This window comes from Eschscholzia californica, unplaced genomic scaffold, assembly GCF_041429995.1.
Source record: "Eschscholzia californica isolate CP2 unplaced genomic scaffold, dmEscCali1.0.p SCAF_2, whole genome shotgun sequence".
Lineage (NCBI taxonomy): Eukaryota > Viridiplantae > Streptophyta > Magnoliopsida > Ranunculales > Papaveraceae > Eschscholzia > Eschscholzia californica.
In genome coordinates this window covers 55,391,944-55,533,380 of record NW_028238309.1, presented here as the reverse complement: position 1 = coordinate 55,533,380, position 141,437 = coordinate 55,391,944, and the positions used below count along the sequence as shown (strand labels likewise).

Sequence of the window (141,437 nt, the reverse complement as noted above, 5' to 3'; positions counted from 1 at the left end):
GACTAGCCCGAGTCTGAACCTAGTCTGTGATTTTCGGATGAGTCGATCCGTGTACAAATATTTCAGTAGGTGCCAACAGATGTTTGTGGTCAAAAGAGATTGACCTTGGTCAATCTCCACCACCGGGAGCTAAAAGCATTTTTAACGGGTGTTTTTTAGCCGCTCCCAAATTTCAATACTTTCTTTACTCCTTGTGAGTTTTGACAATTCCTAAGTTTCTGAAAAAGATTTAAAGCTTTTCTGAGTATACATTCTATGTTTCAATCTTTCTCACCCATAGAACCATGGTCCAAAAGATTGAAAAAGTTAGTCATTCATAATCGCTAAAGAAGAATTCCTCGACAAATTAAGGATCAATAATCCTTTTTAGAAATGGAATAGATTTGGTCATATACATACGCGAGGAAGGTAATCAAGAAAAAAAGAAAAACTCATATTTCTATTATTACTTTAAGAATCATGCGAGATGAAAGTCTCATGCACGGTGTTGAATGACAGATAAAAGTGAAGGACCTGTTTTCGACTTTGACTAGAAAATAGAGGGTTTTTAGCTCCGCCTCTTTTGTTACAGACTAAACATATAGTAGCTATTGATGAACATTTGCTATGGATATTTATTAGTCGTAGCAAATGGCAACCAATAGCTACAATTTCGTGTACACTTGCTACACATGGATCTGTGTCAGATGTATCACACGCACAAATTCTTCCAAGATTAGGAAATGTCTTTCTGCTACGACGTACCAGGCATAGCAAATGCTAGGCTTTAGCTACGTACAATCCATAGTTATTAGCTCAAAATAGTAACAAATTTGGGATTCACTCGGTAAAAGGGACTTGAAAATTGGAGTGATGCAATTATCCCCAAATCAGTTCACAAGGAAGAAAACAGGAGAAAAAGCTAGCTGAGTTCTCATTCTTCCTTCGTCAAAGGCAAAGAGAGGGTGGGGAGAGAAGGAGAGGGAGAGATCACTAGTCAAGTTCATCATTCTTCATCATCAGGTATTTTACAAAAGTTTTAACCGAGGTCATCTCCATATTCTTCCTTCATGAAGGCAGAGAGAGAGAGATCACTAACCGAGTTCATCATTCTTCATCATCATCAGGTAGATCACTAGTTGTTAACATTCTTCAGATTCTTAAGGTTTGAAGGTAGATTAAAAGTTTTGAAATAAATTTTGTTTGAGCTAGGGCTCAACGTTAGATATTTTATTGGGGTTTGTGGTCCATTTACATTAGTTTCACATATTAGGCAAAATATGGTAACTTGTGGAGTATCCTCTACTGCATATCTTAAGTGGGGCCCGGTGCGACCGGTGTGGTCGCACCGGGCCCCACTTCCCAAGGGCCCCATATCGGAAAAGTCGAATTAAGCAACGAACTTATAATTTAAAAGCCAACATATTACATGTTACCATGTCAGCTCAGTTGGTCCGTGCCTTGCCTCTTGCTATCAAGGTTACGGGTTCGAGTTCCTTGGGCTACAGTTTAATTTTTTTTAAAACTTGATATGGGCTATGATGTTATAAGACCCAATGTCAATATTTTTTAGTACCCGACACAGATATTTAGGCTGGGTATGTTGGTTCCACCATGACTTTAGATGACATGTCATTATCATTTCATAAACATGTTCATTTAGATGAGGACCATAAATTAAGTCTAATAACAACAAAATGTAAAATGATTTAAAAAACTAATTGTAGCTTAGTTGGTAAATATTTGCACAACAAGCATGAGGTCACAAGTTCGATACACTCCCCCTTATCAATATTTTTTGTTTATTATCTCTATTCATTATTCTCTCGAACTATTAATAGTAACAACAACGGTTAATTATAGATAAATCACAGGTTTTAATTAAAGACTAATTGTGAAGAACAATATTTATTACTATTTTTTTTTCCATAGAATAAATTTAGTTTGATGTGTGCGGTTTTTTTGCGTAAACAAATTTTTCGGAGAAAAGAAATACACAACTTAGATTCATCTGAGATAAAAAAAAATTCTAACCTAATTTATTTGAATTATTGCTAAATGCATTTTATTTGGAAAAGAAAATTGCGTTTTAACGTTATCGGAGAAAGGACCCCAATATTTTTTCGCACCGGGCCTTCGAATTCTCAGCTACGCCACTTCTTAAGTGGGCCATATGACTTATCCAACTTGGTTTCTATGCAGCAAGTGAGGATGAGAGTGGTTAGATGATTTGCAGAACTATTAGATGCATATGATGGTTATATCAAAAGGGTAAGAATTTTTTGTTCATAATGTCTGAAATCTGAACTATGATGTTTTTATCTGTTTATGAAAAGACTAGTGACAGTTTTCTGTGTGCAGGTACAGATTGCATTTCGAATGGAGAAAATTTTCCTACAAACTGCGTTGAGAAATCCAGTGACAACGAGATCGACATGTACTAGATATGCGCAACTTGCTACTTCAAGTCCTCGAGCTTGCCGCCAGGGATTAAAGTGACTTTCTGAATGGGTCATGCTAGGAGTCAATTTCCAGGGTATAGCATATCAAAAGAACATACTTTCTCTTAAAGTTCACTAGTTGGTTCTATTTCTTGTCAATTACTTCACTGGTTATTGATCTATATTGACATTGTCTCTTATATAAGAGAATCCTATGATCTTGTAGGAATCAGTGCACTTCTCTTTTAGAACTATACTTAAAGTGTCAAAGAACTTACGCTCAAATAGTGTGCCTAATCTCATGGTAAGCTACCAAAACTTTACTCTTTATTAGTTTCGTGCTACAATTCAGTTAATGGAATCATCAAATGTTTTTCATTTTTATCTTCTCTTTTCCTTTTCTACCGGCAAGAATGACAACTTTATCAAGAGGTTTGCAAGATATATGGATACTCTAATATTTATAATAATATGTACTGTCTTAAAATAATATTGTGCTTTGATATATTTTTTTATTTTATTGTTGCAAGAGAAGTTGTACAAGCTAGTGAGATAACTTTTTACTACTCTGTAGATATTACCAATGTAAATGTCTGGATGGTACATTTGAAATGTAGATTTTTTTGTCAATTTTATGTTATAACTCTTAACTTTTATTGCGAGATGTAAAGATGTAAACGATTTTATTGATATATTGGTTTCTTTTAGTGATTATAAGAGGTCATTTGATACAACGGGATGACTAGCTTCAAACAATAATATTAATAGAAAAATTAAATCACCTTTTGTTATGGCTAAAAGGCGTGACTAAAAGTCAGTTATGGACTACATTTAGTAGCAAAAAAGTCGTAGCAAAAGGTATTTGCTACGGGGCCATTAGTCAAGGAAAGTGTTCCTTGGCTAATGATCATTTGCCAGGACTTGTTACTTATTTGCTACGAAATCAAGCTGTAACAATAGACCGTCTGTATTGTAGTGATATATCTCCCATGCAAGTCGTCGCTTTTCTTTCTGTTACTTCGAAAGTAGTTGCTTCAACTTCAGCCGCTTGAATTTTCTATATTCTTTAATTTATATTTCTTATCAAACGAAAGGGCCTTAGTTATCCTGTAATACCGATGCTTCTAATTTTTTTAGGTTTCATTCGCCACCTGAACACGATTGAGCCTTTAAGTGAAGGGTGTTTATTGAAATGTTTATGTTATATTTTAACAGTGAACAAATTAACCTTTACATAAATAAAAAGAACTAGATAATGGTTGTAGATCCTGACTTGATATTGTAGACGTGAAAATTAATCTATTGTATGTTTTGAAAATCTATAAGATACTAAATATGTATGTTCTGACCTTAAGCTCACTGAATAATATAATAATTGGAGAATACTTTAAACACATACCCATAGATTACTTCTAATTTCTTCATCAAAAATCTACTCCAAAGAATACCCGTCTACTTTTTCTCACTTAAGGGTTACTCTTGATCTATAAAAAGAACTCATCCACATTTCTTTTTTACTCAAGCCCCTTTTCTTAAACTTACTTCTATTTGATAATTCTATTTTACTGGAGCCCGCCCTTTCTTATACTTCATATTAAGCCCGAACCCATTTGTTTTAAAAGCTATTTTCAACAATAATTTCCCAAAACCAATCTTGTCCACAGTTTTGAATTGTGAAATGGGTATGACAAAAAACTATAACCTACTTTTTCTCATAATTAGAGGTAGTAATCTGTTAATGGGTCATAACAGATGGATTACAAGAGAACAAATTTAGGATTTTCTATACTTGGGTATAAACTTTACCATACATATATATCTAACTCTGTAGTTTCTAAAACTGATTAGCTCAATAAAACAACAGAGAGAGAGAGAGAGTCTCAGAGAGAGAGAGATAGAGAGAAAGAGAGATGGAGGGGAGCAGGCAATGGAACAAGAAGAGGGTGTGTGGATTGTTAATGATGTTAACAATGGCAGCAGCAATACACATTGAAGAGGCAAATGCATATGGATTTAGAAGCTGTATGAACTTATGCCATGCATCTTCTTTAATGTGCTTCAACTATTGTGCTAGCAAAATGGTTAGTGCTTCAACAACTATGTCTGACTCTAAGATTGCAGCAAATCCTGCAGGTAATAACTTTCTCCTTCCCTCATTTCATTTTGTGAAAACTATAATGCTAGGTTTACAAAAGATTTTGACGGTGCCGAAATGAAATGTAAACCTAATGAAAAATAGTATCTACGAAAATGAAATTTTGTTGCATTATTAATGTCTTGGTATTGATTTTTTTTCTTTTTCGCCCTATAGGTATGTCAGCTGATATGAATAGGCTGGGTGGAGTTGGACAAGTAAACAGTAAGTATCATGAAGAACCTAACATACACAAACATATATATGTAAAACTATTGTTTAGGAAATTCATAAATCCTTCGTTCCGAATCATCATGTCGGAGTTTGCCGAAATATTTTTGGATTTATTGGGAATTTTAACATGTAAAAACCTGTTTGTGTTTTTCTTGAAATTCATGAGTGACAATATTCAAATGAATCGTAATTTATGTTTTTCCAAAGGCAATGAAAAATTGTCATTTAGCGTATATTACTGAATGCTTGTGTGGACATTGGTTAGTTGCTGACTGTTTCTGGCTCAACCAAAGTCAAGCCAACAAAAATTCATTTTTCATTATTCCCCAAAACCGCGGCCAAGTCTTTCTATGGTGACCATATATGACCATTTTTAGTCCATGTCCGACCTTGATTTTTAGTACGGGTACCTAAATATCTTTTATTTCTTTTTTTCAGGTGTGCCGCCCCATGCTGGAATGACGAGAGGAGTTGGAATTTTGAAACATCATAGAAAACATCCTCACAAGAAACACCATAACAAGAAACATCATCACTAGGACCTGCTCTAGCTCTTTTTTTTTCCTCTCCACATTTAATCATGTCCTATATATATCTTTGCTCTTTTTAAATTTGATTTCTCTCTCTAAAATGATAAAATTAGTTTATGTTTTATTTGTTGCTCATTCCATATTGTATCCAAACAAAGTATGCAATTTATGGCACTTTTTCAATGTCTAATGTATTGTATATTTGTGAAATTGTTGTGTATTTATACATATACGCAAAACCGTGTAACATTCTCATTTGAAAGATAACCTAAACCTCTGTCTATTATAAGTAGTACTAAACTAATATTAGACAATTATAATCAACACTTTTCTTATTTATCTTTCAAGAGTAAATTATGGGCCGCGGCTTTGGGGAATATAAAAAATTCTCCAGGGAATAAAGACTTTTCTTAAAACTAGTCAAATAAGATTGACTTTTATGTTTCTTTTTTATTGCTAAGGGGCTTCTAATTTTAGAAGATGCTCATCATCTTCTTCTCCGGCGAAGGTTGCCGGCCGGTCAATTTTTCGGCCGGCGACCTTCAAACATAATTTTTTTTTTCTCTCTTCCTCTCTCTCTCTTTAACACTCTGGCGAAGGGAGACCTTCGCCGGAGGTCTGGTCTGTCCATGGACAGACCTTCAAGGTCTGTCCATGAACAGACCGGATCCGGCCTGTTCATGGGTCATTATAGATCATAAAGATGACTAAAAAGGATCAGTGGTACTAAATTCAAGATCAATCACAGAGAAATAGAGAGACGTACCGAAACAATAGAGCCAGGAGCCCAGGAGTGATAGAAGAAGCAAGGAAAGTTGATTCAGAAAGCCAAATGGTAGCAGAATTTGAACTAGAATAAGGTTTGCTACCAATAATTTGACCAACAAAAGCAGATTTCGATATCAAGTATGGAAATTTAATTGATGCATCTTCTAGTAGAGATTGATAAAACCCTTCATCATAAATTTCAGATTCTATAACATGTTTTGAAGATAATGAAGAACGAGGAGATGCAGATTGGTCTGAAATTGATACCCTTGATGCTGATGATGATGATGGCGTCTTTGAGCTCTTTTTACCTTTTGAAGGCATCTTTGAGCTCTATCTGTAAAACCCTAATCTGAATTGAAATTTATTTCTTTCCTCCCAACCCCAATAGATGAATAGAGAGGGGAAGAAGAGAGAATTAGGGTTTATGGCGGCAGAGAGGTGGTATTAATTAAGAGGGAAAAAAAAGACAGGCCTTGAAGGTCTGTCCATGGACAGACTGGATCTGGTCTGTTCATGGACAGACCGGACCTCCGGCGAAGAGAGACCTTCGCCAGAGTGTTAGAGAGAGAGAGGAAGAGAGAAATTTTTTTTAATGTTTGAAGGTCGCCGGCCGGAAAATTGGCCGGCCGACGACCTTCGCCGGAGAAGATGATGAGGTGGCGAGAAGATGAAGTGGTAGAGAGAACAGATGAGATGGAGGAGGGCTTTCAAAAAAATGTATTCTATATTCCCCATAAAAATTTATTCCCCGGAGAATTTTCAAAAAAATCTGAATTCCCTCGAGAATTTATTCTCTGGAGAACTTTCTTTATTCCCCAAAGCCACGGCCTAAATTATTAGTGGGTTTCTTTAATGACATAAATTATATTCAATTTAATTATATGAAATAATTCCTATTTTAATAAAAAAAACTTTTGGCGGGATGTGATATTTTCTTCCAAGAAAAATATTTGAGCCAATTCATTGCCTCGATAAATTACTACTGTCGGCGGTTTTCTAAGTCGTCGATCAACTTGACGGTGAAGCAAAACAATTGGTGGTTCACCTAGTTGGGATGTGCCTACGACATTACTCAAAGCCGTTGGCAGTGGTAATCTTCTATCATTAGCATCACAGAAGGCTGTCAGCCATATAGTCACACTACCGACAGTTTCCCAAATAGCAGTTGGGAAATGTCGTCGGCAATAACCTGTATTTTTGTAGTGATCAAAATTTCTAGATTGAGTATTGTATTGGACAAACCAACAAAAAAACAAAAGAGTATTGTATTGGAGATGATCTTAAATCTAGATGTATAAGATATCTAATCTAGAAAGCAACTGTTTATTTAATGGAACAATTACGTAAAATTCCAAAGTAAATAACAGAGAAAACAAACTAAATTAAATAGAGACTGATTATTGTGACGGGTCGAATGTGTAGACTACTTGGATATATCCAATTTTTGTAAAACAGTTCAATTCGGATCGTGTGGTACATCTGAGTTATATTACCACCCAACCAAAGTGAGGTTCGCATAATTCATCCAATTTTTATCACCTATAGATTGTCTAAATCTAAGTTGATGGTTTAGAAGAACAATTAGACCACTTTGGAGGATTAGGAGTATTCGCTTTGAGGACAGGGTTGAACTCGAAGAAATTGGCCGGCCGGAGCTCAAATCCACTGCTCAAAGTTGGCATTATCGGAAAATCTTCTTGGCACGGTACATGATGGAACCCCACTGTATACCATAACACTATGTCCTTTTTCTCTATCTTTCTATTCCTGCACAATCCAACCCATCATTTCATTAGTTAGTCTATGATTCAAATAGATATACTGAATCCTTCATACGTGATTTTATAATATGGTGGGTTATATGCGACTCCACTTAAGGTTGAGTTTAGTTACTTGTCACATTATGGAAATGATAAAGGGTGCCTCTAGAGGTGCCCATCATTTTGCTCTTACTCCATCCCTCTCTTAGCGCTCTGTGTGGGTCTCGGACTGAGCAGTATGAGGGTTCTCAGAATGGGCTTAATTCGTGTTGTTCAAGCCCAGTGTGGAATTAAGCTCAGTCCTAATGCCCTCGGACTGCCCCAGTCTGTGAGGCGCAAAGAGAGATGAAGACCCAAGGGGCGCCCATGTTCAATTGTTCATACATTAAGAATAGTACCTTTGGTTCCAAATGCTCAAAGTATCATCCCCATGACTTTGATCAGCATATAATCCACCAACCCATTTCTCCGAGCTATTATACGGTGTAACCCACACATTATACTTTGTAAACGCCCCACGAATTTGAGGGTAATCGTCGTCCGTTAAAAGAGGACCGAGTTGTGATCCTGGAATCAAACGGTATCCAACATCATTCCCCATCTTCGTTTTCTTATAGGGATTCACAATGAACATCTCACTAGGATCTACCCCAAGTTTTATCCGTCCCTCTGATTCCGTTTTTGCCGTTTGTTTGACTACAGTCCAATAACTTTTCCTCTTTGAGCTTCCGTTAGTTATTCTTTTTGTTTCTAACTTTGACTTAACGAAGGAGTTAGCGTCACCGTCAACGTCAAGATCAAGATAGTAAGTGAGGAAATGGTCATGGTTTACACCAATAGTGTAGTCAGCTAGTAGTGTACCATAGATATCTTCTTCGCTGTTGATTTGGTCTTTGTGGGTGAATTCTGTAGCTTTCACTTCCAAGATTCCAGTTAGTCCTACCTGAAAATGAAAAGAGTTAGAAGTCTACTGAAAGGTCATAAATTCAGTCATATAAGCCAACTCCAACAGGATTTTTAGAAGGGAGCTTCTATAACTCTTAGCGCCCCACGAAGGGGCAGTTCAAGGGCACTCGGACTGGACCTAATCTGTGTTGGGTTTGAACTACACAAACTAGGCCTAGTTTGAGTGCCCTCAGCATGTCTTGTCTAAAGCCCACAAAAGATCCCAAGAGAAGACCAGGCCGAAAGCAAGAAGATGGGTCACAGTCTGAGTGCAGTCGGAATGTCTTGTCTGAGGCACATGGAAAGTGCTGGGCTGTCAATAGAAGCACCTTTTCTAGAAATCCTGGCTACTCAAAACCCGTTTAGTCGTCTAGACCCACATCAGGCGTTGGGGTTCGAGTAAAAACTTTTTTTTTATTTGGTGCATCTATCTTTCTTCTTTTATAATGTTAAAATTTCTGTTTTAGTAAAGTCATATTGAACTATTGAAGTTTAGTAATCTTACCCCAACTTTAATAGAACCCGACTGTTTGAACTCCCAATCAAGAATATAGTCATAGTTCCCCACAGTTGAAACCATTCTCACCACCAAAGTCACTTCCTCTCTCACCTCCCTTATCTGCACCACCAAAAACCACCATGATCATTAAACTCCTAACAAAAAATCACTAAAAAAAAGGGTGCATCTATAGGTGCTCTTCCTTTTTTTAATTCTTGGGCACCTCACGCTTAGCGCCACCACGGATTGGGGCAGTCCGAAGACACTCGGACTAGACCTAATTTGTGTTGGATTTGAACATCACAGATTCAAGTCAGTCTGAAGTCCACATAGAGTGTGGAGTGGGCTAAGAGCAAAAGGGCAGGGCGACTTTAGAGGCACCTGTAAAAAACCACACCCATTTACTTACCAATTTATTCGGAATAGCAACCTCAGTATGCCGCCACATGACATCTCCCGCATATTTTTCGAAAACACAGATGGCATCTGAAACTTTAACTGGTTGCCCGTCCTGCCCGGCGTAGTACCCATCGAAGAATACAGCATTCACCGGGCAGTCTTTTAGAGGAACCAGTTGACTTGAACAAAGACCTAGACCAAATTCACCTGCATCAAAAAAGGTCTTGTAGTACCAATCTTCTGTTGGATCCATATACGGTATAAATAATTCTGATAAGTATCCTTTATACAGGACACGCCGATACTTTGTCATCTCTGTGTCGTATATTGATGCCAATGATATAACTGAACCTGCCCGCGCGTCAAAACCTAGGTGGAATTTCCAATTTGCCCATCTGATTCATGACCTTATTATAAATACTAACATAATATATAATACTTTGAAAGGATCAAATAAAAGAAACATAAAAAAGCTTAAATCTTTTGGGACTTAATGACATTTGGGTGTTTGGGTGTTTTTTATTTGACTGAGACTGCCAATGGCCGAATGGCGTGTACTGAAAGGGACGGTATTTTCAAAACAAAGAGCAAAATATATAGGAAAACGGTGAAATCCCGGCCGAATCGCACCCCAGGTACTCGGCCGGTCCAAATCTAAGAGAAAGTTAAAACACTTTTTCTCCCTAGATCTAGACGGGCCAAGTATCTGGACATGATTCAGCCGGACATACCATCATGGCTGAACAAGATATTATTGGAAGTGGTTCAGCTTACGTGATTAAATAGCCGTCGACTTCAAATCCTGGACCATCTTGTTTGACCATTATACCCTTTGACCGTTGGCCAAACGACGGCTTTTCATTTTTATCTTCTCTATAATCAGTCTTCTCTGCTTTCGGCATCGGAACTCTTACCCTATCTTCATACTTGATTATCTTCATCTCATCAAGGTCAACTGACACTGTTACCCCCTCGATTGGTCTAACGTACAAATTAACGGTTCCGTCTAAATAAAAACATAAGAGCTTCAACTGTCTTTTAACGGACGTTATCTTTTCACCAAACCACCCAACGGAAAAAGTTGTGCAAACAACTTCAGACAAATTAAGTCCTCTCTTACTTATTGACTTTAAAAATAATGGGTATGTAAATGGAAGAAGGTTAGCAGCTGTTTGTTCTTCATTTGTGAACATGGGGAAGCCATTTCCGGTGTAAATTTGATCCGAAATGATCGAATTTATGGATAAATCGACGATGACTTCGTGGGTCTTTTTGTGTGTTCGAATAATAACAAAAGCTTTTCGAGGTAAGGCTTTGATAGGTTTAGTTGACAATAGAAATGAAAGGACGTTTGATTTGTTTGGTTCATGTAAGCCAACATATTGGAAGGTTAAGTTTTGGTATGACTTTTTTATAATGGTTCGGATTTGGTTAAATTCTAATGGTGTGAGAGAGTCTAATGGATGATGGGTGTGGTGTTTATGAGAGTTGGTTATAGTTAGACAGAGGAATAAGAGGGAGAAGAGAAAGATTGGAGTGACTATTGCTTTCATATTGGAGTGTTTATGAGAAACTATACTCATCATGAAGGGTTTGAGTACTACTCTTTTATAGGCTTGTAGCAAATGTATAAGTGGTTTGTGGTGATATCATGCTAGACCAACCTATTTCCCCTATTTCATCACAAAAAAAAAAACCTATTTCCCAAGATAATTTGGAAATACTTTTGATACCAAGAATTGGTATTTTATAATCAGCAAATTGGGACGAATACCAAATTTTAAACGTTTTTGAGTAAAAGAAGTTATATTTTTTTCAGTTAAAATTTAAAATACGTATTCTTTTTTGGCAAAGAACTCAAATATTTGTATTCAGTTTAGTTAAAAGTCTAATACTTTTTGTAAAGATGTAGCAAATTAAAATTAAAAAGTATCTAAAAAACTGAAGACTGAAAACTTGATTGATCGTTTTTCAACCGAACAAAAAAGTTTAGAGAGAGTTTTAATCCAATTTTCCTTTTATAACTATTTTTCTGAGATTTAAGCCACATGGTGACATGCATGCAAGACCGTCAGAGAGGGAGTATTAAGAGTTTTTCTTTTTTGATGAAATAAGGAGTAGTAAGAGTTACAATTCAAATCGTGTTAAAGCATCTCCAATGCAAGACTCAATCTTAAAATCTTAAGTGCCACCTAGGACTTTAGAGTTTTTCTTTAGAAAAAACCTCTCCAATGCAAAGCTCAATTGAGATCTTGAGATGATGTGGAAGCATTAAGTTTTAAGATGTCTCAACTAGAAACTCTATTTTTGAGATCTCTTTTGAGAGTCTTAAGTGTCCTAGTCATCAAATTTAATTTTTGGACCAATAGATTGCCTTTCTTTCTCAACCATTTTTTCCTATTAAATGTATGTGTGACATGTGTATCTATTAGAGTTTTTTTATAGTGTTGCATTGGAGAAGGACTTGAATTAGAGATACTTAAGTTAGCCACATAGGAAAGAAAATCTCAATTGACACTCAACACATAAGTCAAACATAATTTTTTTTAAGTTCACATTGGAGATGCTCTTAACCCCTTTGCTAGCAGTATGACCATGTATATAGTAAAGAAAGAAGTGAGAAAAACATATGTATTAGGTGAGTAGGTGAGAGATTCTGAATATTTTAATTGTGGGGTTACTGTGAATATGACAAAATTTCCTTCTTAGAAAATAAAATCTTATAATAAAAAATAAAAATAATTATATAATACGAAGAAAATTTTATCCTTTCAGGCGGAAAAAAGGACAAGACAACCATCCCCAATACACCAACTGATAGCAAAAAATGAATAATAAACCATGAAACAATTGTTATCACAACAGTTATGTTTCAACTAACGACTGCCTAGACAGACCCAAGGCAGGTTACAGGGGCGAGCCCAAATAGGGGGTCGTGGGGGGCGCAAGCCCCCACAACCCTAACGTGGCTCGTTAATGTTATGCGACATTTGCCACTATATTAGATACATATATATAATATATATATATATATATATATTTCCATTTTTCTAACACAATTCATTCCTAGCTTAGTTGGTGAAGCGGTTATGTTTAATATTGAGGTCAATGGATTGAGTCCCACACACAACATTCTGTTTTTCTAGAAAATTTCTACTACTTACATTTTTTTTTCTAAAATATCTACTACTTAAGTTAGTTGAAATTATTGTTTGGTTTAAGATGAGTACTTATTAAAAATACATTATAAAGGCCACGCTTCGTAGTTCTTATTAATTGAGATAACTCAATTTTGACTTCCTCAAAGTGACCAACTAAATAAAATGGCCTTGTAGAGATGATGAGTTTTCTAAACGTCCTCCTTAATTTTGATTTTGTCTGATTTTTCGGTGACTTGTATTTTGAATTCTTTTAGACTTTTGTTCTGGTAAACATGTTATTAGAAAGAAAACTTAATCTTCATCTTTTCTTCCATTACGATCACTTCCTCTTCATCATCTAGCATCGTTCTTATTAATCTTCACCATTATCTCTTCATCCCCTCCTTAGTTTTTTATTTCAGTATATTTTGAGAATCTAGTTGGAGGAAAGATCCTTTATCCATATTGAGAAAATTAGAGATTGATTGTTATACATTAAAATTACCATGGAATATCTAAACTATAAATAAAATTTTGTTAAGAATTTGCTTTTCAATTCTAGTTTGATCGTGTACTGTGAAATTCTTTCATTAACTATAACAAAGAAGTGCCCCCGCTCATAAAAGTTTCTGCCTTCGCCACTGGCAGGTTATGTGATGTAGACGCAGCGGAAATTGAAAAGAAGATTAAAACTTGATTAAAAAACTAATAAAATAAAAGAAAATGCGATAACTTAATTAACTATTCTTTGAAAAGTGAATAACAATGACAGACTTCCTTTTGTAGGAACTTAGACACTTCTAGATAATCTCAAAGTAGGACTCCTAAATATACAAAACACTCTAACATAGAAACTCCTAAACCTAGACCTAATAGGACATACTCAAACATAGAAACTCTCAAACCTAAACCTAATAGACTCGGTCGTGAGACCATTTAGTTCACTTGGTCGTGAGGGCCATTATCTAGGCCAATCAGACCGGTACAATCTGCATCATTATGCCAAGTTGGCGCCTTAGCAGTCAGATTTCATGTTAAATTGTATTTTAATCCCTTGTTTTAAAAAGGCCCCTCCATACTTTTAAAATCAGTGGTCTAGTCGATTAAATTAAAGAAGGGAAAACCGAACTGCCTAATCGATTTCTCTCTCTAAACTTTTCTTCTTTTTCATTCTTCTTTCCAGCAAGCTAAAATCGAGATTACATCATTACCTAAGACAGGATAGAGCTATGTATTTTAGGCGGACAAAAGAAGTAGAAAGGCATATAAAGAGTTCAGAGATGTTGTGACATTTGATATAATGTACCTAACAAATAAGTTTGGCTTGCCCTTCGCTCAGTTTGTCGGAGTAAATCGACAGAACAATCTACTCTTTTGGGTTACTAAGTGTGCAAGGATCTTGACTTAATTTTTTCACAACGAGTAAATCCAAGGGTTATATAGTCGATTACGAATATAACGCCCAAGAGAACATCCTTGATCTCGTGTTATGTAAAGTGAAAGCGCGACCTTGAGAGAATAGATTCAAAAAATCAAATATAAACCAAAGAAACAGGTAAGCATGCTTGACTTAGTGATCTTTTCTTCTTTGTTTCTATCCATCGAAACTAATATTTTTTCGTATATTTAGTGTACTACAACACAAGAAAGTAATACACTTACCAATTCAAAAAAAAAAAACAAGAAAGTAATACACAAGAGCATGTTTTACACCGGGTCAACACATACGGTAATTTAGTCTTAATAGTTTTCATATATTAAATTACTATAAGTTCTTTCTTCGTTTCTATGTGAACTAGTTTATACAACTTTTTTTTATTTAGTCTGGTACTTCTGCTACACCTACATATAATACAACTTTGTCTTTTTTTTCTTTGATGAACTACATATAATACAACTTGGGATGTTACAAATATACAAGATAGTTCACTTGGTGGTCATGTTACAATATATGTTTTTGACAACCACACAAGGAAAATAAATAGTGTTATAAAAGAAAACACGTTTATCTCACCTCCCATGCACATGGTAATATTTTTTTTTATTTGACCTATCGAAAATTAAGCATATGTGCAAAACTTATTTGTTTAATTTGTTTACGTACGTATGCAGTCACATATGGTGTTATTGACGGGCGTGAATTGTCTTCAGTACTACATTAAACCGGAATCATACAGTGGAGATGGTGGACGTGAAAGTAACCGACATGGTGATAGCAGACATGGAGATGATGAATTTCGAGAGATATAGCAGACATAGTTTCGTTACGTCATCCTTGTAGTACATCAATCTAAAACAACACTATGTACCATATATTACAATATGTTTTCCCTGGGATACAAAAGTAAAATATTTAATCCTGCCACATTTACTCCTTGGTTGACTCTAAATTCTAGCAACAGAAAAAATTCTAAACTAGTGGTGATTTACATTTCATTACCAACATTTATTTCTTGCAAAAGAAAAATATGACTTCTAATGTGTGGGAAGAGACCCTATCATTTGTTAGAGATAAAAAGAATCTGAGATCCAGATTGGGAGAATTTTTAGTAAGCAATAAATTCTTATGCTTAAAACTTGAGAGGGAGAACGAGTGAGAAAATTTAAAGAGGTCAAATGTGTGACAAGAAATAAATGAGAAACCGAGAGTGATTCTAAGTCTTAATTAGTGATGGTGATTACTGCGATGGTGTTTACTGTGATGGTGCCTCATTTGCCCAACTCCACGAAACTTTCCACCAGAGTGCTGCTTTTGTACCAAAACTGCAAATAAAAATCATGAAACCAAAGCTAATTAAATCAGACACCATAAACTTTTACCTTTAGGGTTAGCCCCATGACCCCATCAACCTTAATGGCAAGCTCATCTCTCAAGCCGGCAAGATGGAGGGTCACCCCTGCAGGCCTGCTAGTATCACCCAGCCCTCCAAATACAAGAGGTTTTGGGCATGACCCTTTGCGAAAACACATGGACCTCCACGCAGGGAGCTCAAATCTTTAGGTGGTTAAGGTTTTCATGGCCCAAAACTCTTGCATGGTAGTTATATTTGTACGTGTGAAAATAGTCCCACACGAAAAAAAAAAAAAAAGGTGATTTCTTAATTAATGAATAGATGTTGATTAAAAAAACTAAGGTTATGTTTCCTCCCAAAGTTAAACAAAATGAGTAACATTTTGGTAATGTGTTCAATATTCGCCCCATGGCATCCTCGATACTTATATGGCGTGTAAAAACGATTATTTCAGTAAAATTCTGTCAATTCCATCAAAACGGAAGGTTAATTTCAACTAATTGATCTTTTGTTTTTGAGATATGATCTATATATTGAAAAAACAACAAACCCTTCTACACTTGCAACAAAAAAAAACAAGCCCTCTACAAAAAACAGTACGAAACATACGTGGGCAACAACCCTTAGTTAGAGCCGTAGAAGGTTTGGTCTTCTATCTTCTAGGTCACGAGTTCGAGACATGCTGACAATACTACAAAGAAGTACTACATGAGCCCTTACGGTGGTTCAATTCTTAGTGTTTTGATTTAGTGACTTGGTGCATTTTGATGTATCATAGTATTTTTTTTAGAGCAAACTGCGATATCATTTACCATAAACAAAACTAAATATGAAGCTATTGCAGCTGGAACAGTCTTGCTAGAAGTACTATGATCTAGACATTTTATGTGTTCTAGACCACTTTGTAAGTTTGTCCGATTCTATATTGGTACATGATGGAGACCATCTTCCTATTGGGCCTCACGGCCATGGTGATAGTGGGCCTCACGGTCAAGAAGCTACATTAGCGTAGTTTCTATAATTAAGTATTTAGGGTTTCCATAATTATGAGTCTTAGCAATCAAGGAAAGTATTATTAGTAGTTATCTTATTTCTTTATTTGAGTCTATCTAGGAAAGTACAATCTCTATATAAGAGAAGTTGTCTGTCTTTGTTAACCAGATCAGAGAATATTATGAATCAAGTTTATTGTTAATCAAGTTTATTGTTTTATCGCTTTTATCTTTATTTCATCAGCTTTATTTCATTAGTTTAGTTTAATTACAATGGTGGATTCCATTACTTTTACGCTTCCGCAACAATCTACATCAGCTGGTATTCAGAGCTTTAAGAATCTGGGAACAGATAATTTTTTTTTAAATACTTCTCATCTTGAATGTTGGAATAATCTTCCGCGTTTAGGTTGGGATCCTTTAAGAGATGCACAACAACTCTATGTTGATCGAAAAGATCAAAACAAAATTAATGTCGATTCCAAAATTCCTATGTTTGATTATCAATATCATATAGATTTTTGGATTCAACAGATGGAAGATTGGTTTATAAACCACGAGGTTCGTGATGAAGATAAGGTTTTTATTCTTGAACAACACTTGTCTACAAGAGTGTATGAAAAATACAACGAGATGCAATGGAGACTCGTTAATGAAGGAAAATCGTTCGTAGATGATTGGAATAAAGTGAAAAGTATTTTTCGATATGCTTTTCTCCCTTTACATGAATACTTATCTTTTATAGAATCTCAAATCCAATCGAACAAATTATTATCCGAAATTCCTTCGACTACCATGGTCAATATTATTGAAGGAGAGGTTTTTGATAAAAAAAATCCTAGTTTTTCAATAATGGAGGAAGAAAATTTCGATGAGACAGATCAAGAAGAAGAAATTCAACTGACTAACACAAGCTCGAATAAGTTGTTTGATCCATATATGATTCCGGGAGACGAATTAGTTGTGTCGAATCATAAAATACTTTCTCCTCCATTGATTTCTTCATGGCTTTCAACTTCAAAGAATCATACAAACCAATCTTCATGGCCATCCATTGTTTTTCCAAGAACAAGACAGGTTGTATATGTGACATCTTTCGTCAAACTAAAAGACGACGGGCGATGTCGCAATTTACTAGACGTATCTACGTTGGTATTGCTTTTGCGAGTATCTTGGCAATATATGTTTCACATTATAATTGGTGATATTGTCAATATTTTTCTTCTTCGGATTTTCGGCAATTTTCGTGAAAAGTGGGAACTAAGGATTGCCTTCAAACTCGTCGCCGAAGTTACCTTCAACATCGCTGATATATATCCTCATTACTTGGACGATCCGCTTTATGACAACACCAACTTGGGGGCAAGTTGTTCCGCAGCGGGGGAGTATGATGGAGACCATCTTCCTATTGGGCCTCACGTCCATGGTGATAGTGGGCCTCACGGTCAAGAAGCTACATTAGCGTAGTTTCTATAATTAAGTATTTAGGGTTTCCATAATTATGAGTCTTAGCAATCAAGGAAAGTATTATTAGTAGTTATCTTATTTCTTTATTTGAGTCTATCTAGGAAAGTACAATCTCTATATAAGAGAAGTTTAGTCTGTCTTTGTTAACCAGATCAGAGAATATTATGAATCAAGTTTATTGTTAATCAAGTTTATCGTTTATTATTAATCAAGTTTATTGTTTTATCGCTTTTATCTTTATTTCATCAGCTTTATTTCATTAGTTTAGTTTAATTACAATGGTGGATTCCATTACTTTTACGCTTCCGCAACAATCTACATCAGTACATCAATTTATATAGTTAAACTTTGGTCATAAGACAAACAATGAATTTCAAAACACGGACAACAGTCCAGTGTGGGTGATATTTTCTTCGATCTGTCTGTTTCATCGCGTTTATAACACTCTTTTTCAAATAAACATTTTCAAAAAAATAAAATAATGGGAAAGGATTATTATCTTCTTACTGAGATGATTACGACCACCAACCAATCTGCTTGCACAATAATTGAGACACATTAAAGAAGATGCTTTGCATACACCCATGCAGCTTTTAAATCCATATGCATCTGCCTTTTCAAATTGCACCATTTTTGCAAGTACTAATATCATCAACAACCCATACATCATCCTTTTCTTCTTCCATTCTCCTCCACCTTCCATCTCTCTCTAGATCTTTCAATTTTCCTCTGTTCACCCTTTATCTATTCTATAATCTGCAGATTGAGAAATATCTGAAATGGAAATTTTAGGCTTAAATATAGTAAAACCTAAATTATAGCAGTACTCAATTTGTTGTAACCAACAATAACTATATAGGATATAGCCCTTATAACTAATTATAACTACTTTTTTTTTCCCTAGGCCTAGTATGAGAAAAATTGAGTGATGGGTATTGTTCTCTCATTTTAGCATTTCAATTTTTGAAAAAAATTTCATTTCTTTATTATAAACAATCAACAAAAATAAAAAGCTTTTGGTATAGGAAGAACACTATTTAGTAAAGGCACTGCGTTACAAAGGTTAATTTATGTATTTACTATTCCTTTACCAAATTAGTTTAAGGAGGGCATTATAAAGATTATTTAATAAATAGTGCTAAAATATAAGGGCTTAGATAAAAATTAATAATAAACCTAATATTTTTCACTTGTAGTTTCTCTCCCATAAACAACCAAAACCCTAATATCGTCACTACTGTCAACATCACCATTAGTATCTAAAAACTTGCAAAGTTTACCATCGCTATAGTCTTAGTTTCGAGCTTTTAATGATGTCTCAAGATCTCATGGCAGAGGAACAATCGTTAATGAAGGAGGCAACCTACACATCAAGAAAGAAGATTCCTTTTGACTTAAATGTAGACATCGACTTAAACGAAACCATCGACTTAAACAAGGACATCGACTTAACGAAGTTATCGACTTAAACAAAGACATTTATAATGAAGATAATATGTCTCAGGTAAAGAAATATCATTTTCTTGTCTTCCTCTATGGTTGAACAAACATTTTAGGGTTTTAGGTCATTTTTTTGTAAAGAATTTTCGGTTGGATCGACTGAAAAAGACAACAAATTTCGGTAGGGTCGGCTGAAAAAGACAACAAATTTCGGTCGTAACGGCTGAAAAAGATGACAAATTTCGGTTGGGTCGATTGAAAAAGATAACAAATTTCAGCCGGTCCCCCTGAAAATAGTAATAAATTTCGGCTGAGATGGTTGAAACTAGTCTGTTTTTTCAACCGCTCTGGCCGAATTTTGTAAAATTTTCAGTTGGTATTCATAAATTTTTATTTATGCTAAGCGAAGTTTCTTTTATGTAAATGTCGCTTATGTATTTTTCGAGTTACATCCTTGTTTGTATTCTTCATTGCAATATTGATACTTGAAATCTTCAAAAGTTACTTTAGTTAGTGTTAAAACCCTAAAAATCTATGGAGAAATCAAGCAATAACAGGAATTACAAACTCTCTATGGAGATGAGTGTTGTGTTAGTCATCTAGGGTTTAGGTTTCTATCTCTATATCTCTGTTTTTTATAAAATCAAACAGATTTAGGGCTTTTATCCATTTCAAGATGTTTATCTCTCTTCTCTCTCTTTGATTTGATCGAAGGTTTTAGATCAAACAAGATTCTCTCTTCTCTCTCGAAGGTTTTTAGTCGAACAGGAGGATACTCTCTTCTCTCTCTTTGGTCCAAAATAGTTTAAAGGGAGGGACCAAAATATAAATTTAAGATATTTAAAAAAAAAAAAATTTAATTTATCCCTCCCTATTCTAAAAAGAGTGTTCTCCCTATCTAATGCACTGCATTTACTAAAATATATTCTTCCTGTACCAAACCCCCAAAAAAAACTCTTAGTTATGGTTAATCAACAAACTTTAGGTTAGTTTGTACAATTGTAGCCTTAAAGTCTAGTTATGAGTTATGAAATTCAATATTTATTGTTCATTTTTTTTTAATAGAACTGAGTGTACTGCAATGTGTATGAGTCTTGCTTAAAATATTTTGGAGCAAAAAAATACACTGTGTAGATTCATCTGAGATAAAAAAAAATTTAAATAAATATATTATTAAACTTAGTTCGTGTACGTTTCCATATTATGAAACCAAGGGGCCCAAACTTTCTTTTGCACCAGACATCCAAATTTTCAGTCACGCCACAGACCGTACCTACTACCAACCCCTCCCCTTATAGAACATGTACAAATAGTTTGTCGTGTGTACATGTAGAACTGTCGACTATCGTATGTACATATTGAACCCCTCGATCATAAAACATCTTATTGATGTTTCTCGTTTCGGTGTTTTTAACTCACATTTTTGTGTGGATAAAATTAATGGATGATTTCAACCAAGAATCATGCTAAATTAAGAGACCATTTAGGATAACCATTCCAGGCCTACAAATTACTTGTGTCTCTCCCTGCCTTCCTTCTGTCTCTCTGATCTCTCTCTCTCTCTCTCTCTCTCTCTCTCTCTCTCTCTCTCTCTCTCTCTCTCTCTCTCTCTCTCTCCGAGAGAGAATGAAAATAAGATGATGAAACATAATGGTGGAGGGAGATTAATGAAGGCGGTGATGATGGTGTTTTGGATGACAATGATAACCACAAGCTTGATGTCAAGGAAGGCAGAAGCGGGTTTATGCTTTTTCCGTTGTTTGCATAGATCTTGTAGGGCTTCCCATGCACTTTGTTGGACATATTGCGTCGGAAAATGCCTTCAGGGCGATGGTGGTTATAATTCCACTGCTTTCTCTGGTAGCTAATCAATCCATTCTCCTTTTGCAATTAGTCTCCCATCCTAACTCTAATTCAATCTTAAAACTGTATTATTAATTTTTTATATTCTTGTTTTTCCCAAAATTACTTGTATTAACAGAAAAGTAATTATGATGAAAATACAAACATCATTATATTGTGACCATTACACTTAAAAAGAAGGGCAAGTATGACAGATGGAGAAATATGTCTTCGATTGTTTGCACAAATCTAGAGTTACAATTTTCATTAGATACAATATTTGTATCGGTAGATGTTTTCATGGCAACGGTGAATCTAACACAACCGCTTTTTCCAATACCTTCTAAAAGTGGTTTAACTCAAGACTCACTAATAATTGAAGTTCTAGTGAAAGATTTCGATTTTTTTGAGGAAAATGAAGCATTCCAACTTCTGTCTGTGTCTAATTTTTGTTGGGTATATAAAAGACGGCAGCATTATGAATTTTTTATCAGGAATGAATTGAGCTAGAACCTACTCGCAGAGTCGCAGATCAATTCTCAGGTCTCATCCGTAGGTTATCGAGCACGATTCTAGTACACTTTTTTTTGGTACTTAAAGAATCAGACTCTGGTCTCAATAGTTACCTCCATTAATTGCTATAAAGTGGGCTGTCCCAAATTCTAGTACTTCCCCGAAAAAAAGTAAGCAAACAGCAATTAAAGCTCTGCATTACGATCAAACAATTACCTCTTCTTTTCATTTGGATGGTGAAGGTATGTTCATGGAACCAAGACTTCTCGGCTTGAATAGGCTTCGGCCGTCTGCCGAGAACCTGTGCAGCAGTAAGAAATCAAGTGATTATCTTTTAACATGGCAAATCCTTCCTTAGCCCGTCAACTTCGCCCAGTTCTATCTGTACTACAAAAGTTCTCCAGTATCATACGACAGAACGAATTGTATACATGTTAAGAGTTTCAACAAAATCAGTGTAATCTAACAAAAGTATAATCTTTTGACTCATTTGAGTCACAAATGAAATGTTTAAGCGAGATCTCTCACCTCTACCTACTGGATAACAACAAGAAAGTCTCATATATGTAGCTCAAAAGGGAAAAATGAGAATACAAGCAACTTCATACTCTAAGAACTAGATCAAATGCTCAAATTTAAAATGCTGTCTTAAGTTAAAAGCACTAAATTATTGAATTTGGATTGAAAAGTGAACGGATGAGAGAAGAAACTTCCATACCGGTTTTGGGTCTTATTGGCAGATCTCAGTAGATGTTGATGAGGAACTGAAGCATATCCGTCCTTTAATATCCTCATAACGAAGTAGAAAAAGCTGGTCTATATCCTCAAAGCTATCTCTTATTCAGCGAATACAAATTTAATAGCAAGTACTTACTTTGGGCTCAGTGGCTCATGACTCCCAAGTTAGGATCTTCATTACAAAATGTTGAAATCAAGAAAAAAAAAAACTAGGACGCATGGTCCCAAGCATTATCTTTCGGTATTGAGTTGGTGTGGCGTGTGCAAATTGAGCTTCTAATATGTAGCTCAAAACAATTCATGTGTTTCTACTTACTTTCTTGGTTGAAGAACTAAATTACAAGTGCGTTGAACAAGAGATGCAAGAGAAAGAATCACAAAGAACCTTATAACATAAGGAAACATGCAAATCTTATATAAGAAAATGATGCTCAATATTGTGTCTTGGGGACAACTACACTGTCCCATCTTGGCCGTTGAATTTCAGTTCCTGTTTTCAGCCGGGCCAATAGTCCCAAAAAAACAAGAACAAACTAAACCTGCAAAAAGATGTCAAGAATACAATTGAAGAATAAAAGAATCAAGCTTGAGGCAACAAAAAAGAGAAGTATATAGCATTTTGATACCTTGTGATCAAATACATTTTACACATTATCCGTCGTATAGGCTCTCAACAGGTGTTCAACCGGAATATACTAATTGCATAAAGCATATACAAGATAAACGAGACATTTTCTTAACAAATCAAATAGCTCGAAATAATTGAGAGAAAAAAGGTGAAACAAGAAACGAAATTACTCACTTATAACATAACATTTTCAGTATAATTCAAGCAAATAAACATCAATATTCACTAATAACATCGGTTAGAACTCTGTTTTAGGAAAAGTAAACCTTACTCGTTCTTCCAAGCATACAAAATCAATGAAAAACCAAGTCCTTGTAATTGAGAATCTCGGAAAGTCTCTGAACATGACCAAGGCATTATATCAGAGTTCGGCGAGCTATTATTGACCCACGATTTCTCAGCCGACAAGTAACTCTGAAACATAAAAACTGCATTCCCAAGAACACCAAAAAGCCAATTATGAACATCCCAAAACACCTCTACATGGAACCCATCAACCAAGATTGTTTGATTTCCTCTAAATTTCCATTTGAGCCTCTTTACTTGTAGTACAATCGCACTATCAATACGGATCATGAGGCACGGATCTCGGTGTCCTCCAACGTTATCGCACTCGATTAAGACATCATGAATTTGACCATTACCACAAAACTTAGCCTTGGTGCAATAAACTTTCTTTCCAAATATGTGTTCCCTCTTAGCAATTAAAGCTCCATTAGAAGGATTTGGGACTAAACTAGTCTTCTTATATGCCTCTTTGATCAAATTCCCAAGTAAAAGCACCATTTCTCTCCCAAAAACAATTGCAACATAAAATCCCTCTAAGGGTTCTGGTCCAGATCCAAATTTAGCCAAGGAAAGATCCCAAAATATATTAACTTTACTCTTCTTATCAACCTCTATACTTTTACATCCTTTTCTTTTAGAGAATAACCAAGGTTTTATATCAACTTTACATAGGCACTGCTTGGTTAAATCATCAATTCCAACACTCAGACCTTGACCCATTAGATGCTTACTCCATGTAATATTAATCAAACAAGATCTTCCATGTAATTTACTTTGATAAACACATGTTACCAAATTTTGTGCAGTTTTACTAGTATTAGATGAAGAATCTGCAATTTGAACTCCATTTTCACCAAAACAAGAAGGAAAATCCTTCATCCTAATATACCCAAAAACAGAAATAAAGTTGCCTCCTTTTGTTTCTTCTTGTGACTAATTTGGTACTAAAACTAATAGTTCTTCTCACAGAAAAATTTGAACCCAAAAGCATATAGAGGCTTAAAATGCAGAAAAGGAGAGAAATGGGTATATTACCTGAATCAAATAAGATGAAAAATCAAGAACCCATGTCTTAAAATTGATTCAAAAATTGCTTCTGAATGCTTGATATGAACTTCACCTTTTTAGGGGTTCTTGTTTCTATGTTTCCTTCAATAATTACTGATTTTTTTAGAGAGAGCTAGGGAGAGAAAAAGGACAGGACCTATCTTAAATCAAGGATGGATATATGGAATGTTGTCAGTTAAATTCAAGAGATGACACAAACATTGACTTAGTTCTCTTTTAATGGCTCTATTAAGAACACCATTTTTGTTATATATAAGCCAACAAAAACTATAAGAAGAGGAAAAGTTAAAAACTCAGATACAAGAGAGAGAGAGAGAGATGGAGAGAGGGGTGGTAGGTCAATAGTTTTATGAAGAAGAAAGAGACAGCTTAAATGAACAAAAGAGAAGAGAGAGAGGAAAGAACAGCCAATTGAAGACTAAAAAGACAAAGACAGCAGCTTAGATTAATAAAAAAGATTAATGAAGATTAGAGAAGTAGCTAATGTCTAATGTGTATTACTGAAAAAACAAGTGTTGTTTGTTAATCTCTTTCTTTCTCTCTGTATATGTATTGATACATACTAATCATAAAGTCCCCTTCTTTACCTGACATAATCACATGGGGTTTAGTGAAAAATAAAACTCAAAGTTATAATGCTAACTTAGATCCCCTTATCTTAGACTTCACTTTCAATACACAATGTTATAACACCATTTTATGATTTGTTTATCTTAATATTTATGATATTTTTAAGTGACTCATATAATTGTTGGTGGGTTACTAAACAACTTTATTTTTCAATAATTTTTCAATTTTGGTTAATGCAACTTATTTTTACATTAAGTTTTAACCAAAAAAACACTTATTTTTACGATTTATTTTATTTTGTATTTAAATTATTTATATTTATAATGTAATTATAAATATAAAAACGAGATAAAATTATGTTTCTCCTGTTTGAAGAAAATAATACTATTAGAGATTGATGATGAGTAGTCAGAAATTAGAAAGATGTCAAAATCAAAAGAAAGTTGGGCTCGAAAATAAAAGTGAGACACGCTGCACTATCCTATTTGACAACCGCCAAAATAAGAATTGAATGGGTTAAGTTTTTTTTTTTTTGATGAAGGTGAATGGGTTAAGTTGGGATATGCACTTACGAGTTATGAGTAACTATTTGAGCATGTAAGAACTACGTAAGAATCTCATTATTTCTAAGAAGATGTAATAGAGCTGCAATCACTACCCCTTACCTTAAACCTCGAACCATAAACTCTTAACCGTGGTGGAGGCGGAAAATTATTCTTCTCAAATAAGAAAACAAGATGAACGGCTTAACAGTTTTCCCATAGAGAGAGAACTAACCATCAAATCTCAATGGTACATTAGTTTCATAATTGGGTCGACTTTGACTTTTCAACCCTCTATCACTATTCAAATTCCAAATACTACATTATTCTATGTCTGCTCAAACTGCAATGCAGTAGAATTAATCAATCGTGATAAGAATGTCTTATAGAATTTTGGAGAGAGGCTCAACCTTTTGGGCAAGTAAAGAAATATAGATTGGATAACACTATATAATCACTACAAAAATCAAAGAAATTGTCGATGGCACTGCAGACGAAAACAATAAAACTATCGCTAATGCGGCAGGCCCATGGTAAACCACGATGGTAACACCGTTAGTAAGGGGCAAACAATAGAAAGCATGTCTGGTTGAACTATGCCGACGATTATAGTGAAAACCGTCGGAAATGTGTAACTATGGCCGACGGTTTTTCAATTAGCCGTCGAAATGTTCTTCTTCTGGATGGTTTTCCTTTTTGCCGTTGGAAAAAATGTCGGCAACAGGACTTCTGTTTGTAGTCAATAAAATTTCTTGCATCTTTATATCACCATATGATCACTTTCGAGATAGATATATCATTCCCACCAAATTTCTCATTTGTCATTTGTTAATGTGAAAATTATCCATGGGTCACAAAAGTAGGTTGCTTTATTTGTTAGCACAAACGTATGCAAATTTGGTATCATGATTTTGTAGTTGTTTCCCATGTGAAGTAGTCAAGGTCAAGGACCCTTTTTGACAACTATTTGTAACTGTTTTCTTCTCATTGTTGATCAAAGTGCATTTGTTGGAATAATGGAAATGTGAAACTGATAACTTATTTGTCCCTACCAAAATTCCTTTGGAGTTTTTCACGGGCAAGTGTCCGCGTCGTTTTCTTTTTTATATTTTCAATCATTTTTTATTACCAATTTTTCTACTTGAAATTGTACATGAAATTTGAGCTCAATTGCAATGAAATTGCTAGTCTCACATTCTCGTATTAAATGAATACTTAATGGTCAGGCTGACCTTATTCTAAAATTTTGAAACACATATCCTCAAGAGATTTCAACTCAAAATCAATGGACTAAGTTGTGCACTAGGAAGTTGTTGTTGTCTAACTTAAATGCTTAATATTCACCCGTTCATGCTGGTTGTTGTTGTCTAGCTTAAATGCTTAATACTCACCCGTTCATGCTGGTTATTGTTGTTGTCTAGCTTATATGTTAAATAACTAAGAAATGAACCTATTTATATAGGCCTCTTGATGAATTACATAATCAATAGAGAATCACACGGTAATGGTGATTGAATACAAAGTAATGACGGAAAATTTATGGTGTTGAGAATTACAAAGTGTGGTGGTCATCCACCATAAATCAAATATTTATAACACAAACATCGTTCTCTTAACTATATAAGAATTTTTGTACATAAAGACTAGCTTGTAGTTTTTTTTTATTAAGGAAGACTAGCTTGTAGTTGCAAGTTAACTTTCCCTTTATTAAGTGGAGTTTTTTTTTCAACAAAAAAATATAAAATAGATGAGTGTGTTTTCTTTCTCTTTTGTTGTTGATTGAAAGAGTTTGTTTTCTTCGTAATTCTAAGTCTTGAACTAAGTATGATTTATGTCTAAGTGTAGTTGTTATTCTTTTGTCTCTCTTAGAGATTGGTTGGATCTCAAAACAAGTATTCCTTTACAAATTTCAACTACTCATGTTAAGAAAATAAATTAGACATAATTCAAATCCACTCTCAAAATCTATTTAAAAAAAGAGTAATTCCAATTTGGCTTCATTCTATAATTCTCCCTAATCGGCCCCAAAATTTTGACCAATGGACAAAAAAACCATCCGTTCAGTTACAAATTTCCTAAAATTTGTAAAGAGAGGGAAAAGAAGAGAGAGGGAGAGAGATAAAGAGAAACTGTGTGTTTCGTTGGATCTAATATCTCGAACATAAGTGTCAAACTGTTTCTGTAACTATTCCATCTTCAAAAATAATAGCAAGCACACTAGACATTCTTACATCAATGGAAACATTAATCAAAACACGAAATAATAGTTAGGGCCTTAAGGGCACTCACTAACACTTATGAATTAGAGAGTACACAAATTATGGCTACCCAAAAAAGTGATTATAGATAATGAACATTAAATTAATGGAGGTTATTATTATGTCAATGATAAATTGTGGAACTGTATATGAATGCTTGTTTTATGAGAAAAGTGAAAAGTTAAAACAACAATAGAAGCAAAACATATTGATGAAGATTGGACATGGTTTGGTAGCTTTGCCCCCTTAATGGGAAATTAATTCCTTCACTAATTGCTTTTGAAATCGTAAAACTTAGTTTTCCTTGTGCAACCCAAAAAAGACCAATCATCATTTAAAATCGATTTTTGTACTTAATTATATCTCTTCATTTCCAACACCTGCTAAGTGGTAACATATGTATTTAATTACCGGGAGTGCTACATGTAAAAAGTCTTTGACAAAATTCTTGAATTAATGACTCATTTTCACTAAAATATAAAAGTTGATCAAAGTTTGACTTTGATCTGGACCTTTCAATTAGCATTTTGTCAAGAATCTTGTCAAAGATTCTTTGTACATTTAACTTTAATTTATACCGAGGAGATGGATAACCAAGTTTAGGTTTTACGGGATTTAAATCTGTTGGATTTCGAATTTTATTTGTAATTATTATAAGATAAAGATAGTTAACCCAACAAAAAGTGGTATGAGTGTTCCGGGTAATGCAAATATACTGACATCTTGGTGATGTCGAGTTGCTTAGGACACTTTTTATCGGGCTAAGTAACATTTTTTTTGTAAAAGAAATGTTTGAACAGAGTTTTAGTTAGCTCCCATCAAACAAAACTATCTTTCAAAGGTAACGGTTTTGTGACCTTTTGTTGATTTTGTTTCTCTTTTGTGGTCAATTTTTATCGGGCTAAGTAACATTTTTTTTATAAAAGAAATGTTTGAACAGGGTTTTAGTTAGCTCTCATCAAACAAAACTATCTTTCCAAAGTAACGGTTTTGTGACTTTTTGTTTGATTTTTTTTTTCTCTTTTGTAGTCAATTTTTGGAATTTTTATTATGGAAGGGGAAAAGGATGAGAAACTACTCTCTTTTCTATCGTAAGAGACTAGTAATAAATAGACAAAATATGTGACCTGATCAGCTGGAGAAAATTGTAATGCTGAAAAATTGACCTTTTCTCTAGGTGGGTCTAAGATAACACTTGATACAAATTTTAACTTGTATCTATGTTTTAATGTTTGGTTAAGCTGTCTAATCATGCATTATACATTTAGTTAAAATTAACACACAATTGGTAAATTCGTACGTGCAGACCTCAACAAAATAATAACCATATTATATTTATTTTTTTTAAACTTCAACGCCGAGAATGCAAGAGTTCTTTGACGAGAACGAAATGTAGCAATATCTAATCTCCACATCTCGTACAAATATAATATGGGGATATTAGGTATTAATTAATTAACATAATTTAAATTCATTATTTTTCGTTTGTTACCAATAATTGATAGCAATGTAGTTTCCTCGGCTATTCTTGTCTTTTCTTATCCATTTCTTAAAAAGATTATCTTTCGATATTTCTTTTAAGTTGGGGGAGTTTATGTACTAATCTATGATTTCTATGTATTCTTTTACCAACATGAGGAAATTAGAGTTAGGGAGGAGTAGAATGGCTAATTGATCAAGGTAATTGAAGGTAAGGTTGAAATCTTATTTGGAGGGGTAAGAGGTTAAATCTTCTGTCTGAGAAGCCAAGAATTCGAGGCATGGTGACAATTTAAAAAAAAAAAAAGAAGATTGAAACCTTATTGTGTGACTGGTGGGTCGTTTATCTCTCCGATTGGACAAAATTGACATAGAATGTACACATCTATTATATAAAACAGAAGGGAAAACGATGACTGGGACAAACATCCTTATTTAATTATGTATATTGTCTAGGAGTCCCTCTCAAAATTTAAGATATAGTCCTTCGTAGAAATAAAGTTACCTATTTAAAAAATCTTTCTTAGAAATAAAATATCTAATTTGAGAAAAAAAGAAACAAAAGATATTGCAAGGGTTAAAAAAAGAAATTGAAATCTCTCTCATAAAATAAAATAAATACAAGAATCTATTATATAAAACAGAAGGGAAAACGATGACTGGGACAAACATCCTTATTTAATTATGTATATTGTCTAGGAGTCCCTCTCAAAATTTAAGATATAGTCCTTCGTAGAAATAAAGTTACCTATTTAAAAAATCTTTCTTAGAAATAAAATATCTAATTTGAGAAAAAAAGAAACAAAAGATATTGCAAGGGTTAAAAAAAGAAATTGAAATCTCTCTCATAAAATAAAATAAATACAAGAATACCAAAAAATTAATAAATATTATGCGGCAACGTTTAAGAAAAATTATACCAAAAAATTATGGTATAATTTTTAATTGATACAATTGTTCGTGACACGGGGTATACCCTAGAAGCCCTTCTCAAAAATTTAAAATATAGTCTTTTTTTAAGTTAAAATAGTAGGAAAATTAATCTTCGGTTCACGGTCAAAATTAAGTTAAATTTCTTTCCGTACCCAATCAATTTCTTTCCTCGTATGATCTTTACCAATTCAAATAGGGTTAGTTTGTTATTTCACTATTTCTCCTTGTAATATCATACCACGTTTTCTCTCCCCATACGTCACCAATTTTAATGGTTAAATTTCAAGGAAGATATTCCTCTGTATTTGACTTCCATATAAATTTAGTTTATAAGATAATCTATCTTAGCTAATATTAGTTTTGGACCCTTGCTCTTGGTTTAGGGTTTTAATAGTCTTTGTTATGTATTGGCCACATAGTGTTTATTAAAATGTCACCGGCATCAAACAAATTAAAAAAATATACAATAAGTTCGTCTGCTAAATATGTAACAAGCCCTTCTTCTTCCTCCATTAGAATTTATTGAACTAACGGCATAATGTGAATATAAATTATCAAAGGATGTATGGAGCTCCTAAACCAATCAAATTAAATAGACTATTTTAACAATTTATGTCATTTTATATTGGCCAGCGCTTTGGGGAAAGTTAAATAGTTTCCGGGGTGTGAAATTTTAATGGGAATATGTAGAATTTTAGAGATTGTCCGGGGAAATAAATTTTAAGGGGAAATAAAAAAAGACACTCCACCTCACCTCAATCTATCTCCACCTCACCTCACTCTATCTCCACCTCACCTCACTCTCTCTCCACCTCACCTCACCTCACCTCACCCCGGAAACTATTTAGCTTTCCCCAAAGCGCTGGCCATATTTTTAGCGAGTTTCATACAAATAGTCGATGTTTTGGGTAATTTTTATTTTATTTTCATGTTATTCCTTCTTTGCTTGTGTTTAACTTGTGCTTATTACAAATTTTATTTGGCTCCTTCTGGTGTGCACTATTATACAGTTCTTACTATTTATTATTTTAGGTTGTTTGTTAAAATTTTTCTTTGTTTTCTTCATTGTATATCTATGCAGAGTTATTGTACAAAGCGGCCTTCTAATGTTTTTATATAATTTTTTTTCAGGATTGTTGACGATTTTAAGTACAAGTCTTCTAATGATTACCTATTTATTAATTTTTTTTGTAATGTCCATAAATTTGACTTGAAAATTTTAAGATGGTTTCTCTACGGATGATTGATTGGGTTTCTATCGAAGTTAGTGTTGACAATTAATTTGTTCTACTCTTCTTGCATAACTACTCTTTCTTACGCCAATAATGGAGTTATGAGAAATAACTTGGTTACTATCAAAACCCATATAGAAATGGATTGCGGGTAAATATATCAACAAATTATTACAGAAGAAGATTAATTTCTACCTTAAAACAAATTTGATTGTTTTAGTTGGTACTTTTTGGGAAGGGGTTGCTATGTTTATATTGGTTAAATATATAATTACTGACTTACTGTTTCCGCTATACAGTGTTTTTATTTTTTAGATTAATTTTTTTTTCAAATATGAAATATATTTACTGAAAAATGTCCGTGCCAAAGGCACGGGTTATACCCTAGTATTGATTAAATCGCATCTATTATTCGTAATGGGCGTTTTTTCTTTTTCTTTTTCCATTTCCTAGAAAGGTGTTGGCCAAGATATCAGTGTACGGTTAGTAAGATATTGATTGTCGTGATTAATACTAACTCGAATCGACAAAAGAGTTGTTAGAGATTCCCACGTATCCTTAATTGATAATAATTGAAATAATAATTTAGACAATTAAAATTTTAATAATGGTATGCATGCCAAATATTTTTAATAGTAAGAAGTCATTGACATATAAATTATATTTTATTTGTTCGAGCAAACTGTCATAAAACTTAAAACGATGTTGCTAACATTCCAAATGAAATTTAATACACTAATGAGTAATTTTAATATTGTACGATTCAAAATTCGTCATAAAAAACGCCCCTAAAATTCCACGATTTATGGGCCTATGGGATGACCAAGTCCGTGACTAAATGGCAAATGAATTCGACCTATTTATCTTCGAGCACCCGAAGCAGCAGAAGAACACGTCAAGCGCCTTTGATAGAAAGTCCAGCAGTCCTGGATAAAGAGGTATATGTCATCACCTCTTGAACAAACCTCCCTCTGTATATCCGTTGAAGATACGTTAATGACAGTATCACGAATATACCCATAGAAGGTTACGATATTCATAATTATGGTGACAGCTCCATTCGTTGTCGCATTAAAGACACAGCTCGCCACCAGGTGACAATCGATCCAAGATACTATAAAATGACTGAGAAGAGGATGATACAGATCATTCAGTTAGGGCAATAAACGGATAACTTACTTTATCTCTTGGACATCCAATCCGATAAAACAACTCATCACTGTCTCATACAATCTTACTTTATCACTCTCTCAAGTACCATTGCGATCTTACACCACAAAGAAGACGAGACTTACCTTGAGGAAGCAAGCATCCACTTTCTCTTCTGACAATTACTCTATCAAGGAGGTCGCCTAATTTATCAAGGAGGTTGCCTATCTTATTAAGGAGGTTGCCTACTTTATCTCTCCAAGGAGACTGTCTACTTTATCACTCTTAGAAGATTGCATACTATGGAACGACAATTAGACTCCCTCTCCACCATCCACGTGATTTCCTTCTACAAGGTACAAGGTCGACCCCTTATAAAGGCAAGCATCCCACCTTATTTACGGTACATATCATGAAAAGAGGGAAACCTCACAAGGGTTGCCTTACTCAAATCTCAGAAGGGTTGTCTTACTCAATGATAGGCCTCATGAAGGTTGATCTACAGTACAACATACCTCTTTCTCTTCAGGCAAGTCAGTCTAACCCGTAAAGATCGAACTCCGGTGACTCTAGAAGTCGCGCCATACTCCGACCATCTCCTCGACGGTAACATTTCAAGGATATCATTACGTGTTTATTACTTCTCTTGCAAGCTTAATGAGGAGTCCCTTTGATCGGAACCATCCCCGTGTCTCCAGAGATCTTATGGTCACGTGTGTTTTTCATTTCTTGTCACAGATCACCCCAAGAACGTTGTCGGTGCCCGCAGACTTTTTGACCTGCGATTTCAACCCCTCACAAATACTATGATGTTTGTTGGGGTAATAAGCTCAACTCAAGTATGTAATGCAACCAAAGTTGATTGGGCAACCTTTCAACAAAAAAAAAAAGTTGATTGGGCAACAACTTCAACTGTTTTTCCTTTTTTTATATTTTCATATTAAAATAGACGAAATAGTTTGGGCCCGTCGGAGTAGATTTATAAACTAACTATGAACTATTTGATTTACTAAGATTAGGTCTGAAAATGTAACACTAAGTACAAAATCAAAGTTTATTTTTGTCGCAAAGTACAACATGATGTAATATTAAGAAAAACAATTATAACATGAAACACAATATCATTTATATTATATCTGTGGAGCGGACACATTCAATACACCTTATACATATATCATAAATCTTTACTGAATGTGACATTAGGTCTATCCACTCTTTGAACGTAATAAAGTTTTGATTTTGTAAAATAAATAATTGAATTAGATAGTGTAGACACTTGACAAACCAATTTTATGCTAGACTTATTTTCTAATGAATCGACTTCTGGATCGGCTCGTGACATAGGGCCGAGATAGGGGAGCAAATGGGATTAGATATCTCAATAGTCCTAGCCACAAACGATGAACATTAGGCCTTGTGTGTATCGAACCGTGAAATGTTATAGCTAACACGTTAAGTATGTCGCGTGGATAGTACATTTCCAAGAATCAAATTCAAAGGAATTGTGACAAAAGTTATAAAAAAAAATACAACTATTTGTTAGCAGTAAAAGATAGAACAAGAAAACATGTAACTATAATATTTACAACAAGTCTTCTTTTAAGAATATAGTAGCTATAGCCTGTGCCCATGGGCACTGGCATTTGTGTTTACTCATCACATCATAAACAACGTCATTGCTAGTCATAAACTGGTCATGTTTGAAAAACTGTGTCATTGTTGGTCATCAATTCTAGATAGAATATGAAATCAATATAGCCCATGACATGTGCTTTTATCACTTCATTTCTCCCCACAAATATTGGGCCTAAAGATTCACGATTGTGAAAACATAAAACTGTAACAAATCACACAATAGAATAACAACTCTGGAAATAGAACACTTACAAGGAATTCGAAAAATTACAGAGATACACGTGAAGATATGAGACAAAAGACTTTATAACATAAATGAAAGAAGAAAAGGCTCACCAACATCCACGGCTCAACTTTGACACAGATTAAGATTCATATATGGAGAACCAAGTTAGTGTAGTTGAAAATTATATTGGAGAGATTAAAAGACATTAACCGCATGAAAATTGAAGCCCACAATTTGGATTGGCCACTGTTTTGGGGAAAGCACTACAGTTTTCGGGGAAGACGGTGGAAAACAAAAAAATTAAACCAAACACTCCTTTAATGTTGCCGGAAAAAGTCGTCGGCCGGATGTTGCCGGCGACTTCACCATCTTCTCTTCTCTTTCTCTCTCTCTTCTCCCTCTCTTCTCTTTCTCTCTCTTCTCCCTCTCTTCTCTTTCTCTCTCTTCTCCCTCTCTTCTCTCTTTCTTCACTTTCTCTCTCTTTCTTCTCTTTCTCTCTCTTTCTTCTCTTTCTCCCCTTCGCCGGAGATGGAGATGAGAAAAAAAAAAACTTTGTCGCCGGAGATGATGGAGTCGTCAGAGATGGTGGAGTCGCCGGAGAAAAGAAGAAGAAATTGAAAAGGATTTGGTTGTTTGGGAGAAATAAAAAAAAATCAATTTTTTTTTTCCACCCAAAACTTTACACCCCAGAAACTATATAGCTTTCCCCGAAGCGTTGGCCTTTGGATTTACTTTTTAAGTATTTAAATACAATGTGGAGGACAATGTAAAAGTCAACTTGTGAGGGTTTTGTCACATACTTTGAAGTTACCACCTCCATAAGGTTCGACGGACAACATTTGAAAAAATAGGGCAAGAGAAAAATTGTGCAAAAGTTCACGAAAGAGAGCGAGAGGGAGCATACCCCAGTACCCAACTAAACATTCTTAAAAGATTAGTGATATTAATGGACATTTCTTCGACCAACACATACGTTGTACAAGTACGTTAAAACCCTGGCGAAGAAAAGTAGAAGAATCGTAAGAATAAAAACGTAAACTAGGATAAAAGTTCCAACCGATGCTCAAATCCATTTTCCATTACTACTTCAAAAATGTTAAGCTGCCATAAATACCTCGACAAACTAACATGCCATAACTGATTTATTATTTGGAAATGATGATAATTACAAAAAGTGTCATAATCCAGACCCTAAAACAAACTCAAATGGAACATGTAACGAATCGAACATCCCATTATTGGATCCATTATTGAAGGTATGAACGGTTGACCTCTATTTGATATCAAACCAGATGTTTAGAAAATTTCTGAAATGATATACGAGTAGCTTGATAATACCTTGATCACCGAAACCTAAGAGGGATTCTATCATACTCAATGTCAACCAGCAAAACCTTGGTTTAATGAATTAATACTCCAAGCATATCGTATGTACTATAGGAACCAATACAAAAACAACCACAAAGTTAAACTACTAAAGTAGTAACTTAAAAAATGTCATAACACAACTATGTTATATTTTTTTTTTTTGTTGAAAACTATGTTATAGACTATGACCTAAGAGTTATGGGTCTCTCATTCTTAGGTCATAATATAAGATTTATGGGTTTTTGAATTATCGAAAGTTAATACTTTTTCTAGAAAGACAATATCTTTTAGATGCGAATGAAATATGACCCTTGAGAGCTTTTAGACCTTTTTAATTCAGGTAAGTAGTTCCAGATCAAACTTTTGCAACCTACAACAACAAAATCGAAGAGGTATGAAAATGGTACCTTTCATGATACAATTATAGCTTCCAATCACCTTCTTCACGAAATCAATCCATCTTCTTTCTCAACAATCGGAAATCATAAACCGTAGTATGATTAGTGCTTTTTAGATATGAAAAATACATTCACAAGAGAAAAATCTATTTTCTTGCTTGTTCTCCTTTTCCGAAGTAGTTTTTACAATAAATTGTCGTTAATTCAGAAATTTGTATCAAATACAAAATGAAGAACATAAACTACATATTTAAGAAAAAAATTATAGTTTCAATACTAGTCAGGTAATGTCAATGTAGAAAGTACCTTCTGGTGCCTTTGGAAGACTCCAATTGTGAGTCGAAGCCTAAAATGCAGGGAACAGAATGATGGAAATCAAAGTTAAAGAAACCATATTGTAGAACATTATTTCAGTGTATCTCGTCCTCACCTTTCTTTGAATATGAATTCAAAAATTAATGCTTTCAAGGTTTTAATATACACTATAAGTTTGCAGGATTATTCATATACACCAAACTAATCATAAATTTCTTCCCTAAACTTGACAACATATCAGAATCGCAAAGTAAATCTGATTAGACAGACATAAAAAAGACAAAAATGTATCACAATTGAATTTGACAACCAATAAGAGTCGCAAGGTAAGTCAGATTAGACAGGCATAACAAAGATAAATGAAGAAAATTTACCTTAGAAACAACATAAACTGTTTCACTAAGCACATCTCCTTGTGTTTTTCTCATGTGCTAAGTGCCGATGATTCATCCAAATCCCCCATATATTCCTCCTTAAGAAGGAGAGAAGTTTTTTGATTTTTCCCATTATTTCTAGTAAAAAAACTCTTTTTTTTTGCACCAGAAGTTCCAATTGGGATCTTGTATAATTTCCGATCAACGACATTTCAAGCTCTTGAAATGAATCGAGACACAAGTACCTTCTCCAAATGTTATGAAAAAAGATCAGAATATAGTAATATCAATCAATTATAAATCCTAAAATACACAAAAGAAGAAGAGGATAAAAGAAAGCTTACATGATTGATTGAAGAGTTCGGGTTTAACGACATTTCAAGGTCTCGCATGGATCAAAATACAAGTCTCCTCCAAATGTAATGAAAAAATCAGAATATAGTAATACCAATCAATCATAAACCCTAAAATACACAAAAGAAGAAGAGGAGGAAAGAAAACTTACATGATTCAATAGAGAATGCAATCAAAATAAAAAGCCTCAATTTCGAAACTAGAGTCCTAGGAAGTTTATTAGGATCCAGGAAGGTCCATACCCGACCCCACTCGGCCTTACTCGGTTATTAGTAGATCCGGGTGACTTGGTCAAATGCAAATAGTTTGATTTAGTAGCTTTTAGTTTAGATTTTATAATTTGAATTAGATTCGCTTGTAACGTATATATATATAGTACTTATCACATACAGAAATGAATCAAGAGAATAGAAATATTTTCCAAATCTCTCTCTCTCTCTCTCTCTCTTTGACTCTCGGCTTCTCCTCCATCTCTCTCTCTTAAAATCAAGAGGGTATTCCCTCTTCACATGGTACAAGAGCCTATCTGATTTTTTTTCGAACATGACTACTCCTGGCGAATCTTCTGAAACTACTCACATACCTACTCAAAAACCTAAGGGTTTCGATGTTCATCATTCCGACTCACCCACCACTGTTCTTACCACTCCTCCACTTACTAGAGATAATTATTCATCTTGGGCTGGTGCCATGAAAATGACACTTTGAACAAGTTGGGTTTTGTTGATGGCTCCATTCCAAAACCAACATCTCCCAATGATATTCATTCATGGGAAAGGTGCAATGATCTCGTAGCAAGTTGGATCATGAACTCCGTTGTTACCGATATTCGATCATCAATTTTATATAATGAAAGTGTAGGGTTTTATACCCTTCTACTAGTGTTTATAGCGGAAATAAGACATCTAATGTCTACACTAGTATTCCCAGGATCACATGCAAAACTAGTAATTAAACTAACGGAGATAGTAGATTACCTTAATCGCTTTTCCCTCGAACTAGTTGAATTGATTGAAGAAGACCAAGAGCTTCAAGTGTAGCTCCTCTACTTGGGACACGAGCAATCAATTTGATCTCCCACCTTGTTGTATAGCTAGCACACCAATGGTGGTTGGATAATAAGAAGACCTTCTTCTTGCTTGACTAGATAGATAGTTAATGGGAATTAGCTCACTTTCTCCTCTCTACTTGATGTGGTAGAGTAAGAAAGCTTAGAGAGAAATTCCACACCTTATTCTCTGCCCTAAGAGTGTTTATATAGAACCCTAATAAGAATCCACCTCCTTTTAGGTTTCCCAAAACACCCTTTAGAATAAGATTTAGGGAAATAGTCGAAAATAGCAACTATTGGTATTTTCTCAATTCCCTAAGGAGATGACGTCCAAACCCAGCCAAAATTGGCAGATTTAATGTTCATAACATAAGGAAACGTCCCTCCAAAAATCAGCCCAATCCGAGCCCTAAAAGTGCCCGAATCGGCCTAGGCCCAAAAACCCTGCTTTTGGCCTTTTTGTACTATCTTTGCCTAATTCCTTTTTAGGCCTATGAGATATGTTTATGGGACACTCCCATGATTATATCTCACTCCCACTAGTCATATCCTAGATCAATTTGTCACTCTTATGTGTAACCCGTTGTAGGATCCGATCGAAGTTAGCCGCGAATTACTTCGTAATTCGACGATCGTAGTTGGTCTCTAGCTACAACTCTACGATCCCTAAATCAATCGGACTTGATGATCTTCCACATCAATTGTCCTATCCGACAAATTGTTCGCATTGTCACCTTGGTCGAAGGACATCTCCTTCAACTCCTTCAGACTCCCACTTGGACTTAGAACAAGTGCAATGCCTCGATTCCCGTGTCAATTTAGTATCCCATCTGATACGTCACGTCATTCAGACTTTCTTGATATCCGAGTACAACTGTAAAAGACAAACGATTAACTTTTAATCCGTTTGAGCGCGGCCACGCATTTTCAGTTGCTACTCATCAAGTGGCCTTGAGACACTTTGTACCTAATGTGATTAGGGTGACACAATCCATTCTTGCGCTCCCACTTAACTTCATGTCTATCCTGTCCTTCCCAGTGTCCGCCTTTATAACCTCCTTTTACGGCGCGGCGTTTAACGGAACCAAAGTCGGGCATTCCTTACATAAGATGAGTGGAGCACTCATGTTTTGAGGAATCTCTCCAATTGTCTTTATGAGAAGTATTGACGTTCATCACGAGTGATGTACTTCTCATTTGAGGGTTATCCAGTGTATAAACCTTTTACACACTCACGTAGTCGAATAGAATATACTATTCCTATAGCCCATGAAACTGCGCTATCCCATCGACTCCCGTGCTAGTCTTCGTGAGTCATTGTTGTCCATGCAATGACCTGGACCAGGGATTCGATAATAAATATTCCAAGTTCACTTAATAGGGTTTCATTCATCAGATCACGTATCTGACAAACCTATTCGGAATGTTTTATCATCAATGGACTGTCGTTTAAATACTAAACCAAATTTAGACGACTTGTGAAATAACTCTATTATTTCTGATAACGAGAGTTGTAAATCTGAGCCTCTTCCGTAAAACTCTTTTTACCCACTCAGTTTTACTCGTCGAGGTTTAAAATTATACCTCATGCCTTAGACTGTGTATGACTCTCATACTATGTCTTAGGTGACAGTTCAGTTTGACTACCGTGGTAGTCGGTTTTAAACTTTGCTAATTATCAATTAATTTGAAGACGGTTATCTTCAACCTTGATAATTTCTAATAACTTTTACTAGAGTTAAGGCTTTTAATTCTTTATGTAGTATTTGCAACAGTTCCCGGCTTAAACACTTTTAGCCTACTTTCCTTCCATGTCTGAAAGTTTGCTACGATGACATGTTCAATTTTGTACTACTTCATCCTTTAGCCTTCTAGGATGTACTAAGTAGTGTTTCGGTTTTCCAATCCGAATTCGGATGTTTAAATGCTAATCATGTCCAACATGATTGACTTTATGTTTTCGAACATAAATGTCTCTCTCATGCGTGCTAGCTCATCGGTGTCTTTTCAGACTCCGATTTTTGCAACGCCCTCTGTCATGAGTTTTTGGGTCGAAATTCTTTTAGACTTTCCGAGTCTTAGATTTTCTGTTTCGGATCTCAAGCATCTCAGCGTACTGAGTCTCTCTAATCCTATCATCCTTTTGATCTATGCTTATAGATCTTCAGATGCCCAAAATGGCATTTTATCCTTTTGTGTGTGGTCCTTTATTGAGTCAGTTCGTTACTGTTATACAACATCTTATGTCGTACTCAATCTTTTGTATGTACTCAGCATACGGACCCGGAAGGTTTGTTTCTCCCACTTACCTTCTTGAAACTCGTGATTCAAGATTTTCTTCATTCCTCAGGAATCAAACTTCTTTGATTTCCTTTTTGAATCGAAGATTCTAACTCTTGCGTGCTTTTAATCCGTCGATAGATTTCTGAAGCATGCTCATGGACATAACTTGATTGGAAGAATCTTATTCTTCTTGTCTAGTTTCGGGAAACATGAATGTTTCCATCCTTCTCAGTTTTCTATTTTGGAAAACCAATTTAGGTCTTCTGTTGACTTAAATTATCAAGCTTCATGTCTTGACGAGATATGGATTCCACGATGATTTTGGCTTCTTAGCAAAAATCTAGAGTCAGTTTCCGTTTCTGCGCAGGTCTTTTATCTCTTCAGAAATAACCTTTATTTTCTGAGTCTTTAAGATTTTATTTTGACCTTTCTAGGGCTTTTGAACAACAATTTGGAGTTATCTCAACTACTTTGAGATATTCTTTTAGAGACACTTTCACTCGCTTTGAGAGTTCTCCTGCGAATGACATTCGCTTTTGTGCGGTGGGTTTACAAGATCATATCTTTAACCTTTCCTTTTCCAAGGAGTCGCAGTTTGTTGCTCTTGGTCGAATTTAATCGTCTTGTACAAGTTTCATGATTGTTCTTCATGAAACTCCATGATTTTTCTCATGATCGAATTAAATCGACTTGTACTTTTCTCCCACTTATTCTTGTAATAATTAGTGTTTTTCTCCCAGATTACTAGGTGCGCTAATTATTAGAAGAATACTATCATGAGCAACAAACACTTTGTTCTCTTGATTGCTTGTGGAAGAAGCCCAAATTTCTTTCAAAAGAAATTGCGTCAGATATTAGCTAGTTTTGTAATGCTTTTACAAGCTTAGCTGTTGGACGGACTTTGGTAAGTGTGAAAACAATCGTTTATAGAATATGTCCCAAAATATTCGAAAGACTGGCTTAAACCCATCTTTGATCGAATTATGCGTAGCAATGTTCGATTACTCCCACTGAATCCACCATCCCTCAGATGTGTTCCATGGAGCGAGTTGGGAAACGGTTTCTCAACTCCTTTGATGGTTATCAAGTATTTGACTCAAGTTTTTACCACTCCAATCTAATCGGATGAATTAAACTCTCTGGTCAAAATGATTCTTTTACTTCGGTTTGTACTTTGTTTGAACCTTTCAACATTCCGACTTATACTTTATGATTTGTACGTTTCCATACTTCATGAAGTTGTCAGAGTACGTATTTGAAGTTTCTCTCGTTAGCTTCTGCAAGTAAACTTATAGGTCTGCATAACACCGTATGAGTCCTAATAGATTACTAGTCTCTATGCCTTTTGAAAAGGGTGACTTTGTCAATTAGTCCTTAAGACCCAATTGACAATGCTGAAGTTTAATGAGTTTGAATCTCTTGATTTTAGCCATTATCAATGTTAACCTTCAGTTAATTTTACCACTGGTTTAAAACATCATATGTTTCTAAAAGAACAAAATAATCACTATTAAGTTCTAAGCTAGATCAGTGTCTAAAAGAAGACTTTGATCCCTTTCAGCATCCCTAGCATTACTGCTTCTGCTCCCTCTTGGAACTTTACTTCTTTTAGTCAAGTATGTAATTCCCTTAAGCTCCCACTGAGCAGCTCATCTGGTCTTAAATACCTGATGAAGGAATTTTACGATACTTGTTTTTAACTTTGTTAACAAGGATACGGAACCGGAATTCGTAATTCCATTCCTTTTGTCCTCCAGGTGCTAAAGGTAGTTTCCTTTTAAATGGTCTAGCCATTGTTTTTAGAAACATTCACAGTAATGAGGAATACTATTTATCATGTACTCGGCAACTGCTTTTCTTTGATCAAATGTTTGTCTCACTTGACTGATCCTTTTGCCCTTTTGAATCTCAAGATCTCTTTCTTAGATTCTTTGTGCCAAATCTCAAGAACCTTTCTTAGACTGGATATTCCCGTATGTTCTGCTCAGTTTGTTTGTAACAACCTGAGTGACTCATTTAAGGTCTTTATCAATCTCTGTTCAATCGATATTGAATTGGGTGATAGATGTATTCTGTTGTCTTCCCTTAGGATGACTTTCAGATTGCCTTGGAGGTCTCGTACCTCTCCATTTATGACTTCTGTAGGAATTTCTTCCTTAGTTTGTCTTAATGGTTATGCTAGCATTCATTACTCTTCCAAAGAGAATGTTATACGATTGCTTGCAAATGGCTTTTGACCTTCTCTTGTATGAGTCAACATTGGGATTGGGTATTCTAGTGACCTTCCTTTTGAATCTGAGAACTATTCTCGGATTCATTCTTCCATTCTAGGAAGTGGATCAGCACCTCCCTTAGGTGTGATTCAATGTTGAAATCGTTTGTGTCATCTTAAAACTACATAAAGAAATGGCAAAGTTTTAAAACTCGTTATCGTTTTTGAAAAACTTAGTTTTCCCACATTATTCAATAAAAATCGTCCCCGATTGAATAAGTGATTCCAAGACCCCAGTTCTTCGGAGTAAAGCGGACGAAGGCCCTACCCTTTGACTCCGTCGTTCCGGGTGAGTGAACTACTTCACTGATCATACCTTATGACTCTTGGTTGATAGATTTCATTAATGAATGACTAATCTATCCTTTTGCCTCGAGTATCCAAGACTCTCTTGCTGATCTCGTTGAGTAGAACCATTTAGACGTGTAGGCCTCTTCTATAGACCTACCCGCATTGTCCCAAGGTAGAGGAGGTACTCTGCGAAGGCCGACCCACCTTCCTCGAACAAGGGCGCAACGAGTGTCTTAATCTGGATAGGCGATTACTCAAGATTACTTTTGGGGACTTTTACGCTAGTCTGGCGTTTGTTATAGTGAACTATTTAGCCTAACTAACATCCACGACATAAAGCGTAAATAAGTAAGTAAATGCGCGCGAGAAAGTAAATCAAGCAGACATGGATCCTAGTATGGCCCCTAACCTAGAAGATCTAATCTCCTTTGGTTTTCTTCTTGTTTCGCCTTTTGGTTCGTCTAGATCTCCATCCTTGAACCTCCATTGATTTCTCCCACTCGCCTTTGGATTCCATCCTTGAGTTTTCTTCAATGGACTCATTGACCCTAAACTCTAATTACAAGACTCTAACGATTCGCAGATCGTATAAACTTGAAATTAAAATTAATTACAAAGCATGCACCCATCCGTGCTTAAAACAAGAATAAAGATATAAATCTATGGCCATACTAGTTTCCCGCATTCACATCACATGCAATCATATAATATATCAAGGCTAAGAATTATATATGCATGATTATCTTGGGAGATACTTTTGTTGACATCACATGTCACATTACGGACCTTAAGTCTAAATTCGAAGAATTCAACTAGTGGTGCGTTCCGGTTTTATCTTTTATGATTTCTAAAATCATCTTTAAGAAAAACTCCGTTTCGGGTTTTGAAAGCCCGGGTCAATTTCGGAAAAACATTGGTTCGATTCTTAATGATTTCATAAATCAATTTAAAGAGAAATCCGTTTTGGCCTTCTGGATGGCCCGGATTGATTTTGGAATTATTTGGTTGGAATCGGAAGAAATTTTGGCAAAAACTCCCACTCGAATGATGGTTCCTTTTTGTGGTCCGAAAAGCCTCGAAAAAGCCCGGGACAAGTCCTAGACAAGTCCCGGCCCAAGCCCAGAAAAGGGCTCGGACAAGGTCCGGACATAGCACGGCCCATAGGCCGGCATGTCCTGGCCGAAGCCTATCAAGGCCTGGTCTCGTCCTGGCCGGAGCCAGGACGCTAGTCCATGTACCAGACGCGTCCTAGACGTGTCTGATGCTGGACCGGACCAGCACTAGGTGTCTCGGACTAGTCCGAGACACCCAGAACCTCCCAGACGCGTCTCCAAGACGCGTCTGGTCGAGTGCTCTGGACGCGTCCTAGACGCGTCCAGGAAGCTCCCTCCGCAGCTGCTGGTCGCGTCTCCAAGACGCGTCCCAACAGCTGCTCTGGACGCGTCTTCAAGACGCGTCCAGAAGCTTCTGTCGCAGCTGCTGGTCGCGTCCTAGACGCGTCTCAGCAGCTGCTCTGGATGCGTCCAGAGGACGCATCCAGGAGCTCCCGGTCCGGCCAGGAAGCTTCCTGGCCGGACACTAGGGTTTTTCAAAACCCTAGTTTCCAAAAATTTTTTTTTTTCTTTTGCAACTCTAAGTTGCTATTTTCCAAATTTAAAACTTTTCTTAAAATTTTGAAATCTTTTAGAACACTTCTAAAATTTTTACAAAACTTGTAGAAACTTTTAAAATTTCCAAATTTTGTTTTGAGAGTTTCCCAAAACTCAAAACACTTCTTTTTAGAACACTTCTAAAATTCCAAAAATTTTTGTTTTTCAAAAGTTTCCAAAACTTGAAAACAACTCTTAATCAAACCAATTTTGGATCAAAGTCTAGGTTTTTGAAAACTTTTTCAAAGAACAATTTTGAAATCTATTTGAAAAATTCTTGAATCCCATTCAAAATCAATCAATTTCTTATGTTTAAAACTCTTTTAAACATAACTATCAACTTAATCAAGCATGGATTAGTCCGAAATTCAATCTAATTGAGTTTTAAAACACTTTTAATCATCAATTTGATTCTTAATTTGAAATTCATTGAATCCCATTCAATATTATCAAATTGTGAGTTTAAATAGTTTTAAAACACTTTTAAAATATTTTTATAAACTCAATTTATCAAACTATCAATTATATCTAATATGAACTAGTTCGATTCTTAGCAAAAACTAGTTAATAGCAAGAGGCTCTGACGCCACTGTAGGGTTTTATACCCTTCTACTAGTGTTTATAGCGGAAATAAGACATCTAATGTCTACACTAGTATTCCCAGGATCACATGCAAAACTAGTAATTAAACTAACGGAGATAGTAGATTACCTTAATCGCTTTTCCCTCGAACTAGTTGAATTGATTGAAGAAGACCAAGAGCTTCAAGTGTAGCTCCTCTACTTGGGACACGAGCAATCAATTTGATCTCCCACCTTGTTGTATAGCTAGCACACCAATGGTGGTTGGATAATAAGAAGACCTTCTTCTTGCTTGACTAGATAGATAGTTAATGGGAATTAGCTCACTTTCTCCTCTCTACTTGATGTGGTAGAGTAAGAAAGCTTAGAGAGAAATTCCACACCTTATTCTCTGCCCTAAGAGTGTTTATATAGAACCCTAATAAGAATCCACCTCCTTTTAGGTTTCCCAAAACACCCTTTAGAATAAGATTTAGGGAAATAGTCGAAAATAGCAACTATTGGTATTTTCTCAATTCCCTAAGGAGATGACGTCCAAACCCAGCCAAAATTGGCAGATTTAATGTTCATAACATAAGGAAACGTCCCTCCAAAAATCAGCCCAATCCGAGCCCTAAAAGTGCCCGAATCGGCCTAGGCCCAAAAACCCTGCTTTTGGCCTTTTTGTACTATCTTTGCCTAATTCCTTTTTAGGCCTATGAGATATGTTTATGGGACACTCCCATGATTATATCTCACTCCCACTAGTCATATCCTAGATCAATTTGTCACTCTTATGTGTAACCCGTTGTAGGATCCGATCGAAGTTAGCCGCGAATTACTTCGTAATTCGACGATCGTAGTTGGTCTCTAGCTACAACTCTACGATCCCTAAATCAATCGGACTTGATGATCTTCCACATCAATTGTCCTATCCGACAAATTGTTCGCATTGTCACCTTGGTCGAAGGACATCTCCTTCAACTCCTTCAGAAAGTGCTTCTGATATTTGGAAGAATCTTCATGATGTGTCTTCTTACTTCACTCACTTGAATTCATTGCAAGATGAGCTCAATTCTCTTTAAGTTATTGAATCGTGCATTTGTCGACACGGTAAATCAATCTTGGATCGTTCGAATCAAGAACGAGCAATGAAATTTCTCCAAGGCCTCCATGACCGATTCTCGGCCATTAGGAGTCAAATACTTATTATGGATCCATTCCCATCTATACTTCGGATCCACTCTCTAGTGAAACAAGAAGAGGTCCAACAACATATTGTATCCTCCCATTCCATGGACGTTGAAGATGATGCCCTCGCGGTTGGACAATCAAACAACAACAACTCTCGGTTTGACAAACCGAGAAACAAACGTCCGAGACCCTTCTGTGATCATTGTCAAATTCACGGTCACACTGTGGCTACTTGTTATCAATTGAACGGCTATCCACCGAAGAACGGATCCCGTCATCGCAATCCAAATCGTCCCGGACCGGTTACCGCCTCTGTAGGCAACCTCGAGAACTCATCAAAGGTGCCTCTAGATACCTCGTTAACACCTAACGAGTACCAGGCGTTACTCTCTCTGCTGGCCCAACATAAATTACTGCAGGCACCTTCGCTTCAGGCAGTCTCCCTGACATTAACAATTCTGTCGGCACCTCCTCTGACCCCGCACATAAATCTCACAGGCAATTCGACTTCATTCACCCATGGGTAATTGATTCCGGGGCTGCTAAGAACATATGTTCTAATCTCTCTCGTTTTCTTGATTATTCTCCGGCACCCCCGAACTACTATGTGCGATTACCCGATGATTTACGGGTTCAAGTTATGCACATTGGTTCAATTCATTTTTCTCAACGTTTTTATTTGACTAACGTTTTACACATTCCGTCATTTCAATTCAATTTAATTTCCGTCTCTGAAGTTTCTCGTTCTCTTCATTGTCGTGTTAGCTTTGACACCGATTCATGCGTCTTTCAGGACCGAGCAACGAAGGAGACGATTGGACTTGATGATCCCCACGATGGTCTATATTTCTTTTGAACGGAGCCTAGAATATGTTTTATTTATGTTCAATTAATAATTGCGCAAATAATCTATCTTTCGATGTATGACATTGGCGATTAGGCCATCCTTCTCTTTCTCGCTTTAAGTATTTTGTTTCTAAGTTTCCATGTATGCGCTCGATTAATACTAATAAAACTCCGTGTTATGTTTGTCCACAATCTAAGCAAACTCGTCTCCCTTTTTCTACGAGCAATTCTTCTTCTTCTCGATCTTTTGAACTCATTCACGTAGACATATGGGTTCCTTTTTCAATACCTTCTACGTCGGGTTGCCGTTACTTCTTAACAATAGTCGATGACTTAACAAGATGTACTTTGTTGTTTCTTATACACAACAAATCCGATACTACTAAATACATCATTAGATTTTTTTCATTATGTATCTACTCAATTTGGTTCTAAAGTATCAAATTTTACATCCGGCAATGGAAGTCCTATTCTTTCACAAATTCAAACATTACGTTCGGATAACGGTTCCGAATTCTTAAACAAAGAATTACAAGAATTTCTCCATTTTCATGTTGTTATAAATCAAAGAAGTTGTGTTTATACCCCACAACAAAATGGGGTTGTGGAATGTAAACACCGTCACATTCTCGAGGTGGCGCGTTCTTTACGTATTCAAGCCCATCTTCCCCTCTCCTTGTGGGGGGAATGTGTACTCACGGCGGTTTATCTTATAAACAAGCTTCCCACGCCCATTCTTCATGGATTTCTCCTCACAAAAATTGCTCGGATCCACTCCGAATTTGAATCACTTAAGAGTGTTTGGTTTTCTTTGCTATGCTCGTAATCCTTTGGTTAAAACAAAGTTAGACGCACGAGCTTCTCTGGGTTTATTTCTTGGATATCCTCATGGTCAAAAAGGTTATAAAACTTTTGACATCACTTCTCGTCGCATATACACGTCTCGTGATGTTACATTCCACGAAAGCATTTTTCCGATGAACTCTTCTAATCCGTCTACTCCTTCTATACACTCAAAACCATTTGTCACTATTGATGACAATGGTTCTTTTAATTTTAGTCCTATTAACATAACTACTGGCCAAACCGAGCACACATCACTGCCCGACTCTCCTATTCGCACTGAAGTGCCTTTAGTGCCTTGTCAGCTCAATCGGGTTTCTGACCCGCTTTCTGACCCGATGACAAGCCCTGATTGGTCGGAGGTGCCTTCATCCAATTCGTCTAACTCCCTTGCTCCTGACTTGGGCCTTCATTCCTCCAGCACGTCAGTACCCTCTTCAGGCACTCCTGGTTCATCCGCCACTACCTTGTCTCGGCAAACAGAACCAGACGCCCTCCACCACATTTGAAGGATTACGTCTATGCCACTGGATCTAATATCACCTATCCTCTCAAACAATATTTTTCAATTAATGCGTTCTCCAAATCTCACCAAGTGTTCCTGATGAGTCATAAAAATGCCTCATTTAAATATCTTAACTCGGGTTAGTTAGTAAATTTCGAGCAGTTACTCTGATGAATTACTTGTTTCTCTTACTCAGGTGGTTTCTATGGAATTGAGCACAGAAAATGGTTAAAAACGAGAGAAAGACGCACGAAAGGGCAATTTAGTCATTTGGATATTCTGGTAAATAGGTCAAAATTGATAATCGGGTGAAAAGTAGAGTCTGAGACGAGTCCATGGGTGAAAACAGAAATCAAATCGGAGTTCAGACGATAAAGTTGGACAAGGTCAAAGATTGGGTCAAAGTTAAAACAATCCAGAAACACGTGGCGCAAGTGCGAAAATTTCGGTACAAAGGTGGGCACCAGTGAGACAGTTTCGGTATAGTTTCAAGGCTCCGATCAATGTACTGCGTTAAGCAGTAGCTCAGTGAGCCCCACACGGTCAAACCAACTCTCTTGCGACACGTATGCAGTTACGCCATCCGACGGCCATCTTAATTTGTTTGGTTGATGCGTGCAACACCATAGCCACCCTTATTAAAGCTACTTACACGTTGATTGGTTATCCCCTACCATTTCTCCCATCCTCCATTTAAACTAATATTTTATCCCCTTAGAGCATCTCCAATGCAAAACTCAAAAAAATCTCTATTCATCCTATATGTCAAGTTCGAATTAAGATTCTCACTCCTAGGTGGCGTCAATAGAGATCCTCAAATTTTTTGTGTCTCCAATGCAAAACTCGAAACTTATCTTATTTACTTATGTGTCATAGTTATTTTTGTAAATAAATAATAAGTTATTTTAGAAAATATAGAAGACTCGATTTCTATTGGTTGAAAATCAAATATTGATGAGGTGGACAATTAGAGATATCTCAAGAGGACACTCTATTTCTAGAGTGTTCTCTTGAGATATCTCTATTCCACCCTCGACACGTCATCTTAGAGATCCAAATAGAGTGTTGCATTGGAGATAGTTTTTAAGAAAAAACTATAAAAATCCTAAGTGGCACTCAGAGTTTCTAAGATTGAGTGTTGCATTGGAGATGCTCTTATATTTGGCAACCTAATTAACTAATATTTTATTTCCTTATCTTTGGCAACCTAATTGGAAACAGATTGAGAAGGATATAGATAGGGATGGAATTTACTGTTGAGAAGGATGTAGATTGGAAACAGAGCAAGCAATACCCGTGACTCCCAAATTCTCTCCTTTTCTATTTTATAATTACCTCTTTTCAAATTAGAAAATCTTAGAGAGAGAGGGCGTTGAAGATTAAAGGAGATTTTTGTAAGGATTTTGAAATCTTCTGAAAAGAGAAAATTAGAGAAAAATTGGGTTAGGAAGATTATGGAAGGAGAAGATTTGGATAGAAGAGAATTCTTTAAAGAGAGAAATCGTGATTAGCAAGCTGGGATAGAGATTGAAGATTACCTTAGTTGAAAATAGAAAGAAGAGATTGATAGAGAAATTTCTCTCAAGATTGAAAGAGAAGTATGGAATATGAGATTTCTTCAAATTAGAGGGAAGATATTAGAAAGGAGTCGATTGAAAACCAAGATAGACAGAGAACAGTTGAGCATGATCCCTTTCCTTGATCAAAATATTCTTAGAGAGAGAATATGAGCTGGTGTTTCTTTCTTTTTATGGTACAAATACAGTTGAGATATACAAAGAGATTGAAGACAAGATGATTTAGAGAAAGAAATCAGGGAGAATTACAAAATCCTATTTCTTTCTCATCTCATCATCTTTTACAAAGGCAACAGGAAGCAAGGGTGAGTGGAAGAATTATCTATAAAAAAAAGAAAACAGTGAGGCTCTGATCATCTCGGTTTTGGGGGGGGGGGGGGGGGCTCAACCTCTTCTTCTCTTGAACTTCAATGCCATAATCTTTAGAGAAGAGAGAAAGAGTTAAGAAGAGACAGAGAGACAGAGAACATCATCTTCTATACATTATCACTGTTCTTTAATTATATATATCATCATCTCTTCTCTTCTTCTTCCTCTGTTTTTCTTTTAGTGAGAGAAAGAAAACAGAATAGAGATTGAGAATCACCATTATCTTCTACTGCTTTCTTTATTTTTGTGAGAGAAATAATAGAAACAGAGAGTGACAGAAATTGAGAAAGGAGTGATTTGTAGAGTGAGAAAGAGAGAAGAATCAGATAACAAAGATTGACATTTGATTTTTAAATCTTACTATCTATCTTCTTTTCTTCCTCTTCTTCTTGTTGTTATGGTTTCTTTTGAGAAAGAGAGAGTGAGAAGAAAAGAGAGAAAACAGTAAAGAGAGAAATCAGTGGAGAAGATGAGAAAAAAAATGTCTGGAAAATAATTTTCCCAGAAAGAAAACACTTCCGAGAAGACGAGAAAATTATTTTCCTTAGGAGCGCGTTTGGCTGCCAGTGGAAAATCAGTGAGAAAAGTTCTGTTTTCCTCCATATTTCTCTTTTATTTGTCATATTTTTTTTAAACTTTTATTATGAGTAGCTAATTCTCTATCTAGGGTAGATGATGAAACCACGTTTTAAATTTTAATCGAGTTTTAACGAAAATATCTCCCGGAATTAGGATAGTTCATTATCCGAAATTCTGAGTTATAAAAAGAAAGTGATTTAATTTGTCTAAATATTTGTTCTTAAAAAGAATTTTATGTGGTGAATTCAGAAAACCCAGACTCTCTCCCATTTGACTTCTCCCCATTTGAGTTTCACCTTTTTAGTCGTTTTAATATTTTATTTATTTTATTACCAAAATCCTAGAAACCAATTTCAAAATCAAAACCGAGTTACTTCCAAGTCTTACAATAGGTTTCACTTAGTCTCTGAGGAACGAACCGGTCTTACCGGAATTTATTACAACTTGACACCCGTGCACTTGCGGGTGTAGACCTATTTAGGGTAACCTTCCTAGGCCCATCAGTTCCTATCTTCGGTTCTTTCCACCTTTGAACCAACGTCCTATTCTCAAGCTATGAAGTTTCCTCACTGGCGTGAGGCAATGGCTAATGAAATTCGGGCTTTAGAATCTAACAACACTTGGTATGTTGTTCCTCTTCCAACAAACAAAAGACCCATTGGATGCAAATGGGTTTATAAAGTCAAATTCAACCCCGATGGGTCAGTCGAACGCTACAAAGCTCACTTGGTAGCAAAAGGATATACACAGATTGAGGGTTTGGATTATCACGATACCTTCGCCCTTGTTGCTAAATTAGTTACAGTTCGAGTTCTTTTATCTATTGCAGCCATCAAAGCTGGTCATTACATCAGCTTGATGTTAATAACGCTTTTCTTCAGGGCGATATGGATGAAGAAGTTTTCATGAAACTTCCACCAGGATTTTCCAGTAGGGGGGAGTCTCATGTCTGTCATTTAAACAAATCACTTTACAGTTTAAAACAGGTTTCTCGCCAATGGTTTTCAAAATTTTCTTTCGCTCTCATTTCTAAAGGATTTTTACAATCCAAATCTGATTACTCTCTTTTTACTTTCATTTCCGGATCCACTTCCATTTATGTTCTTGTTTATGTAGACGGCATAATAATTACAGGGAATGATAATTTAACAATTTCGAATTTCAAGAAATTTCTTGATCAGACCTTTTCCCTTAAAGACTTAGGTCGTCTTTAGTATTTCCTTGGTATTGAGGTTTCTCGCTCTTCTAATGACATTTTCTAATGTCAGAGAAAGTATACTCTTGACATTATCAAAGACTCAGGTTTAACTGCGTCTAAACCTTCCCCTTTTCCAATGGAACAAAGATTACACCTTCGTCCCTCTCATAATGATCGACTCTCCGACACCACTCCATATCGTAAACTAATTGGTCGTTTATTGTATTTAACAGTAAATCGTCATGATATAGCTTATTCTGTTAACAACCTCAGTCAGTTTATGCAAGCTCCGGGTCAAGTTCATCTAGAAGCTGCTCACCGCATTCTTCGATATCTCAAAGGTTTCCTTGGAAAGGGTATTTTTATATCTGCCTCAAGTTCATTACATCTCTCTGGTTAGGAGCGACTGAAGCAGTTGCCTGGGGCGGAGCCCACACCGACTGTGGTTGGAGGGTGGGGTTGAGGCCAAAAATTTGAATTTTTGGCCTCAGCCCGACCCTCACTGGATTTGCTCTAAGGCACGAGATATACCCTAGTATTTTATAAAATAAAAACTTTATAAAAGAAATTTTTCTAAAACAAAAATTTTTAAAAGTGAGACTTTATATAAAAGTTTTTTATAAATACATATTTTAGAGAAACTAACAAAAACCTATCTTTAAAAGTCCTAAGAAACAACCTCAACTAAATCATATAAATAATAAATGAAAACTAATAAGTTTTTGTAAAACACATGTAAATTTATATATACTTTATATAACCATTTTTTCAATTAAACAAAAATTTATAAAGTCTTTATTTTATAAAATATTTATTAACGAAGATTTTTAATTATAAATTAAAATATTTTAAAAGTTAACTTTTTTTTGAAAATCTCAAGTTAAATATATTTAAAACACCCCGTTCCCAAACTGAACCGTCCTCAAATAACTATACAAATAAATTAGTCTTTAAAAATTTAGTTATCCTTACACAAATTAAATCATATAAATAATAATGAAAATGAGATAAATTAAAAATAAAGACTTTATAAATGAAAATTTTATAATGTAATTTTTTTAAAGAGAGATTTTATATAAAAGGTTTCTTTTAAATACATATTATTTAAAAACTAACAAAAAAAACTATCTTCAAAAATCTTAAGAAACTGGGCTGACATATTTTTAAACTTTTAATTTAAAACTTTATAATTGTAAATTGACCTTTTATAATTAAAGTCGAGGTTTGTTAGACATATAGTTTGGCTAGAATACCCCTTTTCGTCTCTATCTGCATATCGACCCTCTTTTCCTTTTGAAAGATGATCCTCATAACTAAGGATGTATGAATACCCCTTTTCCTTTTGAGAGGATTCCCAAAACTAATTTTTCTTAGACTTAAGAATTTAATATAAATAATAATCTAATAAAATAAAGACTTTATAAAATAAGATTTAAAATTTATAAAATAGATTTTCTAAAAATGAATCTTTAAAGAGAGATTTTATATACAAGATTTTTTTAATTAAATATTATAGACTAACAAAAAGAAAGTACCCTTAAAAGTCTTAAGAAACAAGCTCAACTAAATCATATAATAATAAACGAAAACTATCAAGTATTTGTAAATACATGTTAACTTATATATGCTTTATATGACCATTTTCCTGCATACAACTAAGATTTTATAAAACATTTATTTTATAAAATATTTATTAAAGAAGATTTTTATTATAAATTAAAATGTTTTAAAAAAATATAATGCTATTGTTTAATTATATTTAAAACACTTATAAGTGATAGCACTTAGTAAGTAATATCACTTATAAGTGAAGCGTCGTTTGTTTTTTATTACTTATAAGTAAAATGTCGTTTGTTTTCATCACTTGTAAGCGATATAAATAACGTGAATTGTCTAGATTATCCTTGCATAAAGCCTCTTAATTTCGTATCTTTTAATATTAATGGGATATTTAGTGTTAAGGTCAAAGAAAAGTAATATTGACATTAGCATTTGAGTAAAAAATTTGTCCCTTATAGGTTTGGGTCACTTACTAACCGTTGACCCAGTTGACTAGAGACGGTCGTATAAAACCGTTAGTTTGTGACTGAAATGCTAATACCAATACTTTTTCATTGACCTTAACTCTAACTTTACCTTTTAATCGTTGAAACATGGGCACCTTAAGCGAAATTAATAAAAGATTTGTGGGTTTCAGGGGAGTACACATTTCGGTGGAGAACTTGTCAGGTTTGAGAATTTGTTAAACGTAGAGTGGAGCCTAGTCATAAGTTTGATCTTCTACCACCGTAAGCACTGTGAAAGACATGAATCTTGACCGACGAACCCACTAGTAGAGAGTCATGGATACCAACAACCTACCGTTGGTAGAAAGACAAGTTGTGTTAGCATAGGTCACTCTAATGAATCTACTGTCTAGCATAGGCCCCTTCAATGTATCAAGGAAATAGTCGCAATAGCTCGTCCGACGAGATTCCCAGAGGTCAACTTTATCAAACGCTCGGGAAGAAAATTAAGTCCATGTGATATTTTTGAAAAATATCTTGGGAAGTATAGAAAGTTTCACGATAAGAATGACAAGTGTCATGAGAACAAAAAGAAAGTGATCTAAAGAATTTGTAGGGAAAAAAATCTCATACTTCGAGCCACTAGTACAACAATTTCGCATCGGAAAGACGCAACGATTTGAGGACGCGCATTAAGTGTAGAGTATAACATGTTCCCTCTACGATCGACATATTGAATTTGATGAACATTTATGTTTTTAAATTACATTGTAGTTTTGCTAGATTGATCAATATGCTTTTACTTTTGCATTACAATTTACTTCTAAGACATTTAGTGTTAGGGTCAACATAAAGTACCAACATTAGCATTTGGGTAACAGACAAACGATTGTTAACGACCGTCTCTAGTCAACTGGGTCAACGGTTAGTCTGTGACCCTATAACGGATAAACTCTTGACTCAAATGTTAATGTCGATACTTTTCTTTGACCCTAACACTAAATATCACTTTATTAGAACACCTTCACTAAAAAAACAATCATATTTAATCATATTTCACATCATTGATTTATAAGGTAAATAAATTTGATGTCAGATAGAGTGTAAGAAAATACTAAGCGGTAACATTTGCACTATTAACTAGTAATTAAATAAAGGGGTTATACCTCAATAATCAACTCCAACTTTGAAGGGGCTTAGACCTAAAATTATTCACATAAGTGTCGGATTAGCTCCAGCAGCCTGGGAACTTCCCAACATGACCGTTGGAACCCCAATGGTCATGCGGGGAAAGCCCTCAGTTGACTCTACTTGTAGAGTTAGTCGACTGAGGGTTCTCTTGGGGCTGAGATGAGGCTTAGCCCAAAGCATCCCGGGTTGGACCATAGGGGTTGAAGTCCAAAATTTGGAATCTAGGCCTCAACCCCAACACTTACTCTTACCATTTCTACCTGCCACACTTGGCTGTCCTTTGACTTCAACCAAAATTACCATGTGAGTGTTTATAACAAAAATGCTGAGTGCATTAAAAATTTCCCAAGATTATAAGGGAGTAATGGAAGCCCAGTCCCAGGTTTCCTGTTCCCGATCTTTCTGATTAGGTCCATTAACTAGGCACCCAAAATAAACGGTGGTTCTTTAGGGGATTGACTTCAACCCATCCATTTGGACCTAACAAGTTTATAGACGCCCTAATTTTTTCCACTATTTCTTCACTTCTTCCCTCCAAAAGCTAGAGTTCGTCAGGTTAGTATTGCCATAGTCTTGATCACAGATTTGGCACTATTATAAGAAGTATTTGATTTTGATTTAGCACGAGTATGGTTGGTGCTTCAGAGAAAAATAAAAGGTATTTGACAAAAAGTTGTTCGATGGAGCTGTTAGAGTGACAGAGACAAAAAAAAGAGTTACAGAGAGAGAATCGCGACACAAAGGGGAGTTGTCAAAAATGTTTACATATTAAATAAAAAATAAAAAAAATTAGTCCACATTCGGTTCAAACTGGTTCCAATCCAAGATCCCTCAAGACATGTGGATCAACTGCACCAATTTGAAAGTGCAATAATTATTAGTCTGAAATGCTTTAGAAACTTAACTTCTCTATTGTGAATCCAATCTGCTTAAAATCGAAATGGAGATCTTCTAAAGTTTTTTCTTCGATTTTTTTGAACCACAGATAATAATCCTCGACAAGCGTGAAGAAATTCGACAATAAAATGTGAAGCGTTTGGAGGAGAGACTGAAACAAAACATATCGGCCAGGCGAATTCGAGTTTAGGTAAGGTTCTGTTTAAAAGACACTACCAGCAATGTAACGGGGTAGTTAGAGGCATAAATATAAAGCCCCTTATTTCACACCTTGGGCTCCCTATGTACTTTTAATTTGCAACACCTTACGACAGCTTTACAACATTTTACGAAAACTTTGCAATACCTTGCAACAACTTTACAACAACTCACAATAGATTTGCTAAAAAATTTAGGTTTTTAACCAAACAAAATACAAATATTTGAGTTTTCAACAAAATAAAATACAAAGTTTGAGTTTTTAACAAAAAAAAAATTCTCAAAAAAAAAAAATGTAACTTGTCTTTTTTAACAAAAAAATTTCAAAATTGGGTCTTCGGCACAATTTTATGATGTCACACGCTACCTTTTTGGACTGACTAGTTAAACCAACCCAACTCTGTTCTCATAGATTGTGAAAGACTCTTCAAGCTAAAAATGGTTTACTTGACACACAAGAAGTAGACTCAATAAGGTAACATGGAAGACACCAATAACTATTAGGTTATTGGTTAGTGGGTCTCAAATGATAAGTGAGTGAATATGTAAGTCACTATGTTCAGAGAGAGAAAAAAGAAACTATTTAGCTTGAAAGACAAGGTACATAGAAGAAGCACTAGACAAATAGTAAGTGAAGTAATGAAAATAACTTTTTTCCTAGAGAGGAGTAATGTTTATATTAGTAAAATGGTTGTTAACCATTTAGCTTATTCTTTCCTAAATACGAAAAGTAAAATGAAGGAAAACAATTGCACATCGGTATATAAATATTGCTATGTCGAGGAACGACTAATAGAATACGACGCATATACTATATTCATACCAATAGACATATTTTATTAATGTTACATGCAACTCCTACTTCTTTCTAATGAGGTGGAGAATTATGAGAATGGGGTTTGGCTTGGGATTGGACCTCTTCTTCTACCATATGAGAAAAAAGTTGTGATAAAGACATAATACCAAGAGAGTATGTGTGCATGATTAGCCTGCAAGGGAATGAAAATATGTTAGCTTCAAATAGTGACATAGACTCCACCCCTGTCTAAGCAAACCCCATCTCTCTCTCTCTCTCTCTCTAAACAATTTTCTCTCTCTAGATCTCTTAAAAGCTTGGCTTTCTTTGTTCCTTATACACTCTCACCTACTATGAGCCAAACCCATATCTCCAAATGGGTTGGCTGCAATCCCTCTTCTCTCCTTTGAAGAAGCTTTGGGTTCGTCTACACTCAGCTCAAAAAAAGAGTACAAATTCTATCCTAACTTAACTACTTATTCTAAGTTTATTAAATCTGTTTTTTTGTTCCCCCCATTTCTCCAAATATCATGGTTTTAGTCAAGACCCTTTTTCACATATTTCATTATGCATAATTTAGATTGAGTTCATTCCAATCCAATTTCTCTTTAGTCTCAATAATAATCCCTCTTCTCAAACTTCATTCTTCTTGTCATTTCACTTATTTTGACTTCCATTACTATTTAACTTCATGAACTTTCACTTGCATATTCATTTTGAGTTGTTTGCATTCTAATATTATCATTTACTCCATAGATTCTCACTTCAATTCTTTTAGGAGTTCTTTATTGTACTCATATCTAATATTATTTTGGGTTTTGTTCGAAATTTTCAGGTAGAGGGATATATATCCTATATGAGGACATAAAATCGTGCCCTTACGAAGACGTTCATGTCATGTGGTCGATCCTCGTCGATTCTCATACACCCAAGATCACAAACAATGTCTAACTAGATGATTTCTCATATGCCCCTTACTACAGAAGAAGAGTGTTATTTTTCATTTTATATATGTACATAAACTTATCCATACATACCTTTCTTCTTACTTACTTGATATGTAGAAGGTTAGTACTAAAGGGGCTTATATGAAAATGAGAAAAGAAAAGAAAAGGTTTTGATTGGAATCTTATCTTATATGATACATGGGCTTATTTTTTTCTCTTCATTTTTTGATGGTTTTGTTTTGTTTTTTTTTTTTTTTTTTTTTTTTGTTCTTTATTCATTTAATTCGAGAATATTTATACTCACCGAATCCGAGACATATTTCAAAAAAAAAAATCTTAATTTCTGATTCACCAAATGTTACTTGTGAAACATTTAAGCTCTAAACTTTCATATTGTAAGCTCAAAAGAATCAGATTATACAAATTAGTTTCTAATATTGTACGAAAGAAAACTAAAAAACACCTAATCACCCAATCACGCCAAAAAGTAGTATAAGATAAGAAAAAAATAATGTTAAATTAGTGTAATGTCGAAATGATGGAATTGCATTTATATAAAGCTTAAAGGAGACTAGTTCATACTTATTTAGGAATTAAGAATTAAAACATGAGACTAATGTCTACTTTAGTCTAAACTTCTAGTATTTATTTTGTTGAATCATTGATAGACAAGTAAAGTTAACAATGAAAAGAAAACTCATTTTCCACCAAACATGATTGTAATGGGTTCTCTTTCATTTTCTTATTTTGGTGGTTGGGTGTTGGGATAGTTGCTCAAACTTTATTTTCCCTTAGATAAAGAGGTTTCACAATCCAATTACTGACTAGTCAACCACACAAGACCATCCTGGACAGATTGAGACTGTTGGATCAACATAGAGATTTTCATTTCACGAATCTCGACATCGTTAAAGTGTAAAAAGTGAGTGCATAGAGTTTAATAGAATAGAGATGGGACACCAAACATGTTTTTCATTCCTCATTAACAATTCTAGTCATCTTAAAGCAATTTAAATTATAATATTTTAGATTCTATGTGATTTTGTAGATCATTTTTCTCTCTATATTTTTGTCGGTCATATTTTTGTCGGTCATAGTTCATTTTTATCTCTATTATTTTGTACCCATTTGAAAAAAGATGCAATTTTAAGAAATTATCATTGTTTGAACTTTGAAGAATACCATTGTCCCATTGAAGGATTTGTATTCCAAATTATCCCTATTAGTTTTGCATATTTGATTGGACGTAAGTTGTCCTTGACCTAGGGGGATATCTCAGATCTTTAAGTCACGTTTTATTCTCTTTCTACTATTTTAGGGTTATTGCAGAAAAAAAAGTAGAAGGAGAAGACATGGTTGTATTGGCTGTTGGAATCGGAGCCGATTTTGGATCGGTTAAAGTCGTCAAACTCAGAAACGGAGCATGCCATTGCGTTTGTCTCGTCGAGCTCTTAAGTTTAGACTCAAGAATCACTCAAATCCGATTCCGGATGAATGAGATATTCAAGTCCGAAGTTTGATCGATGTTTGGTTGATTTAGGGACTAAGTCGCAATAAGGAAAAGTTGGTTTAGGGACCATTTACGCAAAGCGGACACGGCCAGATTTGATGGCAGGCGTTCCTCCCGAGATCTTGAGCGAGATCTGACGGTCCTCATTGTTGCCGACAGAAACCGTTGCTAAGAAGTGACCCGTCACGTTTCTTTCCAACAGATGCGTCCCTAAAAGCCAACAGACCTGTCCCTTATGAATGCATCTATTCGAAACCTATTTATAGGACCCAAATCAACTCCAAATTTCAATCCGTTTTTTCCAGAGTGTCAAGCATTGTTAGAAGATCATATTAGAGTATCTAAGAGAAAGATTTTGTAGAGTTTTCAAGGAGTTTCATAAGCAAGAAGTTTGGTCCATTTGCATAAGTCAGAGGTTAGTATACTTTCTAGTTCGACTGCTTTCTGATTCGAAGTACCATTGAATCGAAAGGTTAATCGTTGTATCCTGGGAGACAAACGCCGGTAACTGTTTGGTACTATACAGGGCGTCAATTGTCTTAAGGAAAGAGGAATACCTCGCCTCGATTAAAAAAAAAAATTCTTCTTCTTCTTTTCCTCCGATTTTTCTTTTTCTTTTTAGTCTATCTGATTTCTTAATCAAAGACATTCTGATTTTCCAAATCAGAAGTGTGTTGATTTTTTTAAGTAATAAATCAGTAAACACAGAAGGATACAATTCCTCTTTCCGATCTTAAATCGATAGTGAGATTCGACTACGAATCATCTGTTCTGGATAACAGACATTATCGGTTAGAAATACGAAAGATATTGAGTTGTTCTATTCCTTAGTTTTTCTCCATTAATTTGGAAAAAAAGTGTTTTTGATTGATTTACAAATAAAATCAAAGTAGTAACCAGTTTCACCAGTGATTCGGTTATAGACTCGCTGAGTCAACTCGTTGAATCGGTACACCGAAACCAACAATCTTAAGACAATTGAATTACTTCGGTATACTGAACTAATTTTCTGTGTCGGAGACAGAAATAGAGATGGCAACAACTGGTGAAGCCATAACGAAAAGTGTTGGTCCTGTCCATGCCGAAAAACCGGAGAAGTTTAAGGGCATCGATTTTAAGCGATGGGCACAGAAGATGATGTTTTATCTAACCACTGTAGGGTTAGTAAAATATCTGACTGAAGACCAACCAGTCCTTCGAGAAGACGGAGATATCCAACATACTTCGGCCGTAGAGGCCTGGAAGCATAGTAATTTTTTATGTAAGAATTACATTCTGAATTCGTTGGATGATGGGCTTTATAATGTGTATTGTGTTATTGATAGTGCAAAAGAATTATGGAACACACTACACAATAAATATAAAGCCGAAACTGCAGGAGTGAAGAAATTTATCGTTGGAAGATTTCTGGACTTTAAAATGGTTGACTCTAAACCAGTCATAACCCAAGTTCAAGAATTCCAAATAATTCTTCAGGAGTTAAAGGCTGAATCATTGGTAACAAATGAAGCCTTTCAAGTCCGAGCAATGATTGAAAAATTGCCTCCGGGTTGGAAAGACTTCAAGAATTACCTTCGTCATAAAAATAAAGACATGAGCCTTGAAGAACTCATCCTCAAACTTCGAATAGAAGAGGATAGTCGTACTGCAGAGAAGAAGACAGAGAAGTCTTCAAATGCTCCAAAAGTAAACGTCATCGAAGGGGGACCAAAACTAAAGCGGAAACCCTCGGGCCGTGAAGTGGGTTCAGGAAAACCGACGAAGAAGAGTTTCGACGGCAACTGCTTCAACTGTGGCAAGAAGGGACATCTTGCCAAAGATTGTCGTTCTAAAAATGACAAGATCAACAAGAGAAAGAAAGCTAAGCATCAGGCTTCTCTTGTTGAAGATGAAGATGTCCAGAACCTGTGTGCAATGGTTACTGGAATCGAAGATGTGGCTGAAAAGTTTCAGAATATGAACCTCTGTGCGGTTATTTCTGAAGTTAACCTAGTTGGAAATCCGAAAGAATGGTGGATCGACACTGGAGCCACGAGGCACGTTTGTGCAGATAGAGCCATGTTTTCCACTTATACCAAACTTGAAGAAGGCGAGACACTGTTTATGGGAAACGCCGCAACAAGTCAAGTTCAGGGTAAAGGGAAAGTAATCCTAAAGTTCACTTCAGGAAAAGAAGTAACCCTAAATGACGTCCTGCATGCACCAGACATTCGAAAGAATCTTGTGTCTGGATCGCTCCTTAGCAAGAACGGATTCAAACTTGTATTTGTTTCCGATAATTTTGTTTTATCCAAAAACGAAATGTATGTGGGAAAAGGGTACTTATGTGGGGGGCTCTTTAAATTAAATGTTGCAACTGTAACTCCAAATATTACTAATAAAGAAAAAGCGTTAGCTTATGTTGTTGATTCTTGTAATATTTGGCATGAGAGACTAGGTCATGTTCATTATAACTCTTTGAGAAAGTTAATGCACATGGACTTAATACCGAAGTTTGATATTAATTCTTCGGAAAAATGTCAAACGTGTGTAGAGTCTAAATTGACAAAGACTCCTTTTCATTCTGTGGAAAGAAATACAGAACCATTAGAGTTAATTCACAGTGACATATGTGATTTAAAAATGGTTCAGACTAGAGGAGGTAAAAAGTATTTTATCACCTTCATAGACGATAGTACAAGATACTGTCACGTTTACTTGCTAAGAAGTAAAGATGAAGCAGTAGAGAAATTCAAAATCTATAAGAATGAAGTTGAAAATCAACTTAATCGAAAAATTAAGATTTTGAGAAGCGATAGAGGCGGAGAGTATGAATCCCCTTTCGCTGAAATTTGTGCCGAAAGCGGCATCATTCATCAGACTACTGCTCCTTATACACCTCAACAAAATGGTGTAGCAGAGCGAAAGAATCGAACTCTGAAAGAGATGATGAATGCGTTATTACTCAATTCTGGATTACCTCAGAACTTGTGGGGGGAGGCAATATTGTCGGCCAACTACTTATTGAATAAGTTACCTCACAAGAAAACAGGTAAGATACCTTATGAGTTGTGGAAGGGCAGAAAACCATCCTTTAAATTCATTAAAGTGTGGGGGTGTCTAGCCAAAGTCCTGGTGCCTTTACCTAAACGGGTCAAAATAGGACCAAGGACAATAGACTGTATTTTCGTTGGATATGCAGAAAATAGTAGTGCATATAGATTCCTGGTTCACAAGTCTGATATTGAAGATATACATATAAATACAATCTTAGAATCACGGGATGCCGAATTCTTTGAAAACATATTTCCATGTAAATCTATATCAGAGGAAAAATCTCTAAAGAGAGTCAGAAATGAAGAAAATACAGAAATCTCTGAAAGAGATAAAAATCTAGTAGAGGACAAGTCGGAAGAGCCTCGAAAGAGTAAAAGGGCAAGGGTAGAAAAAACCTTTGGTCCTGATTTTCTAACTTATATGTTAGAAAGTGAGCCTCAGACATACAAAGAAGCTATGTCAACTCCAGAAGCTCCTTTTTGGAAAGAGGCAGTGAATAATGAGATCGAGTCCATCATGAATAACCATACATGGGAGTTAGTAGATCTCCCGATAGGTTGTAAACCATTAGGTTGCAAATGGATCTTCAAAAGGAAATTGAAGACAGATGGATCAATCGACAAATACAAAGCCAGACTTGTGGCTCAAGGATTTAGGCAGAGAGAAGGTCTAGATTATTTCGACACTTACTCTCCTGTTACTCGAATCACGTCAATAAGATTGCTAATTGCGATAGCATCTATCCACAATCTAGAAATACATCAGATGGATGTAAAGACAGCTTTCTTAAATGGACAACTGGAAGAAGAGATCTATATGACTCAACCAGAAGGGTTTGTGGTACCCGGCCAAGAGAAGAAAGTGTGTAAGTTAGTAAAGTCGCTTTATGGTTTAAAGCAGGCTCCTAAGCAGTGGCACTTGAAATTTTATCAAGCAATGTTATCAAATGGGTTCAAAATAAATGAATGTGACAAGTGCGTCTACACTAAGGTCACTGCTAAAGGATGTGTAATCCTATGTCTGTACGTAGATGACATGCTTATTATGGGAGATAATATAGATGTCATAAAAACAACTAAGCAAATGTTGTCGAAGAATTTCGACATGAAAGACTTAGGTAGGGCCGAAGTCATTCTCGGAATAAAAATATCTAGAAGTTCTTCTGGGATAAAATTATCTCAGACTCACTACGTTGAGAAAATTCTAGAAAAATTCAGCAAGAATGATATGAGTTTAGCTCGGACACCGATAGATCCGACTGTGCATTTGATGAAAAATCGCGGTCAAGGAGTAAACCAGTTAAGGTACTCACAGATTATCGGAAGTCTGATGTACTTGATGAATTGTACACGTCCAGACGTAGCTTATTCTGTTAGCAAATTGAGTAGGTTTACTAGCAATCCAAGTAAAGAACATTGGACGGCTATAGTAAGGGTACTCAGATATTTGAGACAGACAAAAGAGTATGGGCTATTATATACCAAATATCCAGAAGTATTAGAGGGATATGCGGATGCCAACTGGATCTCAGATACTGATGATACCAAGTCAACCAGTGGATAGGTATTCACACTGGGTGGGGCTGCCATATCATGGAAATCCTCAAAGCAAACATGCATAGCTCGATCGACAATGGATTCAGAATTCATTGCTCTGGATAAAGCAGGAGAAGAGGCAGAGTGGCTGCGACACTTCCTGGAGGACATTCCTATATGGACTAAGCCGGTGCCTGCAATAAAAATACACTGCGATAATCAGGCAGCTATTGCAAGAGCACATAGTAAAATGTATAACGGTAAGTCACGACACATTCGTCGACGACATAACACCGTAAAGCAATTACTCTCAGAAGGAGTCATAACAGTAGATTATGTCAAATCTAAGGATAACCTAGCGGATCCATTTACAAAAGGGTTACCTAGAGAGTTAGTAATTGCTTCATCAAGGGGAATGGGACTTTTGCCTAAAGTAAATGAGTAAAGTCATAACGGAAACCCAACCTATGTGATTGGAGATCCCAAGATGTAGGTTCAACGGGAAAACTGAAGTTATATACTGACTCGAACGGAACACTGAAAGAGATTTATCTCTTACCCATTCCTAGGATGACATCAGTGTTGTCTGCAATGAGAGGTTAAGCATTAAGCTTTTAATGAATCCGAAAACTTAGAACTTGAGTCTAACGTGAGGTATAGCAGAATACCTTATTACGGATAACCTATATGTGTGCGAACTGATGCCGGTTCTATGAGAAGGTCGTAATGGCCGACTTCTCTAGAGCACACATGAAAATCAGGTTGTTCAGGGCCGAAATGAACACAACCGAGAACTTTTGAAAGTAAGGAACTAGCTGTGTGATAGTTACTCATTGGTTTACAACTCATGGGACCCAGTTCAAGACATAGTTCACTAAGGTCTTTGTAAACCCGGTGGCTATTCACTACGGAAGATTCAAAGCCGCAAGCTATCTATCCCGATGCAGCAAAATTCCGCCTCTAACCTCTGTCAGTGTCAGTGTGTCAGTCTAGTAAGTCTGCATTATAGGAAATCTCGAATATTCATTCATGTGGGGGATTGTTGGAATCGGAGCCGATTTTGGATCGGTTAAAGTCGTCAAACTCAGAAACGGAGCATGCCATTGCGTTCGTCTCGTCGAGCTCTTAAGTTTAGACTCAAGAATCACTCAAATCCGATTCCGGATGAATGAGATATTCAAGTCCGAAGTTTGATCGATGTTTGGTTGATTTAGGGACTAAGTCGCAATAAGGAAAAGTTGGTTTAGGGACCATTTACGCAAAGCGGACACGGCCAGATTTGATGGCAGGCGTTCCTCCCGAGATCTTGAGCGAGATCTGACGGTCCTCATTGTTGCCGACAGAAACCGTTGCTAAGAAGTGACCCGTCACGTTTCTTTCCAACAGATGCGTCCCTAAAAGCCAACAGACCTGTCCCTTATGAATGCATCTATTCGAAACCTATTTATAGGACCCAAATCAACTCCAAATTTCAATCCGTTTTTTTCAGAGTGTCAAGCATTGTTAGAAGATCATATTAGAGTATCTAAGAGAAAGATTTTGTAGAGTTTTCAAGGAGTTTCATAAGCAAGAAGTTTCGTCCATTTGCATAAGTCAGAGGTTAGTATACTTTCTAGTTCGACTGCTTTCTGATTCGAAGTACCATTGAATCGAAAGGTTAATCGTTGTATCCTGGGAGACAAACGCCGGTAACTGTTTGGTACTATACAGGGCGTCAATTGTCTTAAGGAAAGAGGAATACCTCGCCTCGATTAAAAAAAAAAAAATTCTTCTTCTTCTTATCCTCCGATTTTTCTTTTTCTTTTTAGTCTATCTGATTTCTTAATCAAAGACATTCTGATTTTCCAAATCAGAAGTGTGTTGATTTTTTTAAGTAATAAATCAGTAAACACAGAAGGATACAATTCCTCTTTCCGATCTTAAATCGATAGTGAGATTCGACTACGAATCATCTGTTCTGGATAACAGACATTATCGGTTAGAAATACAAAAGATATTGAGTTGTTCTATTCCTTAGTTTTTCTCCATTAATTTGGAAAAAAAATGTTTTTGATTGATTTACAAATAAAATCAAAGTAGTAACCAGTTTCACCAGTGATTCGGTTATAGACTCGCTGAGTCAACTCGTTGAATCGGTACACCGAAACCAACATTGGCTGCCATTACCGTTCCAACACACATTTTAAGACAGAATTCTTGGGACATACTGACATGGACATGGGGCAAGTCTTAAACGATTCTCGTTTCAGTGAGATAAGCTCGGAATGTCAAAGTTTTATATCAACTTTGAGGATAATAAATAAAGTTTCAAAAAGCAGAGAAAACGATTATGACCGGGTAATTATTTCAAATTTTTTAATTTTTTTTTTTTTATCTTTTCACTTCATAATATACATACTGACATGGACATGGGGCAAGTCTTAAACAATTCTCGTTTCAGCGAGATAAGCTCGGAATGTCAAAGTTTTATATATCAACTTTGAGGATAATAAATAAAGTTCCAAAAAGCAGAGAAAACGATTATGATCGGGTAATTATTTCAAACTTTTTAATTTCTTTTTTTTATCTTTTCACTTCATAATATATATTTTGTTTATTTCAGTTACAAAAAGCACTTGAAATGTATAAGAAAAAACACCAAGGAAAAGGGTTTAGGTTCCTACATGTTTACAAAATTTTGATGACACACAACAAGTGGATGGTAGACATGCCAGGAGAGTCAACATCCGACAAAAGAGATTCTAATACCAATCCATCGGAGGAAAGACCAATTGGCCGTAAACAAGCCAAAGCAAATGCAAGGGTTGGCGAACCATCCACACATTCTACTGCTTCAAAAACTCCCAATGAGGGATATTGGGAAAAAAGAGATGAAGAATCCCAACATAGATCAACAAGTTTGTGTGAAGTTGTACGGGTTCAACAAGAGACCCTACAGGTGCAACAAGATTATCTACAAGCAGATAAGGAACACAAGAACCGACAATGTGGGATCGACTTAATGAAGATTGATGTTAGGTCTCTCGACGAACATGCTCAACGAATGCTCTTAGCGGCGCGAGACGCTTGGTTCAACGGTCTACCACAAGACCCAAGAAACCCCTTCTAGTTATTTTTAATTAATTTTTCTAGTGTTGTTTAGTCGTATTTAAGTAGTTTTAAATTTTTAATCAATTATTAGTTGTAATCGATGTTTTTTTAATTGAACTTTATTAAGTAAATTGGGCATTTCTAATTCAAATTTTCGACCTCAAGAGAGGCTGGGGTTTGGAGCTGAATTTTAGAGATTGAACTGAGGCGAAAAAATTTAGGTGAAAAAGTGATTTTTTGGGGTTGGAGATGCCCTAAAGATGAATTTTAAAAGAGAAATCCTAAAAATCCTATGTGAATCTGTGACATTAATACTTTGAATGTTGCTTTGGAGAGGTTTTAATGCTATTCCCAAAATATAATTATACTAGCTATAACCCGTGCCTCCGGCATGGATATTTTAATCGAGCACTTTACGAGCAGAAGTACAAATATGATGGTGAAAAAATACATAAAAAAGACACAGTAACAAAAAATGCAACAGTATCGCTAAAGAAAAATATAAGATAATAAATTCACCATGTTAGTTCAATAAAATACATAAGTTTCATGTGCAGGCATCTCACCCGCTGGTGCAATAAGTTGATCACTATCCCCTACAATAAATTGGGATAACTCCATTGTAGTCATATGTGATAGCATTCAGCAACCAATATACCAAGTAAATAGCACCTTTTAGTACATATGGACAATGTCTGAAGTGACAACTAAACTCTAACATGAATCTCTAATTAAATGAAAGACAGTTACTTATTTTTTAGTGTCCTGTGAACTCTTCACAAAACTTTTTCTTGATTTGTTTTTAGACAAACCGTTCTCATGTGAGTGTATGATCTGTTTAGTCTAAGACTTGGAAAGTGATTGTACCAAATCACTTCAAATATATTATGTAGTAAACAAAAGCTACTGGATGGATTGAGATGATACTCAAAAATTGTAATCAAACATAAAATGGTTCCAAAATAGCAATAACAATTTTAAAAAGTGAGATTTTTATGGCTTACTCAGGGCAAGTATTAAGCATAAGCTCAACAGAATTATTCGAAGGATGGCGAAGTTTCTTCTCTTCTTCTTCTTCTTCATCTTCAAGCACCTTCAACCATAAAATAGTACGAACTCTCTCTCGCGGTATCGGATAATCTTTCGCCTCTCAACTATATGAACTTTAGGATCCTCCTTATGCAATTTATATATTTCAGCCTTCTCAGAATCCTTCAAATAAGATCCTCTCACACCAGGTTCTATTACTTGCTTTAACAATACATTTATTTCTTTCAGTTTCTCTCTTCATCTAATTACAAACGCTCTACTCCTCTTATTCTCCTTTTTCAGCTCTGACGCTTCACCTTTTTACATCTTCCGGTAGAGATGGACGACATTCGTGCCACCATTTCTGCAGTGACCTCCCATCCGAAAACTTCTTCATCGAAATGCTATTTGGTTTAATAGTCCACCATGATGAGAACTAAGATAGTAGAAGAAACACCCAATGTCTCCAGAAGCAACCACATACTTCTAGCAAGGTTTTATATAAAATAGTCAGTAACATACTTTATTTGAGGAGTTGAAAGCTTACTAATCCTCCTTTTTTGTATAGGTACTGTGACTGCCCACTAAATTCTATAGCTACTTTGCTAATTAATAACAACAGAATTACTCGTACAAGTCCTACTCTAACAGTTTATCAAGCACTGATCCGAAGGTTCTTCTACAAAAACAAAACAAATTCATAAGTTAAATAATGGCAATTAAAACCCGATAGACAATTGTGGTTACGTAACCGACAGATGATTACTCCGAAAGGGAGATTTCATATGCAAAATACCTCAAGTAATCGCCATCTAGACCTGCAACAATAACGGCCTTCCCATCATGATCAGCTGCTTTACTGAAGAAATCGTAAAGGTATTCAAAGAATTGAGCTTCATCAATTCGTATGACATTCACCTACAAAGATATGTGGGTCCAATTAAAAACCTAACGCAGCTCTGGACTGTTTAGTTTGGTTCATGAGTAACCTTAGAGACAGATCAAACTCTGCAATAAACCAAGCCTAATCCAAGTTTGAAAAACTCAATAAGGCCCCATTCCCTTTCTCCCCTATGTTTTATTCACTTTTATTCTATATTATAGAAAGAACTTTAGAGTGGTAGTAGAAAAAATGCATTATATTTTATCTTGTACTATGTAATTGATGTTATATTTGTAATTTGTGTATATACGAGTATGTGTTAAAGAAATAACCGTAGACAAGTTGGTACAGTGATTCTCAAGTCTTTCGGCTAGTTCAAGCATCAGGCTTGGTCAAGCCAGTCCTTATCCTAACTACTTATGCCCCAACAACACTCTGCCTAGAAACAACACAATTGATTTTGTTGAATATTTCATACAAACAAAACCCACCTTATCATAAGCATCAACTCCAAGCTTTTGCCCGAATGAAGATAGATCAGGCAAAGCCCAGCATGGCAGTCTTGCCCCATCATGAGTTACAACAGATTCAAGTCTGAATCTGGTATCCTCGTTTGATTTTATCAACACTACATTTCTGCACCAGTAAAAATCCACAAGTTAAAATCTAGAATACTTGAAATGGTGGTTTTATTTACTACTCTTAGATAGCATTAGATGTTTCTAATTAAACTATGTACTCAATTTGTGTTCGCCGACGAAAGAGTAATGAAAACTTAAAGCTACACTTCTTCCCCACTGTCCTCTCTCGCTCGCTCCATTTTGAGTATATCAACTTCTCATAGTCCAGCTACCCCTGTAAAAAAAAATGAGATCACGTTAAGAGTCTAGCAGATATTTCAGTAAATTATTTTTGAGAATTCCATAGTTTAAACATTGCCCGTTAAGATACTTACCTTTTACTTGGGGCTTCTAAGGACAATGACGACAAAATCACCACGGAGGAACATCTTCGAGATGAACCTGTGAAAAACAAAAGAAGCATAAATTAGGTTGTCAACATATCATCGAAAATATAAAGTAAATGTAACATACAATACATATCCGACAAATAGGCCAAACTTCCGCAAGAATTTCACATTTTTTTCAAAGAAAATCCTCTAGAGGACAACTGAAACTTCCTAAGCTTTATCGGAGAGAGAGATGGAAGTTTAGAGATCTTACTTTGTGTAATGAGATTATTGTTGTTGTAATTATATCTCTACCCGTATATATAGAGAATGACTCACCACTTGTATCTAGAAGCTTAGCTTCAGAATAATGTGTCAAACCCGCATTATTCTGAACCTCAACTTGGAAATCGGTGGAGGTGTATTTTGCAGCCGCTTTCTTAGTCTTTGCTTCCATAAACACATCAAATCGCCTATCATGATCAGAGATAGAAATAGTGGCATTCGTTTGCCACAAAAACCTGATAACAAATGGAATCAATGAAGGGGAATGAAAAGAAAAAATAATAATAGTAGAGATCATATCATTAAAGACCACTACTGACACAACAAAAAGTGACTCACATAGTATTAGTTAAATGCAGAAGAACGATAAATGAAGAATGTGCAAGCCACTTTGCGCACCACAACATCTAACGAGAGAACCTAGTTTTTTGCAGTAGCACAATTCTGGAAATACGAAGAAGTTGCCGCTCTTGAGCCTAATGTATCGATATTTCATTTGCGTGAACATGATGTATTGTAACACATCATGTATTTAAGTTAACATAGTAATTTCATCAATCACGTTAACTAAGAATGTATTTCCATTTGATATCTATTTGATCCTAAGAAGAGAAGATGTGATATATATGTTTCTCAGTTATTGCTAACTCTAGTACATAAGTATGAAGAGATTCATATATTTGTAAAAGCAAGCTTGAACTTAACTTAAACATGTGAACTTCCTAAAACCCATCTTTTCTCAATCGCCCAGTATCAACCCAAAATCCAGTGTAAGAGTCTCAATCTGCGAGCGCTAGTAACCAATCCTCAAACACGCCCTAAATTAGAAGTTAGAATGGAAGGACAGGGAAGCGAAGGCAGATACTTGAAACAATGAAAATTTTACCTTTAGGAAACATCTGAAATATAATTATACATAACAATAGCACCATGAGAGTCTTCCCAAGTCCAGTTGACAACACCACTAATGTATTTGTAAATAGAGTTGTGTTCTTGAGAAAGCTGGTAATATCGAACTGGTTTATACTATATATACAGGAAGAATGAGAACAAAAAAAAGATTTTATTCTTAATTAACTCAAAATAGAAACTTCAACATGAAGTAAATCCCATACATACCTGAGAAATCCACGACAATCACTTACATCTTCAACATCTGCTAGTACTTGGTTTTCACAAAATTATCTAGGGTTAATGTAGGAATTTTGTCAAACAAGTCATCTCCAATCACCAAAAAGATTAAAACATAGAAAATTACCAAACAAGTTTGAAGCTCAGAAAAACCAACGATGAAGTGCTCCAATTGAGAGCAGTTAGGAATTAGGGCTTGAGAATCCAACAAAGGAATAATACTTACTTGATAATACTAACTTGAGAGCCATCCATGACGTTGTTGTAGACTGAAGAAGGAGATTGGGGAATTTTCTAACGTCCCACTCGGTAACGGAAAGTCTTCAATTGATGATAAAGACTTTTGGTCGTTTTTGTAACGGAACTCTTCAATGGAGGGAAGAATTCTGCCATGGTTATTTCTAATCGAAGAGTTTGGCGAAAGAAGAATTTCTAATCAATCTGGGTCGTTGATATTGACCGAGATTAGAAGAAAAGGGTCCGTTACTCCTACCTAAAGGTTAATATTAAGCTGACCGAGATTACAAGTAATATTGTAACGAGATAAAGAGGAAGTGGGTTGTAACGGCCGAGATGAAGAGGAAGTGGGGTTCTTTTACATTAATTAACCTAACTAAGAGTATAATTTTAATCTGAACGTTGAACCAGCCCGGGGAGTTTAGACGGTCTAGATTCAGAGTCTAATTTACTTTCTTGCATGTAGTGGGTGAATAAATTGTATTTTTTTAGGGAGGGTAATGGATCAAAGGGTGGGGATTGTATCAAAATCCCAACGGACGACCGGATTTGTCTTTCGACTTGTCCCAGTCAGCACAAAACATTGTGTTTTGTTATATAGATTGAGCCAAAAAGAAACTCAAATTCAAATGGAGATGTTTCATTTTTTTTCAAAATTTTGGGTCCTAAAACCATTTGGACAATCTTTAGATTGGAAGGTACAAATTGTGCCACGTAGAATAGATATACATCTAATTTTGAAAGAGACAAGTCCAAAAGTGGGTGGTAGACAACTAGAGGAGTGATCCAGAGTGATGATAACTGTGTAAAACCTCTCTTTTCAAGAATTCAGCTTTTTTTTTATTAAGAAAAGAATTCAGCTTTGAGTTTTTTTTAAAGGATAATCGTAGTATGATTTATGAAACTAGAACGATTACAACACTTGACAGAGATAATACAGACATGAAGAAACGAAAATTACAATCAAATTTAAATCGATTTTCTCCATTCTGTATCTTCGACAGTGAAACATCCTTCTCCGTAGTAAGAGGAAAAGAGAGATACTTCGAAGAGCAAGACTTTACTATTTCAAAGCAGATGTCTACTGTCCGATTCAATAAAGACCACCACTTCGAAACCAAAAAAGATTCGAACCGCACCAGTAGAATAAGATGGAAACAGAATATCAAAACTTTAACAAAGTCATGAGGATTCAGTAAAGCAGAACCCAAAGATTCCAAGGTTACCCCCCCCCCCCCCCCCCTAGTATTCCCTCGATAGAGAAATCATGTTCCGCCACAATCGATAAAGATTATAATTGGACACCTGGAAATTAGTGTTGCTGGCAAAGCCAAAGGTGAAAGACTTAGCAAAGCCAGTTAGAAAATGCAGACGGACTGCAAAGGGTGATTGGTGAAGTCGAAAACCAAGGTTGGTAAGGAGTGATGTCAAAATTGAGTCCGAAAGAGCATAGATAAACGAAATAGAAGGGACCATATTCGTTTCAGAATGAGCCAATAATAGTTTACCGGGATCAAAAGTTCACCTAAAACAGATAAGAACCCAGCCCTTTTTAGTTTTCCTGGGTCAAAGGGGGTGCCCCCAACATAAGCTAACTTGTTCTGGCTGAAGAAGTAATTTGGCGCAAAGTTACGGAACAAGCCCAGGAAGGGAAATAGCCCACCACCTGTATGGAGAGGAAAAGAACACGTGTCTGCATACAGTGATATAGGATCATGCTGCCGGAGACCTGTGTTGCCGCCAAAATTCCACCGGTTCTCTACATCTACACCGGAAACAGAAAAACTAGAGATCATGGATTCTTGATAATAATAGTCAAATAAGTGCAAAAAGTTGGGTTGATCCATAATCCGTCCAAACTACATAGGTTGTCCTAGATCTGAAATAAAGAAACTGAAGAAACTAAATAGATCTAGTGAAGAAGAATAACTATAAAGCTTGTCTTAGATCTAATAGAAGAAACAAAAGAAAAACAAAATAGATCTAGTGAACAAGATAAATCAGAGCAAACACCTACTCAAAAGATATCCAAGTCATTTAAAAGCATGACTAGTCATTGCTCCCGACTTAACGAAGCTTGATGTATGAAACTACAGGAAGAGGACTCGACAAAGCTCTATAAACGAAGATTTGAAGTACCTAACTTACGGATCAACAAGAAAGGAATCAAAGATGAAAGTTAATTTGGGATTTCTAACAAACCCCTAAAGTTGGAGGATGATTCGACAAGATTTGCTCTTTGTTCCTGGTAAAAAATTTCAGATCTACTTTCAGCTTTGAGTTCAGTTGCCTAAAAACAAAAGGCATGTGATACACCAAATACCACAACAAGTTTTCAATGAAAACACCTTCCTAATGCCCTAATCCCATTCTTCTATGTTAACCTAACAATATCTTCTTCTTTTTTTTTTTGTTGAAACACCTAACAATATCTTATGAAATCTCAAAAAAAAAAAAAAAAAAACGATATCTCATGAACAAACCCCTAAATCCCATTCTTATTACCACAAAAATTAATTAATTAATAAACACAAGTTTCAACATTCCCCAATGCAAAACAAAAAAAAAGTTTACACATTCCTACTCCTTAATCCAATGAGAAATTTTAAAAACTAAATACTTGAAACAAAAGAGAAACAAATTCACCTCAAGTTTATCTTGTTCTTCTACTCATCTTAGACCTAACACCCATATCTCTCAAGGAAATATTGGTGTTCATGTGAAGAATCGCTTCAAAATGCTCGACTTCGTTAGTCTTTTCAACAATTGTCTTGCTAGTTTTAGTTTTCGGATCATAACTAACAAAACCAGCGTTGATTTCCCATAACACTACTTCATGTTTCTTTGTTATGAAAAATGGATCATACATTGGCCATTCATCCTTACGACTAAGGATCCTAAGATCCTTGCTCCAATTCCAACACCCTTCCTTTTGCTTAAAGGACCATATGTCCAGAAATTTCGGTTTTTTTTTGTCCACACATCTCGAGTGAATACTTGATGGGAGTCTCGAGTGAATAAAACACAAATCTCCTCCTAAAACTCGGAGAGAAAATGCCTCATACTCACCCACCTCGTGGAAACAAGAGGGTGATGGGAGCACCCGAAACTTCTCTTCTCTCAAATCAAATCCTACAATTTTGTAATCTTTCGTCATGAAATTAATAGCTCCGTTTGGACCAAAAGTTCCTCCTGACATGTACTCAGTTAACATGTAGTTGATAGTTCCTTCTATGTTCCTCCACCCACGGCCATCGCCAAGAGTGTATACTTGTACAAACCCCTCGGGAGGTTTGCTTTCACGCTTAGGGTAGTAAATTCGTAAGACTTTGTATTCATTAGTTGATTGTAAGTAACCAAATCCACGTGCTACAAAAGAAGAGTACCTTTCTATTCCATGTAGTCTTGGAAGATTAAAATATTCTCCGGTAAACGGATTACAAATATGAACAGGATCTAAAATATTTTGGTGTGGAATAGAAAAACATACCAAACCGTTGCATGAACCAAGTATGGTATCTCTGAATTCTCGCTTTCCAATCGGAGGATGATCTATCTTTACCATGGGTCTAGAGTATAACGGCCGATTGTCATTGTAATTAATAATATCATCAAAATCACCATAGTAGAGTTCTACACTGGTTTCTTCGTCGTACTCTTTCCCAAAGGACATTAAGATGCCATATTTTTTGTTTCTGAGAACACTTTCCCAAGTTTTACAAACAAGTTTAGCCTGCACGATTGATTCTGGCGGAACACGAGAAACTATTTCTTCTACAATATTTGGGTGAAGCTTCTCCATCTCACTGACTGATAATCTAGATTTGTTACTTTGCTCTCTTTTAAAGAGAGACCTAGGGTTTTCTAAATTTGAGAGAGGTGTGGGGCGGTTGGATATCAAGGGCACTTTAAATAAGGAAACCAATTTAAGTAAAAACAATGAAACAAATTGTCAGGAAACAGAAGATCTCACCAAGTCAATCACGAAAGTAGGGAAAAAATAGAAACTGCGAGAGGTAGAAAGTAGGGAAAAAATAGAAACTGCCAGAGGTAGAGAGAAATTAATTTACTGAGAGAGAGAGAGAGATTTAAGAGAGAGATTTGAGGTTGAGAGAGATTTGTAGATTACAGGGAGAAGTAATGAAGGAGAGAGAGATTTGAGGTAGAAAGAGAGATTTAAGAGAGATATTTGAGGTAGAATGAGATACAAGAGAGATATTTGAGGTAGAAAGAGAGATTTATAGATTACAGGGAGAATTAATGAAGGAGAGAGAAAGAGCAATTTATTAAAAGGAAAGAAAAAGATAGATTTAGGAACTGGACGGTATCCAAGGGAGACTTTCACTTTTAGTTACTTTTGACAACTGTGGTGTTGACAGCTTTTTTGTGTCAGTACTTCCTTTTCAAAGACTTCTTTGTTTGTTACCACAACGATGCTATTATGCCCGGTCCCAATCCCGGATGAAACCCGGCGCGCTGACATGGCGCGCTGACCGGGCATAGCATCTAACACGGAAAGCAAGGGAAGGAGTTTTTCTTTTTTTTAGAAACCATTGAAACCATATTTCATTCATAAAGTGATAGTGATTAAATCACTAATTTACATAGACAAATTGATTATTCCTCTCGTTTCAGCGACATGAGAGTTACATAAGTAAATTCTCAGAACTTCGAATGTAAAGTATCTCATGAGGTTGGAGAAATTGACTAGACACTAACGAAAAAAAAGGATCCTAAAGATCATGAACTAAAAGACCCTAAAGGTCGACAAAATTATTGCAGTAATACTAATAAAAACGAAACAAGATGTTTTCAATCCCCTTTCTTTGCACGAATCCGTCTTCTATTCGACTATTCCTATCTCCTTGTGTTGTAGATGAAAAGAGACTTAATTTCACTAAAATTACTTGAATAGAAGAAATAGACTGCAGAAACCGAATACGAACTACTAGTAACTGTCGAAAACCGCCCAAAAAAATAGTTGCTACTACCTCGGAAACATAATCAGAGATTATACTGATAATCCTCTTCAATATCACTTAACCAGATCTCTTATTAGGCAGGAAATTTTACTGATCTCTCACACCATAATTGTAAAAGAGATCGACACCCCTAACCATTTTGGAGGAATTGCATATTTGGGCTTCGAGAAGCTCACATTCGTCCCCATTCAGGTACACGTTTTTTCATTATTCCATATGATAACGATTTCCACTGAAAAGTCGAACAGAATCATGATGGCCAAGAAAATGCAAAATATGCTCCCAAAGAAATCCAGGCCCGTAGATTACGAAAGGTTAAGCCTTAACTGACTCGCCTGGTTTACCATGCAGAGTAAACTAGTTGAGCTCTCGTTGATGTCTGCTGGGGAGATCGGTTGGCTCAATGAATACCACTCCCAAGTTTGGGAAAAGGTCAGTTCCTGTATAATGTTAAAATTCTATTTGTTATGACATAAATGTCATATGTAATGTGAAGAAATGCTGAATCTGTTCAATTTGGCATATGAAATGTTCGCTGCTATATGATGTAATCATCAGTCTCTGCTAACTAGTTCCATCGTCAGCAATCCTGACCCCCATTATTCGACCTAAATAGATTGAAATTTGAAAGAGCAAGTGAATCAATTCTGTCCTTGAATTTGAATCGAGCTCTATGTATCTTTCTGCTAATTTTCTTGTAGGTTTCACCATTACTAGAAGGCGAGGCTCGCCAATTGCTTTGGAACAACACACGACCGCTTACAAAACCCTAAAACATCTTCTCATCGTCGTTTGCTCGTCCACTGGTTTATTTTGCCCCCAATTAGCTTCACGATTGTGAAGTTGTTTCGTAAAAAGTTTGATACTGAACTGTCTTGGGATTAAAAAGGTTGTTTTCTTTTTCTTTAATTTAACAAAAAAGATTGTTGTAAAATTTCGTTTATATAATAATCAAGCCAGAATTGATCTAAAAAATTTATTAATTATATGAGAAGTTCAAGGTTCTCAGTCAGACTATCAATTATCGTCTGGGGCAAAATATATGACATCCAACTTCTGAAACAAACTAGTAATATACTTGATTTTCAGATATATCGATAATTTATAAGTATACCTAAATCTATAACCTTGAAGTAGGATCATAAATGAGCTAACCGCTTACCTTTTCGTAAGCCCCGCACTTCAGTCTTCAGGCCAGACCTTACTATAACCAACCTCACAGATCCCACTATCCATTGTTATTCCCATTAGTCTCCAACACTCCGTTGTTATAGTCATTGTCGTGATCGTCGCTCATGAACTTCTTCCATAACCAATGTTGTTTCCATACTCTTTCTATCATTTCTTCGATAGGTTTGTTCTTTGTTTCGGGCAGTAGAAATAGTACGAACATCGACATAACGAGAACCCAAACGGAGAAGAATATGAATATACCAAACTTGAAATGGCATAACCTAGAAAGGAAAGCTTGAGCAATGATAAAAGTGAAAAGCAAGTTAACACAGACCAAGCAAAAGCTGAAACAAATGTGCAAACCATAACTACAACCAAGATTGCTATCTCTTTACTTAGATTTTCTGAATGATCTGTTACTTTGATTCCTAACAGAATTGCAATTACTAATTGAGATAAGAACACTTGGATGCCAGCTTCTAATAAAAGAACCCCTCGGCCGGCTTTGTCAACTGAGTAGATAGAGATTGAGGTTGAAAGAACGTTAACGGCTCCGATAACGACAGTCGAGTATAGAGAAGCATCACTCCCGAAACCAAGGGGTGTCGAATAATACGAGTGCATAGAACAATATAGCGTTGATGCCAGTGCATAGAACTATTTCTTCAAGTCAACCCAAATTCCTTATCCACCATTCCAACCAGTGAGATAGAAACAGTCAGAATTCAGACTTCGTGTCAGATTTCAGATCTGACTTAACAAAAAAAAAGACAAACACTACCTGAGGGCTGAGGGCTGAGGGCTGAGGGCTGAGGCGGGTGGATGAAAACTTTATCTTCTCAATCTTCCGAAATCAAAACCTGTTATTAATTTTGAGAGAGACCTTCATTCACTAATGGTGGAGGTAGTAGTATCAAAAATGACTCCACTTTATCGTCCTACTACCCTCTCCTCATCTTCTCGTTTATCTTCTTCACATGTATCTCGTTACTTTCATTTCCTCTCTCTTTCAATTCCCTTTTTAGGAAAAATCAAAACCAATCAATCAATTTACAAACGAAGAACATCTCCAAATTCCCCTCTTTTGATAGTTCGAAGTTGTAGCAGTTCTATCAGAGCGAACCCCTCATCAGAGTTTCAAAGAAAGTCTAAAAATTCATCAAATTCCGATTGAGGGAGGTCTTCTCCAAGCCTGGTATTGGGATAGACGCTTATATATAACCCTTCCCAGGATGCCCACCAGGTTATTTTCTTTTTTGAAAGGGCATTTCTTAATCGTTTTGGTTTGAAGTTTAATCAAGGCCTTTATTGTTCAAAGATGTTAATTTCTGAATTTGGGGGTTTCTCTTTTTATGTGATTGTTAGGAGTTCAGTGTTTGTTTTTGAAGTACTAGGATTAACTTGAAGTTTATAGAACTAGGGTTCAAGAACAGAATTCATATTATAGTTTTATTTGATTGAGCTCTTTGAACTGATAACAGAGTGAGTTTATTGCCGAATGTTTCGCGCGAAGGGCTTATATATCAGGGTTTACTGGTAGTGCTGGCACAGCTGTTGATAAAGAATTAAAGCAGCTCTGTGGACTGATGGCCGTTATTTTTCACAGATTTGAGGAGAAAAATAACCTTTTTTTAACTCTGTTTGAAGTTTATGATGACTTCGATTGCGAAATTTGTTCGAAGTTGTTGTATGAACATATAACAACTTGTTGTGGGTATTCCTTCTGCACTCCGTGCCTATATCGGTCTATGGATCAAGGTAAGGGTAAGGCAATATATTTACTTACCATAAAGATTCGTCATGTTATTACTTCTGTATTGATCTGACACCTTTCGATACTTGCAGATAATACATGCTCTATGTGCCAACAAATACATTTGATTACTCCAATGACAAGTTCAGTAAGTTAACTTAGGTGGATTTCATGTTCTGTCAAATTTACTTTTGTTTTTCCTCTTCTATTGTCATATTAGTACTCCATTGAAACCCTAATCATTTTCAAGTTCTTGTATTGGTTATCTGGCATTGGATAACATAATAAAGAAGAACTTTCCAAAGGAATATGCTGAAAGGAAATCGGAGCACGAAAGTTGGAAACACTCAAACAACCATGTCTTGCCACTTCTTATCATGGACGCTGTATACCCGTACAAAAACATGTCAATCGATACAGATGAGCCCCATCACAAACTTATGGTAAGCTGTCCTTTTTTCATTATCTCTGTTTCCTTGTGCACGACCGTATAGTAGTTTGATTCCGTTATTGTCATTAACCAGGTGAGGAGAATCAAGGAAGAGAATATAAATCATCTCAATTGTTACTAAGTGCAGTTTCTTTTCTCTAATTTGCAGGGTTCTCATTTTGGATCTATCTAAAATTTGTGAACATCTTTTAGCTTCCACTTTTCTTTACTTGAGTGAGTAAATTGACTTTTCTAATGTTGTCGTGCGTATCTTTTGGATTTTTAGTTGTTCAAGTAACCATAGTTTCAATACATTGTTTATTTTCTGTTTGTTTGTTTCATCCTAGCTTACATCTCTGCCATTTTTCCCCAATCTCTTCCCACTACCAAAACAAAATATTATTTCTTAAGATGACACAATGACTGAGATTTTAGTAAAACTAAAAACATTTGATCCGAAGATCAACCATCTCTTTCAGGTAGAATTTCTTTATAAGTTACACTGACTAATATGTTTTTTCATTTGAATTTTATGATCTGGTGAGATTTAACTTATCCATCTTGATATTGTAGGAACTTTTTAGGTTTTTTTTGTCGTGCTAGTTTTTTATATTCATCAATTAACTTCATAGCTCATGTTTAATGTATCATTTTAGTTTATTTTTATTTTTATTTATTGTCTAATTTGAAGTTCTTCACCTCTTTGACAGCAGGTACAAAGCTTTCTTATACAACTCTCATTCAAGTTTTCACATTGTTGAATGACTTGTGTTTCTTTTGGTAGCACACAACTATCAACCTTACTTCTTAGTTTCCAAAATGAATCACTTAATGTCTTGTTCTCTATTATTTTCTATCAAAATAGGTTTTCAAAGACATTGACTAACATATTTGTTATATCCAGACATATTTTTCTAGCTGTCCACTCTCTTTATGAAGATGGCCATTTTGTTCATGTTGTAGTTGTTTTCAATGTAGTAAAAGAACTTGCCAGTCTTACAATCCTTCAAGGGAGTTTTCTTAACTTAGAAAGGAATTGTTCTAAGATGTATACTCCAGTGATTTTCTATTTACAATGTAATAAACTTATATTACCTCTTGGTTGCCTAAAATTATGGGGTCATCACCCTAATTTTTTCTATCTATCTGTCTTTGACTGCCTGTCTAAGACTCTAACTGAAAACTAAACTACAATGAGTTCTGGTAACATTGGTTTGTCTCAAGCATCACTTTAATTTTATCTGTAAGCAGAAGAGATTTGTACTTGGATAAACCTACACCATCTGATTTTTATTCGAGTTAAATCCAAGTGTTCACGAGTAAGGAGTTAGAAACCAACTTTAATGCTTAATTATGTCAAATCCTTAATAATTACGCTGGCTTTTTGAATTATTCACCGATGTTCCTCCTCTTGATCAAGTAGTTACTTTGTTCTTCTTCGGTATTTATTTCCCTCTTTTGCTCTAAATTGTTTCCTCTTTATCCCAGTATCAAAAATAGTAATTTGCAATTCCTTGCTTTGATACTCGTTAGGAATTGTCGCTTTATTTGGTGATGATAATTCTGCAAACTCTTAGTTTAGTCTTTAATTCTTATTTCTATTTCGCAATTCTTTTTGTGTTTTACTTTCAGGTTTGCTTCACATGTAAGTGTGATATTTTTCTTAATATGGAGTTCTAATTATTTTCACCATTGTCTCTTTGTTGCAGAATAGGTACTGGAATTATAAAAACTGCTAGAACACTGCTAAAAAGATGTCAGACAAATGAACTTGGAGTGGCACTAAACAATTGTATTTGCTCATCAGGTAATTGTGTCCAACAAATACCATGTGTCGCAAGCACATGTTATATATCTAGGAAACTACGTGGACTTATAACAAGGAGTAGCCAAACACGAAGAAGATGTTGGGGTGTTCACAAGTCAGACGAAGTGAAAGGGCAGCTGAAGTGGAAGAACCAGAGAGTGCAGTGGATGAGATAATAAGGCGGATAAAAAGAAGTTTGGTCATAACTTAAAGAATAAGTCTTTTTCTGACATTCAAATTCTTGAGAGTTTCTTTATCCATATAGTTAATATGAAAAGGCGAATCGAAAAGAACCCATTAAGCAATTCCTATTTGTCTTCTCCCTTGCCCCATTTCATCTTTTTTTCTTTCATCTTCCATTAGTATTCCAACCATAATTTTTCCTCTAACTTCACAGCAATTACATATTTTAGTATCAAATTCATTCTTCAGTTATCCTCTTCATTACCTCTCCAACTTCAATTCTTCAATTGCATCTCTTTAGGATTTGAGCCCACGAACTACATTAAGACATTTATCAGTTTTAACATCATAAACTCCAAATTTCCGGTATTGGTGAAAAAGAATCTTCGTTTTATTGTTGTTCTTCAATATTTTGATCTATTTTTCTGTTGATATGCAGATAAGAACGATAGTTTGTAGAAGATCTTGCACACGAGTAAGTAATTTTCTGAAGTTTCTAACGACTTCACCTTCACTCATCTCGGTTTTCTAATGTTGTTACTGAAAATCCAGGAAAATCATTAGTCTTCTACAAACTATCGTTAGTCTTTCATTGTTAATCTTCTTTGTTTATCCAGTAATTACGTAATTGGATTAATGAACTGTGAGCTCCAGTTGTTCGATGAACATCCTCAACCAAGTAACCAATTGTATCTTCAAGGTTAACTTCTTTTCTGATCAGAGTTGTAAGGTTGTTCTCTTATTTTGATATTCTTAGTTCATTTTTGTGAATTTGATCTGGTTTGATCTTCTGGTAGATTGGGCTCCAGTCTTCATTTTTTTTAGTTTTTTAATTTTTTTAGCTTTTTAGTTTATGTTTGTAATGATTATTATCCAGATTTGATACTTTTTAGCTATCCCTCGAATCTCATTATCTAGATTCTAATTTCTAAATTAATAAATTTGTTGGTAGTATGGATCCTTGGAAGTTAATCTCAAATTCCATTAAAAGGTGGTTATTTTGATTGATAAAACATTTGGCTTCTCATTTCAGTAAATTAAGGTTTAGAAATGTGTTGGGGTTGGTCGCACTTTATCTGATTTGATGAGATTATGAGAGCAAGATTATAGTATTTGAGGACCAATTAGGGCAGTAGTAACATACATGGTGTACTTAAAGAAAACATTGGCTGATCGTGAATTCGCTATGAAATATCTCAATTGTGTCGAGGAAGTAGTAAAGAGTTATTCATCAACAACTCTCAAAGTCGGAATATTTCACCTGCTTTTACTTGGGTTTTTTGTTATTTATCGCCACTCGTAGATAAGTAAAAGGTTGTTAACCCATAGAATGAATGTTATACAGGAAGACAAGAGGTATGGGAGTTGGTCGCAAGCTCAACTCCCACCACAGAAGACAAAGGTGGGTCGATAAATCATACAAGAAGTCTCATCTTGGAAATGAATGGAAGAAGCCAGTTCTCGGTTCTTCTCATGCTAAGGGCATTATTGTTGAGAAAATGTGAGCCTAATACTGATATACAATCATCTTCTTGTACTTCTTACTTGCCATTAGTCCTTAGTTTTTCGACTCACTACTTAGAAACGAAGTGAAATTTTCACCGTGGAATTGTAGCTAAGCATCCTAACTCTGCTATCCGAATGTGTTCACTTGATTAAGAATGGGAAGAAGATTGTTGCTTTTGTACCCAACGATGGGTGTCTTAACTACATCGAAGAAAATGTAAGTCATTAACGAAAATTTGGATATCGGCATCTATGAATGAGAAAATCTTCAAAAACTAAAGCTTTTTCTTTATTTCCTTGGCAGGAAGAGGTTTTGATTGCAAAATTTGGACGTAAAGGGCATGCTGGCGGAGATATTCCTGGAGTTAGGTTCAAGGTTGTGTTGGTAGCAGGTGTTTCCTTTCTTGCTTTGTTCTATGAGAAGAAGAAAAAGAAGCCAAGGTCTTAAGTTCAGTTGAGAAATTTTTTATTCATCTTGCACTTTATCTAGGTTTATTCTGTTATAGTAGGAAATTGCTTCCGATTATTTTATCAAGAAAAGGCCAAACTTCAAAAATCATATGCAAGGATTGTTATAATACATAGTTCCTATTACTTTAACAATTTATGTGAAAGATTTATCCTTTATGGAGAAACCCCAACTTTTAGTTCATCCCCTTGAGCAATTTTAATTAAATTTCGTAATCAAAAGATCAACTTAGTTGGAACATTCAAAATTTGTAAGGTTATGTTGTTTGGTAGAAAGAAAGATAAAATAACAATTCTATAAAGCGTAACTAAGGCTGCGGATTTGGGGAATAAAAAAAATCTCTGGGGAATAAAAATTCTCTACAACATTGGTCAACCGAGATTGACTTTTTTATATCTATTTGTTGTTATAGGGCTCCCAATTTTACAGTTAAACACAGCTAAATTTTTAGAAGATTCTATAAACGAATTTAGAAAGAACTTTTATAAATTAACCAAAATCTTTCTAGGGTTCTAAATCGTAAACTCTTTTCAAGTTTCTTCTTTTCTTCATCTTATTTTTCAAAGCTTTGTTTTCTTCTAATCACTAAACTCTAAAAACATAGGAGAACAACCTAATATGTTTAGAAGTGAATATGTTTTAGGGTTTCAAAATTAATTAACTTTTAGGGTTTATAATGTGTTTATCTTGGGGAGGATAAATGGAGGAAGAAACTTGCTTTGGACATCCCATGAAAGATGTATTAAGAACTTCAGAATATTTTGTTTGATGATTTCTAAGGTTTAGAATGTTTTTTTCCTCTTTATCTCTCTAACTTTGTTGTTGATTTTAAAGAAATAAGGTTAATATGTATTTGAGATTTGGGGAAGATAAGTAAGAGAAGTGATAGAGAAGGAAAAAATATGAGATGAATAAGTTTTTTTTCCGGAGAAGAAGAAAGAAGAGGGGAAGAAGAAAGAGGTGTAAGTTATATAAAAACAAAATTGTGTTCCCCGTAAAAAAATATTCCCTAGAGATTTCACAACGAAACATGGATTCCTCGGAGAATTTATTCCCCGAAGGTTTTTCTTTATTCCCCAAAGCCACGAGCAACTAAATATGTTTTTGGTGAATAATTAGAATTATGAAAATATGCCTACGTAATTATTATCGAGATTCTATTTGGGTTCATTACATATATCTTCTTCTTTCTATTGTTTCTGTGGATATAAACTGGTTAGATCAAGACTTTACCTATTGTACATTTCTTCAGGAAGATATAAGTTTTTATGGTACACTTGTGTATCTTCCGCGTGTTCTCATGGAATGTCATTGTACACTTAAAGTAACTTTTATTGCATATCTTTTATGTGATTGAGGTAAAATACGCGTGCGAGCTCACAACCTTGCCAAAATTGTGAAATCATATTGTACTTTTTTTTTTTTTCTTGAGAGAAATCATATTGTACTTTTTTTTTTGATGAAGGAAATCATATTGTACTTAGGGTTGTAACATATAAATTCCTTATTAAGAAAAAATGGCATTCATGTTTTTTTTTTTGTTTTTTGTCGAACTAATAGCATTCATGTTGATATGAGAAATTATATTACATTTATACTTTAAAGAAATAACTCAAATATTACATATCTCGAGAACTTACGGATATTGTGGTGCTTTGGGTTATTGATAATTAGTAATAAAATTATTCAACAGGGTATCAAGTCAAGTCGGTGCTCAGCTTAACAAAAAAAAAGTCAAGTCGGTGTTTATCAGGGACCTGCAACAACTGTCTTTAACGAGGGATTCATAAAAATAACACATTTATATTTTTCATATTTACATGCAGTATATTTGTTTACCTCGACTTTGTATGTGTTACTTCGACTCTGTTGTTATTTACTTGATTAGTAATATTAACATACGTACTCGATGGAATTATTTGAATCAACCAATTGTTAGGTACGCCATTCTTTCACAATATTACCTTTTCAAAATTTAACATGACATTTTATATAATACAAAACGGTGACGAGTTGTCCACTTTTCATGATATGTCATGTTTGTTTTGTTTTGTGTATCAATAAGTTGTTCATGTGAGTTATATTATAAGTTATAACAGAGTTATTGCATCTTATGGTGACACAATGGTTCATATGTGGTATGTAAATGTAAAATGGAGTGATTAAGCGGACAATTTATGGACTTCTTAATCTGGGGAGGACATGTAAAATAGTTAAGACCGTAGGGTGTGTTGTTTTCACAACATCTGCTGGAATATCCTTATTGAAGATCACCAAAAAGGTGATAATGTGGAATTTTGTTTGGATACTGTGAAATTGTCGGTGGTATGTCGTAAAAGAATTTGAAATCTACAATGAGGAAATATGGTTAATTTCATTTTGGCCCCCTAAAGATGACCGATTGACCAAAATGGCCCCCTAAAGATGGCCAGCTTCCAATACAGCCCCTTTTTCGTTTTTCCGTCAGTCAACTTTAACTAGTGATTCATGACTTCCTTTTTACCCTCTCATCAAAACTCTTTCCTTCCCTATCATTTGTCACCTATTTCTCGCTGGTCACCGGTCGTTGGATGTCGGCCGGTCACCGGAAGTTGCCGGTCACCAAGGTCCGTGATCATCATTTTTTTATTTATTTCTTCTTTTTCTTATTTTTTTTTTCTCTCATTCCTCACCACCACCATCTTTCCTTCTCTATTTCCTCTTCTCGTTCTCTTATCTACTTGATTAACTGTTGTGAGAAACTGAGAATGACTTTAGATCTCTAGCAAACAAAAATAAAATAGTTTTAATGGAAGAAGAAGAAGAAGAAGAATGGATGCTCTTTAATTTTTGGTTTTTGATAAACAAAAACAAATTTGGATTTTGGGTAATTCGCACAAAAGAGAGAAACGAAGATGGTTCGCAAGAAATTTTCAAACTCTGTCAAACCGGTGAACCCATTTATGGCGGTGGAGATGGTTCCCAAGAAATTTTAGTTCCCTTTCTTTAAATTTAGAATTTGAAATATGGGTTTTGATGATTTAATCGACATCTGTGGTGGGTTTTGATGATCAATATATTTTTTGGGTTTTGAATCTGAAAAAAATTAAACTTATAAAAGCTCTCTTATGCTTTCTTGAATCAGGTTCATCTCTATCTCTCTATACTTTCTCTCTCTAGATTTTGAGCTTATTTTCTGAAATTTGTGTTATTTTTATACCCAAATGAAGAAATGAAGATCAAGAAGGAATCAATCAGCAGAAAATAAAAAAGAATTAGAAGAGAGACAACCAAAATGGTTAGATAGATGAATGACACCAAAATGGTTACATAGATGGTTAGATGTATGGAGATTAGGAAGATCATCAACTGATCAAGAGAGTCCACTACAACTCTTGAAATTAATACTTTAAGATCGTATTCTTACTCTTCTTCACCACCTTCTTCAATCCTAAGATTAGAACAACTACAATTACAACACAATCATCATCATCAACATCCCAATGCAAATTCTGTTGTTCACTTATTCATAGATCTTTTACCCACCATTACTCATGCAATCAAAATCTTATAACTCCATCTCCATCATAATTACGACCTTTACACAACAATAGAGAAAGGGAGAGTGTGTGTTGTTAGTGAGAAAGAGAAAGAGGAAGAAGAAATGGAGAAGGAAAGATGAGTGAGAGGATGGGAGAAGGGAGGATAAAAAGAAGAAATAAATAAAAAATTATATGATGATCGTTGGTCGGTGACCGGCCGACCTCCAACGACCGACGGCCGGCGAGAAATAGGTGACAAAGGATAGGGAGGGAAAGAGTTTTGATGAGAGGGTAAAAAAGGAAGTCATGAATCACCAGTTAAAGTTGACTGGCGGAAAAACAAAAGGGTTATTTTGCGAAAGGGGTGTAGATAAGTACCGGATTTTGCGAAAGGGACATGACTATTTGTTATTTTGCGAAGGGGTCGTGGACTAACATTGACCGTTAAATAAATGTTAAATTTAACATCACATTACATCAATAGTTACCATTATCCATCTTCTTCTTTGTTTCTTTCTTTCACCTTCGATTTTCATCGGAAATTGAAAGAGGTGCTGTCGCTTGAGTTTTACAAGAGATTGTGCCGACAAGAGAAGAGCTTAGGGTTTTTTGTCAGTTTTTTGGTCTTTTTTTTAATTTTTTTTTTTTTTTACGAATCCTCATCACACTTCTAAAATTCCTTTTACTTTCTAACTCTTTAAATTGAGTAGACGGAATAGAGTTTAGATTTACTTTCAAAATCGCATAAATTTCTTAAATGTAACAATATATTTTTTAAGTAATAGAATTAGATTAAGGGTGTTAGAATTTAACTGGTCAACACTAGTCCACGACCTTTTTGCAAAAAAATAAAAGGTCATGTCCCTTTCACAAAACTCGATACATATGTATGACCCTTTCGCAAAATAACCCAAAACAAAAAAGGAGACTATATTGGAAGTTGGTCATCTTTAAGGGGTCATTTTGGTCAGTTGATCATCTTTAGGGGGGCCAAAATGGAATTAACCTTTTTAAATAGAGAGAGAGAGAGAGATAGAGCGTGTTTTAGTGGTAAACTAGGATTTAGTTGACAGTTTGATTTGGCGTATGCTTTTATAAAACTTTTTCTTTATAGCCTTCTACATTTTTTGTCACTGCCCAAATTTATTATCCAAGGTGATAGGGGGAACTCCCTAAGCCTACTCCCAAGTGTACTCCCTCTCACTCCCAAGTGTACTCCCTCTCACTCCTAAGTGTGGTCTTTTCAGAGTTGCAGTCAGACTGAAAAGACTAAAATAGCCTTCCAATGTGAGGGGAGTACACTTGGGAGTAGGATTTAGGGAGTCCACGAATCATTTTCCATTTATTATTTCACTCTCCCACTCATATATATATATCTCTCTCTCTCTCTCTCTCCTCCACTTCACCTTCTTCTCAACAAGTTTTTCCACTCCACCTTCTCCACAAGTTTTTCTAACCGTACAATCTCCAATAAGTTTTATATCATTTTTCATTTATTATTTCACTCTCCCACTCATATATCTCTCCCTCTCTCTCTCTCTCTCTCCTCCACTTCACCTTCTTCTCAACAAGTTTTTCCACTCCACCTTCTTCTCCACAAGTTATTCTAACCGTACGATCTCCAATAAGTTTTATATCTACGTGGCCTTATTATTACATTTTTTTTGCCCATAAATTTGTTTGTAATGACTGAGAAGTTTGAAGAGAGTGACTTCATGAAATTTAGGATCCTTTGTCATTGGGGTTTGTGTTGCTATATACTGTAGTTTATATTTTTCTTATCTCAATTTGTATGTACTATATAAAAATATGATTAATGTGCAACTTGATTACGGAAAAATGAGATTATTAGCTTGACCAAAGGATCAATGGTAGATCAAGTTCTATGCATTGATGAAAATAGGGTATTGCCTAATCTACAAGCAATCAAAACCATTTACTATATCGTTTCCATTTACAAACCCTAATCACTAAACTGAAAATGAGAGAGAGTTAGTAATCTGAATCCAGGATAGTTCGTCCCTAAAAAAAACCCTAAATTGGAAATGAGGAGAGTTCGTCCCTAATTACTAAATTGGAAGTAAACCTTGATTAATGCCTCCCTAAAAAAAACAACCCTAACAATAACAAAAATGAGGAGAGTTCGTCCCTAATTACTTCTTCTGCCGCCCAAACAACCCTTCCATTCCTACAAAAAATAGAAGATCAAGATCAAAATCGAATCAAAATAGAAGATCAAGATCAAAATCAAAATAGAAGATCAAGATCAAAATCAAAATAGAAGATCAAGATCAAAATCGAAATCAAAATAGAAGATCAAGATCAAAATCAAAATCAAAATTAAAATTAAAATCAAAATCAAAATCAAATGAAGAAAACTTACCATATTAATGAGGAGAGTTCGTCCCTAATTACATCTTCTGCCGCCCAAACAACCCTTCCATCCCTACAAAAATAGAAGATCAAAATCAAAATTAAAATCAAAATCAAAACCAAAACCAAAACCAAAATCAAAATCAAAACCAAAACCAAAACCAAAATCAAAATCAAAATCAAAATCAAATAAAGAAAACTTACCATATTAATCAGCCAAGAAAACTTTATAAGCTTCCAGTGAATGAATGACGATTGTTTGGGGAAAATCCACAGAATTGTCGTCCTTTCTTTCTTTCTTCAATTGACCAATCTTTTGATCTATCTCATATTGCTTCACCATACCATACCGACCGACTCCTTTTAACCCTAAAATTTTATATACTTTTGGATTGAAATAGAAGTTCAATTCCTTGCTGTCGAAAAACCTAGTTAAAACATCCGGAATCTCACCGGCGATGATAGCATATAACCCTAATCCATCACCGACAATCATTAGGGAACGGATCGTTTCATTTTGAATGTTAGCATCCACAATCACTCTGTTTTTCTTGCTTGATCTATTGTTCTTGATCGATTCATTATACTGACCCAATACATCTACGATGACAGAAAAATCCGAAGTGGAAGTCACCGTTAATCTCACTTTTCTTTCAAATTCAATGAAAAATCTGGTGGAGATTTTGGTTTTGGATTCTTTCGAACGGTATGTGATCGCCATTTTTAGGGCTTTTTTAGTTCTGAAAAAGGAAAGATGAAGAAAGATTATTTAACTCCTTCTTTATATAGTTGTAGTTGATAAGCCCGCCCATTTTCTTAGGGTTAAGTAGTACCAAGAAGTCCATCAAAAGTGTCACGTCACAAATGTACCCACAAAAGTGTCTCCGTCTCTCAGACAGACGTTTCTACTCAAAAGGGAGGGGGCAGGGGGGCCATGTGCGACATCTCATTTTTTAAGTTAAATATATTGAAGACTCGAGTTTTTTTTTTTATTTGAAATTGACTACAATCAACGAAAACCATTGAATTTGGCATTGATACATCAACTATGATAAGCTCCCTTCATAAAAAAAAAACTATGATAAGCTCGATAACCACCGATTCGAACTCTTACAAGACCGGGCATATAGCCCAACTAAACATGGTCTAAAGTCCAACTACGTTATTTATACCTTAATAATCTCAATTCAAATAATCAAAGATTTTACCTTCTCTAGGGATTCGAACTTGAGACCTCCAGGACTTCCTAGAGCTTATGTCAACACCTTCGAACCACTTGGGCTACCAACTGTTGACTAGGAGACTTGAGTTAGACGAGGGACTATATAATTTCTTCATCGTTGGTTGTGCGAGGAAGAAGAAAAAAGAAAAAGTCAAATTGGGGGTCAAATGGCAATCAGTGGAGATTGATTTAGTTGGATACAGATATGAGTGGACTTGTTCATAAAGTTTATAAGATGTCCAGACTTGTTTATGAAGAATTTAAAATTTGTGGACTTAACACAAATTATGTCACACGGGCACCTCATAAGAAGACACTTGGCACCCTAACCTTGTTTTAAGAAAACCAAACCAACAACACCAGCTAGTGCATGTGCTTACTGATGCAGGGAGATGTTCAGAAGATTTTTCATGAAACTTGGATATCATCAAATCTAGTTATTTTAGTAGTTTCATATTTTTTTTTTAGTAGAGAATTGTTAGTTTTGGCAATTTTATATCCTTAGGAAACCTTCCAGATTTAGATTCTAGTATTTTATTTATTTAGAAGTTGATATTAGAATTTGATTAGGTTTAGGAAACTAGTATTTTAATTATTAAAAGTTGTCATTTGAGTTTGATTAGGCTAAGGAAACCCTAAGTCTATATAAGGGGGACCTAAGAGTTGTTTTATTCATTCAGTTCAATCAATAAAATTCAAGTATTTTAGTATTAAATCTTCTTAGTTTCGGTTCTATAGACTTTAGACGAAGTTCTAAGGCTTTTTCTGGGTTCTATAAGTTTTAGACGAAGTATATCTTTAACCATACTAGATTTTCGAGGCATCCTACGGACGCGACAGATCCCTCTTGGCTAACGCAGTAACATTCTCAATTTTTTTATATAGATAAACAACTTCAATAATAATTTTAATTTTTTTTTCTATATAGATTAACAACTTCAATGATAATTTTAGAGTTGAGAAAGAGAGAGAGAAATATAATCGTATATCATAACCGCATTTTAAAAAAAAATTATTAATGACACTATTGCACTTCAATTTTGAGTCCATTTACACGAACATGATTTTATATCATCCGTCAAATGTGATTTTTGTCAAGATCCCTACAAAAATGAACGGCTAGACTTATAGTCTTATACCTCACATAATCGACTGAACTCTTTTAATATATAGGATACCACATCCAGGGACGGATCCATGGGGGTGCGGCCCCTGGATCTACCTGAAAAAAAATATTAGTAGTAGTATTATATATATATATAGGTATATAAAATATATATCTTCTGATGTATTACAATGACATAAAGACGACCTCTCTTTGTGGTTAAAGTGTTGACCTGGTTGTGGCCACATCAGCTGGGTAATTTCTTTTGTAACTTTTTTGTGATTCTAGCACTTTCGAAACCCTATAAACTTCAACCCATCTACCATAAATCCTATAAATTTTAAAAGAAAATTTTCATCGGATTTATCAAGTTCAACACCAGAAGTTCCAGACTCGACTCCATCGTTATTTTCATTCCAACACCAGAACCGACTCTAATTCATCATCTCTGCCAATTAATCCTGAACTTAGACTATCAATTTCAGGTTATGAATCTAAATATAGAGATGAAATTCGTAGATACTATTTACAACGTAGTCCATTTCAACCAAAGGACCATAACTTTCATAAGGGTGCTTCTAAAGGCACCAGGCCAAAGGCTGTTAGCGCGCTCGCTAACAACCTTTTGCCCCGGTGCCTTTAGAAGCACCCTTTTCCTAAAGAAGTTTTTAGTGAAATTGAACTCTCGTAGAGGCCAATTGCATATGTAATCGTTGATGTAATAATATAATTAATGAATATAAATATTTTGTTAATCAATGTGTTTGAAAAATAAAATATTTAAGTATACAAATTCGCACCCCCTGAGTGAAAATCCTGGATCCGTCCTTGACCCCATCCCCTCTGTATATGAAATTTGACGATTAAGACGAACGCTTTACCGTCTCTCTTCTATCGTGTAATATAGATTTTACTCTGGATAAAAAGAAGAATTGCGTCTACTTAGAATCTTGTTTATATAATTGTTGTTATTTTATAGTAACACTAGTTTATTTGACCTAAATAAAACAAACAAGATTTAAGGTGTTAATCTACAAATTTTCATCACTTGTGTTGTGCATTTCATGCATGGGAGAACTAATATGTAAAGTCTCAAATTTATGTTTCTCCTATCACATTCTTTCTTTCTACTGTTTCAGTTTCTCCTCAAAATTGCCTGTGTCAGGCCAAAGATTTACCTATCCTAGTGGTATAAAACTTGTAGTTTTATTATTCAAAATTAATCGTAAGATTTTTGCATTTTTACATGTAGGGGGTTCCCCTTGAGTTGTGTTATATTATCTATCAAGTATCCTATTTGACTCTCGTCAACAAAAAAAAAATAGTTAAAAAGTCTATTATTATTAGTTGATTTACATAAATAGGATCTAATAGTTGGAACAATTAATTTCTCACAGCCACCACCACCACCACCACTACCAAATCGGGATCTGATGTAGATTTTGGCGGAAGCGTAAAATTAGTAGAACTCATTAATAAAACTTAAGAAGAAACGACAACTAACTAAAGATAAACTGATATAACTGTAATAAAGAAGCTACAATCAAGAGTTTTTGTATTTGATAATTCAATTCAATTCAATGTTTAACAAGACAGACTGGACTTCTCTTATATAGAGATTGAACTTTCCTAAATAGACTCAAATAAAGAAACAAGATAACTATTAAGGGATACTTTCTTTGATTGCTAAGATAATAACATAAAAATCCTAAATATCTAAACCTGGAAACTATACTAATGTGGACTTAGGTGGCGACTTGTCTGTTAGGCCCACTAGTACTCTGGCCGAGAGGCCCACTATGATGATGACCGCCAGCAGGATCATTACATAGAACTATGATATGTTCATAAAGAGGAGGTGAGTCACAATCTTTTATATTTTTGAAAATAAAATTTGAGAGTTTTGATCATCTTGTAAATGAGAGCCCAACCCATTTTTGCGAAAAAATTCACGACAAATCCAAATGTCACGGGAAAGGTTATTTTTTCTTAATTTTTTTAATTCTTACGTTCTTGCCCTTGGACGGGACATTTCCAGTTTTTCTGACCATCTGAGCGGGAAGGTACTACTTTTTTGAAAATTCGAAATTCCCACTAAATCTAGGATATTTTCATTTTCTTTCTCTCTCTAAAACTTTCTGATCTTATCTTCTTCATCTCTTTCTCTCTCAAATTTTGATCAGTGGCACAATTTTTTCCAAAATTTTGGTCCAAATTTTGGGATCCCGCCCATTATTTTGTTTCAATTCCTTCTTCATTCTTATTTATACATCCAAGTGTCTTAAACATCTAAAAATTTTCTGTTCTTTCTCTCTCTAAAAGTCTTCTGTTCTTATTTATACATCTAAAGGTTATTCCAGGGGCGGCCCCAGCCCAAACCAACCAAAGCGGTCGCTTTGGGCCCCCACGTAGGTGGGCCTTAAATATCCAATTATATATGTTATTTTTGGAATAATAATGATATTTTAAACGGATTTATGACATGATTCAAGTAATAGTTTAGTAGTTCAAGATGTTAGATTTTGTACGGGATGTCAAGAGATCGAATCCACCTCTAAGCATCATTAACATTTTATTTATTTTTTCTAACAAACACTATATAGGACCCCATATTATGATTTCGCTTGGGGCCTCCCACATGTTCAGGCCGACCTTGGTCTTCTTATTTATAAATTGAGTTTCTTTCTCTCTCTAGAAGAAGATCAGAGGTCGACTTCATATGGTTCAAAAGATCAAGGATCGTTAATGATTTATGATCGATTTCGTGTCGTTAAGTTCTTATTAAGAGGGTCCTGAATGAAATCTTTGATTTTTTCTGGATTCATAGATCTATTTCACTATGTTTTATGAAATTTCTTGAATCTGGTTTATCATATTTAGTTTCCCTAAATTTCTAAACGAATCTTTTTGAAATGTTATTTATCATAAAAAATGTCCTATGAATGTTAAGTGAAATAGTTTTCATTTCGCAAGGAATGTATAAGAAATTTTATTATGTATTACATAACAAAAATTCCTATACTTTCATTTCAGAAAGTGTCTAGTAGATAACCAAATGGAAAGTACATAAAACAATTCCCGGTACATAAGGAAAACATAAATTTAAAAAGTAGAAAATTTAGAAAACAAATGAAAAGAGAAAGCAATCTGTTGAGATTTGAATGAGAAAAAAATGACAATGGAGAGAAAGTTTGAGAGAAGGAAAATAGTTAAGTTTGGAGAGAGAAAATATGTTTAAAAGAAAAAAGATATGGAGAGAGAAATTCAAAATTAGTTAAAAATTGGAGAGAAAGTAGGAATTAAAGAGAAAAAAACGTTAAAGTAATTTTAAAGAGAGTGAAATCTGCTGAGATTGGAGAGAGAAATATGTGTGGGAGAAAATAAAAATAAAAAAAATCTAGAAAAAAGGAAAGAAAATAGCAAGTTGGTAAATTTTGTAACGACAATTCTGTGAAATCGTGGAAAGTACAAGATTTGATGGAAGGTGCATCAGATTCTTTTTCAGAATTTTCTGATTTCCCAGACCTTTTTTAATGGCAATTTCTGTAATTTTTTAAAACTCGAAGGTCGTTTTCGAAATTCCTCTTCCAATCTGACGTTGTGGACCTGCCTTCATTTTCTGTCATCCACGGACTGGGTCACATTAAACGACCCATTTTGGGTTGTTAGCTCAATCCCTCTCCTATAAAAACTATTTAACTTTTTTCTTATAAAAATACACTTAGGTATGTTAAAAAATAATAAGTCGTCGGTTAAATTTATGCTTCATGCTCGGGGCAACTTATAAACTATCACAAATCGTCGGTTAGACTTAGTGGAAATTGTGATTCTACAAAGAATGAAATGGTTATTCTTGCCCTTAGGAGTAAAGGAGATGAAAGATGATGACAAATACTTGGTGAACTTCCTACTTAAACCGAAACATAAGATTAAATCTTATGTTTTTATAGTGGATAAAATCGAGAAGAAGCTTTCGGGTTGGAAGAGAAAGACACTTTCATGCGGAGAGAACTATTCTTCTCAAGAGTGAATTGTCTTCTACTCCTATTAACCTCTTTATTAACATTGTTCCTGAAGGGGTGTTTGATAATATTGAGAAACACCAAAGGAATTTCTAGTAGGGACATGATATGGATTCCATGAAGATGCACTATTTAAGTTGGAATAACTTACAAGCTAGTCAGAAAGACGGAGGGTAGAGTATTCACTGAACCCAATGAATTGTGGGTTAGGCTTTTGAGAGCTAAATACCTTAAAAATTCTTGTGCGTTTTGGTTACATGGGTCTAAAACGTCATGTACTCAGACGTGGAAAGGTATGTTACTAGTGAGAGAATTCATCAAAGAACGTTTATGTTGGTCGGTTGGAGATGGTGCATCTATTCGTATTTGGGATGACTCTTGGGTTCCTAACTTAATGGGCTTTAAACCAGGAAAAGATTAAAAAATCAAGACATTCCAAATTTATTTAAAGTCAAAGATTTGATAATTTCTACCGGGTAGTGGAAGAAGGAAATTACAGTAGATGTTTTTGACAAGTTATCCGCAAGGGCTATACTTCAAGTTCAATTAAATATTAGAGGTGGTGAAGATATAATCATATGGGTGCGGACAGAGATAGGTAAGTTCCCAACTAAATCACTTCACAAACTTTAGAGAAATCTTTCCCAAGGACGTCACAAAGTGGTAATACTATATCGAACTTGTCTTGGAAATATTTTTGGACAAAGTTACATGTGCTGCCAAGAGCTAAGTATTTTATTTGGCGGTTACTTCAGCAAGCTCTTCCTAAAAAAGATAGAGCATTGAGATTTAATTTGTGGTCTCTAAGTTATACCCTTTCTGTGATAGGGAGGAAGAGACTATTGATTTATTGTTTAGGAGATGTAGGATTACAATGGAAGTTTGGAGCTGCTCCTTATTGTCCCTTAGAGCATCTCCAATGCAAAACGCAAAAAAATCTCTATTCATCCTACGTGTCAAGTTCCAATTGAGATTCTCACTCCTATGTGGCATCAATAGAGATCCTCAAATTTTTTGTGTCTCCAATGCAAAACTCGAAACTTATCTTATTTACTTGTGTGTCATAGTTATTTTTGTAAATAAATAATTAGTTATTTTAGAAAATATAGAAGACTCGATTTCTATTGGTTGAAAATCAAATATTGATGAAGTGGACAATTAGAGATATCTCAAGAAGACACTCAAGAAATAGAGTGTCCTCTTGAGATATCTCTATTTCACCCTCGACATGTCATCTTAGAGATCCAAATAGAGTGTTGCATTGGAGATGGTTTTTAAGAAAAAACTCTAAAAATCCTAAGTGGCACTCGGAGTTTCTAAGATTGAGTGTTGCATTGGAGATGCTCTTAGACTTGATGGAGATATAGAGTTCAAGGAAGTATTGTTGGAATGGTTAAAAGAAGGAAGTGATGTCAACAAATTGAAGTTGAGAATATACACCATTTGGTGTTTATGGAAGGCTCGAAACAAATGTATCTTTAATAATACCTTATCATGTGTATATGCCATTGTTCAACAGGCAGTCAAGATGTTAATTGTTAAGTGATGAGGAGAATGAAGGTTTGGAAACAACTGGGGCTGAGCTACAACCCCAAGATAATTCGAGCGGTTGGTGTCCTTTTTATGAGCACACATAATGTATGGCGAGCGTTCATAATACATTATGACAAATATCATATTTTGTTCTTCAACTCAAGTACAAAATGATTTCTCTTTCTAAATTATTTTTCATTTTTTCATTTAGTAAGTTATAACAAAAAATAATACTTTTAGAACAACTACAACACAATGTCGTTGTTCATAATTCGTTATGTACAGAAACAATCTTATTTCTTTTTATGTTCTTTTCCTTTCTCAAAAAATTTCGCAGTTTTCAGAATACATTATGAACTATTCAAATTGCCTAAATATGCCTTTCATAAGTTATTTCTAAAATCCTAAGCTAGAGTGTAGAAATAATCCTAAGCTAGAGTGTAAAACATGATTATGTGGATGTGTCTGTTTAGCAAAGCCAATAGTGACGCAGCTAAAAATGGCGTTGGTAGATTATGACGGCATATGTTATATGTTATAAGTGAGATGATCAGATGACTCCAACACTCTACCTGCGAAAACGATTATAGTTCATGTTATGATACTATCAAGAATGTCTGGTAGGAAAAAGATAGCATAGCCAAAATACAGAAAATCACTAGTATTATGAAACTATCTCTTTCTGAATGATCAACAAAAACCAAAAGAGAAGCTATCGTTTTGGTAGGTACAGTTACTAGACTCCGAAGTTTTATTAGCAAAACACTTAGTCCCACGTTGCTTATAAAATCTTCTAGATCTGTGCAATTGTATAATACGGCGTATATATTAACCAGGCTTTTGAGGTAAGGTGCCTAGATTAGTTAGTCAAGTGATCAAGTCTCAAGTAAAGAAGCCAAGGATGGACACGACACATGCCCATATCTAGTAAAAACCTTATATTATATGGAATTAGGGTTAGAAAATGTGAAGTAAAAATCGAGGAAGAGGATCATATGAGACGGGGAACGAATAGTACACCTAATTTTACACGATTCAATATTAAATATTATTAGGGTTAGAAAGTGTGAAGTAAACATTATAGCAACATTATAAGTTCATCAATGTGTAGTTTTGCAAGATACTGATTCGCAGAACTTTGCAGCAATTACATGTTTACCCTGAGATAGAAAGAGACTCACAGGGGAAGAATGTTATTGATGGATATTAAGATGAGCAAACAAGAACCGTCTACCCAAATTCTTGAACTTAACGTCCTGATATAGTGCCCTCACCAGGATATCCTGCAGACAGCGAACAATTTCAGTATAGAAACTCAAACTACAGTTTCAGGACTTTTTATTGATGATTCATTAACAATGTTCGAGATAATGGTAGAACAGAATAGTAAAGGCCTAATGGCACATTACCTTTAGAACGGGAAAAGTAGTCGTTATAATGGTTTTCCTCGAAAATGGTCACTGTTAAACGGAAAAAAGGGGAGTAAAAACGACAATATATACCAAAATTAAGAGCCAGTGTATAATAGTCAATATATGCAGTCCAAATGAATCAAATCAAGAAGTTCGGAAAGTAAACAGATTCGATCACACCAAAGCTTCGAAAAGGAGAAAAATCTGTAAAATTGAAATACTCACTAGTCTATAAGGCTGACGAGGACGGATGTTCAGCTATACGAGGTAGCCAATCTTTTAAATGGGCCTCACAATCAGCATCGGCACGAGAGAGGGCACCAAGAGGAGTAACTGTAATCTGAAATAGATTGGAGAAGTTAACCGTGGCTGTTTTTCTTTTTCTGGTCATTTCTTTAAGTTTTCAGAGGAAATACTTACATAACCTTCTTGGAGAGCTTGATAATCCATATCCTCACTGTCAAATTGTACCCCCCTTACCTAACATTAAATATAGTGATAGATTCCTATGTTATATTTAATATAGCTATAAAAGTAAGAAGACAGAAGTTAGGTTAGATAGAAAGGTTATAAGATCAAGAAACAATAGGCTTAAACTAATCTTTTCTAGTAAAACTTCAAAGTTGGAGCTAGTGATTTCTCATGTCTAGCCAATTGTGTGTTAGGGATATATCTTACAGACAATTTTCATTTACTGCCTTTTACTTAAACTAGAACAGTTGGACATTTTATTTGTATATGTGATACACAAGAAAGATACTATAAGTTTTCTTGTTATCGCTCGTAATATAGACCAAGTGTTCGCCTTGATTATGTCATATAAGTTCATCATAAGATGATGTTATAAATCTCTATTCACTGGAGTTCAATTCCAGGTGCATGTGTCTGATGTGATTTATCACATTGCACCAGTCTATTGTGACTTTCGGGTCGTGGTATTCGCACTGAACCAATTGATGTTTACGCCTGAATATCACCTTGACAAATATTGTTTCATAATAGTGATAATACACTAAGCGATTGAGGAGTTTCAAGGTGTGTAAGATATTGCTTAGGTCTTGAGCTGTATACGAGAATTATGCCTTGGTACCTACCACCTACAAGGCCCCAACACATTTGTTATTGGTTATGTTTCATGACTGATAGTGTTAACGTTAAGTCTACAATATCAGAGTGTGAATTTCAAGATTTTAAGGTTATGTATTCACAATAGACAAACTATATCACAAACTGACTTCAACTTTTCGGGAAGGTTATCGTCAATGAGAAAGATCACCCGATTATAAAGAAACATTACGACATTACCAATTCGCGATATAAAGTAGCAAACGCATTTTACTTTTGAATGCAAAAGTATGAAAATCAAAGCAGCAATACCTGTCTCTTGTATAAAAGATGTTCTTGTGATGGAATTGAGGACACGTGTTTCTCTTCCCCAACCAATGAGTTAGTCTCCATAGTCATTGTTGATAGCATTTTTCCTCCTTCAGATTCGGAAGAAACTTGTCTCCACCCGTCTTGCGTCATACTTTTACCCTGTCTAGTTGGCTTGTAACCCTACCCATGCATCGTACAAAAAATATGAGAATGAGAAGAGGGTGAATCACGACTATATAGAAGATAAATTAATCCATGATTTCGAGATCTAAAGATCACCTTATGATTCACAACATCAGTCGGGAGATCAATGTTCAGAAAGAAACGTGTAGAATATGTTTTATTCTTGATATCAATCAGTATTGAATTAATTATGGGCAAGCATGCCTCCGCGCTTACTTTGAAGTCACTAATGCTGCTCTTACCATTAACCCTGAAAGTCAATCTCGATAATTAGACATTGAAGCACGAAATCACATAAATCAATGATAAGTTTGCCTTCATAGACGAGATATGATACATCTTGACATGATAAATTTGTTATTGCATACCAATCATATGATATAGCTATAGAAGGTACTCCATAAAAGAAGGCCTCTCGAGCACCACCTACTGTCCCAGAGTAGACACTGCAAGTAGAAAAGGAAGATGGAACCCATTACATAGTGTGATTAGGAAAAGAGGAAGATACGGATACAGGTCCTTGGAAAATTTATCTGGTATTCCAACAATAAACTAATATTAACAGAAATAGAGACTTGTTGCACGCGGCCAAGCATTAAAAATCACTAAAAGAAGTCCAGACTAGAGAACTGCAGCTAATGGAAATCCAACGTGATCAATCATTTCCTTTCTTCCTATACTGTCATCAATATCTATTGACTTACTTCTGATGCTCTAACTGGCACAAAAATTATAGTAAGCAAGAACCGTTAATTCTTATTTGAGGCTAATTTACTGTATATGCTGCACCATTTTAATAAATTTCCTTTTTTGAGAGCTAAATTGTATTGTTGTCCACAAGCATATGCAAGAAATTTGTTTTCTTTCATTCTGCTAACCTACTGCAACTGACGGGAATAGAGTGGAACAAGGGTAACCTAGACAAGGAGCAAATAAGATCCAAGGACCACCCCACATATAGCCAAGTTTTGAGTTAGAAGCACGCAAACTTATAGACATTTGAGCAACATATACACAATAGCTCAGTGGTCACATGTCCATGCACCTGTGTAAAGAATGTGTGAAGCTCAAAAGAACACGACCACAATTGTCTAGGAACCAAATAACATAGAGATGCACCAAACAGGATATGTTACTTACATATGATATCCACAGTTGCTACCCTTGTTAATGCCACTGATTACCTGTTGTGAGGAAAGCAACCAAATATTTGACACTTTTTAAATTCATTGAGCAAAGGATGAAAGTATTTCGAAGAAAATATTATTTTAGTATTTCGCAGATGTCATTAGGAATCGTGATTAAGTTTCTGCACTTGTTTTATGTTGTCAAGAGAATTACCAGATCAGGAATTGCAGGAAAAAGTACTTGGGAAATACCAATAGAAGCAGAATCGGCTGGAGTTCCTGCAAATAACATCCAAATAAGAGTGACAGTTGCATATACGAGAAGATTACACTGAACGACGAGGATGCACAAAACTGTTAAACAAGAAAGTGTAGAATTGAAGTTATAAAAGAAACCAACCAGAAACTGCAAATGCTGTTGCTCCTTCGATTTCAACTCGTTTGACAGAAATAGCATGACGCCAAGTAATACAATGACTAACAGCGGACTGTTCCCTGCAAAAGTTCTTTCGTTCAAACATATGAAAACTAAGGTATACATTGTTTCTCTATCTCGACACATGGTCCACCAGTGCACGAATCTCCGACAAGCCAGGGTCAAAAGTTACCAAACTTAAAGGTCATAGCCATTAATTTTTGACGGTCTAAGTGTTCAAGTTCATGTGTTTTAAGAAAAACACCTTATTGATTTTGATATAAACTATTCAAATTCAAAAACCCACTTAGTAAGTACATTATGCAGCTTGATGTATCTAAGATGTCCCTGGTGATATCTGAAGCCCCCAAATGCCACCACACATATAAAGGATTTTAAGTATGTGTCTAAACCCCAAAATGCCTTCAGGGGTTTTTCACAAACTAGAATAAACTCCAATTAAGTTGTATAAGAAATCAGCATCGAACTCTTAACACTGGACATCTTTTTCACTGAGTCATACCGTGTTCAGAAATAGCCCCTCTTTTTTACTCTGGCCCGCTTTCTTTCTTCGCGTCCCATAGACGAGGCAAGTCCGAGGGCACTCGGACTGGGCATAATCCGTGCTGGACTTGAACAGCACAGACAGATGCCAGTCCAAGTGCCCTTGGACTACTTGGTCAGGAGTCCGAGGCCCATGAGAATTGCCAAGAGTGATGGATGGATGGCAAAAATTGGGTACAAAAATAACTGACTGATTACTCTAACCCAAATTAGATTAACCATTACTCATTTTTATCACTTAACGCCTAAATCATTTAAAGTACCATTATCACTTTATATTTGATCATCATTAAAATTCATCTAAACCAGATCGTATGAATATCATTATTAAGATTGTATGACTTACGAGTCAGGAGCACAAACTTGAACCTCGTAACGACCGGTGGAAACAAGAACTTGAACCAATGCTCGTAAACCAGGTGCGTCGATTCCATCATCATTTGTCACCATGATCGTTGGACGAGAGCAAACAGAAACACCATCCATTTCTTAGAGAGAAGAGAGAAGTAAGAGAGGAGTTTTTAGAGAGAGAGAAAGTGAACTGTTCGATTTGGGAAAAAAATAAAGAGAGGGGTTGCTGCTGAGTCGAGATCCATATTCAATTCAATTTCTAGTGACGCGGGAGGCATAACGACCTCCTCAGGATGACGTGCGCACTTTTATTGGTGACATCTTATATCTTACGAAAGCATTTCAATGTTCGAGTAAACCGTTGGATATCCTCGAGGTATGTAGAATAAAATCGACGGTGTAGATGCAAGGAATTATCCACTTTAAGTTGGGATGATCATACGGGGGTGGGAATCGGTTCGGACGGGCGGGAAACGGACACTAAGTCAACCAGTCCGGGCGGAACGGGCATAAGTCTCAAGTGTCCATTCGGACATCCGGACAAAACGGGCGGGCATTTCAGATTTTTCTCTAACAAAGTGCCCGTGACCGTTTTGATAGTCGGGCAAACCAAGTATCGGTCGGTCGGTCACCGGTTACTAATGAACACATAAAAAAAATTATTCAAGATTAAAACTGTTTAGTAACTAAACACAACTTTCTAAACTCCCCCTTTACAATTCCAAAAAGTACATGGCCCGTTATTCTAAGGCCCAAAATATGAGGAATAACAAGAAAGAGACCCAATCTTAAATATTAATGAGAAAAAAACCCACTATGTACAAGTACCACTATACCCTTTATTACACAAAATCATGCCCATAAAATCCCACCCACTTTCCCATCCAAATTAATTTGGTCAGTCTTCTTATTACAAAAACCAAGATTTTTTACTTTTTATTTCTTCATTCTTTTTTACTTTCCCAGAAGCTAAAGACCATAATCGTTTTCTCTCTCTACCTTCACCGGAATTGGGTGATCGGACATGAAATTAGTTTCTTCGGAAACGAAGTCCGACCATTGAACTACCGGTATGATTTCATCTTCATCTTCTTTAATGTTTCATCTTCTTTAATGTTTCATCTTCTTCTTCTTCTTTAATCTTCATCATCATACAATCATAAGTTTTATTTAATGATGTTCAATCTTCTTATAAGATTTTTGAGTTTTACTTCTACATTCTCTAATTTCTTTAACAAGGTAAAATCCATTATACAGATTTTTGTTCTAAGAAACTAAAAAGTACAAAGTTAGATCTATTTTTCGGTTTCTCTCTCTAGAAATTACGTTTAAGCAGATGTTGATGTTTAACAGACAAATTGTCAGGTGTTTTAAGCATGTTAGAATATGTTGTTCGTTAAGGGGGTCTGTTTCCAACATTGTAGTTGACATTCTTCAAAATGTCCGGAACAAAATCGCAAATGTTTAGATTAGAACCCAACATGTTTGCAACATAACTTTAAATGTTTAAAAAAAACCCCAAAATGTTAAACGAATAAAAAAAGGTTTTTTTTACCAAGTAAAACCCTAAACAATCATCAACATTCCCGTGAATGGCTGAAACATAACCCAAAATGTCTTCAACATATTTGAAAATGTTTCCAAAAACCCCCCAAAATGCTAAACCAAGAACAAATACTTATTTACTCAGTAAAACACTCGAAATTCATCAACAAACCCATGAATGTCTGGGACAAAACCCAAAAAGTACAAAGTTAGATCTATTTTCAGGTGTTTTAAGCATTTTAGAATATGTTGTTCGTTAAGGGGTTTTGTTTCAAACATTTAGGAGTTTGTTGATGATTTTTTGGGGTTTTACTTGGTAAAAAGCTATTGTTCTTCGCTAAGCATTTTAGGAGTTTTTTTGGAGACATTTACAGTTATGTTGAAGACATTTGGGATTCTGTTTCAAACATTTAGGGTTTTGTTGTTGATTTTTGGGTGTTTTACTTGGTAAAAAAGCTTTTGTTCTTCGTTAAGCATTTTAGGGGTTTTGGGAAAAATTTAAAGTTAAGTTGAAGACATTTTGGGTTATGTTTCAAACATTTAGGGGTTTGTTGATGATATTTTTTTTTTTACTTGGTACAAAAGTGATTGTTCTTCGTTAAGCATTTTTTGTTGTTCAAAATACCGACACTTCTTCAATAATGAGAACACTTTCTCTTTTGTTAAAAGCATACTTATCAATTGTTTAATCTATATTTTTGCTCTTCATATGCGGGATTCATTCTGAATGAGAATGTCTTTGACATTTTTCGCTAATGCTAAACATTTTTAGAAATGTTGATAACGTTCGTTTTAATGTCTCGAGCATTTTCCAATATTCCTACTGCATATAATCATTTGTTCATTCCGCTTGCAGAATTTTCATCTATGGAACCGGATAGAGTACCTGTTACTTCTCAAAATAATGATAAGAAAAGCTAGTTTGTGAATCATGTCGAACCCAATTGTAATTGTCATTCTTCCGTATGTCTCCAACATGAATTAGATATTTACAAATATGTTGCTTATTTGTCTTAGAAACTCTTCTTTTTGTCTATGAATTTTATATATTGTTCCAAACATTCTAACTCATGTTGTATAGTGAATGGATCCTTACATGGCTAACTCTTATTTTGTAAATTTCTTATTCATCCAAAAGAGTGTCAAACAATGTAAAAAACGCACCTGAAGAATGTCCATAACATTATTGATTGTTTCTTCATATTTTGTTTAATTCTTGAGACAAACTGTTTATTGTCTCTGCATCTCATATATTTTGAAGAACAAATTTTTTGTTAACTTAATCATAAAATGTTATGAACATGTCCAACATTGTAGGTGACATTCTTGAAAATGTCAAGAATAAAACCGCAAATGTTTAAATCATAACCCAATATGTTTTCAACATAACTTTAAATGTTTCAAAAAAAACCCCAAAATGTTAAACGAATGACAAAAGTTTTTTTACCAAGTAAAACCCTAAAAAATCATCAACATTCCCCTGAATGTCTGAAACAAAACCAAAAATGTCTTCAACATATTTTTAAATGTTTTCAAAAACTCTCCAAAATGCTAAACTAAGAACAAAGACTTTAAAACACCCAAAATTCATCAACAAATCAATGAATGTCTGGGACAAAACCCAAAATAACTACAACAAACCCGTAAATATTTGAAACAGAACCCAAAATGTCTTTAACATAACTATAAATGTTTTCAAAACCACCCAAAATGCTAAACGAAGACAAAAGTTTTTTTTACCAAGTAAAGCACTTAAAAATCATCAACATTTGCCTGAATGTCTGAAACTGAACACAAAATGTCGTCAACAACACCATAAATGTTTGAAAAAGAACCCCAAATGTCTTCAACATAACTTGATTGATGTTACCACCAAAATCCAGATTTTGTGCCTTAAAAAAAATTAATTGATGTTTTAAACATTTTAAATTTGTTTTAGAAACAATGTTCATGCAACGAGCAAACTCGAAAATGTTTGATTTATTTAGTCAGTTTTATCTACATTTCCGATTTTGTTCGAAGATAACATCCATTTTTTTGCAAACAAAAAAAAGAAAATAAAACAGAACACTATTATCGAACAAATCATATTGACAAATACAACACATCAAAATACTTCTGACACATCTCAGTTTGTTCAAAGCGAAAACAAATTTGCTCTTGTTTTTTCGGTTTTGCAATAAACAAAAGAAGCTTATTGCAAAAGCATCTGCAAATTTCCTCACAACAAAATCCAACTTATATAAACATGTAGTTACAGCGGAAATCCCACTCTAAGAATCCAAAACATTTTGAGTTTTGTTGACACGAAAACAATTATTTTCATTAATTTTCCAATCTTCGTTAAAGTTGTCAATTCTGCCCGTTTTCTTTGTGCAAGTTTCTTCTAGCCCGACTTTAAGGTAGAAGAAATTTTCCAATTCTGCCCGTTGACAACATTAATTTTCCAATTCTGCCCGTTAAAGTTGTCAATCCAAAACATTTTGACTTCAACCACCTCTGTTTCCTTCTCATTTCTCCCTTTTCTTTCCGCTTTATGGCAGCAAATGGTTCCTTGCATAGGACAATTATAACATTGTTATCAGCTTCAGAAATTTTCCAAAAACATATAGCATGCAAACTTGGACACAAACATAAATGTTGTCAACATTTCACAATTTGATTATTATTCTGAAAATGTACAGTAACATTTTAAAATATGTCTCAAACAAATAAAAACTATCAGAGAGCAACTTAATAAAAGAAACCAAACCCTTGGTATAACTAAAACATATTTGAAATTGTTTGGAACATTAATGTACTTGCAGAGAGAAGGATGACAAATGAAGTAATTAAATCTTTATTGCTAATAATAGTTTCGTGCTCAAAGCATTATTGCAAAAACATAAACATCTAAGAAGATGTTGATAGCAAGTTAGGAATTGCAAACATCAACCAAGGAACTGCAACCAAAAATCATCATTGCCGAAAATATTATTAAGTTAAAAAACACAATCACTAAGTGAATATTTGGAGCAAGCATTTTCGAGTTTGGCCCCTGAATCAACATTGTTTCTACAACAAATTTAAAATGCTTAAAACACCAATCAATTTTTGTAAGACACAAAATCTGGATTTTGATGGTAACAACTATAACAATACAGAAAACATTTTTCAGTTTGCTCGTTGTATTAACATTGTGCTAACAACATATTCTAAAATGCTTACAATACTTGTCTGTTAAACATCAATATCTACTAAAACGTAATTTCTAGAGAGAGAAACTGAAAAATAGATCTAAGTTTGTACTTTTTCAGTTCTTAAAAATGACGAAATATATAAAATATTTTCCAGTTTGCTAGTTGCATCAACATTGTTTCTACAACAAATTTAAATTGCTTAAAACACCAATCAATTTGTGGAAGGGACAAATCTGAGTTCTGGTGGTAACATCTATAAAAATGAATAAAACATTTGTAAATTTGCTCGATGTATTAAAATCGAACTAAAAACATATTTTAAAATGCTTAAAACAACAACCAATTTGGTTGTTAAAAATCAAAATATGTTAAAAACGTAATATCTAGAGAGAGAAACTTAAAAACAGATCTAAAATTGTACTTTTGTTTTCTTAGAACAAAAATATCATATTAAAGTTAAAAGAATAGATCTAAAAAGATATCAAACATTGAAGAACAAATCATATGCTTAAGTTTGAAGAACAAATCATATGCTTAAATGAAGATGAACAAAACATGGTGTTGATGATAAAGATGAACAGAAATAAATAGAGATTGTTAGCATGAAATGAAGGTGCAATGAAGATGCTTAAATGAAGATGAACAAAACATGGTGTTGGTGATAAAGATGAACAGAAATAGATAAAAATGGTTAGTATGAAAATAAAGTGAAATGAAGATGAATCTAGAGAGAGAAAAGATGGAAGAAAGATGAAGATCAAGAAATACTTTTCTGTGAAGATAAAGTACCTGTAGACGGAAGGGGAGAGATTTAAGGAGAGAGATTGCCGGCGAAATGATCGGGATGCTCAGTCCGGTTATGATTTGTGTGTGATATTTCGCTGCCAAATATGAGAGAGAGAGAGAGGATGGAAGGAAAATAGTTTTGTAGAGAGGGAAACTAAATATATACAGGAAGTTTGAGAGGGAAAAAAATCCTTAATATATAAAGGGCAAAAGAGGTATTATCTGAAAATATGACTACTTAGAGATGAGTAAATGAGCATTGGGATCAGGAAAAGGGTTTGATCTTTGTTTATTTTTAAAAAAATGGGTTTTTCAACTAATATTAATACATAGTGGGCCTGGTTTTGTATTTGAGCCCATTTTTTGGGTTTTTCAATAAAAAAATTCTGAATACAAAATTAAAGGATAATCATTGAGATTTCTCATAGATTACGATCGGTTCTATTCTTCTTCACATGGATTACGATCAGTGCATTGTGGGTTCTACGGTGTATTGTGGGTTCAAGGGTTACTGGTGAGATATTGAGATTTTAGAGGAGAAAGAGACTAGAGAAGTAGAGAGGTAAAGATAAGATTAAGAAAAGTGATTTCTAGGGTTACATATTTTTACTCTTGAAATCTAATGGTTGTAGCTAACCCTACAAATCTAAAAGCTTAAAATCAATCATATATGCGGGCGGGTATGACTGGTAGGATAAACGAACGGGTATGGACGGATTCGGTCGGGCAGACAATATAAGCGGGCGGATTCGGTCGGACCACCGGGTAAGGACCTATGCCCGCGTCCGTCCGCTTAAGCTCTTGCGGTCGGGCGGGTACGGACCGATTCGGGCAACAGACGGTCACAGACGCTTCGTACTCGGGCGGTCGTGGGCGGATTTCGGGTTTTCGAACCAAAATCCCACCCCTAATCAAACCTGGCTCGTGCCTAGGCAGCAGTCAAGGAAGGTCCCAATTGTCATGGTCTTTTTGAAAAAAGAAAAATTAGACAAAACACCTAGATGTGTCAATTTGGTCCTGACTGTGGTAGGTTTTCTCCCAAACCGGCCTCTAACGGGACAGGTTTTAATGATTGTTTAAGAGTCGAAAATAGGATGAAGATCAAAAAATATATCTAGGATTGAAAGTGGTTTGAAATTAGGCAGTAAAACCCATTCCGATTAGGTATATCATATTATATTATATACTATATTACATCATCCTACATTTGCTTGGATTCATCTTACAGGACATGGGAGGATGGAAGCCAATGGTGCCGGACTATGTTCCGGGGCAACCACATCGAGTCCAAGCTTGGATGAGTTATGTTTAATGCATCTGTTTACTATCATTCTATCATCATTGGCGTGAACGTAATGCAAAAGTGTTTGAAGGCGTAACTAAATCGGCAAGCGACATTATGAAAGAGAGTCACTCAGAAATGGCTGTTAGCCCAAGCAAATTGACTGGGAAAATTCTAGGAACTTCGAGGCAGCAAATTGTTGTTGGAACATTCGGGTAGAGACTGATGGGACCCTGATGAGGGCTGGGTACTGACAAAAACTGATTGGCAATTGCGCCTTGCGTCCCTGAGGGTATGGAGCTATTGTGCATAATCCAAATGGGGAGGTACTTCTTGAAACAGCTCCCAGGGAGTCAGGTGGTTATGCATGAGTACAGGGTTTCGCTCAAAGAATAGGTTGCCAATAGAACTTTCGGGAGGTATTGCTGATGTGAATGGGAAGTTTTATTCGCAAGACACTTCACCCAGAAGGACTCTCCAAATCTTGGGAATAGACTTGTAATATACTACATTAGCGCACTTATTAACCAGGCTTTTCGGGTAGCATGGATGCCTTGATTAGTCAAGTGGAGAAACAAAGGACGGGACACGACAGGCCTATAGCCAAGACTCCAAGAATAGCCCTGGCTGGTAGTCTCCAGCGGACAATTAGGCTGGTATTGATCTCGTCTTCTAAATCAAATTGCTATAGTTCATTATTTAAATATAGTTGAGTAAGAAACCGAAGAAAAAAAGGATTATAGCAACATAATAAGTTCATTAATATGTATCTTTTGTAGATAATTAGAAAAACTTGCAGCAATTGATGTCTACCCTGAAAAAGTAAGAGTCTCGCAGGGGAAGTCTGCTAATTGAGATGAGATTAGCAAACAAGAAATGGTTACCCGAATTCTTGAATTTTTAACATTCTTAGCTATCGCCACATCAGGATATCCTGCAGAAGAACATTTTCAGTATAAATGCTCACACTACAGGTCTTGGATTATTTTTAGCTAGCTATGATTACAAGAGGCTGTAACTGCAGAAGAACATCTTCAGAAAAAAAAAAGTTCATTGATATGGTCGTTATACTATTTTTTTTCTCCGAAAAAATGGTCCTTGTTGAAAAATGAGAAAAAAGAATAGGAGAATGCAGCTGTAATGGAATGTAAAAGCAACTTGAACGATCTATCTTTAAAAAGAAACAAAACGGTCGTTTAACCTCCAAAACAAGTGGCTATTACGGAAAATAGACGGTGGTCCTAGCACCCCACGTGACAAATGACAGAAAATAACAGTGAGAGTTCGTTACAGAGAAATGGCATTTGTTTGATAAAAATACTTCATCAACTAAGAGGGTAACCATAATTGTACTTCGAAAATATTTACTTAGCATTTGACTTAATGACACATCACTATCTTTCACCACAACATTAAAAGTAAAACTAGTTATTTAATAGTAAGAAACAACTATTAAGAATAAAGGGTCATTGAAATGGTGATAGGCAATACATGGCAAGAAATGGGAGTTTCATTCAGTCATTTTTAAAGCACTGGTATAATCACAAGAACCCACTGTGACAGATGATCCAGTGGGTACAACAGCCCAACCTAGCTCTTCTAACTCATATATATGCAACCCAAATGAATCGAATCAAGAATTTTGGGAAGTAAGTAAAAACAGATAAGATCACATGAAAACTTCGTAAAGGAGGAAAAAAATTCTTAAAAGATAAGTCAATGCATGAATCTAAAATTGAAGGATTAAACTCACTAGTCTATATAGCTGATGGGGATGAATGTTCAGCTACACGAGGTAGCCAATCTTTCAAGTGGGCTTCACAATCAGAATCAGCACGAGAGAGCGCGCCAAGAGGAGTGACTGTTATCTGAAATAGATTGGTGCACTTAAGCATGACTGTTTTTCTTTTTCTTGTAATTTCTTTAGGTTTGAAGAGAAAATACTTACATATCCTTTCTGGAGAGCTTCATAATCCATATCCTCACTGTCAAATTGTAGCCCCCTTACCTAACAGTAGTAACTTATTCATTTGTTATATTACGTCTAGATTAAATAGGTAACATATAGAGGTTGGATTAGATAGCTGTAAGGTTGAAAAATCAAGGCATAAAATAATCTCTTTCTAGTGGGTCTCTAAAGTTGGATCTAGTGATACTCTAATGTATGTACAATTATATGCATAACCTTATAGAGTTGTCTGGTAAGAAATAAAACAGTAACTCGCGTAAGTGAAGAGAATCGCCTAGATACAAGAGTATGGCGTATTGAGGAGAAAGACCCACTCTCTGTGTCAAATTGTTATAAGAGATTGGACATAGAAGATAGTCTGCTTGAGCAATGTGTCTCCAAATATGTGTGGCTCAAAGCTCTGCCCCCCAGGGTGGGTTTCTTCATGTGGGCAATCCTACTACGTAAAATTCCCACGGTGGATTCACTGAGAAGAAGAGGTTTCCAGATACCTAACAGATGCATATTATGCAAGGCAGAGGAAGAATCGTTGGAACATCTGTTTCTACACTGTAAGGTAGCCTCAAACCTGTGGAGCTTCTTCACCCAGTCCATGGGTGGCCAGTGGTGTACCCCCAACACTATTAATCATATGGTTACTCAATGGGATGGTCTGTATAAGAAAAAACATAGAAGGGAAGTGTGGCAACTAGTCCCTGCAGCGATCATATGGTGCATATGGAGCGACAGGAACAACAAGATCTTTAAAGAGAAAAACCTAAACTCTTCAGTTGACATTGAAGACGTGAAGGGCACTATCTTTGCTTGGATTAGGAGATTAGATAAATATAAGAATGTATCTTATCTTGAAGTAGTTTTAAATTGGGATACTTGGATGATGTGAGAAATCAACCTTGAATCCCTAACCTTTGTACATAGTTTTTTCTCCTTATATATTCAATCTAATTTTCAAAAAAAAAAAAGAGAATCGCCTAGATGCTATTTGTCACTTCAAGAGTTACTGCTTATGTTTCAGTATCGCCTTCATGAATTTTTGTTTAATTTTCTCTCTTTTTAGTTGTTGATTCTAACTTGTTTTTAGTCACCCTTTTTTAATAATCTTATAGCTATGGGAAGTAACAATCGAAGTGACGCCAATGACAGATCACCCGCAAATTATATGAAATTATTAAGACATTATCAATCCATGATATGAACTAGCAAATGAGTTTTACCTTTGAATGCAAAGAAATTGGAATAAAAAGTGGCAATACCTGTCTCTTGTATAAAAGATGTTCTTGCTGTGGAATTGAGGAGACATGTTTCTCTTCCCCGACTGATGAATTATTGTCCATAGTCATTGTTGATAGCATTTTACCTCCTTGAGATTCTGAAGAAACTTGTTTCCACCCAACTTGCACTATACTTTTACCCTGTCTAGTTGGTTTATAGCCCTAACCAATGCATTGGACAGGAAATTGTGAGAATGAGAACATGTCCCTGAATCTCGACTTACAAAAAAAAGATAACTTGATCCATGATTTGAGATCTAAAGATCACCTTATGATTCATAACATCTGTAGGAAGATCTATGTTCAAAAAATAACTTGGAGAATATGTTTTGTTCTTGATATCGATAAGTATTGCATTGATGATGGGCAAACATGCTTCGGCTCCTATTTTGAAGTCATTAATGCTGCTTTTACCTGCAACCCTGAAAGTTAATCTCTATAGTTAGACATGGAGGCAAAAAACCACATAACTTGACATGACGACAGGTTTTCTTTCATCACTGAGATATGATTGTCTCAACGTGATAAATATGCTGTTTCTTACCAATCATATGATATGGCTATAGAAGGTACTCCATAAAAGAAGGCCTCTCGAGCACCACCTACTGTCCCAGAGTAAACACTGCAAGTAAAAGAGGAAGGTGAAACCATTACATGATGTGGCCTGGAAGAATGAAAGAAGTAAGATACACATCCTTAGTGTCAACCAAACAAGACAGTATTAACCGAAAGAGTGCTAAGGGCTAAAGGAACTCCAACCTGATCAATTATTCCCCTCCTTCCTATTTTTTCATTCATAACTATTTAAACTTTTTCACCAATTACAGTAGACACGAAACTTGTTGATTCTTATTTGATGCTAATTTTTTAGAAGTGTCCACCTTTAGAAGTCCAGTAAGTTTCGTTTTCTGGAGCTTAAATGGTAGAGTTGTCCACTAAAAATCTGCAAGCAATTGTTGACTCTTGTTTGTGCTAACCTACTACAAGTACTCAGAATAGAATGTGAATACGGTTAGTGTAGATATCAACTAAATAAGATCCAAAGATCTCACCACTTGTAGCTCATTGATTTTCAGTTAGAAGCACACAACCTTAATATGGTACCAATCAAGGCCTGAACCATTGTCGCAATGGTCGCATGTATACTACACTTTTATATAAAGAATGGACGACATCAAAAGAACGTCACACATGACGGAGGCGTGTTCACATGGCCAAGGTTCGCCTAGAAACTAAATAATAAGATTGAAGATCCGGAGAAAGGCTCGCTCATTGTTAATTGGTTCTAAACCTATGTTCTGGAACTTAAAGCACATTTGTTAAGGCAGTCAATAATAACACGTGGGAATACTTCTGTCACTCAACAGAATAATACTTACATATGATATCCGCAGTTGCTACCCATGTTAATGCCACTGATTACCTGTCATAGGAAAAATATTAGCAACCCAAATTTTGAAATTTGTTTTTATATACCATGATTTAAGTTTACCACACTAGTTTTCTGGAGAATTACCAGATCAGGAATTGAGGGAAAGAGCACTTGGGAAATACCAATAGAAGCAGAATCAGCAGGAGTTCCTGCAAGTAACATCTAGAGAATTATAAATCTTGCTGAACGTCTCCATTATAAGTGGAATTTTTGCAGAGAGAAGAAGGTTACACAGAGCAAAAATATGTAAATGCTAAATTTCTTAAATGTACACATAAATATAGGACGAAACCATGAGGATGCACAAAATTATTTAAACTGAACTTGCTAAAAAAGTGGAGTTGAAATCAGGGAATAAACCAACCAGCAACTGCAAATGCTGTTGCTCCTTCAATTTCAGCTCGTTTAACAGAAAGAGCATGACGCCAAGTAATACAATGACTAACAGCAGACTGTTCCCTGCAAAGAGTGCTTTCTATCAACATAAAACTGAGAAATACATAATTCCTCTATCCTGAAAAATGAACCACCATGGCATCAATTTTGGTCATCCAATTAGGTAATGCAACTTGACAAGCCAGGTTCCAAATGCTACCAACTAGAAGGATCATAACTTCAGCTGGTTTGAGTGTTTCAAAGTTAATTAAAAAAATATCATTTATTAAGTTTTAGCATTTCAATGGATCTTAAATCATATCCTGAAATTCATGAATCCTGTTTATGTATTATATATAATTCGGCAGAACCGACACCAGTTGGCAGTTAGTATGTCCATGATGTTTCTGAGAGGTAGTGATGATTTTAAATGAAACCATAAAGACTTACAAGATACATATCACATATGTCATAAAAGGGATTTTAAGCATGCATTCAAACCCATCCATATATGCCAACAATTCTGCTAAATTCACCTTTTTCTAGACCTAAATTTGCATGAAAGGTATGAAATTTAGTTATTCTTTAGGTTTGCTGATTACCAGATAGATAGATAGGACCATGAATTCCTCTGTGGTTAAAATGAGACCACTCCTAGTTGAATCCCTAATATAGGAACTACTTATACATTATGGAAGTCCAAACTACCTTCTTCACACACCTTGCAACCAAAAAGGTTAACTTCACTATTTCTTGACTGAACTTCAGGTAAGCTAGTAATCAGTGACACAAAGTACATTAGAGTATTGGCATGAAAACCATGACAATTCCAAGTTTTCATAAACTCCAAAATAAATTCTACAAGATATCTAGATCAAAATCTTATCACAAAGAAAATGTTTTTTTCTTTCAGCTTCATTTTTTCTAGAAACAAACAGATTTAATTGATCAATCTGTTCAGACAATTGCGTGAAAACTAAATTTCAGAAACAATAGAATTTGATAAAAAATCACTAAACTCAGATTAGATTAACTGAAATATAATTCGATGATATATCACTTCAATGCCTAAAATGATGAATCAAAACTAGAAAATTTTTACTTTTTTTACTTCATCGAATATTCAAAGCTCATGATTCTCATCAAACTTCAGCTAATCGCAGATAATGTAAATCAGATCTTTTGTAACAATAAACTAGAGAACGATAATTAAGATAATAACAATCATCATCATTATCAACACGGTCATAAGGACTTACGAACTAGGAGCACAGACTTGAACCTCGTAATGACCGGTGGAAACGAGAACCTGAACCAGAGCTCGTAAACCAGGTGCGTCGATTCCATCGTCGTTTGTCACCATGATCGTCGGGCGAGAGCTTACAATAACACCGTCCATTTGTTTTTAGAGTGAGAAAAAGAGCGAAAACCAGAGAAAATAGGGATTTTTAGAGAGACAAAGTTTAAAGTGTTCAATTAGAGAGAGTGAGAGAGAGAGAGAGTGATTGATGAATTTGGGAGGTTAAATTTCCAGGCCTCCTCAGGAAGACACGCGCTTGGTATATCTTACATTATGAAATTTTATTTCCTAGAGCGTACAGAGAGTGTTGGGCGGTCTGGATTTAAGGAGTATGTACTCTTTAAGCGTTGGGATAATAATATTTGCCGTTTTGCGAATGCAGAATAGCGAATGTTTGTTCTTAATTTTCAGCCAGGAGGACTTTTTTTTTCATTCTTTTGGGAACTTTTTTTTGGGTTAATTCCGTTTTGGCCTCCGATTTGTGACCAACTGGCCGTTTTGGCCCCCAATTGTGTCCGGCAGTTCGTTTTGGCCCCAAAAAATTTCTAAATGACCCCAAATTTTTTCAACCTCCCAATTCTACCCTCATGGCATTTCTGTAATTATTTTTTTTCTTTTTCTTTGTCCACCTCATATAACAATTACCACATCACTCTGTCCACCTCACCCTTTGATGGGCCTAAAAGGTTACCCTAAAAGGTCTCCACCCGCAAGTATACGGGCGTCAAGTAATAAGTCCGGTAAGACCGGTTCGTTCCTCAGAGACTAAGTTAAACTAAAATCTAACCTTAAAACTATTGAGATTTAAAAATGGTTTGATTGAGGTAAAATAAAAATAAAATATAAAACTCAAAAATAAATAAAGAAATAAATCGGTATTCAGAAAAAGGGAACCTAGGGTTTTCGAATCCGTTTTCCTAACAATTCTAAGGACAAATTAATTTTGGTCTAATTCGATAGTTCTTTGTATAACTCAGGTTTTCAGTCCATGAACGGTCTAAAAAACCCGGAAGATATTATCGTTAAAATAATAAAAACTGTAATAAATTTATCATTAGAATAATTATTTAAACTTCATCAAAACCCTAGATATAAAGGACTTAGCTACTCATGCTAGAAACGATAAATATTTGAAGTAATAGAAGAAAAAGAAGAAAGAAACTTACTTTTCTGCGCTTCTCCCACCAAACAGACCCTTAAGGAATTGATTTCCTTCTGTTTTTTCCGGAAATCTGCCAAACGCACCCTCTGGGAAAACGATTTTCTCGTCTTCCCGGAAATATTTTCCTCTCTGGAAATTTATTTTCTCACCTTCTTCAACCTCCTGTTTCTCTCTTTATCTTTAAGTTTCTTTCTCTTTTCTTAATCTTTCTGTTAATTCTCTCTCTCTATCTCTCTCACAAAGACAAAGTAATTAAAATCAAAGAGATATAAAATTGAAATAAAAAATTACCTCCATTAAAGCTCTCGGGTTTCTCTCTCTCTCTACAATATCTCCCTCTTTCTTTCTCTGTAAAACTCTCTATCTCTCTGTAATCTCTCTATATCTCACAAATAAAGAAATTACAATTAAAGAGATAAAACAAAAAACAAAGAAATCGAAATATGAAGATGGTGATGATCTCGGTTTTCCCTCTTTCTCTCTCTACTGTTCTCCTCTGTTTTTGTTCTCTAAAACCGATCCTTCTTAGCCGAGAGGACCCCAAAGATGAGATCAAATTTCTCTCTGTTTTTCACTGATATATATAGAGAGAATTCAAAATTCGAAATCCTCAACAAATCTCAATCTCCCACTCAGTCGAATCCCGAGTTCCCTCTCTCTCGGTTTTCTCTCTCTCTAAAACCGTGACTGTTCTCCCTCTTTGATTCGAATTAATCTCCCCAAAATCTGAACCACCTTCTCTCTCTCGGTCTTATCTCTTCCTCTGTTCGGTTTTGATTCTTCTTAAGATCTTCTCATCCATCTTTCTCGGTTATCTCTCTCTCTCGGTTTCTTTTAATCAAAAACCGAGAGCCCCCCCCTCTCTACAATCTTGGTTCCGTCTTATAACAAACCCCCAGAAGAGTCTCCTCTAAGACCGACCCATAGATTCTTCGTTATCCCCAGATTTCAAACGGAAATCCGAACGAACTTCGTCGCCGGAGAAGAGAAAATCTCGGTGTTCTGTTGCTGGAAATCTGTATAGGATTCGGTGCTTCGCGGCTGGATGAAAATGGTACGGCCTCAGCTCTCTGATGTTGCCACGTATCTCAGCTAAATCGGGTCCGTTAAATAATTCCGTGTTTTTCTAATAGCTGGGTGTACTTCTGACCGTGACAGAATGTAGCCCGCGACTTCTTTGGTCCCTCCGATGACTTCCTGGATGCGCGCCACGTGTCCCTCTTGACCCTTGGTCAAATGATTTTGACCCCAATCTTTGACCTTGAATATTTCATTGATCCGGACTCCGATTTGACTTCCGTTTTCGCCTACGGGCTCGTCTTGGACTCTACTTTCCATCCGAACACTAATGTTGACCAAGAAAATAGAATCAACAAATGACCAAAATGCCCCTAGTCTGTATTCTTTCCGACTTTATCCGTTTCGCACGCGTAACTCTGTAAAAAGGTACCTGAACATAAAAGAGAGTAATTCGTGAGAGTAACTGCTCTAGAGAGACTAACTCGTCTAAATTAAGAGACTCAGATGGGACATTTCCATGTCTCATCAAACATCCCCAAACTTAGATTTTGCTAGTCCTCGAGCAAAACAGAAAAATAAAACTAAACCCATTTCACCACTTTCGTAGGGACCCACGATTGCACTTAGCACGTGCAACAAGCCGTTAAACCTCTAGGTTACCCAAGAGGACGAGTTTTGTCTCGTGAGGGTTTGCAGTGAATATACCCACAAAATTCAAAGATCAAAAATGCAAAAGGGTCTAAATATGATGTGGACTAAAAATGTTCATCCGGTAGATTTTCAAAAGTTAATAGCTATGAAATCTAAGTCGACCAAACCATACAAACGCTAAAAATCCTTTCACTAGTAATCAAGACTCGAAGTGCACGTGACCTGCCAATATAAGTATCATTTCGGTTTTGAAAAGACAAGACCTCGATTACCGTCTCGATACATTTCGCCTCGACTGCTGCCTCACGGTCATACACTCAAAAATCAAAGTCACTCAAGAATGGTTCACTCTATGTGTTGGTATGAAGGAAAACTCAACACATGAAAAAGACGGACTAAAATTTTGTGGACGACTGATCTCAAAGAAGGAAACAACCACTAATATGGAATGGGGAAGCTAACCAACTCTTCTCACCTGATCTACTATCTAACAATGCTTCCTAGAGGTAGATAGACACTAGAACTCCTGAGAACTCGACGTCTTCAAATCTTCAAGAACTACTTCAAGGGGTAAACACTCAAACAAAACTACATAAACACCTTTTTCTTTCATTTTCATTTTTTCTTCTTCTTTTTTTTTTTTTTTTTTTTTTTTTTAATACTGACTCTGGTAATAAAACTCAAGATACATAACATACTTTCTTCACATTATTCTTTCCTTGGATAAAATTCTATTCACTTTGCTTCATGCCTCACTCTCAGGGTTCTAAATAATGATGGCGTTCTATCTTTCTCTAGTTGACACTGTTTTCAAGTTTCTCAGACTACAAGAGAAGGTTTGCATTCCTGATGACATCCCTAGTGGTTGTAAAATTTGAACTCAAGAGATCAACTGAGTTTTAATGAATATTACGAGGTTGAGTAGCTCTTCATTCTACTCAGAATTAGCTCAGAAGAGATCACTCAAAACAAAAAGAAAGGCTCAGAATCTCACATGGGTTAAGTCTCCACTAATGATCGATTAAGTTCTCTTAGAAAAGTCTACTCGTCACCTATCTAATACTCACATGGCTAGTGCACAGACAACTTCAAGACTCGAAATTCATGGAAAAACCTTTAGCAGAAGCATAGTACAACCAACTAGACTTTATAACTATTAACAAGCAAAAACAACTAGACTCACGTTTCTAATCCAAAAATTAAAAATTTTGAACCCTTTTGAATTTTTGAAATAAGGACTAAAAATTCAATCCCCCATCCCCAAACTTAAACCGAACATTGTCCTCAATGTTCTGAAGACTATGCAAAATAACAGGAATAGGGAAAGATGTTACCAGATTCAGAAGTCCTATGCATGGGTTGCCTCCCAGAAAGCGCTAAGTTTAACGTCTTCAGCCAGACGAAACAGATGATTCGAAAAAAATAGAAAGAATTATACCTACTGGATTACAAAAGTGTAACTAACTGTAAACCAATAATCGATACATCTGTGGGTCCACCCAAAACACAAAGTTTTCAGTGAACGATAGTCTCACATTTTCGTAACTTGGTGATAGTGTAAGTGAGACTATCAAGAAAGAAGGGCAATCCCCAAACTTATACAATAAGGTCGTTAAGTTCGGCACCGCACTAGAGAGAGTACAGACCGGATATAATGGGTCTTCATATGGATGATCGACAGATGGAGTGAGTGCTTCAAAATCTACACATGGTTTTGAGGGACAAAATACAAAGCAATCTAGAGGACTATCAATGACACCCGGACTTAAACTAGGGTTCTCTAAAACAGGTACTTCGGGTTCCTTCAATGGAGAAACCCTACTATCAGACTCACAATCCCTAGAAGTCGAGTTAGATAGTCCTTCTATAATTTCTTTTATCATGTTATCATCGGTGTCCCTAAAGAATTCTAAATCTTCGCCTAAATCAGGCGAGTCAATCCTCTCATTTAGCAAATTGGTCAACCATGATTCATCATCCTCAGTTGAGTCAAACGACTTCAAATTATCTTCAACTCTAGTGAACTCTTCATTATGGTCTGAATGGATTTCAAGTTCGATACAATGAGAGGATATCTCAATATCGGGCTCCATCGTTTCTGAGATTTTAGTCTCAATAACGATGTTGTCGGGAGAACTGTACTCCTCTAAAATTGTATCCTCGTCATCATAGTACACGGGACACTGTGGACCGTACTCTACATTCTCATGGTGATCTTCTTCTATAATACTAGTTGTTATTTCTTGTAGAGTTCTATAGGTATTGTCAGTCTTTTCTTCTAAAGTCTGACAAAACTCGAAAGTACTCTTTTGAAGATCACTAACAGTTTGGGTCAATGAAGATGATCCTAAAGATGGAGAGTCAATAGTTTCACCGTTATCCCATTGAGGTTGAGACACGTGTGGAGCAGAAGACTCTCCATTAATCCTCCTTAGCGCACTCATAGACTCTTCATGAACCTTCTTTAACATTCTCATAGTTTCGGCCAACGAAGGTGATGCTGAAGATGAAGGATCAATAGTCTCACCGTTATCCCATTGCGGTTGAGACACGTGTGAAGCATAAAATTCTTCGTTATAATGCATGTAAGAGTCATTAGTTTCAATGTTTTCCCATTGAGGCTGGGACACATTTGGAGCATAAGACTCTCTACTATAATGCATGTAAGATGATCTGTCAGGATATCTATAATATGGTTCATAACCTTCTTGAGGTTGATAATAATCCCTACGACCATCATTATGCACATTGTCTCTAGGATGACTACTACTATTCTGCCCATTTGCTAAATACCACCATGGTAGATTTGAAGAACTCTCGTCCCTTCTGCCATTATATTGGGACCACGATCTATCCATTTCTCATCAATTTTTTTTTTTTTTTTTTAGAGACCGAAAACCGAGGAAGCCCTACGAAGATACTATAGGAAAGAAAACACAATCAGGCTGACTCCACCAAGCAACCTAGACAAAATCTAGCAATGAGTGGGTTTGTCAGATTCACCTAAAAAGCTAGACAGCTCCTACTTCTCCACAACACTTTGAACTTTGATTGTTATAAAGGTTACTCGATCAGAGTAGTCGGTAAACAATTCTCCAGGAAGACAACCAACGATGAACGTTGTGACAGCCGTCTTCCTTCGGCAAACGTTTCCTCTTCTCGAGGCGGCCTTTTTGACAAGAATTGTTTACAAACTTTCCTCTGAGAATGCCTAGATAAAAGTCAATTTCCCGAGTTGTTTTTGAAGGGTCTTATGAGCTCGATACCTTAGGGGCTGATGTCTAAATAATGTTTTAGCTTTTTAAGTGAGGTTTGGGTTCGTGAATGTTGTTACCTATGTAGGCAAGAGAACGGTGATGAAATCTGTTTCTTATCTTGTAACTCGGTTAGTGCCCTTACTAGAATGATTACACTAAACAGTTCGGTCACAGAAATTAAGCACACGAATTCACACCAAAAACCCACTGACAGGAGATTCGTGGGTGTTCAAGAAATTTACCTCCCGTTCAAGACGGGCGATGACCTTTGTAGATGACCCGCGAATGTTCCGACCCGAGGCTTCGTTTTGGTTTTCGGTTACAATTTAATTAAGCCCTCCAATTTAGGGTCAAAACTTAAAAATAAAAAAATAAAACTAGAAAGTCTAAAAAGTCTCTCTCTCACCAAAAAAATAAAATAAAGATAAAAAATAACAAAAAAATGTAAATTCTTCTTCTTGAGCTCCTCTCCTTGTTGCGCCTTCTCCTTTGCTCCTTAGTGTTTTTCTACACCAAAAACGGAAAAGCAAGTAAAAGTGTCCAAAAATATAAACTTACTAAAAAATAGAAATAAAATTAGATTAAATTTAAACTAAGTCCCCGGCAGCGGCGCCAAAAACTTGATGGGCCTAAAAGGTTACCCTAAAAGGTCTCCACCCGCAAGTATACGGGCGTCAAGTAATAAGTCCGGTAAGACCGGTTCGTTCCTCAGAGACTAAGTTAAACTAAAATCTAACCTTAAAACTATTGAGATTTAAAAATGGTTTGATTGAGGTAAAATAAAAATAAAATATAAAACTCAAAAATAAATAAAGAAATAAATCGGTATTCAGAAAAAGGGAACCTAGGGTTTTCGAATCCGTTTTCCTAACAATTCTAAGGACAAATTAATTTTGGTCTAATTCGATAGTTCTTTGTATAACTCAGGTTTTCAGTCCATGAACGGTCTAAAAAACCCGGAAGATATTATCGTTAAAATAATAAAAACTGTAATAAATTTATCATTAGAATAATTATTTAAACTTCATCTAAAACCCTAGATATAAAGGACTTAGCTACTCATGCTAGAAACGATAAATATTTGAAGTAATAGAAGAAAAAGAAGAAAGAAACTTACTTTTCTGCGCTTCTCCCACCAAACAGACCCTTAAGGAATTGATTTCCTTCTGTTTTTTCCGGAAATCTGCCAAACGCACCCTCTGGGAAAACGATTTTCTCGTCTTCCCGGAAATATTTTCCTCTCTGGAAATTTATTTTCTCACCTTCTTCAACCTCCTGTTTCTCTCTTTATCTTTAAGTTTCTTTCTCTTTTCTTAATCTTTCTGTTAATTCTCTCTCTCTATCTCTCTCACAAAGACAAAGTAATTAAAATCAAAGAGATATAAAATTGAAATAAAAAATTACCTCCATTAAAGCTCTCGGGTTTCTCTCTCTCTCTACAATATCTCCCTCTTTCTTTCTCTGTAAAACTCTCTATCTCTCTGTAATCTCTCTATATCTCACAAATAAAGAAATTACAATTAAAGAGATAAAACAAAAAACAAAGAAATCGAAATATGAAGATGGTGATGATCTCGGTTCTCCCTCTTTCTCTCTCTACTGTTCTCCTCTGTTTTTGTTCTCTAAAACCGATCCTTCTTAGCCGAGAGGACCCCAAAGATGAGATCAAATTTCTCTCTGTTTTTCACTGATATATATAGAGAGAATTCAAAATTCGAAATCCTCAACAAATCTCAATCTCCCACTCAGTCGAATCCCGAGTTCCCTCTCTCTCGGTTTTCTCTCTCTCTAAAACCGTGACTGTTCTCCCTCTTTGATTCGAATTAATCTCCCCAAAATCTGAACCACCTTCTCTCTCTCGGTCTTATCTCTTCCTCTGTTCGGTTTTGATTCTTCTTAAGATCTTCTCATCCATCTTTCTCGGTTATCTCTCTCTCTCGGTTTCTTTTAATCAAAAACCGAGAGCCCCCCCCCTCTCTACAATCTTGGTTCCGTCTTATAACAAACCCCCAGAAGAGTCTCCTCTAAGACCGACCCATAGATTCTTCGTTATCCCCAGATTTCAAACGGAAATCCGAACGAACTTCGTCGCCGGAGAAGAGAAAATCTCGGTGTTCTGTTGCTGGAAATCTGTATAGGATTCGGTGCTTCGCGGCTGGATGAAAATGGTACGGCCTCAGCTCTCTGATGTTGCCACGTATCTCAGCTAAATCGGGTCCGTTAAATAATTCCGTGTTTTTCTAATAGCTGGGTGTACTTCTGACCGTGACAGAATGTAGCCCGCGACTTCTTTGGTCCCTCCGATGACTTCCTGGATGCGCGCCACGTGTCCCTCTTGACCCTTGGTCAAATGATTTTGACCCCAATCTTTGACCTTGAATATTTCATTGATCCGGACTCCGATTTGACTTCCGTTTTCGCCTACGGGCTCGTCTTGGACTCTACTTTCCATCCGAACACTAATGTTGACCAAGAAAACAGAATTAACAGATGACCAAAATGCCCCTAGTCTGTATTCTTTCCGACTTTATCCGTTTTGCACGCGTAACTCTGTAAAAAGGTACCTGAACATAAAAGAGAGTAATTCGTGAGAGTAACTGCTCTAGAGAGACTAACTCGTCTAAATTAAGAGACTCAGATGGGACATTTCCATGTCTCATCACCCTTCTTCTCCGGCGAAAGGTCGTCGGCCGGAATAAAAAATTCCGGCCGGCCACCTTTACCAAAAAAAAAAAAAATTTCTTCATCTTCTTCATTTCTCTCTCTTCTTCATCTCCTTCTTTCTCTCTCTTCTTCATCTCCTTCTTTCTCTCTCTTCTTCATCTCCTTCTTTCTCTCTCTTCTTTCTCTCTCTTCTTCATCTCCTTCTTTCTCTCTTCTTCCTCTTTCTTTACCTCTCTAACCCCTCTCTCTCTCTCTCTCTCTCTCTCTCTACAACTCCGGCGAAGGGGCGGAGCCCCTTCGCCGGAGAGTCAGACCTTGAAGGTCTGGTTGGAAACCAGACCGAGATCTGGTTTCAAACCAAACCTTGAAGGTCTGGTTGGAAACCAAACCTTGAAGGTCTGGTTGGAAACCAGACCGAGATCTGGTTTCAAACCAAACCTTGAAGGTCTGGTTTCTACAACCAGACCTTCAAGGTATGGTTCTCCGGCGAAGGGGCGGACCCATTCGCCGGAGTTATAGAGAGAGAGAGAGGGGTTAGAGAGAAAGAAGAAGAAGAGAGATAAAGAAGAAGAAGAGAGATAAAGAAGAAGAAGAGAGATAAAGAAGAAGAAGAAGAGAGAGAAAGAAGAAGATGAAGAAGAGAGGGAAATGAAGAAGATGAAGAAATTTTTTTTTTTTTTTGGTAAAGGTGGCCGACCGGAATTTTTTATTCCGGACGGCAACTTTTCGCCGGAGAAGAAGGGTGAGGTGGACAGAGTGATGTGGTAATTGTTAGATGAGGTGGACAAAAAAAAGAAAAAATAATAATTACAGAAATGCCATGGGGGTAGAATTGGGAGGTTGAAAAAATTTGGGGCCATTTAGGAATTTTTTGGGCCAAAACGAACTGCCGGACACAATTGGGGGCCAAAACGGCCAGTTGGTCACAAATCGGGGGCCAAAACGGAATTAACCCAACTTTTTTTTAATTAAATTTATCAACCGGTTAAAGTGTCCGACACTTACAATAGAATATCTTTAAAATAAAGAATAAAGGATAATTAAATAACTTCAAAAAAATTAACAAGTAGCTAATTATGTCGAACTCTAATTACACTTCGTTTGTCTTCTCTCAATATCTTCTTGAGATCCTCTGGCATTTCTGGTGGTAACATTTCTAGTATGTCCGTATTTGGTTTCATCTTCGATAGAAAGTCTGTTGCTTGGTTGGTCTCGCGAAACACATGTACAATGGAGCACTCCTGTAACATTTCCCAAAGTGAAATGATCTCATGGTAGATGTGTAAGACTCTCCAAGGTGGTTTAATTTCCCTGTTCGACAGAATGGTAACTGTGAGTGACGAGTCAGAGGAAATTTTAACTCGCCTGAAGCCAAACTTGATTGCTAGTTGCAATCCCAACTTTACTCCTTGCATCTCATCCATTAGCACCAATTTGCTCTCTGTTTTTGCTGCTGCAGCAACAATTGTATCTCCTTGCGAATCTCGTAGAACTGCTCTGAATCCCCCTAGTAGCTCATTGACTGCCCCATCAGTGTTTATAAGAATCTGGCCAGTGGGTGGGTCGTGCCATTTACAAGTCGTGGGTGCTTTTATAGGTACCGCTATATCTAAATTACAGCGGTCTAAGATGAGTTGGGACACCGTTGCTGAATTGGGCTTTATCTTCCATGCCGACACCTTGATTTTAACGTCACTAACTACCACCTGGAGAACAGATTGTGATAGCCGTTTACCCCCCATGAATTCCTCTCTGCCCGTATGTGATATATGTATGCTGCAAAGACCAGTCTCCCTAGTCGGTTGAGTATAGAATTGTCTTGAAACGTTGGAATACACCGGCTGAGTATAGAATTCTTTTGGGAACTTACCTGCGAATTTCATTACAATTGCATTTGGATTCTCTATACTCTAGGTCATTGATGTATGCATGATTATCTACGGATCATCTGGTGATCGTCCTGATGTGTATTCCTAGAACTTGGATAATCTTCATCGTATTATCGAACGTTATCAAAGTATAGATATAGATGATCGTGAGAAAAGATGATTAATTGTTCCCGATTTCTACGATGAACATATCAAGAAGATTGAAGATGAATTTACTAACATAAGAGTAAAGAACGATCAAGATTTTAATATTATCAGTATAATATAGTTGGCGGTTCTTCAGTGGTGGCGACGACTTTCCGGTAATGGCGACGGTGGTTCTCTTGGCTGAGGCACTTTTAGTCTTAGTTCAATAATTTTGTCGACCTTTAGGGTCTTTTCATTCTCGATCTTAAGGATCTTTTTATTTTTCGACCTTTAGGGTCTTTTCTTTGAGTCTGTGTCTTGTCAATTCCTTTCCCTTTATGAGGCACTTTACGTTCGAAAGTTTTGTGTAGAACTTTACTTATGTAACTCTCATGTAGTTCTCAGAGGAATAAGAATTATCTTACCATGTAATATTGTGATCGATTTCACTTATGAATGTAATAGTGGTTTTACTAAAAAAGTTGCATTTGGATACGTCAAAGATGTGATGAGCACGCTCAAATCAAACTTTGAAACAAACAGATCTAAAATCTAACTAAACTATTGGCTTAAAGTCCAACGAAATAAACAGTCTAAAGTCCACGTAACATGGGACCTCCATAGTTTTAGAGTGTATGTTAACACTTTCAACCACTTAAGCGGCCCTTGACCTTTTTATGTCATCCCAAAGTTCCAATTTTGGAAAATCTGTAACGTGGTAGAACTGTCTTCGTTATGTCATAAACTTATAACACCGGAGTTTTATCGAAGAAAAAAAGGTTAATTCTGTTTTGACTCTCAATTTGTGACCAACTCACCGTTTTGCCCCATAAGTGTTCGGCAGTTCGATTTGGCCTCCAAGGACAAATTTTTTTTTTAACTTTTTCAGGAACCACCCTTGGGAGCCAAAATAAAATTATTTCTACAAAAATTAAACACATAAACGCTACCTCATCTCTCCCTCTCTTTCCTCCATTTCATCACCTCCCTCATCCACTTCATTCCTCATGCCACCTTTTCTTCTTCTCCGATGAAAGTCGTCGGCCGACTAATTTTCCGGCCACCAACTTCTAATAAAATGTATTTTTTTTCATTTTCTTCTCACTCTCTCTATTTTCTCGCCGCCGAAGTAGGGAGGCCTTCACCGGTCAGATCTGGAAAACCCAAACCTTCGAGATATGGTTTTCCCAGACCTTCAAGGGTCTGGATTTTTCCAGATTTGGTCGCAAACTAGAAAATAGAGAGAGTGGGAAGAGAGAGAAAGAAAAAAAAATTTAAGTCATGTTTGGCGCGCGAGAATGAAATGTGATTCCTGGGAATCACATTATCGTAACGTGATTCCTGGGGATCAGATTACTGTAGTTTGATGTTTTGTTTGAGCAGGATCGAGAATTTGATTCTTGACATATTCTTAATCAGGTGTTTGGTTCGTATAGGAATAGGAATGTAAATATTTGTAAGTGTTCACTTTTACCCTTACTTAAACTACATAAAATACACATCAACTTTGTTATATATTAAAATCATAATTGTTTATTCAAATTCGTATATATGAAATAATAACACGATACACCAAATAGTTAGAATTTTTTAAGATAATAAATAAAGGTCTAAATAAAAATTTATCTAAAATAAAATTTTGTTAGTAAACCTAAATAGAAATTTATTTAAAATTAAATTTTGTTCATAAACCTAAATAATACTTATTAATACCAAATCCCACAAGACCTTACTTCTATTAGAGCTCTGACCGAAAGAGAGAGAGAAAGATAAAAGTCGTTTGGTAGTTTGGGTTTAAAACCCTAGTTTAATCATGATTTACATATCACACGGTAATCAATATTTTGTTAAGGATATATTTGTCAATAAATATTAAATATTAATATTTGTGATTCAGGAGGGAATGGGAATCACAAAGCCACCTCCCCTGAGTTTGCTATTACCCCTTTTTGAAGGAATTACATTCCCGGGTCCACGTCATTCCTACAAGCCAAACAATGATCTTGAATGTGATTTCCGGGAATCACATTCCATTTCCAAGCCATTGTCGCGCGCCAAACATGACCTTGAAGATTGCCGACGACGAATTTCACCGGAGAAAAAGAAGATGAGATGGCATGGGGAACTCATCTTTTTTTCTTTTGAATGCTAGTTCATATTAAAAGGTATGAATGAGATTACAACACTTGTTATTTAAATTAAATTTTAGAAAGTATTTCTAGAATCTATTGTCTTGAGTTTTCCTACCACATTAGGGAGCTCATTGGTAGGGACATTGTGATTTCTAGTAAGTAGGAGAACTCTTGAATTATTGATGGCTCAATTCACCTGACCAACTTCACACTTTTTCTTCTTCCTTTGCTGATTGGATGCTCATCCTACTGTGAGTAGAAGAAATGAAAAAATGAAAAAATGAAAAAATGAAAAAATGAAAAATGGTAGGGAACATACAGTGCTTTTTCATTACGTGTCCATTCATATATCCAAACACTCTTTTCCATTATAAGAAATTCCCAATAGTACCGGAAACAGTGAATCATTATGAATAGCCAGACAAACTCCACAAGCTCAGTATTTCTCCACCGAAGAAGCTTTCTTTCCCTCTCTTCTTCTTCTTCTTTCTCTCTCTACTCATCTTATTCTTCTTCTTAATTGTTCTTGTTGCAGTAAAAGCAAATTTGTAGAGAGAGAAAGAAGAAAGAGACTTCTCTTCTCCTTGTTTTCTTTCTTTCTATTAGTAATGACTTCTTTATCTTCTTTTCCTGCAACTACTTCAACCGGAAGTCGAAGAGAGATTTTCGGATGCGGTGTTGGCCGTCGTTCCTTTGTTTTCCCCTCTCGAAATCTTCATTTGAAGACGAAGAGGTTTGATATTCAGTCTTCATTGGATTCAAATGTCTCCGACATGAGTAGTAAAGGTAATTAATTTCACTGGTTTTTAGACATTTCTGTTCTTAATTCTTCAAATTTACTTGGAATTTATTATAAAATTGTGGTGTTTAATTTTGCTTCTTATATCCAAAGACAGTCAGTGTTTGATCTGTTCTGAATTTTGTAATTGTTGTATCTTAGTTAGCAGTCCCTGAATTTATAGCTTGGGAGCTATAATTTTGGTATTAGGAATTGGGCAAAGAGATTATGTTAGATTTGTTCTTATTCGAACTAGAAGTTAAATCCACTTATAAGTTCAGTTGAACCAAGTCAATTAAACTAGAAAGTTGTCTTGTATGACAATCTGCTCGACTTTGCAAGTCTTTTTGAGTATATTTAGGGCTTCTCCAATGCTTAAATGTTCATGTTCAATTTGGTTTGAAACATAATTAGGAAGATATCAAGTTTTGCCCCAAAATCTTCTCCTATGCAAATATCTTCATCTAGAGTGTTGCTTCTGTCACATTGAAATGGGAATACATTCTCTCTCAGAACCTCTTGTTCAAGAGGTTTTCCACTAGGAGTGTAGGACCTTTCGGGTCGATCAGCAAATATGAATTTTTCAAAGCAAAAGAAAAGGAAGGAGAAGGATAAAAAAGTTTCTTCAAACTATAAATACTTCCGATAATCATGGGCTACGAAACAAGAAAAGATAGCTCACCATGTTTTTGTTCTCCACCTTAAATTAGGGAAATTTTGTAGCCATATGGGATGAAAGTTCCAAGAGAATGCTCTTTGTTTTGCATTGGAGACATTGTTTCCTACTTATTAGGCAAGTCTTGGTCTTAAAACAAACAATGTGAGTTGATGTTGGCATCTACGTGGGAAGACATCTTCTTGCTGAGCCTCTTCTAGATGCTTATGAAGAGGATGTGTTCCAACCTTTTAGTCAGCAATAATTAAACATATGGAAATTTTGTAAACACCACAAAAATAGCATATTGCAAGAGAATATCTTGTCATTTGTGTTGTATGAGAACCTGATAACTCTACTAATTTTCTCTTAGCGATTTTTATTACTACCCTTTTTCTTATTCGTTGACGAGGTTACTGTTATAAGAGATATAATTTATATTGCAAGCCGAAGAGCGGATCTGGAGATTCCCACGTCTCAAAACATACTTGAATATGTGGGTCCTGCCACATGATTTTCTTTTCCTTATCCATAATATTTTTAAACAAGTAATAACCTAGAAAACGTGGGCCTCAGTGAGATATGTGCTCGCCGTCACTTAAATTTGTCCCTGCTAAGAAACGTATGAATACATGTTGTAGTTATAAAATCCTCCGTAGTGCATTATCATGATGCAGTGGATCATTTCAATACTTCTCACATGCACACTTTGAATGTTTCAGCACCAACTGGATTATTTCCACCGGAACCTGAGCATTACAGAGGGCCAAAACTGAAAGTAGCAATCATAGGAGCTGGGCTCGCAGGCATGTCAACTGCAGTGGAACTTTTGGATCAGGGGCATGAGGTTTAGTTCAACTTTTTTCGTTTTAAGATAGATACCCCTTTCGTCATCCTATGTTATATAAATTGATAGTAAACCAGCATAACCTACTTGGACCCATTAGAATGGAAATAAATTATTTGGGTTACATAGATTGGGAACCAAAAGCTGGTTGACAATGTTTTCATACTACACTAAGTTGACCAAATTAGTCTGCTAACATAAATTTTATTTAACTTTAGAATTCTTGTTGATTTATGTTTGGTTCGTCTGATTTAGCAATTGTCTTGGATCAATCTTGCCTCGTACATTTTAAATTATTCAGGATTTGCTAACGTTCAAGTTATGGTCTTGGATAACAGGTAGATATATATGAATCGCGGACTTTCATTGGAGGAAAAGTGGGTTCTTTTGTAGATAAGCGTGGAAACCACGTAGAAATGGGGCTTCATGTTTTCTTTGGTTGCTACAATAACCTTTTCCGATTGATGAAAAAGGTGAAAAACTTTAGCTCAATCGTCAATTTGCAATGATAGGATGCGATGTCGACTACCCTTCAGGTGTATTCATGTAATTTCAGCTTGCTGTTTCTTTTATCAGCTGGAACTTATTCTTGATATCTACCTACATCCAGGTGGGTGCAAACGAAAATTTGTTAGTGAAGGATCATACTCATACTTTTGTAAATAAAGGAGGCCAAATTGGTGGTATGCTTCTCCCTATTATCTATTCCAGCTCTACGTCTAGACCAATCCTCGACTGTTTTACTTGAATATGTAACTTTATTTCCATTGCAGAACTTGATTTTCGGTTTCCAGTGGGAGCACCATTACATGGAATCAATGCATTTCTATCTACGAAGCAACTAAATGTAAATTTCGTTTTGTATGTGTTTGCTACTTAATAGTTCTTGCATCTTCTACAAACCTATCTTCTGCTTTCTAGTTCTTACTTGGTGTGCTACTGCTTATTCACTGTTCGTCAGTTAAAGAGTATACGATTTTCTGGTTGCCCTTGTCCAAGACATGATGGTTCTAGCCTTTCTTTGTGTTTTTTTTTCTTAACCAAGTTTATGTGCTGTGTGATGAATAAATCTGTTGCAGACTTATGATAAAGCTAGGAACGCATTGGCTCTTGCTCTGAGCCCAGTCGTTCGGGCTCTTGTTGATCCGGACGGTGCAATGAGGGATATACGAAACTTAGATAGTGTAAGAGATCTTTTCTGTTTCTTGATGAAAATCAGCTTTTAGATATCTTAAAGATTATTATACTTCGAATTAGCATTTTATTTCATGCTTTTATATGTGCTTATGGTGTCTTTTTCCCTTTTCTTTACTTACTCTAATACTGATCTATTTGCTTCTCACAGATTAGCTTCTCTGAGTGGTTCATGTCGAAAGGTGGTACGAGGATGAGTATTCAGAGAATGTGGGATCCTGTTGCTTACGCTCTTGGATTTATCGATTGTGACAATATGAGTGCCCGTTGCATGCTAACTATATTTGCACTATTTGCCACTAAGACAGAGGCTTCGTTACTCCGCATGCTTAAGGGATCTCCTGATGTTTATTTGAGTGGCCCTATCCGAAAGTATATAATAGACAAAGGTGGCAGGTATTAGGAATATTCACCTCTTCTATATAATAATGCTTCATCCTTTGGTCATAGTTTTCATTATATACTATTATTTTTTGGACTGAAGTGTCCGAAACTTTTATCTTTATAGGTTTCATCTCAGGTGGGGTTGCAGAGAGGTGCTTTATGATAAATCTGTCAATGGTGACACTTTTGTTTCAGGACTTGCCATGTCTAAGGTAGACATTACTACTTTAATAAATCATCGTCGTAAAGCATCTCATGAAGACTTCAACTATAGTTAAGTTCATTGAGAGATCAAAGTTTAAGGAATTTGACTAGCAAACTTTATATTCAGTTGTGTGGTTACTTAACAAGTCTACGAACATACCCATTAAGTTCACAGTCGAGACTTCTCTCTTTGTTCAGTTAATATAAATTCTTGTATTTTCAGATATAGATTATCAAGTAAACTTTTATGAGGAATTTGACCGGTGAACTTTATATTCCGTTGTGAGGTTACTTAACAAGTCTACAAACATACCTATTCAGTTCACAATCGTGACTTCCCTCTCGTTGTTCAGTTGATATCAATGCTTGTATTTTCTGATAGAGATTATGAAGTAAACTTTTACGAGAAAAGGTTCAAGTGGAAATTATGCAATTTTAACTACTTTGGGTTTCCAAAAATGAAACTCTCGCCACATGATATTCTTGAATCATGTAATAGTCTTATCAGAAATTCATCCTCAAACATCTTCGAATAGCTTTCATAATGTTTTCAAAATTAAGCAGAATAAAGTCAATTGATATTTGATAGTTTTAAGAACAAAGTTGAGATAAATTCCATTCTGATTCGTTGATCTTTCTAGTTGAAAGCCAAACTTTACATATTATGTTGTCCTACTTCTCGCAGGCTACAGACAAGAAAATAGTAAAAGCTGATGTCTATGTTGCAGGTGTGTGGTCAGCGTTTCTCCTATCTCTTATGTTCTTTTCTTAACCTTATGGGAGTTAAGTTTTACATGGACGACAAGCTGAATACCTACTTTTTGCAGCATGTGATGTTCCGGGGATCAAAAGGCTAATTCCATCAGAGTGGAGAGAGTGGGAGTTATTTGACAACATTTACAAACTAGTAGGAGTTCCTGTTGTCACTGTTCAGCTGAGATATGATGGCTGGGTCACAGAATTACAAGACCTTGGAAAGTCAAGGTGATTCTCATACTAATTAATGCCCGAGAATGGGTTGCTATGAGTTCCTTTCGTAATTACATATTTATAGATTTCATCTTTTGATATTTAGGCAGTCGAAGAAAGCTGTAGGGTTGGACAATCTGTTTTACAGTCCAGATGCAGATTTTTCCTGTTTCGCTGATCTCGCACTCACATCTCCGGAAGATTATTATATCGAGGGTCAAGGTTCATTACTCCAGTAAGGATCTTTTTATAAAGTTATTGATTTACCATAATATTTATTTCTCAAAAGCACCCAATGCATTTAAAGTTACACATGGGCCGACATGAAATGATACAAGTATGATTCTTTAAGAGGGTGATCGTCCTTGTAAGTAGATGATCTTCACAAAAAAGGAGATAATATTTCTACTACTCTTAGAAGTTAGTAATTGTTTCTAAACTGACCTATATATTTTGTGAACATACTTCAATTTCCACCACAAACGAAATTTATGTGACTTTAAGTACCTTCGTCTTCAAGATCCTCTTTTATTTCCATCCCTCCCGATTAAAGTTGTCTTGCTTTTGGTTTCAGATGTGTGCTTACACCTGGGGATCCCTATATGCCATTAACGAACGATAAGATCATTGAGCGAGTGGCAAAGCAGGTTAATTGTCTCAAGACTTCGCTCATTTTCTTCTATAGTTTGTGTTAACTAGATTCATTAAACATGTTGAAAATAATTCCATTTCATTTTAACTAACCTTCTTGTTTCATTATAATAGGTTTTGACTTTATTCCCATCTTCTCAAGGCTTGGAACTTATTTGGTCTTCTGTTGTTAAAATCGGGCAATCCCTTTACCGGGAAGGACCTGGAAAAGATCCTTTCAGACCCGATCAAAGGACACCCGTGAAAAATTTCTTCCTCGCTGGGTCTTACACAAAACAGGTTACCTCATTTTCGCCGAAACTTTTTTCTCTTCCCATGATTATACCAAGTTATCTATGCTTGTTTCTAGCTGTCGCACTTCTTGTAATCTTCATCCCGGAATCAACACTTTATGGGTGTTCATACAAAAGGACTTCTGAACCAACTCTTTTGTTTTACTTCGAAGCAAATTCCTTTTTTGCTTCTTGCTTTTGCGAGAATGATCTTGAGGTTGTTTCATGAAACCAGGAAATATGTAAAGATCTCAATTCTTTCTAACTAGAGGTAAAAAGTACAAGAAAAGTAAGAAGGGTTTCTTTGCTTTACAGGATTATATTGACAGTATGGAAGGAGCAACTCTGTCAGGAAGACAAGCAGCAGCATATATATGCGAAGACGGAGAAGAGTTGCTAGCCCTCAGGAAGAAGATTATTGAAGCTGGTGAGTTGAGTCTCGTCTGACAAAACAATTCATTTGTTATGTTATACCGATAGAATTGAAGAGTGTAAGAACGAACATTTTAAGAATCAAAATATAATCCGTCATTGTAACGAGTTCATACTTTTCTGGACACTTCCAGCACTAGCATTGAAATACTTCAACTGACCAGAAGACCAAAATTAGGGCTAATCAAAACCAAGATGGTAAAATAGACAGAAAAAACATCAAACTAAACCATTTTATTATCATCTAGTAAGAAAAAGATACTAACATTTTATTATTACAACAAAGAAAGAGTTGCATTGATTGACCACAACAAACTTATCATCATAAACATACTCAAAACACCATTAACATCTCACACTCATCATCATCATCATCATCAAACTGCAACAGACCCACCATCTTGATCCTTTTGAATTTCAGAACTAGCAGTTTCAAGATCTTCATCTAATACAATATCCCAATTACCATCCCACCTAATAAAAAACTCAGTATCTTCAAAATACTTAACTCTATGAACATCACCACCTGGTGTATACAAAAAATCCCCAACCCCCAAATCATATTTCTCTCCCTTACTCAAATTCCATACCCTTTTACTTCCTTTCATCACCATCACATCATGTCCATATTCATGATGATGTGCTGGTTCTATACTTCCTGCTTTAAACCTAACAATTGCTGAAGTTGGACTTCGTCTCATTATCTTCATTGATCCACCTGGCATTATTTCCACTGCTTCAAATTCCCGATTCTTTGCTAAACAACAAATCGCACACTTTTCTTCTTCTTCTTGTGGTTTCTTGATTGGATTCGATCCGATTTTTGACATTTCGGAGATTGATTTGTCGAAGAACGATTCGAATTCTGATGGCCATGGTTTGTTATCTGAAGCTGGGCAAGGTGATTTGAATGGAGTTTTCAACCAAGTTTCGAGGATTTTGATGCCGGATTCTGGTGGAGTTTTCAGACCGGATACGGCTAAGACGTTGCAGTTGTTAATGGATCTACAGTTTAGGGCTTCGTCGGTTGTGACGCAGGTGGCGGCGTAAACGCCAGGGAATTTGTTAGCGAATATTGCGACTCCGACACCAGTTCCGCAAGCGACTAGGCCTCGGGTTTCGGTGGTGGAATCTGATTCGCTGACTCGGCGGCCGATTTCTTCTCCGATTGAATAATAATTTCCGGTTCCGATGTCTTCAACCTCAATATTGAGAGATCGGAGGTGGGAAACTAGGGCGTCTTTTAGATTGCAACCGAGGGAATCGGCGCCGGTTATAATTTTGAGCGGGAGTTCGCTATCTTGCGCCATGGGACAGAGGATATGTATTTGAGAGATGAAAGTTGGGTTGAGTGAGTGTCTGGACTAGACTACTACAAGGTGGAATTCTTTTGTAGAGATCAAATGAGTGAAATGACCTTGTTTTCTGTTTATATTACTGAACTGCCACTGTCTGTCAGTTTTCGAAAAATAGATCCAGGCCGACCCTATACCGAAATTGGTCAACGATGATAAAAAAAATCTAATTATAAACATAAGCGACAATTATACAACACTTGCGACAATTTTACGATATTAATTTTTGTTATAGGATAGTCCGGATCAGCCTTCTGGGATGTTAGTGATACTGTCTGTTTTGGCACACCCAGACTTCACGGTTTTAAAAGGTCTCACTAAACAAGGGTGTTTAACCTTTTAAGAGGAGCAGCATACTTCGTCTCATCAACCATGTGAGATTGTTTTATAACAATTTTTTTAATTTTGACTTTAAAGTATTTTCTTCAATTTAACATATACACAATTTTTAGGTTATTGAGTTTTTTTTGTGTACTCCACTCACAACTACAGGAAAACCTCCACGATAGTTTCGGCACCACCTCAACAATGTAACCCCACCACCACTGCACCTCCCGTATCACCAACACCACCACCACCACCACCACCACCATTATCATTATCCTTTGTCGCCACTATATGGCACCATTGACATGTCCTATATATCAAATGGAATTGAAATAACACTGGCATTACTATCAACATGGAATATTGTCTTTTATGAATGTAATAACTTCTTCCAATTTCTTCCGTTTAGAGTTGAAGAAATAACATAAATTTGTAATGCATGAATATATTATGCAACAAAAGTAATCTGCTGATTATGGTTTTAAATACTGCGTAAGATGAAAAATTTCCATTCTAGTAATTTTAGGTTAGCCTTGCCTGACTTGAAGTAACGATTATGCCCCTATTCAGAGGGGATGTCGCCTATATGTTATCTTATCTACTGGTTATAGTGTCGATTAGTCTGTACTACCAATTTCTAATACTATAGGTCAGAGACCTTGAGAGAGCAAAATGTATTGATTGAATGTAGTAAAACAAGGAAGGAGAATAGACTAATAAAGTGCTCTGGGTGAATGTTGAATGTCTAGGTGCATGGATTATCCCCTCTATTTGTAGTGTCAGAAGGGGGGGGGGGGGGGGGGGTGACGGATGGTGACCAACTGGTCACGGAAGTCATTACTCCGTAACGTCAATCATGGGAGGTGATCAAGAGAATGAGATCAACACTGTTGATCCATTGAGTGACGTGTCAATCGTGGAAATAGGTTGACATATTGATTTCGTAAGTAATTCTAGCATACCCTTAGTTGCGGTTTGGATCTAACCGCGTGTAAAAGATAGTCTACTGGGTAGTTTTGTATGTCTTTATGGTGTACACGTGTCGTTCTGATGACCTTGAGATAAGCTCGGGTCTACAGGTTTTTCTATCTGCATGATTATCCTCACGTGTGTAGGCAATAGGTGTGTTGCACGTGGCAAACGCAATAACCCTTTGATGGGCGTAAAGCGTGGATTTGACGCTCAAAGGTTTATGCGTTCCCTATGGGAGAGTAGCTCGCTCCTACGGTTGTTTCGTGGAATAGTCCATGCGTGAATGTATGACAAGAGCTCCATGTTAACTAATGTGTGGGTAATCAGTTAGGCCACTATGAGGCATGGGCATGAGTATTGCCTTCTTGACAAGTTGTCAACCTATTGGTAGACCTCGTGGATATTATCCTTATGAAGCGAGTGGACCCTGACAAGTACGTAATTTTTTACACGTGTTTATGTCGAAAGGACATGAACCGATTTCTAGCTTGTGTGCGTTTGGTCCTCCTAATTTTGATGAGCCTGTTCATGTTTGCGTCCAAGTTACGATGAATTTTAGGAGCATCTGGCTCAAACGAATTTTTTCCATACAATGATGAGGCTTAATTAAGACCTAAAACAAGTTTCCCATAAAAGAAACAACAATCAAGCTCGTTATGCTTTGTACCTTCCTGAAAGACAAGATTGACATCAATACGAAAGACTGCTTGATTGTCACAAAACCCTTAAAAGGTTCTGAAATTGCAATGCACAGATCATGAATAGTTTAGATGACTTGTTGAGCCTAGTTCAGGGTAAAGGAGAGACTTTGAATAACTAGTGTTCAGAGGTAAGATGGTGCAGGTCTCACCTTAATGAGGATATAGACAGATCTGCTCTAGAAAAAGGAGCGTTGAATACTCTTCTCGTCCTGGAAATAGCTATAAAAAGTCACACCTTTGTTGAGTTGATAACTAGAACAAAGGACATGAAACGACTTCTAGCTTGTGGGCCGTTGGTCCTCCTAATTCTGACGAGCTTGTTCATGTCTGAGTCCAAGTTACGATGAATTTTAGGAGCATCTGGCTCAAACGAATTTTGCCTATAAAATGATGAGGCTTAATTAAGACCAGAAACAAGTTTCCCATGAAAGAAACAACAATCAAGCTCGCTATGCTCTGTACCTTCCTGAAAGACAGGATTGACATGAATGTAAAAGACTGCTTGATTGTCACAAAAACCTTAAAAGGTTCTGAAATTGCAATGCACATATCATGAATAGTTTACATGACTTGTTGAGCCTAGTTCAGGGTAAAGGAGAGACTTTGAATAACTAGTGTTCAGAGGTAAGATGGTGCAGGTCTCTCACCTTAATGAGGATATAGACAGATCTGCTCTAGAAAAAGGAGCGTTGATTACTCTTTTCGTCCTGGAAATAGCTATAAAAAATCACACCTTTGTTGAGTTGATAACTAGAACAAAAATTAAAGAAGAAACACAAGCCCCAAACAGACCTTGATGGAAACCTCTCTGGAGAAGAAGTCAAAAATATAACAAGCGTCCAAAAGTGGACAACAAAGATAGATAAAAGAATAGGAGACCAAAAGACAAAGAGTATACTCCCTTGAGTACATGAAGTGAAGAAATCATGCAGATTTTGCTCAAGCAGAATGTTGTGCAACTTCCAAGATTGAATCCTAACAGATGAGCTAGGGAGCTGCGAGATGCATTTGTCTGCTGCAGCTTTCATAAGAAATACAGTCAAAGAACCGAAAATTGCATACATCTTGTAGATCTGACTGGAAGTAACAATATCAGATGACGAAGCACAAACTAAAACGAGATTACAAGATTAAATTTCCCCCCTACTTAGATATATATTGAAAGATAAAGAGAAAATTAGGTAAAAATAAACACCAAGAGATTATGATGTAGTCAAATTCAAGTTGTTTACAGATGCAACCTATTCTAAGGATTTGAGAAGAAATACTAACATGCAAGTAATGCGTAATCTGCTTTCCTCATGTCGCCGCGTGAAATTAATTAATTAGAGGGAAAAACATACTTCTACCGCGGTTGTCAACAATATAGAATAAGAGAGAGAAACGTATTCCCAAACTCTCATAGATTCCCTTTCTCTCCAAAATCTCCCCATCAAACTCCCAACAAACAAAATCCCCCAATAACTCATTCCGAATCAAATCAATTTCCGCCCAAATCAAAAGTTTCAATCTTGGAAAAATCTCGTCGGAGAAGAAGACTGATTGTTTGTTTGATTGTAATATTATCTCAATTTTGTAAAGGTAAGTATCTCACAATCATCATCATTTCTCAAGATTCGTATCGAACTTGTTTCGATTCATTTTGTAAGAATACCTCTTATCAATATCTTGAATGAGTTTTATGTAGATCTAGCTTTTGTTCTCGGATTACAGAAAGTTGATAATTTTGGCGGATTGTGGTAGAGTTCTTTGTTTTTATTCATTTTCAGGTGATTTTG

At 35.6% G+C, this 141,437-nt stretch overlaps 13 protein-coding genes, 4 long non-coding RNA genes and 1 pseudogene across 58 annotated transcripts in view; 5 read left to right on the top strand and 13 right to left on the bottom strand.

Annotated features, from left to right (window-relative positions):
• Positions 1-3,071: 3,071 nt before the first annotated feature.
• LOC147559213 (uncharacterized) lies at positions 3,072-3,973 on the bottom strand. The gene is made up of 2 exons (XR_015233605.1): positions 3,820-3,973; positions 3,072-3,571 (listed from the first exon to the last, which is right to left on the bottom strand). It is a non-coding gene; the product is annotated as an uncharacterized LOC147559213 (long non-coding RNA).
• A 161-nt stretch (positions 3,974-4,134) lies between these two features.
• LOC147559212 (uncharacterized) lies at positions 4,135-5,528 on the top strand. Its single transcript, XM_086661064.1, has 3 exons — positions 4,135-4,553; positions 4,732-4,779; positions 5,227-5,528. Exons 1-3 carry the CDS (start codon positions 4,331-4,333, stop codon positions 5,325-5,327), a joined length of 372 nt encoding a protein of 123 aa, XP_086517190.1. The 5' UTR covers positions 4,135-4,330; the 3' UTR covers positions 5,328-5,528.
• A 1,836-nt stretch (positions 5,529-7,364) lies between these two features.
• On the bottom strand, positions 7,365-11,391 carry LOC147559211 (amine oxidase [copper-containing] alpha 3, peroxisomal-like). The gene is made up of 5 exons (XM_086661063.1): positions 10,467-11,391; positions 9,703-10,087; positions 9,300-9,413; positions 8,248-8,792; positions 7,365-7,856 (listed from the first exon to the last, which is right to left on the bottom strand). Exons 1-5 carry the CDS (start codon positions 11,276-11,278, stop codon positions 7,646-7,648), a joined length of 2,067 nt encoding a protein of 688 aa, XP_086517189.1. The 5' UTR covers positions 11,279-11,391; the 3' UTR covers positions 7,365-7,645.
• Positions 11,392-14,681: 3,290 nt separating this feature from the next.
• LOC147559210 (uncharacterized) lies at positions 14,682-18,920 on the bottom strand. The gene is made up of 2 exons (XR_015234531.1): positions 18,591-18,920; positions 14,682-15,595 (listed from the first exon to the last, which is right to left on the bottom strand). It is a non-coding gene; the product is annotated as an uncharacterized LOC147559210 (long non-coding RNA).
• Positions 18,921-23,202: 4,282 nt separating this feature from the next.
• LOC147559209 (uncharacterized) lies at positions 23,203-24,983 on the bottom strand. The gene has a single exon (XM_086661062.1). It carries the CDS (start codon positions 24,409-24,411, stop codon positions 23,512-23,514), a length of 900 nt encoding a protein of 299 aa, XP_086517188.1. The 5' UTR covers positions 24,412-24,983; the 3' UTR covers positions 23,203-23,511.
• Positions 24,984-35,711: 10,728 nt separating this feature from the next.
• Positions 35,712-37,680, bottom strand: LOC147559208 (uncharacterized). 7 transcript variants are annotated; one of them, XR_015233604.1, is made up of 5 exons: positions 37,424-37,569; positions 37,080-37,324; positions 36,697-36,736; positions 36,400-36,452; positions 35,712-36,058 (listed from the first exon to the last, which is right to left on the bottom strand). It is a non-coding gene; the product is annotated as an uncharacterized LOC147559208 (long non-coding RNA). The 7 variants fall into 7 exon arrangements; XR_015233602.1 differs by adding an exon at positions 37,585-37,680 and having other exon boundaries at positions 35,712-36,455; positions 36,697-37,324; positions 37,424-37,487; XR_015233603.1 differs by having other exon boundaries at positions 36,697-37,324.
• A 31,068-nt stretch (positions 37,681-68,748) lies between these two features.
• LOC147559206 (putative hexosyltransferase MUCI70) lies at positions 68,749-72,699 on the bottom strand. Of its 17 annotated transcripts, none has more exons than XM_086661046.1 (10): positions 72,360-72,699; positions 72,122-72,167; positions 71,889-72,028; positions 71,057-71,238; positions 70,724-70,790; positions 70,508-70,623; positions 70,260-70,404; positions 69,682-69,803; positions 69,520-69,564; positions 68,749-69,371 (listed from the first exon to the last, which is right to left on the bottom strand). In XM_086661046.1, the coding sequence occupies exons 1-4, from the start codon at positions 72,382-72,384 to the stop codon at positions 71,093-71,095; spliced, it is 357 nt and encodes a 118-aa protein (XP_086517172.1). In that variant the 5' UTR covers positions 72,385-72,699; the 3' UTR covers positions 68,749-69,371; positions 69,520-69,564; positions 69,682-69,803; positions 70,260-70,404; positions 70,508-70,623; positions 70,724-70,790; positions 71,057-71,092. The 17 variants fall into 17 exon arrangements, with proteins under 17 accessions (XP_086517172.1, XP_086517173.1, XP_086517171.1 ...); XM_086661047.1 differs by having other exon boundaries at positions 68,749-69,368; XM_086661045.1 differs by having other exon boundaries at positions 68,749-69,564.
• Positions 69,525-70,588, bottom strand: LOC147559207 (thymidine kinase-like). The gene is made up of 4 exons (XM_086659153.1): positions 70,554-70,588; positions 70,260-70,404; positions 69,682-69,803; positions 69,525-69,564 (listed from the first exon to the last, which is right to left on the bottom strand). Exons 1-4 carry the CDS (start codon positions 70,586-70,588, stop codon positions 69,525-69,527), a joined length of 342 nt encoding a protein of 113 aa, XP_086515279.1.
• A 628-nt stretch (positions 72,700-73,327) lies between the features above and the next one.
• Positions 73,328-76,629, bottom strand: LOC147559205 (F-box protein At3g07870-like). Its single transcript, XM_086661044.1, has 2 exons — positions 75,017-76,629; positions 73,328-74,135 (listed from the first exon to the last, which is right to left on the bottom strand). The coding sequence occupies exon 1, from the start codon at positions 76,170-76,172 to the stop codon at positions 75,024-75,026; it is 1,149 nt and encodes a 382-aa protein (XP_086517170.1). The 5' UTR covers positions 76,173-76,629; the 3' UTR covers positions 73,328-74,135; positions 75,017-75,023.
• Positions 76,630-79,315: 2,686 nt separating this feature from the next.
• On the top strand, positions 79,316-83,711 carry LOC147559204 (uncharacterized). Of its 13 annotated transcripts, none has more exons than XR_015234526.1 (9): positions 79,316-79,768; positions 80,007-80,283; positions 80,371-80,426; positions 80,529-80,721; positions 80,878-80,942; positions 81,422-81,488; positions 82,418-82,515; positions 83,138-83,173; positions 83,316-83,711. XR_015234526.1 is itself a non-coding variant. In XM_086661043.1 (6 exons), the coding sequence occupies exons 2-5, from the start codon at positions 80,112-80,114 to the stop codon at positions 80,899-80,901; spliced, it is 405 nt and encodes a 134-aa protein (XP_086517169.1). In that variant the 5' UTR covers positions 79,323-79,768; positions 80,007-80,111; the 3' UTR covers positions 80,902-80,942; positions 82,418-82,835. The 13 variants fall into 13 exon arrangements, 1 of the variants encoding a protein (XP_086517169.1); XR_015234520.1 differs by having other exon boundaries at positions 79,317-79,768; positions 80,569-80,721; XR_015234519.1 differs by having other exon boundaries at positions 79,317-79,768; positions 80,569-80,721; positions 81,419-81,488.
• A 321-nt stretch (positions 83,712-84,032) lies between these two features.
• On the top strand, positions 84,033-84,763 carry LOC147559203 (small ribosomal subunit protein uS12-like; annotated as a pseudogene). The gene is made up of 3 exons (XR_015234530.1): positions 84,033-84,197; positions 84,301-84,421; positions 84,509-84,763. The product of XR_015234530.1 is annotated as a small ribosomal subunit protein uS12-like (transcript).
• Positions 84,764-90,111: 5,348 nt separating this feature from the next.
• LOC147559202 (uncharacterized) lies at positions 90,112-91,364 on the bottom strand. Its single transcript, XR_015233597.1, has 3 exons — positions 90,772-91,364; positions 90,578-90,640; positions 90,112-90,382 (listed from the first exon to the last, which is right to left on the bottom strand). It is a non-coding gene; the product is annotated as an uncharacterized LOC147559202 (long non-coding RNA).
• A 7,367-nt stretch (positions 91,365-98,731) lies between these two features.
• LOC147559201 (uncharacterized) lies at positions 98,732-104,127 on the bottom strand. 2 transcript variants are annotated; one of them, XM_086661036.1, is made up of 12 exons: positions 103,874-104,069; positions 102,949-103,043; positions 102,763-102,827; positions 102,562-102,605; positions 101,790-101,867; positions 101,518-101,671; positions 101,239-101,418; positions 100,282-100,341; positions 100,087-100,201; positions 99,859-99,909; positions 99,631-99,732; positions 98,732-99,021 (listed from the first exon to the last, which is right to left on the bottom strand). In XM_086661036.1, the coding sequence occupies exons 1-9, from the start codon at positions 104,011-104,013 to the stop codon at positions 100,091-100,093; spliced, it is 927 nt and encodes a 308-aa protein (XP_086517162.1). In that variant the 5' UTR covers positions 104,014-104,069; the 3' UTR covers positions 98,732-99,021; positions 99,631-99,732; positions 99,859-99,909; positions 100,087-100,090. The 2 variants fall into 2 exon arrangements, with proteins under 2 accessions (XP_086517162.1, XP_086517161.1); XM_086661035.1 differs by lacking the exon at positions 98,732-99,021 and having other exon boundaries at positions 99,474-99,732; positions 103,874-104,127.
• Positions 99,659-117,350, bottom strand: LOC147559200 (uncharacterized). 3 transcript variants are annotated; one of them, XM_086661034.1, is made up of 11 exons: positions 116,977-117,257; positions 115,707-115,801; positions 115,427-115,491; positions 115,290-115,333; positions 114,455-114,532; positions 114,179-114,332; positions 113,893-114,072; positions 112,619-112,678; positions 112,424-112,538; positions 111,570-111,604; positions 99,659-99,696 (listed from the first exon to the last, which is right to left on the bottom strand). In XM_086661034.1, exons 1-9 carry the CDS (start codon positions 117,114-117,116, stop codon positions 112,428-112,430), a joined length of 927 nt encoding a protein of 308 aa, XP_086517160.1. In that variant the 5' UTR covers positions 117,117-117,257; the 3' UTR covers positions 99,659-99,696; positions 111,570-111,604; positions 112,424-112,427. The 3 variants fall into 3 exon arrangements, 2 of the variants coding, with proteins under 2 accessions (XP_086517160.1, XP_086517159.1); XR_015234515.1 differs by lacking the exon at positions 99,659-99,696 and having other exon boundaries at positions 111,344-111,604; positions 112,619-112,913; positions 113,611-114,072; XM_086661033.1 differs by lacking the exon at positions 99,659-99,696 and having other exon boundaries at positions 111,344-111,604; positions 116,977-117,350.
• A 9,491-nt stretch (positions 117,351-126,841) lies between these two features.
• LOC147559199 (uncharacterized) lies at positions 126,842-127,513 on the bottom strand. Its single transcript, XM_086659152.1, has one exon. The coding sequence runs from the start codon at positions 127,511-127,513 to the stop codon at positions 126,842-126,844; it is 672 nt and encodes a 223-aa protein (XP_086515278.1).
• A 2,572-nt stretch (positions 127,514-130,085) lies between these two features.
• On the top strand, positions 130,086-136,412 carry ZDS (zeta-carotene desaturase). Of its 2 annotated transcripts, none has more exons than XM_086661030.1 (14): positions 130,086-130,704; positions 132,074-132,198; positions 132,537-132,671; positions 132,809-132,881; positions 132,972-133,045; positions 133,278-133,382; positions 133,544-133,788; positions 133,901-133,988; positions 134,666-134,708; positions 134,808-134,964; positions 135,056-135,184; positions 135,524-135,596; positions 135,715-135,879; positions 136,188-136,412. In XM_086661030.1, exons 1-14 carry the CDS (start codon positions 130,527-130,529, stop codon positions 136,317-136,319), a joined length of 1,722 nt encoding a protein of 573 aa, XP_086517156.1. In that variant the 5' UTR covers positions 130,086-130,526; the 3' UTR covers positions 136,320-136,412. The 2 variants fall into 2 exon arrangements, with proteins under 2 accessions (XP_086517156.1, XP_086517157.1); XM_086661031.1 differs by having other exon boundaries at positions 130,371-131,217; positions 131,266-132,198.
• Positions 136,413-136,519: 107 nt separating this feature from the next.
• Positions 136,520-137,614, bottom strand: DRT102 (DNA-damage-repair/toleration protein DRT102). The gene has a single exon (XM_086661032.1). It carries the CDS (start codon positions 137,612-137,614, stop codon positions 136,682-136,684), a length of 933 nt encoding a protein of 310 aa, XP_086517158.1. The 3' UTR covers positions 136,520-136,681.
• A 3,238-nt stretch (positions 137,615-140,852) lies between these two features.
• Positions 140,853-141,437, top strand: part of LOC147559196 (uncharacterized) — a 13,231-nt gene continuing 12,646 nt past the window's right edge. Inside the window, exon 1 of one of the 3 annotated variants that reach the window (XM_086661027.1) lies at positions 140,853-141,437. This exon is cut by the window's right edge and continues 2,245 nt beyond it. The gene's annotated coding sequence lies outside the window, so the exon portion shown is untranslated. The other 2 variants (XM_086661028.1, XM_086661029.1) reach the window with 2 other exon arrangements.

Excerpts from the sequence above, each read along its gene's own strand:
- LOC147559212 (XM_086661064.1), top strand. The coding sequence starts at position 4,331 with ATGGAGGGGAGCAGGCAATGGAACAAGAAGAGGGTGTGTGGATTGTTA. Across the intron at positions 4,554-4,731 it reads GATTGCAGCAAATCCTGCAG|GTATGTCAGCTGATATGAAT; the intron begins GTAATAACTTTC and ends TTCGCCCTATAG. Across the intron at positions 4,780-5,226 it reads TGGAGTTGGACAAGTAAACA|GTGTGCCGCCCCATGCTGGA; the intron begins GTAAGTATCATG and ends TCTTTTTTTCAG.
- LOC147559211 (XM_086661063.1), bottom strand. The coding sequence starts at position 11,278 with ATGATGAGTATAGTTTCTCATAAACACTCCAATATGAAAGCAATAGTC. Across the intron at positions 8,793-9,299 it reads CGGGTTCTATTAAAGTTGGG|GTAGGACTAACTGGAATCTT; the intron begins GTAAGATTACTA and ends TTTCATTTTCAG. Across the intron at positions 7,857-8,247 it reads TTGAGCATTTGGAACCAAAG|GAATAGAAAGATAGAGAAAA; the intron begins GTACTATTCTTA and ends TGGATTGTGCAG.
- LOC147559209 (XM_086661062.1), bottom strand. The coding sequence starts at position 24,411 with ATGAAGGATTTTCCTTCTTGTTTTGGTGAAAATGGAGTTCAAATTGCA.
- LOC147559207 (XM_086659153.1), bottom strand. The coding sequence starts at position 70,588 with ATGGAGCGAGCGAGAGAGGACAGTGGGGAAGAAGT. Across the intron at positions 70,405-70,553 it reads GAGGACAGTGGGGAAGAAGT|AAATGTAGTGTTGATAAAAT; the intron begins GTAGCTTTAAGT and ends TTACTGGTGCAG. Across the intron at positions 69,804-70,259 it reads GAGTTGATGCTTATGATAAG|GTGAATGTCATACGAATTGA; the intron begins GTGGGTTTTGTT and ends ATATCTTTGTAG.
- LOC147559206 (XM_086661045.1), bottom strand. The coding sequence starts at position 72,384 with ATGGCTCTCAAGTTAGTATTATCAA. Across the intron at positions 72,029-72,121 it reads GATTGTCGTGGATTTCTCAG|TATAAACCAGTTCGATATTA; the intron begins GTATGTATGGGA and ends CTGTATATATAG. Across the intron at positions 71,239-71,888 it reads ATTTCAGATGTTTCCTAAAG|GTTTTTGTGGCAAACGAATG; the intron begins GTAAAATTTTCA and ends ATTTGTTATCAG.
- LOC147559205 (XM_086661044.1), bottom strand. The coding sequence starts at position 76,172 with ATGGAGAAGCTTCACCCAAATATTGTAGAAGAAATAGTTTCTCGTGTT.
- LOC147559204 (XM_086661043.1), top strand. The coding sequence starts at position 80,112 with ATGGCCGTTATTTTTCACAGATTTGAGGAGAAAAATAACCTTTTTTTA. Across the intron at positions 80,284-80,370 it reads ATATCGGTCTATGGATCAAG|ATAATACATGCTCTATGTGC; the intron begins GTAAGGGTAAGG and ends CGATACTTGCAG. Across the intron at positions 80,722-80,877 it reads AGCCCCATCACAAACTTATG|GGTTCTCATTTTGGATCTAT; the intron begins GTAAGCTGTCCT and ends TCTAATTTGCAG.
- LOC147559201 (XM_086661035.1), bottom strand. The coding sequence starts at position 104,013 with ATGGATGGTGTTTCTGTTTGCTCTCGTCCAACGATCATGGTGACAAAT. Across the intron at positions 103,044-103,873 it reads CAAGTTTGTGCTCCTGACTC|GGAACAGTCCGCTGTTAGTC; the intron begins GTAAGTCATACA and ends GAACTTTTGCAG. Across the intron at positions 100,342-101,238 it reads ATCTTTTATACAAGAGACAG|GTAAGGGGGGTACAATTTGA; the intron begins GTATTGCTGCTT and ends ATTTAATGTTAG.
- LOC147559200 (XM_086661033.1), bottom strand. The coding sequence starts at position 117,116 with ATGGACGGTGTTATTGTAAGCTCTCGCCCGACGATCATGGTGACAAAC. Across the intron at positions 115,802-116,976 it reads CAAGTCTGTGCTCCTAGTTC|GGAACAGTCTGCTGTTAGTC; the intron begins GTAAGTCCTTAT and ends CACTCTTTGCAG. Across the intron at positions 112,679-113,892 it reads ATCTTTTATACAAGAGACAG|GTAAGGGGGCTACAATTTGA; the intron begins GTATTGCCACTT and ends TACTACTGTTAG.
- LOC147559199 (XM_086659152.1), bottom strand. The coding sequence starts at position 127,513 with ATGGGGGGTAAACGGCTATCACAATCTGTTCTCCAGGTGGTAGTTAGT.
- ZDS (XM_086661030.1), top strand. The coding sequence starts at position 130,527 with ATGACTTCTTTATCTTCTTTTCCTGCAACTACTTCAACCGGAAGTCGA. Across the intron at positions 132,672-132,808 it reads TTTTCCGATTGATGAAAAAG|GTGGGTGCAAACGAAAATTT; the intron begins GTGAAAAACTTT and ends ACCTACATCCAG. Across the intron at positions 135,597-135,714 it reads TTGAGCGAGTGGCAAAGCAG|GTTTTGACTTTATTCCCATC; the intron begins GTTAATTGTCTC and ends TCATTATAATAG.
- DRT102 (XM_086661032.1), bottom strand. The coding sequence starts at position 137,614 with ATGGCGCAAGATAGCGAACTCCCGCTCAAAATTATAACCGGCGCCGAT.